The sequence below is a fragment of the Amphiura filiformis genome, chromosome 4, assembly GCF_039555335.1.
Source record: "Amphiura filiformis chromosome 4, Afil_fr2py, whole genome shotgun sequence".
Taxonomy (NCBI): domain Eukaryota; kingdom Metazoa; phylum Echinodermata; class Ophiuroidea; order Amphilepidida; family Amphiuridae; genus Amphiura; species Amphiura filiformis.
In genome coordinates, this window is record NC_092631.1 from 20677424 (window position 1) to 20821602 (window position 144179).

Consider the following 144179-nt stretch of genomic DNA (forward strand, 5'->3'; position numbering starts at 1 on the left):
GTAGCGACGGTAGTCATTGTTGTCCAAGTGGGTATACGTGTGATGTGACGGCAGGTACATGCACCGAACCAGATAATCAGATCAGTCTTCTTACGGTAGAAGGAAAGGTAGGCGATATTGTTTGTCCAGATAAAAAGTCCAAGTGTCCAAAGGGTTCCACATGTTGTTTGACGGCAAGCGGCCAGTACGGATGTTGTCCATTTCCGAATGCAGATTGTTGCAGCGACGGCAGTCATTGTTGTCCCAGCGGCTACAAGTGTGATGTATCTGCAGGTACCTGTACCAAGACTTATGACCAAACTACTGCATTGACTTTACAAGATGTTGTTGGAGATCAAGAAGCATGTGGAGGAGGATACACATGTCCCAAAGATACGACATGCTGCGAGATGCCCACTGCCAAGTGGGGTTGCTGTCCATTCCCTAATGTGAGTAGATCATGTATGGTTTTATAATGGTCATAGTTAAGGGATCTAAAATGAGCGTTTATTGCGTTTCGACAGTATTTTTTGTAGGACATGAGAGCACCTCAGACCTATCGAATTGCATTCTGAATATGAAGCATGTCTTTCTGATATCAAATAATTTTCATTTTTGAAAATCACAATATAATACAAATTTTATGACAAATTATAAAAATTTGATATTTTTCAAATTTTGATATATAACAGTCCTCGGTAAATTATATAAATCTAATGATATATTCTTAAAGTGTATGTAGCAGGAGGAAAAGCCAACGGTCAATTGAAAATTTTGTCCTTTCATATTGAAGATATTTTTTTTCCCAAAAAGACCTATTTTTTTTTTTTTTGTTTTGGGAAAAAAAATCCATATCTTCAATACGAAAGATCAAAATTTTAAATTGATCGTCGGCTTTTCATCCCACCTACATACACTTTAAGTATAAATCATCAGATTTATAACTGGTTTACTTCAAGTACTGTTAAATATCAAAAGTATCAATTTTTAATGATTTGCCATAAAATGTGTATTAAATTGCAAATTTCAAAAATCAAAATTATTTGATATCAGAATGACATTCTTCGTATTCAGAATGCAATTCGATATGTCTGATGTGCTCTGATGTCCCAAAATAAATACTGTCCAAACGTTCATACCCCAGCCCTTAAGAATGAAAGATACATCTTTTTTTGGTCCCCGCAACAATGTGTTGTGTGGGTCGCAGTAAACTCACAGTGGGGCATATTGTTATGTTGAAGATAATGTATGGTTGGTGGTCTGGGTGTCTGTGCGGAAGCAATCTTAATCGCACTCTACAACAGCCAATGAATTTCACAATTTGCTAGGGTGATAGAGTATGATGATCTCTGGTGCTGTATAAGTTTATGTTATATTATTTGCATTTTTATAAATAGTAAAAATCATGCAAACTGTATCAAAATGATTGGTACCCGTCAGTATTTTTTGCATTGATATTGGATGAGCCTGACACATCAAAATTCAATATTAGATGTAAATAGTTTGTACATGTAGATTAATTGTATAACAAGTCATAAACTATACATTCTGGACATTTCTAGGGTATCCAATGCTGCATTTTGCAATAAACATCAAAATTGATGGGTACCAATCATTTTGATACACCCTGCATCAGGGTTATAGCTAGCCCAAGTTGAGTGCCGGGTAATTTTACTATCCAATTAGAGCGCTGGCTCGGGGTACAATCTTTTTAGTGAACACGAGTTATCTGGGAATAAGCTCTGGGGTATCACCCCTAATTTTTTTTTTTTGTTGCTCTTCTTATGATGAAAAAATCATTTACTAAAAAAAAAAATTAATTTAATTTTTTTTATTTTTTTTTTAAATTTTTTTTTTTGTGCCGGGCAGACAGCACCAGTCCCGGTGGGCGGCGGCGGGGCCGCCCGGCGCCGCCCACCGTAGCTATAACCCTGCCCTGCATTATATATAAATTGAAATTCCATTTAGGCGAAAATAAAATTTTTAGAAAAATGGCCTTATCAACTCTAGCGTCTAAAATGCATTGATGAATTGAATTGACATTGGGAAGCTTTATGCACAGTATAATTTTTCTTAGACTATAGATTATAAAAATGATAGTTTGATCAGCTCGTAATAGGTGGGAAATGTTAGGCTTTTACCACTACGCTGAAAAGTAGACCCACATTAAAAGTGCTATTAGTTGTCCTGTCTGGTCTTTATATTTTGTGTGTTTAGAAAGTAGACAAAGTACTAGAATTGATAATTTGTGATGCTTCTGGCGAGATGTCACAAGAACATTCTCAAAATAAAATATTTTGTTATTCATCCGCGATGTTACATGTATATGGCCCGCTGATTACGAGCTGATCAAAGTATACATGTAGATCTCCCTATCCTTTACAAGATCATATTGAATAGTCCAAACAAAGCATCACATATCTTTCATTACATAAAACAAAACCTTAATTCTTTAAGCATTGGCTAACAGTTGGCATATGTATTGTGTTGTGTTTTTCCATACAGGCTGTGTGTTGCAGAGATGGGCAACACTGTTGTCCAACTGGCTACCAATGTGATCTCAGCTCCGAAAGTTGCGTCATGTCAAACGGAAAGAAATTCCTTGCTTTTGGCGAAGTCATCGACGCTTCCGCTAACGTCGTGACGTGTCCCGATCAGTCACAGTGTCAAGATGGGTACACTTGTTGCGAGACAACAACTGCTGGTCAATATGCGTGTTGTCCACTACCAAATGCAGTGTGTTGTTCGGATGGTCTGCATTGCTGCCCCAACGGTAACACATGCGATGTTTCGACAGGTACCTGTCTGGAATCAGCTGGTGATCAGGTTCTTCTTGTAGCTATAAACAGTGGCGAGAATGAAGTGAATAACGTGCAATGTGATGACGAGACGCAGTGCCCAACTGACAACACTTGCTGCAAGATGCCGTCAGGACAATGGGGTTGCTGTCCAATGCCAAAGGTATGTTTCAATTTTTTAAGCCACATACCGTAAAGATTCGCCTAATGGCACACTTGGGCGCCTTTGCCTTGGGGTAAATTCCATGTGCAAATAGAGAGCTTTCTCCCCTGAAATCCCAACAAGAATTAAATGTCCATGCCCTTATTTGCTGGTGGGAATTTACCAGGGTACTTTCAGGTTGTGCCTAAAATTCCTCTTATGTCAAGGGAGCCCAAAGCGCCATTAGGCAAACTTTTACGGTATTTATATAGTGTGAGGACTTTCTTTTCCTGTTGTGTTTATTTATTCTTACAGAACAATACATGACCCTGAAGGGGAAAGGCATTGTGGGGGCAAAATAAAACTAAAACTGCAAGTACATTGATTTTGAACATCACCAAATCTATTAATCATATTGTTACGAATTGGGTTTGGCATTTTGTACAAGTTTCTCACCCTCTGGTTCAGCACCAATGATTTTCAGGAATACTGCCCTCATTTTAAGTTGGAGGGAGATTTAAATTGGGTTGTCAAGAGAGGGCGACAAAATTTAGTTGGGATTTGGCAATCAATTTTAGGAATCAATATTTTGCACCTGGCCGTGTGTCCTGAACTCGCCACCCTTAGCGTTACATGACAAATATTATGAATTTTTACACCAACCGGGTTTCTAATTAGATTATCTCGACAATCATCAACCCTAAACTAGCAAAAGTATACATTTTTGGAAAGCTGAAGGCATAAGCAATTCAAATATATACGTTTCAACTCATTATACAGGGTGTGACATGCAAGTTATACAGGGTGGAATAAAAAAGATTTTGATAAAAAATGGGTCACTCGATGCATTGCTTATTACCAACTTACAGTAATAAACTGGAAGTAAACAACATTCATTTTGTTAGAGGATATGGAGAGCCTACAGACTTTGGAAGAAACCAAAATCACAGCTGTTTGGTAATCTAGGAATATAGGGTGTCCCAAAGTATGTTGGATTTTTTTTTACAATTCAACATATTTTGAACCTAAACATTTTCCCCCTAACCAATACAGAAAAAATATGTCCATATTTAGATTCCTCGTCAAATTTCCTTCAGAAAATCTATACTTTGACTATGATAGGATAAGTAATTAAAATTTTACAGTAACTTTTAGATTTTGAAGACATCTGCATTACTTACTACAGTGTTTAATATGACAACGGGTAGTTTTGTATGGAAAAGTTTGTATTTTGTAGACTAAACCAATCATAAATTATTAAAAACAATTAGTAGAATTGTTTAGCTGTAAGGCCATGAGTGTTTTAGATGCTAATTAGAGTCCAAATCCAATTTACAGCCTTTACAGAAGCAGATTACGCACTAAAAATACCAATCCCATAGAGTTTGTGTGTACCACATCCCCCACCACCACATCCCCCACCACCACATCCCCCACCACCGCCACCCTGCCCATTCTGAATTCTATGAAGCACAGTGTCAGTATTAAAAAGGTGCAAGTATTTCTTTTTACAGGGTTGAAAGTGCATTTTATTTAGCAATAAAATGAGACCACAAGCATGACAATACCTTCTTGCTTGACAGAGATATCATCATTTGTTTTGAGTCGACTTTGGCAAAATGTAACGTCGCCACCTTTTTTGTCTCGCCTGAATGTTCAGGGAGAGACTTAGTAATCACTATGGTGTGTGTGTGGGGGTGTGTGTGTGTGGGGGTGTGGGGGGGCGTGCGTGTGTGCGTGTGTGTGTTCGGAAAAAGCTTGTGAACGCGTTATCTTGAGAACCGTAAGTGCTATGATGATGAAACTTTATAGGGGTAGCATGACCAGAGGGGGTCGACCTGATTAGATTTTGAGCGCAAAATATGGTAATTAAGTACCTAATTTGCATAATTTATGCGTAATAAGCAAAATACCTTGTGAACAGATTATCTGGAGATCCGTATGGGGTACAGTGACGTAACTTGGTGGGGAGTAAGCGTGGCCAGATGTTCTCGACCTGATTAGATTTTCAGCGCAAAATATGCTAATTAAGTACCTAATTTGCATAATTTATGCGTATTTGATGCGTATCAAGCAAAAAAAAAACCTTGTGAACAGCTTATCTGGAGATCCGTATGGGGTACAGTAACGTAACTTGGTGGGGAGTAAGCGTGGCCAGATGTTCTCGACCTGATTAGATTTTCAGCGCAAAATATGCAAATTAAGTACCTAATTTGCATAATTTATGCGTATTTGATGCGTATCAAGCAAAAAACCCTTGTGAACAGCTTATCTGGAGATCCGTATGGGGTACAGTGACGTAACTTGGTGAGGAGTAGCGGGGCCAGAGGTTCTCGACCTGATTAGATTTTGAGCGTAAAATATGGTAATTAAGTACCTAATTTGCATAATATATGCGTAATAAGCAAAATACCTTGTGAACAGATTATCTGGAGATCCGTATGGGGTACAGTGACGTAACTTGGTGGGGAGTTATGTGGCCAGAGGTACTCGACCTGATTAGATTTTCACGAGGTCAAAGGTCACATACAAGGTCAAAGGTCAACTGAGGTCACCAAATCTTTTAATAATTAATTTTCAACTGTGCATCACATATCCCAATAACAGCTTGATCGGTCATGTAATTAAGGAAATATGACGACTTTAATATAGTCGCTTTCTTTGTAAAGTAAAGCAAAGTAGCACTTTCAATGAGTGATAACTCGTAAAGGAAGCATCTTTCCGTTTTGATTTATTTGATGAAATAGTTCTTTGGTATTGCCAAATTTGATTTTTCAGCGCAACATACTTTTTCCAATTTCGTGAGGTCAAAGGTCACATACAAGGTCAAAGGTCAGTGGAGGTCACCAAATCTTTTAATAATTAATTTTCAACTGTGCATCACATATCCCAATAACAGCTTGATCGGTCATGTAATTAAGGAAATATGACGACTTTAAGATAGTCGCTTTCCATGTAAAGTATAGCAAAGTAGCACTTTCAATGAGTGATAACTCGTAAAGGAAGCATCTTTCTGTTTTGATTTATTACTTTGATGAAATAGTTCTGTGGTTTTGCCAAATTTTTGGAAGGTCATTACGGGGTCATCCGAGGTCACTCAGGGGTCATCTGAGGTCAAGTTATTAAAAACTCGTATGGGCATGAAACTTGGTGGGTACAGTCATCATTTAAAGCCAAATTTTTGGAAGGTCATTTTGGGGTCACCAGGGGTCATCTGAGGTCAAATTAGTAAAAACTGTCGTATGGACATGGAACTTGGTGGGTACAGTCAACATTTAAAGCCAAATTTTTGGAAGGTCATTTCGAGGCCACCAGGGGTCATCTGGGGCATGAAACTTAGCACGAGGGTTACAGTCAACATTTAGAGCCAAAATTTTAGAAGGTCATTTCAGGGCCACCAGGGGTCATCTGAGGTCATATTAGTAAAAACTGTTGCATGGGCATGAAACTTGGTGGGTACAGTTACCATCGGCCAGATAATCGTGCCCAGCCGATAACCGCCAAATTCATTTACCTCTCTACCAACAGTTATCGCAAAAGCAGGCGGTCACAAAAGCAGGCGAGACTCGTGGTTCGAGAACCGCCTTGTTTGGTGGCGAGCTCAAGACACACGACCACCTGTTTTTTATCCTTTGTATGCTTGATGGGAGTTCTTAGACAATTTGATTTTTCTCATCAGTCTGAGTTTTGCCAGCTATGCATGCAGATCTAAAGGTAAAGAGTGGTGCATTATTACTTGGGTGATTTTTGGGTATTTGGAGAAATGAATTATTTTTGATATGGGTAAAGCTTTTGCTTTTGAATGTTTGACACAGGTTGTGTTAACATGACTTGTTGCCTGGATTTTGTTTTTCTTGATGGACAAGATTTTTGTGATGAGTTTGTTATTTTTCTTGAGCTGTCGTTGTTCTGGAGATTGCTGATGACGCCACAGCAGTTTCGAACAAGGGTTGTTCTTTGTAGCTAGCCCTAGAACTCTGGCCATAGTATCCGTTTTTACTTCCACTAGGGCCAGAGGCACTTACATTGAAAAATTTGTTGGAGATGCTTGAACGTTCCAGTACAAAAAATCAATGCTTGATCGAACCAATACAAATGTGTGTCAGGTCACTAATTAACATGATAAAACCCACTTGAGAACACACAATCGCCAGTCATTTCTAAAGATGCATTTATACTCAATCGCTTTTGCAGAAATCTGAATCGCACGCATGATCAGTGTACTAAATCGCCATCGTATTTGCCTGCTGAGCATGCGCATGAATCGCTGTTTTTCAAAAGCGACACGTAGGCCTATATTGACACCCTCTGTCGGTCAAGGATTCAGTCTGATGATGAGCCCATGGGTATAAACACAGCTTTACACAATGACTAATTTACATAGGCACAAAAGACCGTGTTCATGTACCGTTACTCAGCCAAACATGGCAGAGTAGGTCCCGGATGACGGTACATGTTCCTATCTCCTCAACGTTATACCTTTCCAACAAGGAAAGAGATACGAAAAGCGAACGTCTATTTGTAGCTGAGAATGAGAAAATTGTATTCTCGGTTTTAAATTTTATTTTTCTAGAGCCGTCGTTGTTCTTGAGATAGCTGATAATTGGCAGCAGTTTCGAGCAATGGTTGTTCTTTGTTGCTGAGAATAAGGAAATTGTATTCTCTGTTTTAAATTTTGTTTTTCTTGAGCTGTTGTTGTTCTGGAGATTGCTGATGACGCCACGTCAGCAGTTTCGAACAATAGCTGTTCGTTGTATCTGGGAATGAAAAAATTGTATTCTCAGTTTTCAAATTGGTTTTCATTCATTTCTCTAGAGACTAAAATTACTCAGGGTGTTGAGTTGGCAAATTTTTGGGGGAAAGTTAGACTTGAAAACAAATTTTTGCCTGGCAAAATTAGCTGGGCGTGGCAGGTCTAAGCTTGCAAAATTTAATTGCCTAGTAAAATCTGGGCGTGTCAAGTCTAATTAAATTTCATGTTTTTTTTATTTCCATCAGTTAAATCTTCCCTATGCATTTCAAAATTTGTTTGTGTTTTTGGGTTTTCATTCATGCACGCTTAACACATTGAAGGTTACAGCCGGGGGCGGTTGCCGTGTCCTTTGTGAATGATGCGTTTACGCAGTCTCACAATTTTTTTAGGTTAAAGCGCAACTTGCATTTTTTTTAGTTCCTGTGTATGCAAATTCCTCAAATCTGGCGCGCGGAAATTTCTTTCCGAGGCCGTGGTTTTGCACCTATAATCTGACTAAGACTTGGGTTGTCAAACCGGGCTGGCTGGTTGGGATTTGTGTCCTGGGAACGGGCTTAAAACCTTCAGTGTTTATTGTTAAGAGCATGTAAATGAAAACTAGAAATGCAATCGGTTTTGAAATTAGGTCGCAATTTATTATTTTGTTTTTATTGTCGCGTTTCATCAAAAATATATTTAAAAGGACAAATATTTATTGAAATCTCATGTTTAGGCCTTAGTTAAATTTTTGGGGATGTTAAAATTTAGGTTATATCAAAATTTCAGCCTGGGAGCTGAGTATGGCTTTCATTTATGACTACCCTACTTGAGATGTTTTCTAAATTTTTGTCTTGCTGGTTTCCTTGAGAGCTGGCGATTTTCTGGACAGAATAACGAAAAGTACTTTATATTGGAAGTCATGAATGAAAGTCTTGGGTTTTTAGGGTGGTTTAGGTTCCGTGCAAATTTGGGTCTGCAGTACGTACTTGATCTGGCGATAACTGAGTCGTTTTTGGTCCGATGTTGCACTTCATTTTATTCTGGGTCCCATTTTGTTTTAATATTGTTAACTTCTCTGCTCGGAGATAGACCACAGATTAGTTACACAATATGGGTGGTGGCAGCGCTCGGGAGCTGTGGCAGGACTCCCACCGGTATTTAGTTAGGGCGTTAGTGTTTGTGATTTCATTTGGCTGTACGTTTAGTGAATTACGTTTTTTGGGGTAGCGTTAAGCCCCAGTTTTTAATGATTTCCAATTCTCTTGGGGCTGGAAAACTTCTCGAGGCCAGTAGCGGTAGTAACGCTGCGCGGTGTTTATTTTATTATTTAATGTTAGGGAAAGACGCCATTTTGGATTTTAGTTGGGACCCAGGATAGGATTGAGGTGCAATTCATTGGATTTGGAGCGATTTACTTGGCCAGATTTGGTACTGGTCTGTAGGCGCGATTTTGCAGGGGATTTAGATATAAATTTAAATGGGGGTTTTATAGGTTCATTATTTTCTTACTTGCATGAGATTTCAACTAAATATCTTGATCTAAAAATTCATTTTATAAAATTTAGCTGCATAAAAAAAATGTCTTCAGTGCAGTATACAGACATTAATAAAATATCTGTTTTCCATTAAAATAAAATGTGCAATATTTTAAAATGAGATTTTGATGCTTGTAAAATGAAAGGAAAGCGCAGAAATATAAATTAAAATGATTTTTGCCAATATTTCTTGTTTCATATTGATTTTTATTTGTTGTTAATTAGGCCACAAAATTCCCTCCCCTCTTCAATTTTTGAGGGACTTATCTAGACGTTCGCCTTTCGTATCTCTTTCCTTGTTGGAAAGGTATAACGTTGAGGAGATAGGAACATGTACCGTCATCCGGGACCTACTCTGCCATGTTTGGCTGAGTAACGGTACATGAACACGGTCTTTTGTGCCTATGTAAATTAGTCATTGTGTAAAGCTCTGTTTATACCCATGGGTTGCTCATCATCAGACTGAATCCTTGTCGTTAACAGAGGGTGTCAATAATAGCCTACGTGTCGCTTTTGAAAAACAGCGAATCATGGGCATGCTCAGCAGGCAAATATGACGGCGATTTAGTACACTGATCATGCGTGCGATTCAGGTTTCTGCAAAAGCGATTAAAGTATAAATGCATCTTTAGAAATGACCGGCGATTGTGTATTCTAAAGTGGGTTTTATCATGTTAATTAGTGACCTGACACACATTTGTATTGGTTCGATCAAGCATTGAAATGATTTAATATTTTGTACTGGATCGTTCAAGCATTCCCAACAATTTTTTCAATGTAAGTGCCTCTGGCCCTAGTGGAAGTAAAAACGGATACTATGGCCAGAGTTCTAGGGCTAGACTTATCCATTTTATTTCATTCATTCCCTTTTTGTCGGCCACGCTACCCACGGCCAGGGAATTGTCGGACTTCGTCAAGTCCGACTTTTAATCAATTTTCCCAAACCCCTGGTCTGTGACAATATCTAGTAATTAACCTCGGCCATATATGTGACCGTACACAACGAATGAGCCGTAAATTCCTCCCCCGGTGAATTTTGTATTATTTTGTGTTTAGAAAATATATATCATAAGCTTTAAAATGTTATATCATTTGACTTCAAACGATATCCAGAAGCGAGATTATGGTTTGTTGAACTTTGCTCCTTCAACAAAATGGTAACTTTTTTTGTTTCTACGTGTGTCTCTTTTTCCACATTGCTTGTAATAAATATCCAACAGTCATAATTGGTGATCATTTCAAATCATCCCCAAGTCAGCGAGGTTCAGGAATATCCTCTTATTGTTCATGTAATTATTTCGTGTAATCTAATCCTAACTCTAACCCTAATCCTAACCCTAACCCTAAGCCTAATCCTAATCCTAATCATAACCCTAATCCTAACCCTAACCCTAATCCTAACCCTAACCCTAACCCTAATCCTAACCCTAATCCTAACCCTAAACTAACCCTAACCCTAACCCTAATTTCGTGTAAAATTACATGAAGGAATAACCTAATTTAGGGATTCAATCATGTTTCACCGTTGTTCATCACCGAAAGTAAACCACGCAGACGCTACCGGATGCTAGTTGTTAAACGGTGATGAACAACGGTGAAACATGATTGAATCCCTTTCAACAACGAAAAGAAGCTAAAGATCGTATAATTCACGATAATTTCACGAGGAATGTCAGTTAATCATTGCCACTCATCTTTACAAAAACCTCGATGATTTCTCTGTTGATATCAGCAATAAAACCATGGCCTACAGAATAAAACGGCAATGTTTAGCCGCTACCTAAAATCAACTTGCAAGCTTGCACACGCACAAAAGTTCCAGACATGATGAAATTTTAAGCGCTCTCGCGTAACGCGTAGTCTCGCTCGCGTTCGCGTATACGATGCAGTAAAAGTGTGGATTCATCATGGATTAACAACGGTTGGCTCCTGTACAAAGGTATAGGAGGAGTTGTTGAATGTTGGTTATACATACCTAGACAAAATACAATGCTTTGTAATCCACCATTTGAACAGGATGTAGCCAAAGCAAACAAAGACCAGAGCTATTAAGAATTCTATAGACATCTAAAGGTAGAAGCTTATAATCCTCTTCAACAATAGGATTATTGATTGGTTTAAAAGGTAAGGCCAAAAAAAATATATTGTTGTGTTGCCCTCAAGTGGAAAAATGGGAAAGTTGGGTCGGGCGGTCGGATTTTTTTTTTTTTTTTTTTTTTTTTTTTTTTTTTTTTTTTGTTTTTGTTTTTAACCTTCAGATTTTAAAAATCCCTCAAATAATAAATAATGCTTCTTCAATTAGGGGAAAATTTGTCAATTTTGACTTCTGGATACCTGTTAGACATCAATTAAAGACTAGTCTTTCAATATAATATTAATTTTAAGTGAAAAACATTGATTTTTTTTGAACAAATCTGTAAAAATCATCATTCAAAAAAAAAAAAAAAAAAAAAAATTGCGACCCTGATTTTTCAGGGTTTAGGACCGGACGGTTGAGGGCAACACAACAATTTTTTTTTTTGGCCAAATACATGTCGCGCCAACTTGAGGTACAGATAAATACGACCTTCATGTACGTTTTACACTGTAACTCAGAATACAATTTAGGACATTTACGGCTCATTCGTGCTCAATTGTCATCAGCTTACATTGTGTTACTGGGTCGGTAAGTTTCCACAGAAATTTCGTTGCCCGAGGAATTTGAATATCACGTGGTGAGAGACGGTTGTTTTTATTCGTTATGAGTTTGTTTTAAATAAAATCATGTGATTTGTGCTTGATAATTATTTTTCTAACATATAAGGCATAAAGTTGTGATTGCCGGACTGTTCCTTTAAAAATGGTGTATAAGGCAAAAAAAAAAAAAGGTTTGTCTCAAAGCTCGCGCACGCATTTGTAAAATCGTGAGATTTGGAAAAAAAGAAGTGCGGATTTTTTTTTTTATTTCAATTTTTTTAGTTTTTTTTAGTTTTTCCACAAAAAAATCAGCGAAAATCAGATTTTTTTCTCCAAATACCATGAAAAAAGTCAGGAATAAAAAAAAATTAAAAAAAAAAAAATCGCATTTCGCATATGTTTTCAAACCACTTGTGAGCTTTGAGACAAACCATTATTTTTTTTGGCCTAATGAACTCACTGTGACTATGGAAGACTTTAGCTAAATCTTCCACAAGGAGAGTGTGGATATCAAATGAAAAAGCCCAATATGTCAGTGGTATGAAATAAAAAAAAAAATCCCAACACTTAGCTTTCATATGAGATTTGGTTTTGACAAACAAAATGTAAAATTTTAATTTTATAATTTTTTCCTCTGTTATCTTTACAGGCTGTGTGCTGTGATGATGGTTTACACTGTTGCCCGAATGGTTACACATGCGCTCCAGGTGGCGCCACTTGTCAAAAGTCGAATCAACCAGCATCAGTAATCACCAGTATGGAATTAACCGGACAGTTTACAAGAAATGGCATTCTTTGTCCCGATGGCGAGAAGCAATGTCCCGATTACAATACATGTTGCATGCTTGAAAGTGGCAAGTATGGGTGTTGTCCGCTAGAAGACGCTGTGTGCTGTGATGACAAGGAACACTGTTGTCCTAAGGGTTATACATGTAATGAGGCATTGGGAATCTGTACTTTGTCCGATGAGCAAGTGGCTTTGAAGATGTTAGAGTCTGCAGTGACCGATGTAGTATGTCCAGGTGGAACGACGTCATGTCCAGATGGTAACACATGTTGTAAGCTCACCAGTGGTCAATATGGTTGTTGTCCACTACCAAATGCGGTATGCTGTTCAGATGGTCAACATTGCTGTCCAAGTGGGTACACATGTGATCCGACAGCGGGTACATGTAGGGAGTCAGGCGGTGACCAGATATTTTATCTGACAGTAGAGGAGATAACCCCAAATATAGTGTGTCCAGATGGTCAGTCAGAATGTCCAAAGGGTAACACTTGTTGTAAGCTCACCAGTGGTCAATATGGTTGTTGTCCACTACCAAATGCGGAATGCTGTTCAGACGGTCAACATTGCTGTCCAAGTGGGTACACATGTGATCCGGAAGCAGGAACATGTAGGGAGTCAGGCGGTGACCAGATATTTTACCTTGCAGTAGAAGAGATAACCCCAAATGAAGTATGTCCAGGTGGTACGACGGAATGTCCAGATGGTAGCACATGCTGTAAGCTGAGCACTGGTCAATGGGGTTGTTGTCCACTACCAAATGCTGTGTGCTGTTCAGATGGTCTACATTGCTGTCCAAATGGGTACACATGTGATCTGTCAGCTGGTACGTGCACCAAGTCATATGATGAGATACATCTAGTTGCCGTAGACGAGACAAGCCCAAATCATATCTGTCCGGATAATACATCATTCTGTCCGATCAGTACCACTTGTTGCAAGGATAACAATGGAGGTCCAACAATGCTGTGCTGTGCAGATTACGACTATGTGTGCTGTTCTAATGGGTGTTGTCCGAAAGATGACCTGGTCAGTTTGGTAGTACTGGAAGCCGTATTGACCAATGTGGTTTGTCCGGATGGACTGTCTGAATGTCAAGATGGTCAGACTTGCTGCCAGCTGAAGAGTGGTGACTGGGGATGCTGTCCATATGCAGATGTAAGTTCGATTTTGTACAGTATATCGTCACTGGGCGGGAAAGACCTCATATGTACTTTTGGCCCTTGATCATGGATAAAGCCTTGTAGGTGTAGACTTTATATTGAAGAGGTTGCTTCATCCATGTTCAAGGATAAAAAGTACATGCAGGAAACACCTCATTAGTACTTTTGGCCCTTGAAAATGGATAAAGCCTTGTAGGTGTATATTTTATATTGATTGGGTTGCTTCATCCATGTTCAAGGGCAAAAAGTACATATGAGGTTTTTCCCACCCAGTAACGATATATTAATCCTAATTAGCACCACAGGTGCCAAACAAACTTATTTCACAGGTGTGACTCACAGCAGCTGATGAGAGTATCCCATTATGCTTTGCGGTACCATAATAGAACTGAATGTGCCAAAGAAAATGTACACAAAATCCCTCACTTCAACTTTCAATCAGGGGAGCTTAGACTTTTGTTTGAAAAAATATCACCCCTAGAGTATTATTGTGAATCTATCAATAGCTCTCAGTATCTAGGCAGCTCTTGTTCATATTTTGTATACATTTGCTATGGAGCATGCAGATATACTGCAATGCATGATGGGGTACTCCTTTCAGCTGCTGTGGGTGTGACTATTGTTCAAAAAATCAGACTTGACATTTTCCATCTCACGCAATGCTGGTACTAGGAAATGGAACTGAATCGGATGTCAGGAATATTGATTTTGGAATATAGTCAAAAGTATTCAACTGCCTTAGTATTGAATTGTTCTGAGCAACACTAAAATGGCTAATAACTCTGGAACTGACATCACTGTCTCGAGGAAGTAAAATGGGCTCTTGCCCGGTGCGGCACTGAAATATGAAAGTGACACACATATGCCTACTGGAATATGACACTAGGGGTCTATTGGTGGGGATTTTTGTTGAGAAAAGGGGGTCATTCAGTGGGGGCTCCAAAAAATGGGGGTCATGTGTGGAAATGCTAATAATTGGTGTCATTGACCATGGAAAATAACTTTCTGGGCAAAATGTGCAAAATGGTGCCATTTTGAAACTGAAATTGCTACAAAAATATTAAATTTGTTCAAAATATTTGCAGATTTGGTGTAAATTTCTAAATAAAGGATGTCATTGGGTGTAAGCTGATGAAAAAGTTGGTCATTGGGTGGCAGATTTACAGAAAAAAAGGGGAGTACTATTGACAGGCACATGATGCATGCCAATATATATGCGAGTGCCTGGGACTAAATAATGTAGCATATTATTACCACAAATTTACATCAGAAATCCAAGCATGCACAATGTGCATTGCACATGGTATGTATACGTATGTGTACCATGTATAATTAAAGACAGATAAAAAAACAATTTATCGCGTCTGATGTCACTGTCAATTACGATCCTTGATTGGTTTACACAGGTTAATCAGCGCGTAAAAGAAGACCGATCTATCTGGTGCTGATCGGAGAAAAGGAATAGCAGCAAATGGCGAAAAGTCCGTACTTTTACAAGGCAAAAAGCAGCTTTTCTAGGCATTGTGGACATGGTGCCTTCACCAAAGAAAGTTTCCTACTATAAATACCTAACTTTTGAGATGGTTTGCATGTCGAAAGGTGCAAAATTAACAATAAGACGCCCGGTTATAAATCTGCGTTCAGCAAGTCATCATCACGACACTTGTAAACAAACCGTGCTCGAGTTTGATTGACAGGTGACGTCAGACGCGATAAATTGTCTTTCATTATAAATTGTCTCTTGATATTTCATTTGCCTCAATCATGATAAGGCAAAAAAAATTGTTTGTTTGTCCTCCACCGCCCGCTCCTCAGATTAAGGCCTGACCATTTTGTTTTCAATTTTTTTTTTTAATAAAAATAAATAAAATCCATTTTTTTTTCAGATCTGGAGTATCTCTGGACCTAGCTAGAGCTAAATACTAAGATCTTTCATGGTTGAAAGTAAAAAAAACCCCCCCCCCAAAAAAAACATTTTGTGTCTTCAATATACAAAGTTATAACTTGTGTTCATGTCATAGTCTATTATTTTTAGTGACTTCAAAATACATTGGATTTGAAATCATTAAAAGACTATGACATGAACACAAATTATAACTTTAACTGCATAAAGAAACAAAATGTTTTTTTTAAAAAAGTTACCATGAATGATTGTAGCATTCAGCGCTAGCTAGGTCCAGAAATATGTCAAATCCAAAAAATGCCAAAAAAAATCCGCCTGCCCGCACGTCCTCTTTCAAAGCTGTGGAGGACAAACAAACAATTTTTTTTTGCCTAAGTTTATTGGGCTCTTTAAGTTGAAATCCACACACCCTCTATGGAAGACATAACTTTAATCTTCCATACAGACCTACAGGGAGTGTGAATTTCAAATGGGGTTACCTGAATGGGTGACGGCTGCGTGAAATCTACACCCCCTGTGTGGGAGATTAAGGTCGTGTCTTCCTTAAGCAGTGTATGGATTTCAACTGGCATAGCCCATATATAGTAAATGATATAACTTCAAGACATATGCTTTTCATACTGTTAATATCTTGATGACACGCCAAACACTTTTCTACGATCTTTGCAGGCTGTGTGTTGCAGCGATCAGGAGCATTGTTGTCCCAATGGCTACACGTGTGATGTATCAAGCTGCAAGTCCAAGATCCTGATGACTCGCATGATAAGTAGCTATAGTGAACAAGACGATATAGTGAATAGTGTGACATGTCCAGATGGGACGTCCATCTGCAGAGAAGGCGACACCTGTTGTGAGATTAATGGACTGTGGGGATGCTGCCCATTGCCAAATGTAAGTTATTATTTTTATGCCTCCACCACGTTCCTCAAACTTGACCACAGGCAGAACAAGTGGGTCAAGGTCACCTGATGAGGTCATCCAGATGTCATCTGAGGTCAAATTAGCAAAAACTGTCGTATGGGCATGAAACTTGGTATGTAGGTACAGTCAACATTTAGAGCCAAATTTTTGAAAGGTCATTTTGGGGTCATCCGGGGTCACCTAGGGGTCATCTGAGGTCAAATTAGGAAAAACTGTCAAATGGGCATGTGTAACTATTATTTTTGCCCATATTTTTTATGTTTGTTTGTTTACCACTCAGTTGACTTTTAGCGTTAATAAGATTTGTACACATTTAAATCGCCCCATGGTGGAGGCATCCCATTCGACGCAAGGCGTCAAAAAACTGTGACGTTTCTAGTTTGTTTATATGGTAAGGAAAAAATAAACCCTGTTCTACAGCTTGGCTGACCCAGATTCTCTATGATAGGTTTTTTGTTATTTTAATTTGCTGTATCAATGGAAAGTCAGCAATTGCACTACCAAAAGTGAATTGAGTTTGCTGTATGCATATAAAATTTGGGCAAAAAGTTGATTTATTTTGACTGAAAAAATGAGCAAATCATTTGCAAAAACTAAATTTGATATTGTGTGTTGATTCCGTTGTCACAGAATGGCATATAATTAATCTTGAAACAACTTTCTGGCAAGACAACTTGATGTTTTACTACCGTAAAAACTTGATAGTTACATGTAGCATATGTGCTTACTTTCGAGCGCTTTTAAAACATGCAAACATGAAGAGCCCCATCCACAAAAGTGTAAAAGGGTTTGAGCAAATCATCAATACACATAGTTATATATGAACAAGTAAACCAGCAAATTAACGTCGGGCCGGACTTTGGTACAAGTTCATGTTTTCCAAAGTGCTCGATAGTAAGCACATATGCTAACGACCGAGTTCAACGGTATTTCTATACATGTAGGTATAAATTTGAATTCAAAAGTATCCTTGCAATGCATTTTGGGATTTACTAGTGCCAGATCAGGTATATGAGTATTAGAATAGGCTGTTCAAGTTGAAATCCATACACCCTCTGTTTTCACCAGAACAATGCATGACCCCAAAGGTGTACCAACATATAACCATTGCAACCAGGATCATCTGCCCGAGTAATGTACAATGTACGGGTAAACTGAGACAATTAGGCAGTTACATGTAGTTCCAGGGGAATTTCAGGCTAGTGCAATTATTTTCACCAGAATATTTGTCAACAACAGGGCTTGAACCTCTTGCACGGAAGTCTAATGCCCTCTCAACCGCTTATTTAACTTTGGTTTGCCTCAAATTTGGTAGTAACACCAATACTTTTTTTGCGGTTACGCCGCAAGCGTGCAGATAGACCACCCGTGAGCAAGCTCCGCTCAGGAAGTTTATGCATGCTACATTACTACAGGGTGAGTCAAAAAAGTGTAATAGGGCAAAATAGCCATCTTTATTTTCGAACCAGATTGAACATTTGAAAATGTTATATAAATGCTGTATATTCGTAAGTGACCTTATGTGAAAAAATGAAGTATTTGTTTTTACAACACATTTTACAGCGATACCCAGTTTTAATTTGCGTCCATGTTGCATCTTGAATTTTGAATATCACTACCGAATAAATTTTAGTTATAATAAACCAAACTGAACAGTTACATCAAAACATGCAACAATTTTTGTTTCTTCTGGGTTTTTTTGTAGGCTGTGTGCTGTGAAGACGAAACTCATTGCTGTCCTGAGGGTTTCACATGTGATGTATCAGGTGGCTACTGCTCAAAATCATCATCGCTCATCACCATGGAATCAAGCTCTGAACTTCAAAGTGTCCAGTGTTCTGATCATGAATCAGTCTGTCCAGATGGGAGTACTTGTTGCAAGCTGACCACCGGTCAATATGGTTGTTGTCCATCCCCGAATGCTGTTTGCTGTTCAGATGGTGTTCATTGCTGTCCCGAGGGATACACCTGTGATCCGACAGCGGGTAAATGTAGGGAGTCAGGCAGTGATCAGATATTTTATCTTGCGGTAGAAGAGATAACCCCAAATATAGTATGTCCAGATGGTCAGTCGGAATGTCCAAAGGGTAACACTTGTTGTAAGCTCACCAGTGGTCAATATGGTTGTTGTCCACTACCAAATGCGGAGTGTTGTTCCGATGGTCAACATTGTTGTCCAAGTGGGTACACATGTGATCCGTCAGCGGGTACATGTAAGGAATCAGGCGGTAACCAGATATTATATCTTGCGGTAGAAGAGATAACCCCAAATATAGTATGCCCAGATGGTCAGTCAGAATGTCCAAAGGGTAACACTTGTTGTAAGCTCACCAGTGGTCAATATGGTTGTTGTCCACTACCAAATGCCGAGTGCTGTTCCGATGGTCAACATTGCTGTCCAAGTGGGTACACATGTGATCCGTCAGCGGGTACATGTAAGGAGTCAGGTGGTGACCAGATATTTTATCTGACAGTAGAGGAGATGAATCCAAATGTGATATGTCCAGGTGGCGGGTCAGAATGTCCAGATGGTAACACATGTTGTGAGCTCACCAGTGGTCAATGGGGTTGTTGTCCACTACCAAATGTAAGTAGAATATTGATACAGTTTGCAGAATCAGTTTTTGTTAAAGTCAAGAATTTCAAGAATGGTCGCTATTCTTTTGTGCAGAATTTGTACCCTTCTCAAATTTGTAAATTTGGGTAAATTTTTCAAGGATGAGCAAACAATTGCTTCTTTGGCTTGAATCTGAATCACCTATAGATGCAATAACAATGAATTAAATAAAATTATAGCCCAATTCTTGGCATAGCCATCATAGAACTAGTGTAAAAAAGACAGACTCTCTCCGTAACCCTCTTCACACAGGTCAAGTTCCAAATTTTCTTTAGCAATTGAAAAAAAATCAGAATTGTACATTTTCATGGCCATAATTGAAATCAGCGTGAAAAATGCATTAAAATAAGTACAAACAAGCCCAGTATGGGTTCAGTGGTTCTTGAGATAGCTCGTGATATTTTGAGAAAATATCTAAAAACTGCTGAGGTGATCTGCTGTTGTTGGATGGAACATTTTATGTTGAAGCCTATGGCAAGTATATGAAGAGCTTTGTTTCAAAACCCCTTACATCCACTTTTGGCCAAATTGAGTTATTGGCATAATATTATAGTGTGGGTAAAAATACACATTTTGGTGGTTGTTTGACCTTCATACTACCTTCCATTCGAGTTATCGCATATTTCCGTTTGGGAAATCTTAGGAATTTCCGAAATCTGAACTTAAAATGAATATAGAATTGTTTTGTTTTAAATTTTTGATGTATAATGGTAGCCTGGAATGTTCTTTACCTATTAAAACCAAAAGGAACTGTTTTTGGGTCACTATGTTTGAAAAAAATCATTTTAATTAACAAAAGGTGTAGCTTCGAAATACCCAAAAATGCCATTTTCCGAATTTTATTATAAATTCATAATTAAAAAAGTAAATGAGATATTTCAATTTTTCTTTTTGATTTTTAAAGCATTAGTCAAGTTACATAATGTAGTGCAAACAAATGGGCTCAAATTTGATTGCAAAGGTGGTTTCTAGAAAAGGGGTAAATTTATTTTGTTGCAAAACCCCTTACATCCACAAAAGGTGCGATATAAAATAAATAATAAAATAAATAGGAAGCCTTGAAAATTGTGCCAAACCTATTCTTTTAGTTTCTATTCATCAACACTTTATACAATCCCAAATTGAATCAAATCGAACAAGTAATAATTGCACAATTAAAAAAAGCTGTTTTTCTCAAAAAGTCAAAAGTGGATGTAAGTGGTTTTGCAACAAAGCTCTTCATATGTAGAGCATTAAACCTGATTTTCTTATTCTCTACAGGCTGTGTGCTGTGATGACAAGACCCATTGCTGTCCTCAAGGGACAACATGCGGTACTGGTGGTTTCTGTAACAAACAGTCTGATAGTACCTTGACTGAGATGGCGCTGATTGTAGATGAATTGAAAGCAACTGTGGTATGTCCAGGTGGCACAATGTCTTGTCCTACAGGAAATACTTGCTGCATGCTGGCTAGTGGTCAATATGGATGCTGCCCACTACCAAATGTAAGTAGAATATTGATACAGTTTGTAGAATCAGTTTTTGTTAAGTACTGGGTAAAGTCAAGAATTTCAAGAATTTGGGTCGCTATTCTTTTGTACAGAATTCGTGCCCTTCTTGAATTTGTAATTTTGGGTAAATTGCGTCATCACACCACGTTGGATGCACGCACAAACAGCGCATACATGAAGTAGTATTTTGTAGTACTTGGTCCTGTTTGGGTTATTAATTGAGCCTATACTGAGTTTCGATAGTGGTAACCTCGCGAAGGGAAAGAAGGAAGGAATAAAGGGAGAAAACAAAGGAAGAAGTTGTTTGCTCTGGGTGGGATTCGAACCCGAGACCCCTCGCATGCCAAACACTGGGTCAGCGACACATTGCCACAGGTCTTGGGCTTCGCTGGCCAGTGAAACCGTGCCTATATATCACTTAGGGCAATTGCGTCATCACACCACGTGGGATGCACGCACGAACAGCGCATACATCAAGTAGTATTTTCTGTTAGGGACATTTCATCACAATTATCCATGTTGCACTAGATAGCAAATCAGTACAGAGATATCTGTAATGGACTATTGCAGTTGAGATTCATGATACACCCCTTATGGAAGACATGACCTTAATCTCTCACACAGGGGATGTTGCAAAAGGTGGTTACGTGAATGGGCAACTCCATTTGAAATCTACACTCCCAGTGTGTGGAATAAGAACATGACTTTCCTCTATAGATACAGAATGGACTTAACTGCAAAAGCCCAATTCTTGGCACACAGTGTCATCGCCTCGATATCTTCATGGCAGAAATCGCCATGGTAGGTTGAATCCACCGCCACGCATGGCCATTTTGTATCGACCTGTTTAATAGTTTTGAGTCGCATAATGGGCCGAAGGACATCTGACTAAGGCTACTGACAATAGCCCCTATTAGGCCGGTGACTGACCTCGCTGTGTGTGAGTCGAGCATGGTACGCCATAGGTCATATGCTTTTAGACTACCTCCACGATTGGCCTATACACTGCGCTATATAATTCGGCACATATGAATCAGAATTATTGTCAGTTTTTGACTCAAGACGCAAGCTTCTTTCTAAAGACGCAAGCTAACGACTATCATATATGTTCAAAATATATATTCAAGTGCAAGGAACCATATCTGGTTTCTTTATACAGGAGATATTCATCATTTTCTACCCCGGTATCCAAAGATTTTCGTCTCATCAAACTGCGTATAGCACATTCACGTATCGATCCCGGTATTGATTTTAGTATCTCTGCTGACAAAGTAATTATTAGCTAGGCGATGTCGGTGTGTGGCATAGCCATCTATTCTAGAGCTATGGTAAAAGTGACTCTTTCCTTAACTTTTCACACAGGGGTCGACTGCAGACGACAAGTTCCAAATTTTCTTTTAAAATTTAAAAAAAAACCCGAATTGTACATTCATAACCATAATTGAAATCAGCATGAAGAATGTATTAAAACAAATACAAATAAGCCTGGTATTGGTTCAGTGGTTCTTGAGATAGCTTGTGATATTTTGAGAAAATATCTCAAAACTTGGAATTTTTTATGTTGAAGCGTATGGCGAGTATAATATGTAGAGCATTAAACCCGATTTTCTTATTCTATACAGGCTGTGTGCTGTGATGACAAGACCCATTGCTGTCCTCAAGGGACAACATGCAGTACTGGTGGTTTCTGTACCAAACAGTCTGACAGTACCTTGACTGAGATAGCGCTGATTGTAGATGAGGGCGCCGTTGGCAATGTCGTTTGTCCAGGAGGACAGTATACATGTCCAACAAGTAACACTTGTTGCAAGCTTCCTACTGGTTCCTACGGATGTTGTCCTTTGCCAAATGTAAGTAGAAATAACAATTAGTGGGTTTTTAGCGGGTTTGCCGTCAGACAATTTTAGAACTGTCAAGCTTTCGTCAAGAGTTGCTCTGACTTCTTCAGGACAAAGTACCTAAGAATGAGACATGTAGACCGCCCATTGCCTACTGATGACTCTGAAAAGAGCCGTTCAATGAAGACTGCCCCTTGTCAACAGAGAACAAGCAGATCTCTCCTATCTGCTAATATAAAGATTTTTTGTAGCTCTGAAAAGAGCCGTTCACTGAAGACTGCCCCTTGTCTGAAGACTGCCCCTTGTCTACAGAAACAAGCTTTGTCCTGAAGAAGTCAGAGCTACTCCTGACGAAAGCTTGACAGTTCTAAACTTGTCCGCTAAAAACCCACTAATTGTTATGAATTCCTGTAGTAAAAGCCTATCCCACAGTAAGTAGAAATAATAATTGAGTATTACACAGGTTTTCACGCTCGGCATTTATCGCCCATGGCACAACCATGCAGATTGCAAACAAACAACACGTTTTGAATCAAAGTGTGCCAGGCGCACAGCAAAACTATCCAGAGAAATACTTATTTGCTCTCCTTGAGTGAGACACTAATATGACAGAGTTGGTTATCTGTGGTTCTACCTCATTAAAGGAATATATTGTTAAGCAATCCCCTGCGGGATTGAGACGAGACAGACTATACCTTATAAATGGGCTATTCCATTTAAAATCCACACTACCCCTGTGGAAGATTTTGGAAATATCTTCCACAGAGGGATAATGTTTTTCAAATGTAACTGGTCAAGGTTAATCATTTTGAAACCCATACTCCCCCTGTGAGTATTTCAAATGGAAGTTCCCCCAATTGTCTATTGTATTTAAAACTCATACTCCCTCTGTGGAAGACTTTAGCTAAATTTTCCACAGGGGTAGTGTGGATTTAAAATGGAATAGCCCAATACACCAAAACACCTTCCACAAATGTAAGTTAATAAAAGTAAATTGAGTTGTATAATAATCTTTTCCTGTAAACTTCTGATGAGAGCATAGGCCAAGAAAAATATATTGTTTGCTTGCCCTTCCATGAAAAAAATTGGTAGGTAGGTTGATTTTTAATTATTTTTTTTATATGATGTAAACAGTGGATGTTAAAGACCCACATTTGTTTCACAAGAACAAAACAAGAACAAAGAAAAATGAGGACATTCATGGAAACATAATCATGAGGTATCATTTGCCAAAGGTTTTGGTTTCAAAATGCTCAAAATATCTTAGAAAAGTATAAATTATTTTTTGATGATTTTTCCGATTTTTTTTTTTTATGTTATAAAAGGAAAAATAAAATAAATAAAAGCGCGCCCCAAGATTTTAGTGATTTTTCGGTCGTTCGGGAAAGGGCAAACAAACAATTTTTTTCTTGGCCTTATTTTAAGCATACATCACGTATTTACTGCGTTGAAATGCACTTTGGCTGCTAAAGCGATCAGCTATTGTCGAATGGAAATTTATGAATGAACTTTGCAACATCACGGTAGTATGCGCTCATCAAATGTTTACAGCCAAATATTACGTACCCATATTTCATATCAGGGTAGCACTTGTGACAGCTTGTAATATGTGGAACATATTTTCTTTATTTCCTTTATATGTATGTATAGGCTGTGTGCTGTAGCGATGGGCTACACTGTTGTCCAGAAGGCCACACGTGCGATGTAGGATCAGCAAAATGTAACAGCGGACTCGACGTCATTCCATTTCTACGCAAGGTCCCGGCCAAGCCAATTTCATCTGAGAGCAATGTAGATTTTGTACAAATTGAAGACATAGATAAGCCTATATTTTGAGATATATTATGAACGTAACTAAAAAGAGGGTGTGTGTTTTTTTTTTATAAGAGTATAATCAACTGCAGTGGTAAAAACCAGTGGATGTATGATATTATGTAATTTTATATTTGGGGAAACGGTGTAAATTTGGGGTTTTTGTAGCCATAATTAAACTTGATATCTTTAAAAACAGAAGCTGTGCAATTGAGCACATGTGGACTCATCGTAAGATAGGGCTGTTCTGAATAAAATCCATACCCCCTATGAAATTTATATACACCTATGGATGACATGACCTTCATCTTCCACAAAGGGAGTGTAAATTTCAAATGGGGTTACCTGAATGGGTGACTCCATTTGAAATATACACCACCGACCTGTGTGGGAGATTAAGGTCATGTCTTCCATAGGGTATATAAATTCAACTGAAATAACTAATTGCATATATGTATATCAAAGCAGATGGGCTCATAATCCCATCACTCGCTTATTTTGTGCTAATGAGGAAACCTGAATAATGTACCACTAGAATTTTTTAGCAAAGCCAAAATTGAGCAATAATTGGTTTGGGAAGCATGAGCTTCGCTGCAGTTTTTGAACGTAGAGCTTTGAGCAAGTTATGAGCATACACTTCTGAAGCATATAAACAAGTGCATGCGTCTTAGCCTGTGAAATAATATGCCCTTTATATTCCACCGCATGGGATGAGGAAACCGGGATGACTGCATGCACTGTACTTACAGTATGTCCAGCACCTCCTGGGATATACTGAAGGGATGCTGCAGCCAAACAAAATTGTTTCGCTTGCCCAAGATCACAATAGTTGAAGAAAGTTTGAAGTCGCCTGCTCCGCAGCCGACTGATGATGATGCATACTGGCCTGCAAGAGAGACAAATTTCCCTCCAACTTGGTAAGATTTTCCACCATTTCTTATGTATCTCTTTATCCAGAAAAGCAAAATTTCACTCCAAATGACCAAATTTCCCGGCAAGAAGATTGCCAATTGACTATTTTTTCCAGGCCAGGATGCATACTTAAAATTGAATTTGCCACATGATGAAATAATCTAGAGGTACACTTCTAATCCCATGGGCACTACTGCCTTTCTTACAGTGCATCTGATTGGTCAATTACATGATATAATCCTCTGAATAACCAATCAAATTTTAGGTTCATCCTCTTTAGCCCTACAGACTTTTCTTTCTGCATCTCTGATTGGCTCAATGCATGATAAAGCCTTCTTTGTACCCAATCAGAAAAGCTCTTAGAGACCAATAATTTGGTCAATAGTGACCAAGGGGATAAAATCCAAAGGAGAATTTGGACATGGGAAAGTTTTGTAAATACGGGTATGAATTGGCTTTCATGGTGGACCACCGATTTTATTTTTATGCATTACATGTATATGACGTATTAAGCAATTACTATTGAGATATAATAGAGTGGATTAACCTCCTGAGCACGACCTGCCGATCTAACATTGCCTCTGATTGGTCAATTACGTGATATCTTCACTTTAATCACCAATCAGAATGGAGCTTTGCAAATAATTCACCTCATTTTTTTTTGCGTGGTGAAATTATTCTAACAATGATGTTACTGATTGGTCCAATTGATAATGAAAACTTCTTTTTGACCAATAGGCAGGTAGTTCTCATGGGGTTAAGGGATCTAAAATGAGCGTTTATTGCGTTTCGACAGTATTTTTTGTGGGACATGAGAGCACCTCAGACCTATCGAACTGCATTCTGAATCGAAGCATGTCTTTCTGATATCAAATAATTTTCATTTTTGAAAATCACAATATAATACAAATTTTATGACAAATTATAAAAATTGATATTTTTCAAATTTTGATATATAACAGTCCTCGAAGTAAATTATATAAATCTAATGATATATTCTTAAAGTGTATGTAGCAGGGAGGAAAAGCCGACGGTCAATTGAAAATTTTGACCTTTCATATTGAAGATATAGATTTTTTCCCAAAAGACCTAATTTTTTTTTTTGGTGTTTTGGGAAAAAAATCCATATCTTCAATACGAAAGGTCAAAATTTTCAATTGATCGTCGGCATTTCATCCCACCTACATACATCGTTAAGTATAAATCATCAGATTTATAAAGTTTACCGAGTACTGTTAAATATCAAAATATCAATTTTAATGATTTGCCATAAAATGTGTATTAAATTGCAATTTCAAAAACCAAAATTATTTGATATCAGAATGACATTCTTCGTATTCAGAATGCAATTCGATATGTCTGATGTGCTCATATGTCCCAAAATAAATACTGTCCAAACGTTCATACCCCAGCCCTTAAGTTGAAAGGAATATTGTAAATCATAACATGTTCGTCTGCTTTGAAATCTGAAAATGTTGGATTGCAACTATACATGTGGAATACAATGATAGAGTTTTGCCCACTGGGATGTGGATAATATAGTAATTGTACGTAAGTTCTGGAATAGAGGCCGTCAGCGTTTTTCAAGTGTGACTTGTGACAATAGTGTTTGTATACATGATTCGTACCCACAAGCTCCTCATTCACTTGCTTGATATGATTGACCGCTATAGATTAACTGACCGCTGGTATTGCTCTATACCTAATTCAACTGTTGTTCATGCCCTGAACTTTGAACAGAGTTCACTAGTACCAAACAAGATGGCCACTGTGACGTCACACTGACGGCCTCTATACTATCAAACTATGTGATTTTATGGACATTTTTGAATGGAAACATAATTTGTGGGCATTTGTATACATGTATTTCATATGAATTCATGGGAATTTCCTGCCGCTATTGGGCATTTTTTTCCCTTTCAAATTGTTGTAAGAAAGTAAATCAAATTCTTTTCAAGGTGGTTAACAAAAATTGCTGACAGGGTATAGCATTTTTTTATGGTGTCAGCACCATATATAGCCCTAATTGCATCTTGAGTTATGTCAGCTAGAATACACCAGGGTATTATTATATTTCTCTCTAATAAAGGCCAGCCTTTTTATTTAGAACCCTTTTCAATGGAAGGTTAAATGAATCCTGAAAGAAAGTTTATACTTAAATGTTTGGAAGAAATTTTAGTCTTGCGTGTTTATCACCACAGTTTGAATTTGTGTATAATAATCATGCTCTTCCAACCAGAAATCATTCCACTATAAGTATGTGATACGATCAAGCAAAATCAGTCGGAAATATTAAATTTTCAGTTTCTTATAGGATAGTAAAATGCATTTACAAAGCTGGATTTTGCAGAAAACCCCAATGAAATTGAATAACCAGTTCCAATGATATGAGCAATTAAAGAGTTTCCAAAACAACAGGAAACAAAAAAGAAATATTTCCTTTGTTTGGCTATATCTCGAAATTAATATTTCTGTGTTCCGACTGATTTTGCTTGATCGCATCACATATGTTGATTGTGCCAAATTCAAACACTGATTCTGGTTTGCGCAAATTTCATGTCCGATCTGCCCATATTTGGAACAATTTGTCATCTTTGATTCAAACTGAAATGTAAAATATGTCTGTGGGAGACCTCAAAGCAAATGTTTTGATTTCATATTAATAGGTTTAAAAAATTGTATTTCTTGTTAATAATTTTGCTGACTTGAATTGCATTTTATTTTGAACGGTTTCATTTTATGTATACTATGTATAATCTATATACAGGAAATCATTATATATTTTATGTATGAGGGCAAGTTTGGAAAACAGTGCTGGTCACTGAAGTGTGCTATTCCAGTTAGAATCCATACTCCCCATATGGAGTCCAAGAGAACGCCAAATATGGATCAGGAGTATTACATAATAATACCCTGCTATGACAATAGCTGCACTAGGTTAATCGTATAATCTCCTTATGTGGTTAGCATGGCTGGGCCAGGAAATCCACAAGGTCAGCCAATGTATGTACATGTATTCGGTACATGTGCCATATCTTTACAATGGGTGATAAATTTCTGGTTTGTTTTATTTCAAAACGCAACATTCGATATTCTAAAGCTTGGTCCAAATCCAAGAGAAGAACCAACTCTAGTAATTTATGTGGTTTCAAATTATATCGGCTGTTGCCTTTTTGATAGAAATGGTGTTTGTTGATGTGCACAGTTTCCCATTAGATCATAACATGCTGTTGTACATCCAAGGTCAAAGGTCTTTTAATCCATATTTGGCGTTGTTCTGGGACTGCATATGGAAGACATGGACTTTAATAATCTTCCACAAAGGGAATTTCAAATGGGGCTACCTGAATGACTACATTTGAAATCTACACCCCCTGTCAGGTATATCCACATTGCTTATTATAGAGGGCGACATTCAACTCAAAAAACTCAAAAAGTTGCGACCACAATAAATGGCTTAACTGTGTAATCCTCATAGGAAAATACAAACTTTTGAAATTTGGACACCAGAAACTTGGAGACGTAGTCTAAAAAGTGCTGGTATACTTTATCGTTGATACAGAAGTCATCATGCAGTGATAGTTAGATTTCATAAAATAAAATCGCCTTTGTGTAAAACGGATCGCCGTGGTGAAAAATCTTGTTTTTTTGTACAGTAAGTCATTGGAAGGCATTGTCAATGATGGAACAACATTTGCCCATAACTTTGCTGATATTTGAGCTACAGACATGGTTGACCCCTCATTTTTTAAGTTAAATAATCACCTTTTTAAACAAATTTCCATGTGAAAAAAAACCTACTTGAAAATTTTGTGATCATGCCTACCCCTGTGTAGCATGTCTTCCACAGGGAGTGTATGGATTTCAACCGGAATAGCACATTTTGTTCACAAACAGTGTGTAATTATACCCTGCCAGTTAGCAGCCAAATGCTTTGAAGTGCAATTTTCCCCCGAGTGGCCTTTGGCCAGGCCAGCTACAATGGTTAGCACTTGTTTACCCAACTAACCTTTAATTTATTCAGGAGAATTGTCATTATAAACGACAAATGCTCATTCTTTCAAAGGCGATGTTTGTTATTTCAAAAACACTTAAACTCAGAAAAACAGTGATGTGGGAAATTATCTTCCAAGATATTAACATAGATTCATATATTTGTTTTAATATAACAAATATATACAGTTTGATCAGCTCGTAATTGGCGGGCCTTATAACATCACTGATTAATATCGATATATTTTATTTTGATAATTGTTTTGTAACATCTCACTTGAAGCATCACGGTTTATTAAATGAAGTCCTATACTTTGTTTACTTTCTTTTACACATACAATATAGACCATACAGGTCAACTATATCACTTTTAACATCGGTCTACTTTTCGGCGTAGTGGTAAAAGCCTAATAATTCCTGCCAATTACGAGCTGATCAAAAGATAACTGTAACTTTGACTTGGTCAGTAAGGTGTAAAAACAAGCAGGGGAATAAAAAAAAGTACTCATAATATGCTTATGAAAAGAAAAATAAGTTCATCCACTTAGGTTTATTGATTGTTATGAGATTCTACTATAATGTATATTTTCATATGTTTTACTGCACAAATTATATATATTCAGCTTAAATACCTTGTGGCTTAAAGCTGGTAATTAAGACCTCCACAAAAATGGTTTGTCATTTTCTATTTGAATATAAAGATGAAATCTTATTTGTGTATATGATTGATGAAAAAAATGTTTTATAATCAGTGTCAGAAGGCAATATATTACATCTATATCTATCAATAGCAAGCTAAGTAGGATTCAGGGGCCATTGCACCAACATTACAGCCCATCTGTGGTGGACAGTCAAATAATATGATGTATATCAATATTTAGCATGAATTTTATATCTGGTAATGTGGTTATGAACAGTATCCTTGAAAAAAAATATGGCTTAAAGAGGAAGCCCCATCAGAGCAGTTCTTCTGGGGTGAACCAAACCTGCCTGGTTATCAAATTAAGCAGTGACAAGGTTATCTCTGAATTTGACAGGTGCTAATTTTAATGTTATTGCATCAATTGGTACCCGTCAATTCAGAGATAACTTTGTCACTGATTAATTTGATAACCAGGCAGGTTTGCTTCACCCCAGAAGAACTGCTCTGATGGGGCTTCCTCTTTAACTGTGCATGTGCAAGTAAATATAAGATACCAAATTTTGTGAATAATCAGAGGATGAAATCCATCTGATTCAGCATCATGCATGATGTAAAACTGTTAAAAATCAAATTTTGTGAAATTTCCTTGTGTAAATCTGATGATCTTAGGGGCCGGCCATAGTTTTCGCCATTTTCACCTACGTACAAAGCGTACGTAACTTTTTACCCCCCTCCCTCCCTCGAGTTACGTACAAATGTACAAATAAAATGGCGAAGGTGTTCCACGAGTAGGCCTACTTCTAATAGCAAAATTGAGATGTTGAGTTGTGGTTGGAGTTTAGGTTAAAGGTTCGATTAGATTTAGTAGATTAAGGTTATGTTAGCGTTCGATGTTCCAGGAGGACAGTTGGTTCTGGATTAATGTTTTTACAGATAAGTTGAGAAATGCTGAAAAAACTTCCTTTTTAAACCATATTTTCATGAAAACAAAAGCCATCAATAAATTAAAATACAGTTTAAAATGCAACCCGAATCTAAACTAAATGACTAATGCACTCCAAAATTTGCTGAACATCCTATACTCTCTTTTCCAATTAGAACCCCCGGGATCACATCAGGCGGGACCAGGGGGATATCCCTTTGGCATGTTTGGTGTATGTTCTTGCAATTAAACTATGGGTTTCATGTCTTTTGTCGCAACATTGACAATCCACACGTCATGATCCTAGCGCAGATAGAAAATACTTTTCTATTATTTTGGTATGAAATAAATTAGGCATAATGTAAAATAGGACCACTGTGCATAATTAGACTCAAACTTAAAGAGGAAATCATTGTTTGCATGGTATGTTAAAGAAATTGTTAAAGCGAATTGACCAATTTTAGGTCAATTGGTTATAACATATGAATAAAATATTGGAAAATACCATACTTTTTCACTTTCATTTTTTTTTTAATTGCTCAAAGAAATCGCCACTTTTCTTACGTACACATGCCCAGGATTTTTACCCCCACCCTCCCTCTTACGTACGCTTTGTACGTAAGTGAAAATGGCGATAATTATGGACGGCCCCTTATAGACTGCAAGGAGCAATATAATTGAACCATTATGATGGGAATGACTATAGGCAGCTGCTTGACTACTTGAATCAGGGTATATGGGCTACTTTATATGTATACACTAAATCTTATTATATACTCATTACATACTTTTCTTACATGACATGCTTATTTTGAAGTTCCTGAGTTGAAGTGATGGTAGCACTATTAAGAAAGGTCCGTCGATATATCGATAATAATCTGAAATCAATAAATTGATTATCTAATAATATCGATATCGCCAATATCAGTTTCTGAAGAAAATCGATATATCCAAGTTGCCAATAATGACATCATTCTAAAATGTCTGTCGTCCATCAAAGACGAAACTGTCAATTGTGGGTGAAATTCTGGTTTGGGTCAAAAGAAATTTATTCAGTGAGCTGTTTACCTAGGGGCTGTGCAATAATTATGAGCCCCCCTGTTTCCGTACTGTTTTCCTAAGCCTTTTCAGAGCATTTTATTTAAAAGGCCCCCATAAGCGTGTGCCAAAATCGCCCCCCTCTCTCGGATGGCCAAAATTGCTTTCCCCCTTTCGACTCGCCAAAAATTTCTTGCCCCCGCAATTTTACCCCCCCAGGGCTCATAATTATTGCACCGCCCCCTATTCAGTGTTATTGATATCTTGACAGATGCTTGTTGCAAATCGTAAATATTCAGGATTTTGCATAAATTTGCATATTGTAAAGGATTGTCATCTGTTATCTAGATCTTTGGTCAAAAACTTTCGAGTATATACATAGTACATGTAAGTAAAGTCTGATATATTGTTAGGCATCATTCCAATATAGCCAACATACACTTATATGCAAAGACCTTTCACGCTGACCAATTTAGCCCAGTTTATGGCATAAACAATAAGTTGAGTTCTAATTGGCTAATTGAATCACATCAGCATCTCATTCACCAATCAATAGCATCAGAAGACGCAGGCGCGACCTAGTTCTTTTTCATGCGATCAGTCGGCCAGTGTGAAAGATCTTGGCATAGTGTACATGTAGTAACATAATCATGTACAATTGTTTCTATTTTTTCTTAAAGTAAATTTTTGGTTTTGTTACTACCAAATTATTCCCAGTACTTATGTGATTAGTGAATCACAATGATTAATAAAAATGAAAAAATAGATAGAAAAAGTTGTTGTATTTTTTCTTCTCCCAGCAAACATAAAATATTTTCAAAATGTTGGAATAACATTTGTAGCAATTTGTATAGTGAAAGAGGGAGGGCAACAACTCTAGTCCAAAGGTTCCCTAGTCTAAAGGCTCCTTAGTCTGAAGGTTCCATAGTCTGAACACGTAATTTACCATTCGCTAGTCCGAATATCGGGTTCTCTAGTCTGAGGGTTCGCTAGTCCGAATAATAAATAAGGTTCTCTAGTCTAAATATAGAATAAGGCTCGATAACCCTAACCCTTATTCTAAATTCGGACTAGAGAACCTTCAGATTAGCGAACTTGATTTGGTTTTCGGACTAGCGACCCTTCGGACTAGAGAACCTTCAGACTAGCGACCCTTCGGACTAGAGAGAAGTCACAGGAGGGAGGATGTTAAATGTTAATTACCTTTCTCTTATGCTCTTAAAAATATTGATGCTAGTATGACCTACATCGAGATGCCGGGGAGAGAGTCAGTAATGAAACAAGTACAAAAAAAAAAAGGTTTGTCTCAAAGCTCATGAGTGGTTTGAAAACAAATGTGAAATGTGATTTTTTTTTTATTATTCTCGACTTGGTATTTTTATGGTATTTTGAGAAAAAAAAATTTCACATTTCTTTTTTTTCAAATTGCCCGATTTTACACATGCACGCGCAAGCTTTGAGACAAACCTTTTTTTTTGGCCTCATCAACTTTTGGGTTATTCACCACAAAATTAAACACACTAAACTCTTATACTTTGACATAAATATCTTTCATTCTTTATTTGATCACTTGTTATATTTACAAACTACAAATCAGGTGATATAAAAATACATGTAATTGTTGTTCATAGACGGTAGTACAGAATAATAAAGTTTTAATAGTAGAATATAGTGCTGTAGTTAACGATGTACTGTTAGATTGGAAGACAAAAGTACACAAACTTTTTGTAAAAAAATCTAGATATCCCTTTCAATTAATTAAGGGTTGTATTTTATTCACTGGAAATTTCCGGAATTCCGGAAATGGGGCAAAAAAAAATTCTGGAAATGTTATTTTTTTTAAATAAAAAATGATGATAATTTGTCCTAAAAAGAGCAAAAACAAATTTTTGTGAGGGGGGTGAACCCCCGCCAGGGGACCCCAGTTGCACGCCTTTCCTTCGGCTCGGCTGCTCGCCTTCGGCTCGCATGATTTTCAGGAAGTGGATCAGTACCTCACTTGCATCTCTGATGACATATACATTGTTATGAGTTTGGCAGAATTATGCTGTATATCGATTAGTCTCTTTTGTACATTCATGTCATGTTATGCATGAATTCTCTTGAATTATAGCAGGGATCAGCCGGCTATGACACTGCGCTGTAAAACTACCCTGTATGCCTCCCACTTGTTCAAAAATTATGCAGAAGCATTGTTAAATAATTGATATCCAATCCTCTTGCTCTCTACTGTGTGATCCTTGTTCTATAATAATTCAAGAGAATTCATTTGTAACATAAATTTAGCAAAGAGATAAATCAATATTTGGCATTCTGCAAAACTCGTAATGACATGTAGTTTTGTGAAGTATTATTACATAAGAGTATACAAGTTCTTATGGCAGAATAAAAAAAATGTCTCCTTATCACAGACAAATAAATAGTTGCGCCTCCAAAGCATAACCAGGTCATACGCTTTTTTCCAGGCATTTTTTTCACTTCACCAATATTATTATAGCATGTATGACCTGTACATATTTACCATTAGGTTTAGATAATGATCTTTGAAGTTTCAGAGTGATTTTCCACTCGAAAAAGTGTTGTCTTTCGTTTAACTCCTAAAACAAGTGGATTTCACTCATTTACATTGGTGTACAAGTACATCCATATCAAAACGATGCACTTGTCGGCTGCTACATGTGTCTCATTTCACATAATAGAAATAAATACCAGACTCACCTCCAAAAAGAAGGTCACTTCAAATCATCCCAAGTCACATGGTTTAGGAATACAGAGAACATTCCTTATACAATTTGACTTAGGGATAATTTGAAGTGACCTCCATTTTGAAGATGAGTCTGGTTTTTATTCCTAACTATTATGTGAAATGAGACACATGTAGCAACCGATAAGTGCATCGCTTTTGATATGGATGTACACATTTAGAGAGTAAGTTATCTATTCAGAGCCCTCAAGAGTAAATTAGGATGTAAAGTATGGAAATTACTGTTGAATCGACTCTTTTTGGATCATATTTTTTTCTCCAAGACAAGTTTCTTGCAAATTATGACATGCTTTTTTCCTGCTCAGAAATACCAGGTTGGCCTTGGGAGGGGATGTGGAGACATATGCCCTCCCCAGTCCCACACTTTAAAATGAGTCATGTTTTGTCCTTTTCAGTCACTTTTTGGTAATTTAGGCCAAATCCCCCCCCCTCACTTATAATTCAAGACAGAATGACGCCATTGGTTATGCATTCTCTCCGTTGGGTCAGTTGAGCTGACAGCCATAGTTCAGTGATATTGCTCCAGTTGCGGTCCTCCATTATCTAGTTTGTTGAATGGATTGCAAGGTGGTACCAGTGTTATCATACGCGACATACGAGATGTTCTCTTGTGGGATGATTCATTGGGTGACACTGGAAGAGATCTGTAATGAGAATGAAGTCAACATGGTATTATTATAGTGTATAGGGCTATTCCATTTAGAATCCATACTACCACTGTGGAAGATTTTGGAAATATCTTCCACAGGGGGATTATGAATTTCAAATTGAATGAGTGCATTGGGCAGCTCCATATGAAATTTATACACCCTGTGAGAAAGATTCAACCAGAATCTTCCCCCGAGGGAGAGTGAATTTCAAATGGAGCTGCTAATGTGTTAATTCCATTTGAAATTCATACTTCCTCTGTATAAGATATTTCCAAAATCTTTCACAGTGGTAGTATGGATTTTAAATGGAATAGGTTCTTTTTATTTTTGCGCTTTTCGCTGTTAATGTCAGAACAACAAATTTAAAAGCCTGATTACAACATTTTTACCATATAAAAATAGAGCTTTTGTTAATTTCTCCTTCACAAAAAAGGGTTGATTTTCAATGTTTTTACACAAAAAAGTGGACTGTTTTATTCAAATTGGTATTTGGGAGGTGCATCCGCGAAGCCTTAAAATAAGCGACCTTGAACCTGGAGCAATTTTTGAAGAAACAGGAGCAATTTTCTGCATAATATACAATGACAGCATACCAGCACTATACTGCATCAAGTGAAAACTGAAACCAGGAGCAATTTGTTTTGGAATATTGCTCCTGGTTCATGTGAATTTTACAAGGACTAGGAGCAATTGGTGGCTTACGAGAGCAAATTTGCTCCCAGCGCCCGCTTAATTCAAGGCTTGCATGGTGTCCGCACCACCTGGCTTCGGCTCTGGATACACCCAACAAAAAATTCTGTTCAAAAGATAGTGATACTTCCTAAGTTTTTGGCATGGTGGTTTCATCATGGCTTATTCTTAAATACTTTGAGGAATCCATTATTTAGTTCAGTCCCTTCCTCCTTTCCTTCACCTTTTATCTCTCCCAACATTCCTTCTCGGCTAGTGTGAATGAACACTGACTGGTTGCTGCATTTCCTAGACCCCTTTCTGTCCCTCCTCAACTCCTTTCTTTCCAATTGATCATTTAAATAGTGTCAACTTACCTATGGACCCTGGCTGTAGTTTGTGGTGGTGGTAATGGTACATTCACATTTGCAGGTAGACCTGCAGTCCAATGAGTGCATCCTGTATACTTGGGAATATTTGGACGACTGTAAATGAAACAAAGAAACAGTGATTAATTTACTAGTCTTACGTTTTCTACTTTTAAAAGAATGGAGTAGTAAGGTACAACTTAGTAAGTCTTGCACAACAATAGTGAGGTACAACTTGCACAACAATACAGAATTTGTTTATGACTGGATCTTCGTTGAGACTGAAATTAATTTTGAGAGGTTATGGAATTTGATGCCCAGATGAAGCTACTGGTCAATACCAGTAGGAATCATCAGTGAACAAAAATTCATATAAAAAGACATATTTTTCAAGATCAAAGCAATTTACGAACAAGATATGAATAGGGCATCCAAAACAAGTAAAAGCAAGAAAAAGGATATTCATGCACAGGGCCCTCTGAGAAAAATCATGAAAACTTTCTGACCGTGTGAGTTGTATAATCAATGATCTGTGTCATACACACTGGTTTAGGGGCCAGAAACTAATTATTAATGGCACTATGTATTATGTTTAGGGTATAGAAATGGCAATTGTCATACTTATTTACAATCACTATGGACTACAATGGCCTCATCCCAATGCCATAGTATAATAACCTCAATTAAACAATCATAGAGCAAAATTTGACCTCTAGTTGCGGAGTATGAGGTTTGTGTACCCACATTTTCAAAGGTCATTCAATGAATGTGCAACTATATTGGGGTTAAAGAAATGTGCTCTGATAAATGAGCATGTTGTGGATCATAGTGAATGTAGCAGTGCATTTTCATATGCTTATACATGTTTAGGGTGCTTTTTGAAAGTCCATGTTGACACAGATGATACCCCTCTGTCAATGTTAAAAGGGCATTTCGTGATCCACAGCCTCGTCCCCCCACTTTTCTCAAAAAAGTTGAGATTTTAATACCACTGGAAACCTCTGGCTACATAATGTTTATGTACCAAAAATTTCTTGCAGAGTAAGCTTTTTTTGTGGATATGTACTGAAAAATGTCATAAAAAGAGGATGCTAGGATCACGGAATCCTCCTTTAAGTACCCCAAGTTGTCTCTTTATTGTGACAATGACCACAAAAACATGTGATTGAATCATTTTATAACCATTACAATACCTGTAGTAGTTTGAATTTTAAGATCATATTAATAAATGTTTACTTACTTTGCAGTGTCTGTATATTTAGGAACAGAATTCCTCAAGACAGTCAAAGGAATGAAGACTTTATGAGGGTCATCTTTCTCTCCATCTCCTCCTATGCATCCGGTGTAGTTTGGTATTTGTAGATTCTTACGGGGACGACTACAACTATAAGATAATAGGAAGAAAAAAGATTTGTTTAGTATTGTTCAATCACTTATATTAAGGTTCTTTTATGTATGTCTACTCAAAAGGCAGATTTTTTACAATGCACATAGTGCATTCAGTCAGAATATCTCAAAAAGCTATTTGTCTCATTTTTAATGAAACAAGGACTATTTTATTAAACAAGCATTAAGGGATCTGGAATGAGCATTTTGAGTGTTTCTACAGTATTGTTTGTGGGACATGAGAGCACATCAGACATATTGAATTGTATTATAAATACGAAGAATGTCTTTCTGATATCAAATAATTTTTATTTTTTGAAATTCACGATATAATACAAATTTTATGACAAATTATTAAAATTTGATATTTTTCACATTTTTGATATAACAGTCCTCAAAGTAAATTTTATAAATCTAATGATATATATAAGTGTATGTAGCTGGGAGGAAAAGCCAACGATCAATTGAACATTTTGACCTTTTATATTGAAGATTTGGATTTTTTGGTGTGTTTTGGGGAAAAAAATCCATATCTTCAATACGAAAGGTCAAAATTTTCAATTGATCGTCGGCTTTTCATCCCACCTACATGCACTTTAAGTATAAATCATCAGATTTATAAAGTTTACTTCGAGTACTGGTATTACATTGCGAATTTCAAAAAATCAAAATTATTTGATATCAGAAGGACATTCTTCGTATTCATAATGCCATTCGATATGTCTGATGTGCTCTAATGTCCCACAATAAATACTGTCCAAACGTTCATACCCCATCCCTTAAAGCTGTTAGAATTTTGATATTATTATGCTCATATGCCCTTCTTGCATTCAGCTGACAATATGTGTATTATAACACTTGATTTTCATTCATCAAAGTTTTTAAAACTTGTATTTTACCTCAATAAATATGTTCAAAATGTTACTTTACAATTGTAATGAGTTGTATCAAGTCGGGCAAGTAACATAGTTTCCTTTCCCTGATCTCTAGTCATTCAACTATCTTAAAAATCCATCAAAAGGCACCCATGTTAAGCCCAAATTAAATATCTTTAATCAAATGCAAATTTTGAGTCTTTTGGTGAAAATTTGGAGAAATGAAAGTGAAGGTAAGAACACTTTTTCTGCTCTTAAAAAAATAAAATTTTAACTCCCATCTGTTCTATATCATCAAAACTAGGTTGCCATATGCATCCTGGCTGAAAACTCTTGTTCATAGTTTATATAAATAATAACCATGCATGGCATCATGTTACTTACAATTCAATAGGACTTCTGATATAGTGACCATCCCTAGTTTGGAACCAATCCCATGATCTTCCTAAATTCTGTAAGAAAGCATAAAAACATCAAATTAATACTGATCTTCTTTACCAGGATTCGGCCTCGTACTTCTCAAAAACTGTAAAATGCGGACCACAAAATACACTGTATGATACCCAGTCTAAATCACTATTGGTTTATATTGAAGGGGCACTTCTGGATCCACAGCATCATCCCCCAACTTTTCTCAAAAAAAGTTGAGATTTTTATACCACTGGGAAAACCTTTCGCTACATAATGTCTATGTACGAAACATTTTGTGCAGATTAATTCGTTTAGCAAAAATAGTCTGAAATTAGAAAAACACCAGGATGAAATTATAAGACATTGTCTATGGAGCAGTGTAATACACATAACCATGCATAACTCACAAAAGCAAAATCGGAATCAACTGACATTTTCTGAATAAGCTTTTTTTGTGGATATCTAATGAAAAATGTCATTATAAAGAGGATGCTGGGATCACAAAATACTCCTTTAACATAAAGACTTCAAATACACTGTGACTCTGTTGAAAATGTTATTCCATCCTTTTTTAATATGTAGCAGGAAACAATCTTGTTCGTAGTCCCCACTGCCAATTGTCCAAATATATCTAGAACATTTATTTTTGTTTGAATCAAAAATATTGAATCATTTTTGAAAAAAAATCATGTACTGTATGTTACAATGGTAACCGAAGGTAACTTGTAGAACACTCCACTGGTTTGGTTCATCCCTATTAATTCATAAAGAAACTTTTCAGAATGCTCACCAAAATCTACAGCCTCAAAATTTGCCCTTACCTGATAAGGCTGTGCTTGAGCTTCATATCTATGATTGGCAGTAAACCTATGTGACACAGGATCCGCTTGCTTCTCTAGTGTAGATGCTGGTGGTAAGACTTTAGGTGGTAGTTTCTTATCCCAATCTATATCTTCATAATACCTGGGGAACAACAAAAATGAAATATGAACTCATTACATGTGTTGATAGTGTTACATGTATATTTCGTTTAGCAAAGGGGGGGGGGCCTTTCCCCCAAATATTTTTCTTGCCCCCCCCCCCACTTTTGAGGCAAAACCCCAAAATCACATAAATTTCCACTTTTTGCGGCAATTTTGCACAAAATTTGCCAATTTTGCCCCCCCTCATCAAGTTTTATGAGTAAATTGATACAAAGCCAAATACTTCATATTTGTTTAGTGTTATCATGGTTATAGTCATTTCAGTCACTCATCTCAGTATTTCATAAATATAAATGGCTTGGAGATGATTTGGAGTGGCCTCCACGTGGCATGGGTCTGGTTTTTGTTCCTGGCTGGTAGGTGGGGGAGACACATGTGATGGCTGGCAGGTGCATCCTTGTGATGTGGATACACCCCACACAATGTGTTTAAACAGTGCAATAGTATATATCTTTTTATGTAATCGCCCCAATGGGTTGGAGGAGTCACACCTTTTGGTGACAGTGTCTTGATGCTTCTGACTCTTCCTGGCTAGCCCATTGGGTCTATTTTACTTTTGTTTCCTTTTGTATGTATTGCGTAATTTTACTTTGCTTTTTGATGTATTTTAGCCGAATTTGTAAAATAAAATAAAAATAAAACTGTAGTCCTGTTAGCTTGGCCTATAAATATATCACCTTTTTTGGGGGGGGAGTGTGGCAGCACCAGGGGGGATGCCCTCCCAGTCAGAACTCTTGCCCCCAGTAAAAAGTCAAAATTACGAAACTTTCCATTTTTTGCAATAATTTTTCACATAATTTGTTGATTTTGTGCCCCTCCTGAAGTTCACCCCTGGATAAGAATCCTGGCACAGCCAATGCTTTTCAGATTTATTTATATTGTGAATACCAGTAACTGGATGGTAATTAGACAGGAAGTATCCCATGATTGTACATATAGAGAGGCTAAATTACAAAGGCATTGCATAATTACACTGTTTAACTCTAACAGGTGGGGACTTTCTTTTTAAAGAGGTTTTTTAGTTTACACATATCTGGAAATAAGAGAACCTCACAGGAGTAGCTTACCTTTGTGTTGTTGGTGTATAAATAAATCTCAATGCTGCTTCATCCCTCCATGAAGGTGCCTTGTCAATATCCTATAACAACAAAATTGAAAACAAATTGATCAAACATGAAGTAAATTAATCTCAACAAGTGTAAAAGACTAAACAAATATTCTATATTGATAGCCATATGTTGAACTCTTCAAAAAATGTCAAACAGTTCACTAAGTTCTGTCATCTACTATGAGGAATTATGAAGTTACAAGTTAAGACCTACTTTTTATTCTCAGTCCTTGGTAAACCAACTTTGCGAAACTCAAGGGAGAGAGTTTGCTTAATTTTACCATGCAGTTAGTTTGGTAAAACAGTGCTGACACCCTAGAGTACACAATATACATGTAGTTGTGATCTTTGCCTCCCCACCTCTTCCCCTTAGGTACCGGTAGTCAAAATGAAAAATTCCACATTTGGGACAACATTTGACAAATGTTAGGTAAGGGGTGATTTTCTGGTGCCCCCTCCCCCCAATATTGTTCTAGTACCTCCACTGGACATGAGTTATAATGATACTTTTGAATTTAGAGAGTACTGATTTCCTGCTCACCTCTGATTGTTTTTTGATGCTTCCTGCATGTATTTTCTTCCAGATTTTGTCTTGCTCCTTAGCAACTTCTCTTGGATCCCTACCACTGGTCCAACCTGAAATAGATGATGGAATGCATCAAATTATTTATTGGCTCTGCTTGTGATGAATGTGTGTACTTCCAAATCTATCCAAAAGCTTCCATAACATAATCTTAGAAGTTAGCACTACTTTGTGTACATTGTAAATCATGTTGTTTAAAATCCCATTACAAAACAAGTTTAAGTTATTCTACAGAACACTTAACATGTGACATCATTGCCCAGCAGTATGCGCGCGAATTATGGCAATTTCCATTGTTATAAAGTATATTGATAGACCAGTCCCTAGCCTTTGTTGATAAACAATGATGTCAAGTAGACTATAGATTCAATTGTTATGTTGTATTTGTGTTAGAAATGAGTATACACACACATTATGTTGAGCATTTTTATGTTTTATTATGTTTATATGTTATGTTGTGTTATTTTTAAACATAACTTTAATAAAGTGGGCACGGTGGCTCAGTGGTTACGGCCTTGGACTCATAATCTGAGAGCTTGCTCGACGTGCGTGGGTTCGATTCCCCGTTCCACCACCGTGTTGCGCCCTTGGGCAAGGCGCTTTGCCTCACCCCACCCAGGTGCAATGGGAAGCTGTTAGGGGTAGTCACAGTCGTTGTACTGATGGACCCTCGCCACTTGTAGGCTGCAAACGTGGTTACGACATATTCTAATGGCGGCGGAATAAATGTAAAGCGCTTAGAGGCTGTTTACGGCATAAAGCGCTATATAAATGTCTACATTTATTTTTTTTATTTATTTAAAGTTTTGTTATGTTCATTGCATTGTTGTTATAATAAATTTTTATATAGTACATGATATATTATGATATGTTATGCTTTGACATAATTATTGTCATATTTTAGTTACATTGTTCACTTTTGATGGACATTCCATTTTTCGCCTTACCTCCCAATTTTGCTCGTATGTACGCATCACTAATCTTCCTCCCTTTCCATGTTCCTGGATCATTCAACATCCTTGTCACTCCTGGATCATGTGATGATGAAACCTGACTAGATCCTCCTGAACCAGTTCTGCTTGGTATTTCTTTACCATTAACCCTATCTCTATGTTCATACGTAGTATTCGGGGTAGGCTGTTGCGGAGTCACTGTATTCGGTGGATTATCCACCGATTGCATATTTGGTAATTGTTTGATTCCGGTATTACGATCAACATCAGCTCCAGCGCTGATGAAACCGGAGGTTGGATCTATGATAGGGACATTGTCTCTGACAGGTGCCAGCGCATCCATGGATGTTGTCCTCCAAGATGTATCTTCGTGAAATTTTACGAAGCCAGGATTTCGTCTGTCTTGCTGGAAACTGTCAATATCAAATCGACCCCTTGATGGAGGGAGCTTCATCTGACGCATGTTGCGTTGAGTAACCGTATCTTGGATATTGTTCGGACCAGCATTTGTGTCCGTCATAAAATGAAGTCTCAGATCACCAATGGGTCTTGGCCTTACAGCTGTGTCAGCCATGTTTTTGGTTGTTTTGCTACACACCTGCTATCTGGGTAACTGAAAAGGTACCTTAAATTCTCTCCTTTCCGCAGCACAAGTATACAAGCTTTAATTTATCAGGTTACTTGCAGATTATAAACAAAAGATTTGACTTTATTTCATAACATTATAACACCTTTCATCCAAAGTTATTCTTTCCATAAACACAGGTTGTCGAATAAGTCGGTTAATCCATGTATATCACAACATAACACGTTTCTGGGTCACACTCGTACACACAGTCCCAGACACCGGCTACCACTCAGCTGCTTCCGTAAACAATTGAAGTTGCCATGAGGACCGTAATCGGACTAATCTATTTACGTTTATCCATATTAGGGAATATGTAAACAACTGTTGATTTGCATGACAAATGACCGGTTGAAAGTTTTGGACTCGTCGAAAACTATTATAGGGGAGATCAAATTTTTAATGGGTAAAAATCCGTAAAAAATGCTACTATTTTGAAAACTTTATCGCTTTATATATCGTAAATTATATAATATTAGTCTAGTGAGTAGTTATAAAGCATAAAAGTCATAAAAATGTGGTAATTGATATTTTTAAATATTTAGTAAGCCCTGCAATAGAATGAAGTCGTCCAAATTTGGAACCGGAAGTGAAATCAGAATAATTAATTGACTGGGAAAATCCAAAATGGCGGCCCGCAACAAGAAGCAGACGTCAACGGGAAGTGCACAAAAACAGCTGCAAAAAGCTCAAAAAGGCAAATCTAAAGGTGGGCAGCGATTCCATAAGGATGCAAAGAGTACTCCTTCATCAGGGACGTGGAGGAAAAAGATGACGGGCTGGCATGTGGCTGCAGTGATCATTGGTAAGTGTGTAACGTTACACGTAAGCTTAAAAGTTTAACATGTTGGCTTTCCTCAACGCAAACTTTTAGACTAGGGGTTATTGATTTTATTTTCATAGGTGACTGCACACCCAGCACTCTTTGTATACTCATCTCCTTCAATCCACTCATAAACTGTTGTCCAATGTCATCATCCACTTCAGATACTTGACTGAAGTACCAAGTATAGCACTTGCTTGCGTTGGAGTCACTCAACCGTGTCCCTCATTTGGAGACATTTGAGTAGATTCTATTCTAAATGTTTGCGTTGCTCAGAGCCAGCATGAAAGCTCAACACAACAACACGCAGCACAGTGTCTTCGACCCTATATCTTCATGGCAGGAATCGCCATGGTAGGTTAAATCCACAGCCACGATTAGCCATTTGGTTCAAACCTTTAAAGCTCTTTTAAACTAATAATTAGTCGAGGGACATAACTAAGGCTACTCACAATAGCCGGGTAATCGATCTTGGTTGTGCGTGATTAAGCTTGTGTACCCCATTGAGGTCAATGGTCATCGACTTTTATACTGCCTACAGTGAGTGCAGCTGTACTACACGCTGCACGCTGTAGTCCATAACAGGACCAACGCAATATAAAATGGTCAAATTTTGAGTTCAAAGCGCACGGCCAATTTTCAAAGCGCATTCTAGCGACTATCATATCTGTTCAACACGTATTTCCAAGTTCATGAGACCAAATCTGGTTTCTTGAGAAAAAAATCATGACGGGAGATATTCATCATTTTCTAACCCGGTATCAGAAGATTTTCGTCTGATATCAAAATCGTGCATAGCAATTCACGTGTATCGATCCCGTGTATTCATTTTAGTGTCCCTTCTGCACCAAATAATTATTAGCCAGGCGGTGTCGGTGTGCGCAGTCTCAGCATTGCTCAGTGAGTGTTGTTGTTCATGTGTTGTTGCAATGTTACGCGCTGCACGGAAGCTGATGCTCAGAATTTTTATTATTTTCAATGTTAAAGTAGCAATATTTCTCTGATTCTATTTCTATTCCTTCAATAACAAGAAATTTAGGGTCTCTAACTTCTTCTTTTTTTTTTTTGGGAGGGGGGGAAGGGGAAATTGTGCTTTTTTTTTTTGGGTTTTTTTTAGATTGTGTGCATTTTGGGGCTTCCAAAATAGTGTTTTTATCTGGTGCTTAGTTGCAATACGCATGTATGGCTTAAGTTGTTCGACTAATAGCTTGTTATGGCGAATGAGGTGCACGTATGATGATGATGTGACGACTGAATGAAGTATTATAGGGATTCAGGCATTGCAAAAATGCTGTAGTTCACATGTCATAAAGTTAGGTATGCAAAAAGGGTGGCAGACTTATATTTTTTCTGAATGGAGTCGCCAATTGTCGTCGTCGTCCTACGAGTCATGACTGACCTGTTGTGACCCTTTTGATGGTGTCATTTCCAGCTATTTCAGTCTTGTGCAAGACGATAGCCTATAGGCGGCAGTAAGAGATAGTCCTGTTACTTTTTTTCTTCTGTCTACCTCTTCTGCGATGCCCCTCAACATGACCTGGAACAACATTGATCTTCTCCAAGAGTGGCAAGACCAAGCAATCTCCATTTCTTCTAGACACATGGCCAAAATATTGAAGTTTGTTCTGGTCAATCTTGCATTAATAATGAGGTGTGATCTCCTATCTGGCTTCTGACAAAATCATTTGATTTGTGTTCTTTCCAAGAAATTCTCAACAGTTAGCACCAGCACCATGATTCCAAAGCTTGTATTCTAGATTTATATGCTCTTCCACCAGTAACTAAGCCTAAGGCTGGCATTTTTGGGCGGGCTCGCAGGTACCCGCCCAAGATTAGGCCTACATTACCCGGGCAGGAAATACCCTAACAGAAGTAACCGGGTGCCCGAAATTAAAAAACAAAACAAAACCCCTTTCCATTCCTGTTATATGTGAATACCATATACCTGACATGTTAGTCCAATATGATAGGAAAATATTTCTGGCAATGACCCCATGGCTAAATAAGCTGTATTTTCGCTGGAAAGGGGCCGGGACTTGTCGGCCATTTTGTTTGCAAAAGGCATGTTCTTCCTCCTGCGTTACCCGGAAGTGACAACACCAGAACAAATGACGTCATTTCTGGATTTCAGCCAGGACGCTTACGTTCAGGACCATGCATCAGTATGTATACGCATAAGCGTATAGTTTTACTAAAGTAAAACATCTTTGGGTTGAAAAAATTTGCACAATGTTTTGTGTTTTTAATATAAAAATTGATACTTTGTTTTACTCTTATGATATCAAAATGCATTCAAATTCAATGCATTTTGATATCACTAATAGAGTATGTATGAAAACAAAGTATCAATTTTCATATTAAAAAACACAAAACATCGTAATTTTTTTTTTTTTTAGGTCAACCATGAATGATCCTAGCATTTAGGTCTAGGTCCAGGGATACTACAAAACCGGAAAAAAATAACTTAAAAAAAAAGTTTTTTTTTTTTTTTTTTTTTTTTTTTGAATTTGGTACCGTTACCCGCCGAAAAATGCGCCGGTACTCGGGCCCAAAATTACCCAAAAATGCCAGGCCTATGAAAAATGCTACATACACATGATACACAGTGCATGCAGTAAGTAAACAAGTTCATGATCGAGAAATTATTATTACCGCTATAGTCAAATCCACTACATGTGCAGAGAAGCCCATCTTTCATGATGGTGTAGATAACTTTTCATGCTGGACACAATCAAACACCTTGGAGTAATCAATGAAATAAGAATAATGAAACAGAAATAAAGGTTGGTGGAATTCTACATGTTTTTCTCCATTTAGGTTTTTCAAGTTTGATTTCTAGTTCCCCTTCCCCTCCTGAAAACTGCCTGCTCTGGTGGTAACTCACTTTCCAAATGACCAATTTTTTCAGCAATGATATGGAGTAGCACCTTGCTTGCCAGTGGCATGAGAGATAAGAGATATGGTACGGTTTGCACATTCCTGTGCGTCCCCTTTCTTTGGTAATGGAAGAAACACTGCTCATTTCCAGTATTCTTTACTTCTCCATAACTTGTTACAGAGTTTGTGGATGATGGTGAGTGACTCCTTCAGCATCACTTTCTTTCAAGTCAACAATTCTGCCTGATGTTATCAATTCCGGGGGATTTACCATTCCTGAGTCTTGATGGATTGCTCAACTTCACACATCAAGATACGATCTGGGTCAGCATTTGCATCTTCCTGAACAGATTCTACTTCAGATGTATTTCCTTCTCTAGATGCATACAGGTTTTCACAATACTGTTTCCACCTCGTTTTGATCTCCTCTTCTTCTGTAAGGATGTTGCCAGCTTCATCTTTCAGCACATTGAGCCTGTGAGTTGGTTTGCTGGTCAGTTGCTTGATGTTTCTGTCCTTGGTGTTGTTTGTTACACTGTCCCTTTCAACCTTGGTACATTTCTGCTTGATGAAGTCAGTTTTATCTTTCCTGACCTGTTTTTGTATTCTCCTGCTCAGATCACGATAATCCTGGCGGTTATTATCCTTACCAAGTCCTTTTTCCTTCACTTTCCTTAGTATTGATCTGCCAATTGAAAACCTCTTCTGAAAGCCAGTACTTTTTCATGTTCTTTCTTTTGGGAAGTGTCTTCTGTGCTGTATCTGAAATTACAGTTTTGATTTCTTGCCACAGTTCTTCTGGTGTGGACTCCTCTGGATCATCTTCCAATAGCTTCTGTCCAATAGATTTTGTCATATTTATTTTGAGTTACCTTTTTTCTGGAATGAGAAATTGACATACAGGTATGACAAAGCAGGATTTGGAATGCACTCTGGCAATGACAGCAAAGTTTAACAGTTTTTTTGTTTTGTGTTTTCTCTCTAGCTGTGACTGCAGGTGTTTTACATTGGTAAGTGAAACTGATTATTCTCTCATACTTCTATTTTTGTAACATAATTTTTTTTAAATCAGAATGTAATCAAAATTTCACAGCCTGTAGAATTCTTGACTGTCTAATCTATGTGCAATAAATGTGCAAACTTTGAAAGAAAATATGCCAAGGTACATGTTTGTTCATCATGTATTGTATTTAAAACTATTTCCCCATCATGCCTTGCCAAACTTTGCTTTGACACACCATTCCAAAAAACCTCCAGTGTGGCAGACTTACCATATGAGATCGAGTTACACCTGTCAGTGATCCAAAAATCAAACTGCTTTTTTTTTATAGCAAAATTAAAAATTTAGGTTTCATTAATTACTCACATTGAGGTATTATTTCATCACATTTCACATGCGTACTTATTATACATTTGTGTGTAATAGTAGTCACCTAAAATGGTTAAAACCTATCCTTCGTGAAACAAATCATTAGTTTCAAAACTCGGATCAGGAACTAAGTTTCCAACACATGTAAATTTAAATAGCAGATTTAAGCTTTTCCTATTTTCAATTGTACAGATCGATGTTTGTCTTTAATACTGCTAAGGCTCTTAATAACGTTTATACCGGTACCTTAAAAATTAATGAAAATTAGGCAATCAGAACTGAAACTTTTCCTCTTTTTAGCTGATCTCCTCTTTTTATTCCTGAAATTTACGCACTATTTGTTATTTTCACTTTCAGCCCAATTTGTGCATACATTGTATTTAGCATGATTTTACGCTATTTTTCTCTTTCTAAAGCATTTTCTGGACTATGGTCAGTTTCAGGTCTGGGCAATGTTTCATCTTATGTTTGTGATATATCTCGCTATTCTCACACAAAGTTCCCCTTTGACTTTGAGAACTTGGCAAGTAATTTTATATTGCCTCAGGGAAGTTTGTTATTGCTCAGGAAAGTAAGAGTCACTTCCCTGTTTCAACTTAATTGTTTGCTGAACTGTAAAATGACAAATTATGTAAATGTTTGGGGGAACATTTTGTTTTTGCAGCAAATGCAATTTTTTTTCTTTGCAATGTATTTATATATATGCGAGTCAGTTTCATAATAATACCGTAAACGTTCGCCTAATATCATGGCGCAGCTGGGCTCCTTTGACTTGGGGATAAATTTCATGTACAAATAGAGAGCTCCCTCTTTTAAAAATCCCAACAAGAATTAAAGGTATGTGCCCTTATTTGCTGGTGGGATTTTTATGGGAGGGCACACTTAGTTTGTGTCTAAATTTCCAGTTATGTCAAGGGAGCCCATAGCGCCTTTAGGCGAACATTTACGGTATGGGCTGTGTGGTTCACATTGACGGGAAATATGATGAGAACAGTTAATCTATGCATTTCCATTTTCTCGATACTGTCATTTGTATCAGATTGTAATGAAAAAAAGGGGAAAAATTCATCAATTTTGATGAAAATTTGCCAATTAGTTACAAATGTGTTGAGAAAAAAGATCCATTTAAAAACCCATCATAAGTTTTTGTTAAATTGCTTGGCACCAATATGAATTCCTACACTCTTAGATAGAGAGAATCAGAGCAATTATGTTAGAAAAATGTGAACCATGCATTGATTGTGTATAATGCATGGACGTACACACAGCGCTTTCAGACGCGTTCATTTTTCCTGTACGTGTGGGTTGCTGCATTTATATTTGCTTGTATTTTCCAACATTTTAGTGACAATCATTTTGTAAAAACCAAAAATCATAGAATTTTTCTTGCGTATGAAATAAAATAAAGAAGAAATTGTACAAAATAATACACTTGTTGACGCGTCTAATTCATTGGGGAGTGCATAGATGCATCAACATCTCAGTATCTCATTATTTTGTACAATTTCACTCCCAACAAGTGATACACAGGCATGACCTATGTACATGTAACAGCTGGCAACCAATCTACCATTGTGTTGAATGTTACAAGTTATAATCAATAACTATTAGCAGGTCTATTGTTCTTGTGCAATATGGTACGATAATTTATTGATTGTAAAAAGTAAAATGTCACAAAATCATATTGCAAGAAAATTTTATGGTAAAAAGTCTCCGAATATTTTTTTTCCTATGTCATTTTGATTGTAATAAAAATATGGATCAAATAATTTATTGTTATTTTTTATTTAGTATTGTGTCAAGATTGATGGAAAAAATGTTTTGAATTAATTATTGTGTCAAGATTGATGGAAAAAATGTTTCTAATTAATTATTGTGTCAAGATTGATGGAAAAAAAATGTTTCGAATTACTATAATTTACGGTCAGATGATCATGTAAAAATTAATGAGTAATTTTAAGAGAACTATCATGGATACGATATTGCACACAAAAGAAATATTTGTACACAACAGCAATATATTTTTAGACACTACAATGTAATTGACACTACAATTACCAAATAAAATAGTCAATAGATGGAAAATTTTGTTTTGCATATTTTGGTACTTCATTCGCCACAGTGCGAAAAGTAGCTTTATTTTCAACTTTTTGAATTTGAATGAAAAAAGAGAGCATTTCAAAAGTGACAAAGATAGACCTTTCTCTTGAAACACATAAGCACAGCTAGAGATTGCATGTTGATAAGATATTGCTTTTGATTTATAAGCATACAGATACTATGTGCATATTATGTAGATTTTAGTCTGGAGTTTCAATTAAGTATTAATTGTAATTTGTATGTGAGATCAGTTGTTAAAAATTACGAGGGAGAGGAATATTAGAAAGAGAGAAAGAAGAAAGGCAGTAATATCAATTTCTTTTCTCTTTTCTCACAGCATGCATGTATCAAACATGTTTGAAAATGATAGATTCTTTTCACATTTATCAGAATTGGAGAGAGAGATGACGTTCAGAACTGAAATGGTAAGCATTGAAAATTTGAAATGATAAAATTGTGTATGTACGGTATTCAATAAAATGGAGTAGGTTTTTATCAACTCTCTCCACATGGGTGTCAACTGCAGACGACAAGCTTCAATTTTTTTTTATTCAAAAATTTCAGAATTATACATTTTCGTGACCATATTTAGAATCATTGTGAAAAATGTATAAAATGAGTAAGTATATGTTGTTGGATCATGTGTTTGAGGTAGCTCTTATTTTGAGAAAATATTCTCAAAACTTGGGACTTAATTTTTATGTTGAAGCCTAGGCTATGACACGATCTGGTCCATGGGGGCCAAAGGCGGCAAATTTGAAATTTATCTCAGTTTCTTACCTTTATAAAGGTAAAAATATGGAGTAAAAAAACAATAAAATACATAAGAAAATAGACATCAAAAACATCATAACTTTTGAACCAAGTAATATGCTAGACCTTTGGTGTTTTCAGTAAATGATAGCCTATTGTATGCATAATTTAATAATTACAGTAACTCAATTTTGAAAAATGGCTCCCATGGACCAGATCGTGTCACATTATATGGCCAGCATGCAGAGCAATAAAAGTGCAACAAACACATTGAATGATCATATGCACTGTTGCCAGTGATTAAATTGCGTTATACACTGTTACACAAAAAGCTCAGGAAGTTTACATACCTTATGAATGAAAACGACAAATACAGAGACCTTTATAAAATTATTTTCATTATTAATAAAAGATATCTTTAATATTACACAAGCGGAAGCCACATGTAATTATGATTGAATGTGATCGGTTGGCTGTTATGAATGTTGTTGCAAAACATTAGCAACCCATGTTGACTTTGCTTTGTGATCATTTTGATTGTGGTTCCGGACACAGGTAGTGTGAACCAGTTGACCTGGCAATGATCGATTTGTGTCACACTACGAAAGTGAATATTTAGAAAGCAACAGTTTAGAGACCTTTGTTGTTGCTCCTACTGTTGTTGTTTTTTTGTTTGTCTAATAAATTATCTTGCTCTAAGTGTAAAATCTTTCAAATTTAATTTTTTTTTTGAGTTTCACTTTTTGGGGTTGTTGGATTCCCTTCTGCACCACATGAAAGGTGCTGATGTTTTTATTATGCAATAAAGGTACAGGGACTGTCTTTTGAAATTTGTTTAGAGCTGTTTAGAGCATTTACAATAGAATGTAAGGACCAACTAAGGAGAGCTTAAAATCACTCTCCTATCAGATTTAAGGAGAGCAGCAGAGAGCAATTTTGCTCTCACACTCCTCAAAAGGCAGTCCCTGAAGGTAATGAACTGATCTAAAACTAATGTTTTTTTGTTTCCTTTCAGGGTCTTTACTATTCCTATTACAAGACAATGATTACTTCGCCTACATTCGTACAAGGATTGTCAGCAGTAATGAATGACAATGTCACTGAATATCCCTCCACTATCAATGTACTCAAAAGATTCAACTTATATCCTGAAGTAAGTAATGGGCTGTTGTATTCATATCGACCGCATATCAGTGATGCCATTTTAGAACTAGGGAACAAACCAAAAGTGCTGAAAATGCAGTAAAATATGTCTACACCAAACAGCTATCCCCGCTTATTACTGTATTGCATTTCCAGTTAGTGTATTGGAAACAAATCCTGCATTTTACCTGACAACAAATCAAATTTTCTTGTAATAGCAACACCATATGGGGTACTGAGCATGCACAGATTGCATAGAACAAAATTGCCATGCGTAGCTTTTGAAGAAAGAGTGGACTCGCCGTACTATCACGGCAATTTTTGACACAAAGATATAGGATGATGAGGCTGTGCATTTCACACTTGCGTTGTAGGGAGGGAGGGGTGGTCAGCCTCGACCTACTACCAAAAACACTTTCATTTATAGGACGTCATCAAATTTTTGGTTTGTTCCTTATTATATTGGGATCATTGGACATTTATGAGATACAATCTGATCCTATCAGACCAAAGTCAACGATAATGAAACTGATTTTAAAGCAAAAATAATGAACAAAAAAATCACTAAAACATAAGAAAATAATTATATAAAAGTTAGCTTTGCAACCAAGTATGTCATGGATTTTGATTTTTTTAGACTCAATTTTCAATATTTCTGACTTTATAACATGTGTTGTTAAATTAATACTTTACACACGGTACTAATGGCACTGCTTATTTCGCCACACACACAGTATGTCCTCTTTCAAGACCTGGTCCTAATGTAAGATTGATAATTTGTTATCAAGTAATTGCATGATTCAAGTTGGTTTGATGGATGTGTGACTGCAAGATAATAATAAATGTTTGATTGATTTTCATACAACAGGTTGGTCTAGCCATGGGTTATCGTATATTTCGTAGTGTAACTGAAAGCCTTAACATAAGAACCAAGCAATGCTACAGAGTTGAGAGAGGCAGAGGCCTTAGTGCAGTCTCCAACTGTGAAGGTAAAAATATGTTCAACAAAAGTATTGTGCAAATAATTTTATTTTAGAATTAGGATTTCAGTAAATTAAGTCAAAATGGTATTGAAGGTATTCTGTTCTTCCATTGCCTTTGTGTCTCCATGGCTGGAGATACAGCCTCTCGCTTAAATACAAGCTGTCTCCCTTCCAATAGCATCATTTGTGACATGATCTGATCCACTCTGTAGACTTTGAGATTCAGGCAAACAATTTGGGCACAAAAAAACTGTTTGGGGGATTTTCTCCAAAACTGAGCATTTTTGCCCAAATTTGGCCTCACAAATGGATTCATCAAGCCATTTCCATTCTAAATATAATGTATGTATACTTTTATACACTTTAACAATGTAGAAGTTATGAAACTCCAAAGTTTCCATAATTCCAGGGTTAAAACCACCCTTAAGAGTGTCGTTGTTGACATGTCTGGTCTATATTTTGCATTTTAGTCGACACAAGTTTAGGACTTGAATTAATAATTTGTGATGTAGATTCTTTTTGCGAGATGTCACAAATTATGCAGTTCTCAAAATAATATATGTTAATATTAATCTCCGATGTTGTAAGGCCCGCCAATTACGAGCTGGTCAAACTGCAGGTGTTTTGTGGGCAATCTTGGTAGATAATAATTGGGCTCTTCCAGTTAAAATTCATATACCTCCTATGGAAGACATGATCTTTATCTCCCACACAGGGGTGTAGATTTCAAATGGAATCACCTATTCAGGTAACCTCATTTGAAATTTAACACTTCTTGAATGGGAGATTAAGACCCTGTCTTCTACAGGTCATGTATAGATTTTAACTGGAATATCCCATTTGAAGATAGACTCTCCCTCATCTGAGCACTGAACATGTAACACCAAAAGATGTTATGCATCAGAGGCACGGTGGCTCTGGTATGGGCTCTGCCTTGCAATTGGAGGAATGCCAGTTTGAGCCAGGTGGTGCCATCGTGTTGTGCACTTGGGTATAAGGTGCTTTACCTCACTTGCATCTCTTTACCCAGAGGTGAAATGGGAAGCTGTTATGAATATTGTCTATTAAGCGCCGCCCAAAGGTATCAGCATGCCTTGGGCAGTATAAATGCCAACATTTTTTATTTATTTTTATTTTTACTTATGCATCAATTTTATTTGTATATATTTTTCTTCTTTTTGCAGGCATTGGAGACCCAGCCTACTTTTATATAGATTTAATATTTGTAGAAAATGGTGCCTTAATGAGTCTTGTATTTATACTAGCTACCAATCTGAGTGGTAGTCTTATGGGTGGTATCATAGCAGTACTAACATTCTTCTACAACCATGGAGAGGTATGTAAGAAGCACAGGAGCAACTTTCAACTTTATGGTTACTTGTTTCATCTCAATTCATGATACAAAGATATGATGTTAGAATAGTGTTTGACACCCATCACAATTGATTAATCATAAATATTAACTCTATCCTAATCATGCCTATAAACCTATTATTCCTTATCTATTGGGGGGGGGGCAACAGTTACTTTTAAGTCTTGCTGGATCGCTGAGGTAATGCGCATGTCACCCAACACCAGTAACAAAGTTCTTTTGCAACAAAATCATTATCGATTTATGAGCCTTATTTACTTATACCTGGTCACATATATGTATATACTATGTTAACTGGATCACGCTTTTGAGTCCTGAACTATGATCAAAATGATCGCCACACATGTACTTTCGTACCAAAAAATGCATGATCCAGTTATCAAGGAGTTATGTAACCTACCTTGCGGGTGAATATAGTCTTTGGAACTAAACTGGTCAAAATTTCATAAATTTGAGGTTGGGAGCAAAAATGACTCAGATTTTTTAATTGGTTGAGTGAATTTAGTTTTGAGAACAATACACACATATCTCTAGTATGGCAATAATAAGGGAGTAATCCAAAAGTTTGATGACATCCTATTTAATGAAAATCCTTTTGTTAGAGGAGGTCAAATCACCATTGTAAAAAACTAGTTAAAATATTGGTCAAAGTTGTTTTTTGGGGGGTTGGAATTTTCAACATTTTACACTTTTGTTTCAGGGAGGGAGAGGATCAACCTCCAAATGAAAACATGTTTGTTTATAGAACTTCATTGAACTATTGCTTAATTTGTTCCATAAGTTAGTAAAGTAAATATTTTGACTTACTGTTCTATCATTTGCAGTGTACAAGAGTCCAGTGGACGCCACCATTAAGAGAAAGCTTTGCCTATCCTATTCTTTTACTACAAATTCTCATAGTCACCCATACACTCAAGTAAGTGATCAATACAGACAAATGAAATTCAATATGTAAAACAGGTTTGTTATGATAAGGCCAAAATAATTCAGTTTTACAAATATGTCTGTTAAGTTGTTGGAAGAATTGATTTCGTGAAAATATTTTGTAATTTTGAAAGTTTCAAGCATCTCAAGATTCTTTTGACTGAGTAAATAAAAAAAAGTGGGGAAAATGCATTCCAGTGATATTGGATTAAAAATCTTCGCATGTGTTGAGACATACTTTTTTTTTTTGGCTAAGGGGGGGAGGGCTAAGTAAAATGTATATGTAGTAAACTAGGATTCAATGTTCACATAATATATGTTTGTCAAATTAATGCACAATATAATGTAGAAATTGGATGTCATGTTTGTTTGGCATCCATGGGGAGGGAATAACAATGTTTCTCTGGATTTGCACATAATATACATAAGTTTTGCCCATTTGAACTTATTTACATTGGGCTATTCCAGTTGAAATCCATAAACCCCCTATGGAAGATATGACCTTAATCTTAAGGGAGTGTGATTTTCAAATGGGGTTACCTGAATGGATGACTCCATTTGAAATCTACACTCCCTGTGTGGAAGATTAAGGTCATGTCTTCCATAGGGTGTGTAAGGATTTCACTGAAATATCCCATTCCCACTTAACTCTTTCCACACGGGTGTTGACTGCTGACGACAAAATTTAATGTTTTTTCTTTTAATTCAAAAAATGTCAGAATTGTACATTTTCATGAACATGTTTGGAATCAGAATGAAAAATGCATTAAAATAAGTACAAACAAGCCTAGTATTGGTTCAGTGGTTCTTGAAATAGCTCTTGATATTTTGAGAAAATATCTCCAAACTTGGAACTTTTTACATTGAAGCCGATGGCTAGCACACAGCATTAAGTAGCACTAAAAATATCCCATAGGATGAAATTTCATTGACCAAATCACCCACTTGTTATCTTGTTCTTGCAGAACTTCACATCCTGGTTGGAAGCACAGCATAGCAATAGCACTCACAACAGTTGGCTTTATGTTACCATGGCAATTTGCACAGTTTGCCCTTTTGACACAGGTACCAAAATAGATCGGTAATAGACCGTTATTAATTAATAATTATGTGCTTTATATGCATGAACACTTATGCATGAGCACTTTTAAGCATGTATGATATGTGGCCATCCACCAGGAATGAGCTGTAATATTGGTGGAGCTTCTTTTGAGCTATGGTCTGTTGAACATCTGAAAAACAATAGAAAACAAAGGATTTCCCAACTCTTTTACTGATTTTACTACCTTGCAAACAAGTAACAGACATGCAATATATTATGACAATGAGCGATGTACTTAACATGCAAGACCAGCCTATGTTTACTATCTTGAAAAAATTATTCTCTGTCTAACTATAGACCATTCCTATTATTGGCACTTTCCTGCTGTTGATGGGGTGAACATCGATTATAGGTTAATGAACGCGTATTCCTTGTTGGTAGAGAAATTAGACAAAATAATGCACACACGCTGATGTTGATGCATCTAATGCACAAGCCCCGAAGGGGGGAGTGTATTAGATGCATCAACATCAGCGCAAGTGCATTATTTGGTCTGATTTCTCGAGCAACAAGTAATACGCATTCATTAACCTATTTCATACACGAGAAGAACACATGATTTTTCTATTTTCACAACGAATTATCACTAAAAATGTCGGAAAATTGAAACAAATGTAAATGCATCAACCCGCCCGAAAAATGAATCAATCCTACGCGACGCGAACACGAGCGAAACACTGCGCCTAGTACGCGGAGTGGACAATATACACAATCAATGCATGATTTGGATTTTTCTAACGCTTGCTCTGATTGGTTCTTGCTATCAAAGAGTGTATGAATATCACATACATATATTATAAAATAACAAAAAGAAGGACAAGAATGGTAGCACATAATTATAAAGTAAGGAAAGCTAAGACAAATAAGCCGTGATATCAATGTTCACCCCATCAATGGCAGGAAAGTGTCAAATATAGGAATGGTCTATAGCATCAATTAAGTCATGATGAGCATTTTTCATTGACACAAATATAAAGCACTTTCATCAACCTGGTAATATTTTTTATGTACTCATTCTGATCCAGGTTTGTTGACGCTCTATGTGTATACATGCAATTTGATTTTCATATCATATTACCCATATTAAATTAAATCCACCTATTGTCATATGTGTACATCCATATCAAAACGATGCACTTGTCGGCTGCTACATGTGTCTCATTTCACATAATAACTAGGAATAAATACCAGACTCATATCAAGTGTAGGTCACTTCAAATCATCCCAAGTCAAATTGTATAAGAAATATTATATGTATTCCTAAACCATGTGACTTGGGATAATTTGAAGTGACCTCCACTTCGGAGATGAGTCTGGTATTTATTCCTAGTTATTATGTGAAATGAGACACATGTAGCAGCCGACAAGTGCATCCTTTTGATATGGATGTACACATATGTGACCCCTCGGCACAACTGAGCTCGGATGTCGCCAGTGCCACTATTGAGATATGCTCCATCGAACTTAACAATAAACAATAGGAAACAAAGGATTTATTGACTGTTTTATTGATTTGTCACTACTTAAATGTCAAGTACTATAGACATGATATACATCATTTTAAAGCTAATTTCAAGCAGAATATTTTGGTTGAATATCTCAAAAATGATGATTGGCGACTTCAAGGCTCAGTTGTGCCGAGGGGTCACAGAATTTATACATGTATATGGTACATTTGGCTCTTTCAATCATTGTCAGTTGAAATTCATACACCCCCTATGGAAGACATGACCTTAATCTCCCACACAGGGAGTGTGAATTTCAAATGGAGTCACCCATTTGGTAATCTAGTTTGAAATTCACACTCTCTGTGTGGGCATTGGCGGTGCTAAGAATTTTTTTCCGGGGTGGGGGCATTGAGGGGCAAAGTGAATTTCAGGGGGGGGCAAAATCAACAGATTTTGCGCAAAAATTACTGCAAAAAGGTGAAATTTTTGTAATTTTGAGTTTTACTGGAGTAACCCATTAATAAATCCCATTTGAAATTCACACTCCCTGTGTGGGAGTTAAGGATATGTCTTCCATAGGGGGTGTATGCATTTCAATCGGAATAGCCCATTTGTTTACCTTGTAAGCATGAAAAGTTTTTAATTATTTTAGAGTGATATTCGTCTTTTTCTGCTAAGATAATGAATTTTTTACAAGGTTCTTGCTAGTACTAACATGAGCATCATATGGATTGATAAAAGTGTGCTCGGATGTTAAATTGCAATACATCTTTATGTCAATACATAATAAGGATCTCACCAATTCCAGAGTTAATTCGTCTCAGGTATCAAGCCAATCAATTATTAAATTTTTTTTTTCAGACACTAGCCATTTTTGCTACTTATGTGCTGGGATACATCGGTTCCAACAAATTCAGATGTATTATTCAAGGACAAAGTGTAAGTGTAATGACGTTTTCTCTCTTGTAACTGTCACACAGTGACATCGCCCCGATATCTTCATAGTAGAAATCGCCATGGTAGGTTGAATCCACAGCCACCCATGCCCATTTTATTCGGACCTTATGAGATGCATATTATTAGCGAAGTGACCTGACTAAGGCTACTGACAAGACGGGGTAATTGATTTCTCGCTGTGTGAGCAAGCTTGTATACGACATTGCGGTCAATGGTTATACTGACTATACTGTCTCCACTTGAGTGAGTGCCGCTATAGCCTGCTGCGCGCTGTAGTCCATACATGACCAACGCAATATAAAATTGAGAGTTTGGTCAAATTTTGAGTTCAAAGCGCACGGCCAATTTTCAAAGCGCACGCTAACGACTATAATATCTGTTCAACACGTTTTTCAAGTGTATGAGACCACATCTGGTTTCTTGAGAAAAATTCATTTACGGGAGATATTCATCATTTTCAACCCAGTATCCGAAGATTTTCGTCTGATATCAAAATCGTGCATATAGCAATTCACGTGTATCGATCCCGTGTATTCATTTTAATGTCCCTGCTGCACCAAATAATTATTAGCCAGGCGATGTCGGTGTGTGTCATTCATGTAGTACATATTTTGATTTGGAAACAATCTGTATGTTTACTTTTGATTCCTTGTGCCACATAAATTTTATACTCATAAATCAGAATTACAAGCATCATATCTATCATTATCATACAATCAAGTAGTTTCTCTTATTTTGATTGGATAAACGCTGCAATTTTCTTACTAGATATATGTCGATCATGTCAGTTGAGCGCGTCTCAATTCTTCAGGGGTGTGAGAGTTCAGATTAAAATCTGAATTCAGATTTTTTGATCTCAATTTTTATCCCTTTTTCTGCTCTTCCTCTGTACAAAAGTATAGGAGCTTTCCAAATTTCAGACTTTTTCAGATTTTTTCAGATTTTTTTATCTGTGGTCACTCACACCCCTGATTCTTGTATCAGGTCAGTGAGGAACTACGCATGCGCCAAAAAGTTTCACAGTAACAAAACCTAGAATTGGTCTATAATTTCGCGTAATCACAGTGTAAATTCGACCGTTTTTCAAGTGAGATTTGGCCAAATTCCAACATAATTTTACTTTAATGCATCAAAGGTTCTAAGACTTTATCTAAATTTACATATTAATTTGTGAATCACTAATTGGGTATAGGAAGATTTGTTCTTGTAAATTTGTCACCCTTGTAGTCTTTTTACACAGCGATTTCCAATTCACCAACAGGAAGGTTTTGTGAATTCATCGTAAAGTTTATAAATTGTTACCACCAAGTCTAGTCCTTTCTGTGTTTATTTTGTACCTCAGGGGTATGATAAAATCATTATTTATTAGGTTCAGTTATATAGGGTGTGATACAAATTCTGTTTCTGTTTCTGTTTACGTAACTTCCCTTGGGAAACTCAGTATAACAGACAAAGCTGCATCTTCACGAAGCTGGTTAGACCAGTTACATTTTTGATGAGAAACGTTTTACGTCTTGGTTAATCAGTCATGCTGGCTGACCATGTAGACGTCAGAATAATTTTTACTCTTGGACCTATCAATTGATTGAAGTGAATGCAGCGACCGAGGTGGGGGTTCGAACTCACGTCGAACCCCCAGTCTCAGAGTCTCGGGAGTATTTCTATCACACCCAACCTCACCTAATAACAGGCATGAGAATTTTCAGGTTTATGCCTGAATTCAGATAGTTTTGTTGTCTAAATTGACACATTTTTATTTTTTTCAGCCTGTTTTATGGTCTTTTAAGGCCAAATTCACACGCTTTTTCAGCCAATTAAAAAAAGCCATTCTCATGCCTGTAATGTCTTGTGACAGGCTCATTATTTTGATGCTAAATTATTTATTTTCCCTGTTTCAGATTGGATTGGTGATTAGTTTTGTCATGTTGTTTGGCAATGAAATGCTGCTCACATCCTTCTTTGCATCATGTTTGATAACTGTCTGGGTATGTATACAATGATTAGTACCACAGAAAAAATATATAGATAATTGGCAATTTAATCATATATTAGGAATCACTACATAATTGCTATGGTTAATATTAATCCTAAAAGGTGGACGACAGTTCATGTCTGCATTCACAGGCCAGAGTGCCCATCTCTCTTTCAAAGCACTGATGGGGCCAGGTGACTCCTCTGTACAATATACTATTTGAGGGTTCACTACATCTCTCCCATACAGCCAGTCTATTTAGGGCTCATATTGAAATACCCTACCACGTTTTCACACAGAAAGAAGGCAGGATTCCCCTCGCTAAGCGCGCGCCTCAGGAAAGCTTGGTCATAAAACGGATGGATTATATGCGTCAGTGATACACCCTGCCCAGGATTTTAACACAAGAAGGCTAGCACAGGAAAGCTGCAGGATGGTGCACACCTTCCTGTGTAAGGGAATTTCAATATGAGCCCTTACCTATTTAGTATTATATCCAGCACTTGCCAGTACCCATTTATACACCTTGGTGGAGAGAGTTAACCCCAAGGTCCGGATTGCTGGGGTTCAAACCCAAACCTTAAACATGAGTTTAAGCCTGTACCACTGCACTACCTTAATCATAACATACAACATTTAACCTAAAACAAGACTTAAACCCAAATTGTAGAGCATAGTTTGCCAAGTGTATTTCGTATTAATGCTGAAACTGATGTCAACAGTTTTGAATGTAGCCCTTTTTGTTAAAATGCTGAGTTCATACAGCTTCATGTTAAATCATTGTATTTTAATTAAATTTATTTATATTTCTGTTCATTTTTATGTTTATCCCATTCTACAGATTATTGTGTTGCTGGAAAAACATATTGAAAAACTTCCACATAGACTGTTGATATGGGTAAGTGTTGACGTAGTAAAAGTAAACTCAACAAAAAAGCATTTATTTAACATATGGGACTGTCATTGAAAAAAATCCAATGACTAATTAAAGTTCAGTCTCCCACCTATAGTTAGTCCCCATTTACATTATTAGGTGTTTGAAGGTAAGCAATAGCTGTAATATGTGATATGATCAAGGGGAATGAGTCAGATGTTGCTAATATTGTTTTTGAGATATTGGCAAAAGCAGTGTTCAAATTCTTTTGTTTTATATTGTTTTCAGCCATTGATAAATTGCTCATAACTCGGTAACCAGATGTCCGATTTTGATGGGGTTTGCATCAAAATGTAGCATTTGTGAACTGCCAGATAATGATGTAAAAATCTTCTAATTGAAAATTGCCGACATGTGACTCATTCCCCTTGATCATGTCACATATGGTCATTTTCACGGTAAAGGGTGTAACTTTTGATTTTTAGGGTCAAAATTTCAAACCACTTAAATATGTTTCTGTTTACTGTAATCATGCATAGAAGCAACTTAAATTCCAGTAAAATAGTGTTTCAAGGCTTAAACCTTTTGATTTCTGATAAAAATTTGACATTTCCATAACATTTTGGTTAAAATCTAAGAAAAAATGTATTTTACATAAGCTCAGAAAATTATGACATGAAAGCTGGAATACATGTGAAATCCCATTCCAAAGTAAGTCAACAGATATAAGTTAAATTTTATACCATGTTTTGCTATGTTTGTAATTGCAATTTTGAAAATTTTTAACATCAAGGGTCATTTGCAATGGAAATTTCCCAACCTTAAACATATTTTTTAAGTTTTAATTGGGTTCCTAAAATAATTTAAATGTCTAACTTCATGTACAAATACTACTTGATGAAAGGAACCTCCCAGTCAAGTTTCACAGAAATTGGAGTTATTTTTTAGAATTGGCAATTCAAGCGATTTGTGTTTCGGAGGCTTCAGTTAACAACACAGGTGATCATAAAAGTAAAATATTTGGCTAACTACTACAAGTTGACATGAAAAAATAGGTAAAAAATATCACAATTACCAATTTTCATGCTTTGCTTCTAAATATTGAATTTCAGTTGTGACAAAAATTAAATTATCACAGCAAGTCATTTTTTTGGTTTCGGAGGCTTCATGTTTACAATGGTTAAACATGGCAGAAGTAGTTTTTTTGAAAACAACACTGTTGGGATCATCTAAGCTGTTATTTTCTTGTGTGTATTGAATCAATGATTCTATGCGGCAGATATTGCAGATTTATAACGTGATAATTTTTTCACCCATTTGTTAAGTATGGTGTTATTTGCATGTGAAGCCTCCGAAACGGGCTTTCTTGGATATCAGTATATTTTTCAAGCATTAACCATAATATCAATTTTTTTAAATTTATGACATTCTGCACATATCATGCAACAATTACAATGCAGATATCAATATGGAACATACCAATTTAGATATGCATAGATGATAATTAAGTTTACTGTTGTTTCGGAGGCTTCATTTGTTTCGGAGGCTTCAATTGTTAACGGAAAGTTTGTATTGGGTCCCATTTTCAAACGGTGATATATATCTCCATGATTTAAAACAAGTGACTTGAGGATCTACTTTGCTACATTTTGATAAATAGATTGGATGAGCTCTTTTATTTATATTTGCCCAAGCTTGCTGAACAGTTTGTTTCGGAGGCTTCAAAAAGTTAACGGAAAATCGGCTCTTTGAAGTCAAGATTTTATAAAAATTTTAAAAGCTTGCAAATCAACTAATTTTTGTTACCCATTTCAAGTTAAGATATCAACTGTTATGAATCAAGAAGAAGTGAAGAAATAACCAAGAATTATGAACCAAAGCTATACCCCCAAAGTTTGTTAACAAATGTTAACGGAAAATGAAGCCTCCGAAACGACAAATATCGAAGTCCGGTTCTCAAAAATACAGGGCTGTTCACAATTAAATCTAATGTGGCAGTGTTTACTGAACATATGACCGTACTTTCAGGATAAGAAAAATTATCCATGAACTAACTGAAGAAAACACAGGGTTTTACAAAAATGTTACTGTTTTTTACAGTTTTTCAAAATGGCAATATTAGGTACATTTAAGCCTGCTAAAACTGAACGCAGTAACTCCCGAAGATGATTATGCTACCCAAGGTAGCTGCTAACTAGATGACTTATGTGGCCAAAAATCATGGAATTCTGTGGCTTTATTAGAAAACTACGGATCAAAATGTTAAAAATCCAAAGTTACACCCTTTACCGTGAAAATGACCATATATGATATAATAAATGATTACTTTTGAATGAAATTGGGAAATATACTTATTATTATGAATCAAATGTCATTTTGGGATTTAATCATGTTTCACCATGCATTGTTCATCACCATTAAACAACCATGCGTACCAGACACAATTTGTTAAACGGCAATTAAAAATTAGCCAATTGCTAAAACTTCATAATTAGCCAGCTTTATTCCATAAGGTGTGTATGATCCCTGTCTTGATACTAAGCTAAATCTGAGTATGATTACAAGAAGGACTTGAAGGTATAAATACCATTTAGATATCATGACCAAATAAGGAACATGAGGGTGGTGGACTGTATGAGTAAGTGTTGGGAAAAGCACACTTCAATTTAACAACTGTAGCTTGAAATATGAAAATAAGGCCCATGCTATATAAATCAATGATGACTTGTAGATTGATCATTATTATGTTTTTGTACTTTTAGATTGTACAGGGTCTGATATTAATCCTGGGTGTTGTAGGCATCAAAATTATACTCTCCAAACTACTCAGTACTGCGGATGATGTGAGTATATAATCCTGTGTGCATCTTTCTGTACTTGATTATGGATGTCCAATCCTAGGACTATACTCCATTTGGCTTCCTTGAGGGAGTGGCGTCAGTACTCTGTTGGAATTACTTTGGGTGTGTACAGATCTATACCGCCTTTGATCGTGGGTGTAAACATGCCAGTTCTTTGAGTCAACACACATAATTTAATATTTGAGGCACTGACATAACGCTATTGAGGAAGCCTAATGGACTGTAGTTCCAACTACTGATAGGATAACCCTCCAATCATCATGGTTTTCGCTCCTTCTTCATTAGGCATGCAGTTTACAGTCCTTAATGTCCTTTTGTAATACGTCACTCCATCTGGTGTTTGATCTTCCCTTGGAATTTGGCAGAAAAGCTGAATCTTTATTGATGTGCTGGTGTTGTCCATGTTGTAGAAAGATGTGTATATCTTTCCATATTATACAACTACCGTATAGATTCGCCTAATGGTGCTATGGGCTCCCTTGACAAAACTGGAATTTTAGGCCCAACCAAAAACACTAGGAGAAGTGAAATGGCGCCGTTTTCCCAATATTGGCGTCAAAAGGCGCCAATTGGAGTCAATAGGCGCCATATGGCGCCACTTGGCGTCACTGGCGCTAAATGTTGGCGTCATTGGATCCATTTTAGCGCCAGTGGCGCTGTTTTGTCATCAAGTGGCGTCATCGGCGCCATTTTGGCGTCATTGGCGCCATTTTGGCATCATTGGCGCCATTTTGGCGTCATTGGCGCCATTTTGGCGTCAGGGTATTTTCTCACATCACATATGGCGTCAGTGGCGCCAAAATGGTGGTTCTGGTGCCAAATCGGCATACTTCGCCAATTCTAACATTGCAATAATAAACTTTAATATGATTTTGATATACTAAGAAGCCAAGTGAGCATGTTACTTCTATTCCTCCTGATGAAAAGGTAACAAAATTACTCCCTTTACTATACTGTGCCAAAATAGCTCCCCAATTTCTACTGGATATTCCCGAGACGTGCCAGAAGTAAAACTGGTAAAAATCTAATGCTTGGTCAATGTTTCTGAAAATCTTCAGAAAATCACTTTTGTGCAATCATGAAAACAGATACAGCATATAAACAAATGTGAACAATATACGATAGTGCCAGCTAAAATATTATGCACAATTATACTCTTGTATTTTACATTTTAAGGCATTCAATTAAGAGGGCTTGTAATAGTACAGAATGTAATTGTAGATAAGTAATTTAGTGTTGAACAAAGGTTTAGCAGAGTACAGTTACATAATTGGGTCACAAAGACAACTGCCTTTATGATCTCTGATTCCTGGCTATGATTGCATAGGTGAATTACATTGGAAATAGGCTGCATATATTGTTCTGAATTTCAAATATTGATGAGCAAATCAAGTTGATGCAATTCAGCTAAAAAGATGTTTGCTTCTGCAGGTTGGTCGTCGGATAAAAATTGCTTTAAAATGTCATGATGTTTGGGGATGGTAATTTACCATCCCTAAAATTGTTTTTTTTTAAACGGTTGCTAGATGTTTTTATCTATAGTTTTTAAAATTTATAGAAAAATGATTTTGGCCTAATAATTTTTTGTTACGTTGAACGAAAAAGAAGTGGGCCAAAAAACCTGTTTTCTTAGGATTTGGGGCCAAAATAGTCATTTTGACCTCACATATGAATTTATCAAGTCTTTGCCATTCTAAATATGTATACTTTAATATACCTTAGACCAACAATTTAGCAGTTATGAGGCCCGAAAGTTTCCATAATTCCCGGGTTAAGACCAACCTTAAGACCCATATTTGGATCATGCCCTAGTCTTTGTGCCTCAAACTCTGAGAATTGTCACGGTAGCTTTTTAGCTCAAATTTGGAGAGTTTTTGAATTGTTAGCTCCCCAGCCTATAGTTTGACCTAATTTTAGTTAACAATATCCCCCCATGTTGAAATTTAAGTTCATAAAGTCCCTATTTTGCCTGAAAATCGGTTCTTGTACCTTGCACACCCCTACCAAAATCTTAGAGTGGCCCCCCCCCTGCCTGAAAGCTCCTGGATAAATAGGGTGGAGCAAAAATAGAAAGGGCCCATTGCGATACCCTGGTAGAATTCTAAGCTATTAGCAATAAAGGCGCCGCCAGCGGTTTGCGATGTAATCGTGATGTATCATGGGAAAAGGTCGACATCCAAGTCCGCATAATCTGAATATTACCATGCTATTACATAGGAACACGTGACAATATTTTTTAGTTTGTCAAAATAAAGGTGTTACACGCTTTAATCGATACTCAATAATACTTAATAATGTGATTTGAAATGTGCACAATTAATTTTTCTCTATCGATTTGCGTGTATTTAAATACCGTTATATTGACAAACTAAAAAATATTGTCACGTGTTCCTATGTAATAGCATGGTAATATTCGTATTGCGCGGACTTCGATGTCGACCTTTTCCCATGATACATCACGATTTTCCCATGATACATCACGATTACATCGCAAACCGCTGGCGGCGCCCTTATTGCGAATAGCGAGAATTGGGTCAATGTGGAACCAGGACTAGCCCTGCTTGACATCATTCAATGAGACTTGGGTTTTTTTTTGTGGTAATGAAATGGATGTGTAAAAAAATTAGTTACGTGTGAAAATATCAAAAATGTTGCTTGAAGTATTGTTTTCTTTTAGCATTGTAAAGTGCACAAGTTGAGATTGAGATTTTGACCATTGTATGGTCAATTTTGGCAGAAAAGCAGCTTGCTTGCGAGCTCATGTGTTACATGGAATGTTTGACTTCCAAGTAGGGACTGTGCCACGGTATTGGGCTATTCCAGATATTTAATATCCACAGTCCACACTCCCCTCAAAGATGACATGGTTTAAAAAAAAAATTAATGTGGGATTTCCCATGGGTGAATTCACAAAACCATGTGGGATTTCCCAAGGTTCTCATAATATAGTAGTGAAAACATTTGTTTAAAAAAATGTTTCACTTTCAAGATGGGAAGTATATTCATTTGTTTTATTTTTATTCTAATATAGTTTTGTACAAGAAACAAAAAAACAAACAAAATCAAAAAGATGTATTGTGCAATTGATGGAGCACTAAATGAAAAGGCATCAAGGCCCACAAATACAGACCTTTACTCATCAGGGAAGTAATACATACCTGCGATTATAGGCCTGCGATTATTGTAGGCCTTTTAATTAATAAATATTATCATGCAAGACAAACACATTTGCAAATAAGAAACTCATAGTTTATGTTCAACTTCAAATTGACATAACATTTCCTTCACCAGAAACTTACTATTCAGTCATACTATAATTTAAAACTGTCCATATTAAATATTGTATTTTACGGCTATGTACGCTATTGTATTCATACATATAGGTCTATGTAAGGCCTAAAAATGTTTGATTGCCGTAATCTGACCGACCCTAGAATTAGGCCCGACCCTTGAGGGCTGTGCAATACTATCAGGCCCCTGGGGGTAAAATTTCGAACGGCTCGCCAAAAATCGCTTGCCCCCCTCGGCCCGCCAAAAATTCTATGCCCCCCCCCCTTGAACATGCCAAATTTTTGGGATTCCAAATTCCAAACTTTAAATGGTCTAGATGTATGTTGCGAGCGCAGCGAGCAGGAAAATTTGCATATTTAAGCATTCCCTTACCGTTTTCCTAAGCCTTTTTAAAGCGTTTTATTAAAAAGGCGCCCAGTGAATGCGTGCCAAAAATCGTTGCCCCCCCCCCCCCTCTCGGCTTGCCAAAAATTGCTTGCCCCCCCTTCGGCTCGCCAAATATTTCTTGCCCCCAATTTTACCCTCCCCAGGGCTCATAATTATTGCACAGCCCCTGAGTTTTTTTTGCAAAATTGAATTTAAAAAAAAGAAGAAAAAAAGTTCAAAGGCCTTAAAACGCAATTTACAGCTTTATTAAGTAAAAAAAAAGTCCCGACCTACCTACCCAATTTTTTTTATATGTTACAAACAATATTTTTTGGCCTAAGTAGTGTCAAAGTATAAATTGAGATACTAATATATGAAGAACACAACCTTTACACAGATCTTAAAAATGGCTGTTTTCTTCAGAAAGCGAATGTCATTGAATTTGCCACTTAATTGTTGCTATTTTAGATTACTCTAGTCTTTTATTCATGTAAATTATTTAAATACATTGCACACAGAGAAGGCATATATTTTAAACACCTGATTCACTGCTATATTTATGGGGTAAAACACTAGAATGTGTTTAATATTAATAATTTACTCTAAATATACCAGTGCACCTTTAATAGCAGTGCTGGAATTCAAATGCCATTACAAAGCATGTTGACCTCTTGCCCCTAGCTCGCCCTATTTGACAATCATGATAAATAGTGGTAAATTTGAACTATCTTTAGCTCTACTTTATGTACTAGTCATAACTTGCTACTACTGTGACACAGCATACATATTTTATAGGAAATTTAAAATAAATTTGAACAAGAGTATGGTGGCCTATAAACTTATTTGCAGAGATATTCAAATTAGGTTTTGAATGCCTTTCAGACTCAAATTCATACAGCTGCAAACTGCATGTTTATTTTGGGCAGTTTTTAAATAAATATTTATCATCATCTCTTCAAAAGAAAGAAAGAAATGTACATGAAAGTACTGAAATTTATTAAAATATGGAAGACAAAGATATATGCAATCAGATTTTGGAAGAATCATGTGTGTTGTTCATAGGCCTAGGAAGGGGGGCACCAATTTTTTTTCAACTTTTATCCCCCCCATATTGAAAATCTTCCTAAGCCAATGTAGTGTACATGTATGTTAGAAATAACTTTTCAGACCTTCTAAAGGCCTGAATAGCCCTTGAAAATTTGGTTCATTTTCACAACAAACAAAATAAAATAACCATAATATTACCTAATATTCTGGGTTTGGGCCTGTTAAAGTTGGTGAAGGCCAGGCCCGTACACACACATATCGATCTTTATAGAAATTTTGTCTTATTTTTAACACTGTGGTTGTCCCAAAATTGTCTTATTCTTAACACTGTGGTTGTTCCAGAAAGTGAAAATATGACCATATAACTTTATCCATATTTAATGAGTAATGTTTTTGTGGATTTGAAAATATATTATCCTGTTTTGTCAAATAAATCATAGCCCAATCCTACACCAATGAGGATTGCACATAAGTTTCTTTGTAAAATATTTCCGTATGCTGTTCCTTCCTATAGGCCTACTACTCAAAAATGTAGTTCCATCGAAACCACAATGATAATATCATAATTCTTTCCACAGTGTTTCCTTTCTAAGAAAATAAGCATTATACCCTTTGGAATTTCTAGCTACATTGATTTAACAAAAAATGTTTTCTGTAACCCATTCATAAACATTTTGTTTTAAAATATACTTTTGATATACATTGTTTGCAGCAAGCAAAATGAATTAACGATTGATGTGTAGATTTATAATATTAGTTTCAACATTGCAATATCAATCAAAATTATAACCCTCTTGCTACACAAACTCATAATGTTTTTAGTTTGAAATACTTATTTTGTAAACAAAATCTAGTTTTGGTTTTCAGGCCACCAGCAAAAAACAAATTAACTTGTTTGAATAAGTAGGCTATACTTTGAATAAAAACATAATATAACATAAGTCATGACCCTTCCCATACCCCTAGATCCTCACACACACACACAAACAAAGACAAACACCACTACCAACCAGCCCTCAAATTAACCCACGGCACCCATGGCATTTTGCCGTGGGTGCCCATCCCCACTGCCGTAATGCCCTCAAAATATGTACTTTACCCAAGGCAGTCATCACTTGTCGTGCCCTGTAATGAAGTTGCTGTGGGTGCCCCAGCCCTCCCCCTTCATTATAAAATCATCTATCTATGTTTGTGTGTGTTTTCTTCACTTTTGAGATATTGCCTTGGTGCCCTTCTCAAATTTTCAACAGTTGCCATGGTGCCCTCTTGAAATATTACGAACTGCCGTGCTGCCTTGCCTTTTCAGTGAAAATCTAAGGCAATTTTCAACTTGCCCTAAAAAAGTTGCTCTGCCCCTTCAGAACCTTAATTCGAGGGCTGCTACCAACAAACACAAACAAACAAAACATACAAAATATTATAAATAAATGTATAGATAGATAAACTAAATAAATATTAAGAATAATCAAGAATGATAGAATAAAACAAATATAATATATTCAAAATAGGCAAAGAATGTACTGTACATGTATTTCTAAACTAGGCCTATAGAGTTCTGAAATCCTTAGTTCATCTTGGCATTACAAGTACAACAATGTTTCAACACAAATTCCTCGCAAATATTGCTATTTTGCCCGTCAACATTTGGAAACTAATTGTCCCATTGCATGTACCGTAATTATTGGAATGATCGATCTAAAAATTCAACAAACAAATTCATGGTACCCAATAATCTACAGCTTTTTAAAATTGATCACTGGAAAAAAAATCAAATTTGATGGTGTTTTTCACCAGGTTCTTCAAGTTGAAACAATATCCTGATAAAAAAACGTAGCCAAATTTGATGGTTTCACACAATCAATTTTAAAAATTAGGTTATCGGGTACACATACCATGAATTTTCTTGAAGTATTTTAATTCCTGATTTTTCACATTTAGGCTTAAATATATTGTCACATTGTTAAATATTTAATCAAAGTTAACTTATAATAATACATTAGTTGTACTTCCAGGGGGCCATTTAAGTTTCAGTGTACACTGTGAAGAATTGGAGAACGAACACAAATTGTGTGAATCCCGTTTAGAGGGTCAAAAACACCTGTTTTCAAGAAACAGGGGTCTTTTTTAAAACTTCTAGTTAGTGCATTTGGAGTCATTTTAATGATCCCACTATTTCATAAAGCGTGTTTCCCTCGCATGTTTTGCATCAGGACCATCACCCAAATATAAATATTAGGAAATTATAAACAAAAACATGTAGGCCTACTTACTATATTAAGGGTTATCAAAAACCTGTAAGGGTGGTTCATTTCAGATAAAATCCTGCTTAGGGGTATATCTTTTAGGTTTACAGTCCTGTTTATAGGGAATAAAATTGGTTACAAAACCCTGCTAAATTCCTGTTTAGGCATGTATTTTGCTCAAAAGGGCAAATCCTGTTTAGGCTATGTTTTAAAAGTCTCTGGCCACGCATGTGTACACTGTGAAACTTGAGTGCTTCATGTTTAGAATTCAATTTGATATGTCCGATGTGCTCTCATGTCCCACAAAAAAAACTGGCGAAACATCATACCAGAGCTCTGCAATAAAAGTCCAATTTTAAAATTTGGCCAATATTTTTTTTAAAGGGCTAAAAAGTGTCCCTAAATGAAAACAGATGTGAGTTGAGATATTTGGGTTGAAAAATGATTTTGCACAAATATTTACTTAAAAACTGTCAATATATATTAAAATGGCTATAAATTTGAAATCAAACCGACAACAGACTTCATATATTGGCTGCAGAGATTTCAAGTGACATGCATTTAATATAAATATATAAAATATTGCATGTTTATATCTTGATGTGAAATTTGGGGTAAAATGCATTATGTTTGTGATTTTGGGCAAAATTAACTAGTGTAAAATAAAAAATACTTCCAGTTAAAAATATTACTGAAATAAATTGTGGTGGCAAATGAAAAAATAGCAAAAGAGACCCTGTCACTAGGAAAGGGAAAAGTTAATTTCAGTTCATTTTCTGAAACTTTGTTGAGTTTACTTGACAAATCTGAAGTTTTATTAATAGACCTGTGTGACTAGAAAGGTCATAGCCACATTTAAGAACAAGTCAATATTTTAGTTCATTTTTTGGTTCCCAATGGTATACTCTAAATTGGAGTGTGTCATCATCCAGAAAGGCAAAGGGGTTTACCACAACTAGCCTAATTGATGCTGTGGGAATACTTGAGGAACCATAACTATTACTGGAAACCCCATTATAGTAGAACATGTAGTGTGAGGTTAAAAGCAGTGCTGGAGGACTCGATTCCTGGACTCGGACTCGAGTAAGGACTTAGAGTCGAGCGGAGTCCTCCTCGAGTCCGGCAAAATTGGGTCTTTTTAGGTCTTTTATTTTCATTCATTTTTTCATTTACCTTAATTTGGTTTCGATGTGGAACCGCATTCAGCAGTCTAGTCCACTGCTTGCAACAATAGCTAATTAAGGCCAGAGTAATGGGAGAGAACATGGACCTTTTCAAGCATCATTATTTCTGAATTGTATGTCCAAAGTCCAAAAATATACATTTTTGGAAAAGGAAATGAGTCAAGGAATCCCATGGTGACGTCAGATTTTTCAGAAATCTCAAGTTTTTGAAAAAATCACAAAATTTCACTTTTTTGCACCAATTTTTTGGGACAACTTAAAAAAAAAATCAGTTAGCTTTTCATGGCGAAGAGACATGAACTTAGGGAAGGTTTTTTTAATTTTTTTGAAATTCGTCTCTTTTTTCGAAATATTAAAAAAAACATGTGAAAAAAGCAATTTTGTCACTCTATTAAGCTAAAAATGTATATTTTTGTTTAAAACAAAACAAATATACAAAAAAATGAGAAAACCTTCCCTAGATTTTGATGCGCTCTAAACGATAGTGCAAAAAGTTTACCTTTTGTTTGTATATTTTTCAAGTTATCTTGTCACAAAGATTGTGCAATATTGTCAAAAGTGAACTCTGAGAAATCGATGTTTTAAAGTAAAAAAAAAGTCTAAATTACAATGTATACACAAAACGTCCTTATATTTTATAACGGTAAGGCTTTCACGCTTGTAAAAGCTGTATCTGGTGCATGGTCTAAATATGCGGCATTTTTTTGCACCAACGATTCTATAATGTCTGCTTTTAGTGCGCCAAAATTCAAAATAATTTTAAAAATCTGTGGCATTTTGACTGCAAATTTTTGTTTTGTTTACACCACATTTGCTGGCATTAACAACATGCAGGATACGCCTTGACTGCGTTGGACATACGTGCAGTGTTGCGCCGTGTCACGCGACACGAATCGCAATTGTATTTTATCAGTTTCAAGTGAAAGAGTACATCTTAGTGTTGATAAATATCAAAAAATTTCAAATTCGGGCGTGGACAAATGTGTCTCACCTTATTCTGGCCTTAAATTGATTTATCAGTTATTTTACCTGCTAATTTGTGGGACTGTACCACTAATGAGAGTTGTTACAATTGCTATCAGCTTTCTTAGCCCCAATGAATCAACGCCATTGGGCTCTCGAAAATTATGCACACACCACACCCATTTAGTGCACACAGGTGCTTTTTTACATGCCCTGTGAAATGGTAAAATGGTAAGTCGTCCAACATGCCTTGGGTGCAATACTGTAAAATGTTTATGTAGAAATCCAACGATTATAATTAAAATCCGTTTAGGACATAGCCCCCCTGCATAGGCCTATCTGAAAGCAATCTTACTCTGTGGTTGTACTATTATTTACAAACTGAATTTATTGCATGCAAAATTACTTTCATTAATCATCAAGCTAAAGAAGTAGTTTATTGCTATTGCTAATATTGTTTTGACACGACTGCACATGCCCCCCCCCCCAATCGATTTGAAAACTTAGAAAATCCATAGGAAAAGAAGCAGAAAAATGGTGTCTCCCAATCAGGCCAGTGCCCTAACTATCACGGTTGGTGCCCCCCCCATAGGATGACTCACGCTATGCCACTGAAGCAACAGACTGTTTTTGTTAGACGCAAGTCTAGCAAGTACATGGAATATATAACACTGCATACGTACAGCCAGAACCACCACCCCTACCTTCCTTATCACCTGAAGTTTGACATCACACTTTGATTGTCATACTGCATCTTTTGATGCTTTAAAACACAAGCATGCTGTACATGTACATGACACGCAAGCTGTGCATACACGAAAGTCGGTTGTTATTTTGGCAGAGTAATGTCTGACCACCTCAGGTATAGTCACCTGAGGTGGAAAGTTGCATGACCATAATCCATGTCTGCATAATAGCTACATGTATACGGTATATAACTCAACATGACTGAACATGGACACAGTTTTTAGAGTATTTTTGTTTCTTGTACATACAAAGGCTGAACATGGACACAGCTTTAGAGTCAGTCCATGTTTCTTTATATACAAAGGCTGAACATGGCTTTATTGGCTTATCCTTCACTTTTAAGCAATTGATAAACAATTTTAATTTTTTTGCATTTTCGCTGGGATCACTGAAAGGGCCTGTCTGTATTGATATACAGCGCTTCTTTAATTTTAAGCTATTAGGAGAATTCAAAGAGAAGCCAGATTACATGGACGGCCATTTACACCCATTTTTTTGGTCAATTTCTAATAAAAGGAAGTCGCTAAATCTTGTCCAGAAGCAGGCTCCAAGATGCTTTCACTTTCAGCTCTGATTTATTCGTACATTGATCGGGTACATATTGCCATTAAACCATCTGACGTTCATTTTTGCAAAACTATTCAATCACTATGGAAATAACAAAAAAAATGGTCGCTTGCTCGGCCGTTGAGGTCAATAACCTTATGGGTCAAGTCACAGCAACGCGTCAAATGCAAGCGGTGTCCAACACGCACGGTGTGTGGCGAGTCACGCACCTGCGGCGTACACGGCTCCCCAGACAAACAAGTACTAAGCCATTTCAGGGGATCATTGGGTGTAAGCTGATGAAAAGGGGGATGGGGGTGACACTTTTCAGAGGGAATGGGGGAGCCGACTTTAGTAGAACTACTTGAAAGTCCACATTTTGGAAATTCTGCGGCCCCCGCAAATAAATCCTGGCTATAATGTAGGCCTAGCAATTAACAACACGGGCTCGCTTAAAATGTTTTGCTGCAACTTTTAAACATGTTTTATACCATTATAACCCGAAATTTAAAATTTTCTAGCAACCTCTTCTAACAAAATGTTTTAGGTTTGTTGGGATAAATTTCAAATCAACCATTTTGTCACAAGCTGTTTCAAAAGGAACCTGAGGGTTTAAGTGAGTAACAACATTATCACAGGTCTGGATATTCACTTAAAGGTTAGCTTCTTTAATATGACAGGAGCTAACATATGATTATCAAGCTAACATGATCATTACTATACTGGATGAATAATTTACACCAAGACACCATGATTATCATCACCGCTTACTCATGTTTACTAACCACCCCGTTTACTAACCGCTCCCTTTACTCAACTAGCGGGCACTCTGCGCAAAGTGCGGGTCTCCGCTAGTTAGAAATATAGAAAAGCATATAAGAAATTATAAGATGAAGGGAACCATTACATTAAGTTGAATTGGTTATAAGACTAGTTAGTTAAGGCAGTGTTCACAATCTTCCCAAAATTAACAGCCAAAGGTGTGAACAAAATATTTTTGGGTGGAAAATGCTGAAATTGAAGATTTAAAAATGTGTCATTTCTATGGTGAAACTCTCTACAGTTTCTGATTTTGCAATCTTGCTTTTGGCCGACAAAAATTTGAACAAGATATTTTAAAATGCTCATTGTACTCTTAAAAGCCAAATTAAGTTCACATCTTTTGTTTATTAAAATCAATATGTTATCCTTTTAAATAATATAAGTTTAATCCAGTCATTCAAAATTGACATTTGGTTTACAAAAAATGATAAAAACAGTGATGCAAACAACAATGTACATTGAATTAAAATTTGCCAGGCATATAGCAAAATAATCAAGAGATACCATATTTTGCAACCATGAGTGACACACAAACATGGTGGAATCTGAGTAGTTTGGTTCTACCTGTAATCAATGCAGAAACACCTGCTTATAAAAATACAGTCTGCTTTGTTTCATAATGTAAACAGCAGGGGCTTGGTTGGGAGAAAAGTAAAACTTTACACCAATAGAAATTGATCTCTGAAATCATATGAATGTAACTTGTGGATTTGCCATGTCAGTTGTTCATTTGGGGGGCAGCAAACACAGTTTTACAATAATACCTGTATCAAAAACAATATTTTGTGTTCATCAGTAATGATATAAAGACTCACTGGTAGAACAAAAAGGAAAGCAATTATGTGTATGCATTATTTCAGTTAGTTGGGATAAAGGAAAAATTTGCACACATGTAAAAGGCAAGTATTTTGGGTTTTCAATAATTACTGAAATCATTGAAATGTTCATCCTCAATTTCATAATAACTAAGGCAGAGTCCCTCAACCTCTCCCGACGCAGCTGTCACACATGATGGAAGACAAAATGTAGTAACCATGTATAGATTTTTAAGTTCTGGGAACATCAACAATTAGTTGGGAATGTACAAGAGGCTCAGTTTGCAACCCCTTTGGTATTTAATGACACCTATTTGGTTCTCTTAAATGCATTCAGCCTGGGTATCACAAATTTAGGCACTTTCTCATGCCCACACACCAAGGTAAAATTAAAAATATCATGCCAAGGTAATGATATCACACACCATATAATAAAATCTCACACATCGCCAAAATATAATCAGAGACAATGTTTTGTGTCTCTTCCTCACTCCCCCAATTCTTTTTTAGATATTCGAGCGCGCCAGGCGTAAAAATAAATAATAATTTTATTTGGCAAACACTATTTCATTCCCGGTATTTTGACGATGTGGACAGCCCTACAAAGATTGATAGCATTACAGCTCATTACCTGCTGTTGATTTTAAAAAGTGTCACAATACATGAACCATTTTAACATAAATTTTACAATTTGATTTTGAACCCGTCCAAATTGATGACACCCAGATTCAAACTCTACGACTCGAGAGCCCTTGAAGTTTTTGTATATTGTGCATGCGAACACTGGGTTGTGTGGTTTGTAGCATCCCGGATCTCCCATCTTCCCTGCCATTTGGACTAAAATTATTAAATATTTCATTTATGTTACAACAACTTTATGTATATTGGCCTACTTCAAATATCCATAGAGCTTCCCATGGGTCCCCAGACCCCCACATTCACAAGTGAAATTACAATATCAAATGTATTTTTTTAATACCAACAAGTTTCAATAGCCTACATTTAACTATTTCTGAGATATTAACAAAATAACTAAGTATTCGTAGGTAACTTTTGGTAGCCAAATGTTGCCTAAAAATACAATTTGACATCATGACCCTATTGTGAAACACCGCCATTCATGCCAATGCCCATATCGGTACATAAAGAAGGCCCATACGTTCGCTATCTAATCATATGTCAATGAAAGTTGTAAATTCATATACATGCCTGCCATGCAAAACTGAATACGGCTTAATTGTTAAAAAATATGTACTGAAATAGACGGTCTGCTCATTTAAAAGAAAAATCAGATTCGAGAAAGATTTGAAGGGGATAAATACTTGGATTTACCAGCTGTCATGTGTGCTTCATTTTAGATTTTTACTATATCGACCAGCAAACCATTAGGTTTTTTTGTTGTTGTTGGGGGTTTTTTTTGCAATTTTTTGTTCAAAATGGTTCTTCAACTGAAAGAGGAACTCAATATTAATGGAAACCTTCACATGTAGTACATTTTTGGGCTAAAATTAGGCATTTTTGTGGAACCATGTACTGGTATGTACTACCAAAGGATATTTTGAAAATAATTGAAAATATTTTTAGGTCCAGAATCACTATTTTAGTAATTTTGTGATTACATACAGATGATAAGGTCAGGAATTTAACCTACATTCCATGTACGCTAATCAAGGACTGTTTTTTTTTTGCAAGTCCAAAACATTAGGGTTGCATTCGAATACCAACATCCAACGGTACATGGCACGCATGCTGGTTGCTGGGGCTGGTTGTTGATGATTTCAATGCTCACACAGATGCATATTAAGCAGTGTTTGAAGAATTGTACAGCGAATTTTAATCCATTCCACTGGATGACTTTGTAACTGAAATTTCTTTATTAGACTCAATATTAGGGAATTGTGTAAAGTGTGAAGAAACTGTCAAAAAACTTTTCAGAATTTATCAAAAATTCAGAAAAAAAAAACTTTTTGGAATTTCCAAAATTAGGGTTGGTATTCTTTTGTAAAGTAAAAAACTTTTTCCAGATTTTCACAATTAGGGTAAGGTTGGAAGAGGACAAACAAACAATTTCTGCTGCAGGATTGATATTTATTGGGCCTATTTATAAATTAATGCAGGTAAAATTAAGGAAGGAAATCAAAATGCACATAAAATTGTTTTTTTTAATGCAATTTTATCATGCCTATTCACCAATTAATGGTAGACAATGTCACAATAATAAAATATTCATTATTCAATTTAATTGCAATGTTAGAATTGGCCATTGATGCAGGTTTGACACCAGATCACCACTTTAGCGCCACTAACACCATGTGGGAGAATAACCCGACGCCAAATCAGCGCCAATGACGCCAAAAATATCTCATGATGCCAAAACGGCGTTACTGGCGCCAAAATGGATCCAGTGACGCCAAAATGGATCCAGTGACGCCAAGTTGGCGCCAGTGACACCAAAATGGATCCAGTGACTCCAAGTGACGCTAAACGGCGCCTTTTGACGCCATATGGCGCCTTTCGACGCCAAAATTGGGAAAACGGCGCCACTTGGCTTCTCCTAGTGAAAGCGCCCTCCCGTAAAAATCCCATCAGCAAATAAGAAGAAGGACCCTTAATTCTTGTTGGGAATTTCAGAGGAGGAGCTCTCTCAGTTGCACATGAAATTTACCCCAAAGCAAAGGAGCCTATGTGCGCCATAAGGCAAAGGAGCCTATGTGCGGCAGTTGTTATATTACATAACCCTAACACCCAGAGGGTTTTTTTGCTATCGGAAGGGAGAGAACAAACGAAAAAAGGAAAAAGAATACACTTGGCACACCTGGGATTCGACCCTCAGACCATCGCATGCCAGAGAGTAGATCACAGATTTATAGCTGCGGGGGTGTCGCTGGCCCAGCCAGCTTTTCCGTGGGTATATATGACTGCATCATCGCATCATGTGGCATGCAATGTTGGATTGGGTAGTGCACTAGGGTTAATGATCTTCTGATATGTTTTTTTTTGTTCCGATACAGGCTCACATATCGAATCTATTCCGCTCCAAGTTTTCTGATTTCCGTGATTTTCACACCATGTTGTATATTTGTGCCAAAGAATTTGACTTCATAGAGAGTGAGGTAAGTTGTCACAATATTCAATATTCAATTCATCATGAAGGTGAGGTCAAGCAGGGGTGTGTACATGAAAGTACTTTGTTATAAGCTAACCCCTCCTCCTCCTCCTCCTCGGAATAGAAGTACTAAATGTAGACAATTCCAACATAAAAGATCAACTTTTACCAATAATTTAACTAGTTTTTTACAAATGAAATCAAACCTTTTGACCCACCCCACGAAAAGGACTTTTGTTAAAAGGACGTCATCAAAATTGTTTTGTTCCCTTACCGAAGGAGTTGGTATCAACATTGTGTAACTTCAGCTGATAAGAATTACCTGTAATGATCAAATTGGCCTATCTAGTTACATGCATATCATTTATCTTACAGATAAATTCAACATTTGATTGAATGTGATCACAGGTCACATTCAGCATTCCATAATATGTTCATTGTTTTTTCTGTTTCCTTTCAGACTCCAATACGTTTTCTGAAAACGCTTCTGCTGCCAGCATCAGTCATAGCACTTGGTGGAGTTGTAGTACATGTAAGTTGAAATAATTAAGTTCTGAGCTTGGCTGTGAATTCCAAACACAGCCTTAAGTCAATTGGGCCATTCCACTTGAAAGCCATACACCCCCTGTGCATGACATGACCTTAATCCCACACAAGGACATGACCTTAACCCCACACAAGGAGTGTGAATTTCAAATAGGGTTATGTGATTGGGTGACTCCATTTGAAATCTACACCCCCTGTGTGGGAGATTAAGGTAATATCTTCTATAGAGGGTGTTTGGATTTCAAATGGAACAGCACATTACACTTCAGATCTGGTTATTTAGTTAAAGCTGAGTACTAAAATGAAAGGTGTTTACTTCAGATTGACAACAGAGGGGGTAGTCTCATAGCTGTAAGCAACAAAAGTACTCAACCAAGAGCTACAGGTGTGTCAAAGGAATGGACTCAAATTAGTGAGTTCAAAACAAGCAATTGAAGATATGTGTTTTGATAAATGCCTTTCTCTGGGGCAAAGAGAGGGTGGGGATAATATGTGATCCAATCAAGCAAAGTGAGTCGGAAGTCAGCAATATTGATTTTGAGATATAGCCAATAATAGTATTCAACTTCCTTTGTATTTTATTGTTCTGAGCAATGATGCTAAAATGGCCATATTTTTGTAACCGTAAGTCTAATTATGATGGGGTTTTCACCAAAATATAGCTATGAAAATGGCTTATGTAATGAAATTGAAAACTGAATTTTGATTGTGATGATATCAGACTCATTTAGCTGGTAGCAAGCATTGGGCTAACAAAGTTTGAAGGGGTAAATTTCACTAAGCACACTGTTTATTTTGTGTAAATTGTGCAATGTTCCCACCAGGCCGTTGCAACTCATATACCAGCGCAATGCAAAAAAGTGGGGACACCGTTGGCTTCCCCGTGTATTATTCGCCGGTGCCATTATCACGTGACTGAAGAAAAATGCTGCTGCCACCACAGAATTAGAGACAGAGAACCGGGACTCAACCGCCCTCGTACATTATGAATATATGAATATATAATTACAGAAAAATGCTACTGCCACCAACGATAGCTAGCGATATAGGCTACGTAAATCGTGTATTTTTATAAGGACTTATTTTTTGTCACTGTCCTCACGTCGGTGAACAGAGTTGCAAGTCCATTGCACTATGTGCTCTATTATTCGTCCATGTTCCCACTAAGTTGGGTCATTTGTCCACCTATAGCATTAGTAATAAAATATAATTGTTTGATTCTGTACCCATATAGTTATGTAGACTTGAATACAATGCATGGAAAGCAGGTCATGATGAGACAGAGGAGAATGCTCATGAAGGGAAGAATGGCTCTAACCATGAAGAGAACAATGCAATGTGAGTTATACTTTAGTACAATATACCTAGTTTATCAAGGTAAAGTGGACATTATTTGGTCAAACATACATAAATTAATAAAGATTTTAACTTCAACACTACATTATTTTTTTACTCACTTGCTAGGTCGACTAGCATATTCAGCAGATGGTAATGCTGTGATGATATCTTATCTACAATCGGGACAGTCCTTTTATTACAAGATGTCATCACAGCATCACCATCCGGCGAAAACGTTCAAGCATTCCAATTGAGCGAAAAAATAGTGTAGTGTTGCACTCTTTAATCATTTTATCTACCACTACATATGAATATCCACTCGTGTATATGGCTCAAAATAAGCTAAGGTGTCATAAAAGTGTAACACACAATTATTTTTCCAGCTCTTTTCTTTTGGTCTCCAACCAGGTTTAAATTATAGTATGGACATATATCGTTCATAATACACTAAAAGAAAGATAAGTTATAGACCATTTACTTCACAAATTTAATTTTCTAGCCCTTGCGTACGTTATATTTGACAGACACAATTTTGATGATTTTCTGCAATCAAATAAAAATTTATAAAGTATTACATAAGGTATTTTGTGGTTATTTAGGTGTAGGACCTACAGCAACTGATTGTGGAAAAAAATGTGTCCAAATATTACAATAAGGAGGATAAATTGTTATAAATAAAATATGTGTGTCTGTCAAGCCATAACATACGCAAGATGTCTGTCAAATGTAACATACAGAATAATAATTTGGCAAAAAAACAGTAGTTCAAGATGGGAAATTGAATAAAGATCACATGCAGTTTATAAATCACATGTTTTAAAACACTTTTATAAACTCTAAACTATCATCATAATGTGAACATCAAGTGATTTTTAATTTTTAAAAAGCGTATTATGTATGTTACTTTTGACAGACACATACAAATCTTATGTATGTTACTTGCGTACAAATGTTTGACAGACAACACTTAACAATGGATTGTGTCATCAAAAAGCTTCTCCTCACAAAGTGATAGTGCCACAAAGCTAGGTGGAGCTAAATGCTATGTCATGTAGCATAATTAGCTGTATCACCCTAGTTTAGCAGGAATTACAGCACCGTCTTGCGTATGTTACTATTTGACAGACATTTCAAGAAAAATTTTAAAATTGTTATATGTTCAAAAAAGATGGCAGCCACTTACAAATTGATTATAATATGGAGAAATGAAGTTATTTACAATAGATTTACCCTTTAGTTTATGCTTCAAGTCTTTGTTTATAAAAAACTGAGGGACTTCAAAATCAATCAAAAGTTTGACAGACAATAGTAACATACGCAAGGCAAACTTTTAAATCCTTTTTTTGATCTGTTAACTTATAATTCATAATGCCTCTTTCTGTTTTTTTGATTGGTTTACTGCACCATTTTGGGAAACAGGTCACATGAATTTCTATAAGGATCCATAAAAAAATTAAAAGCTGTTGAAAAAAGGCGTCTCTTGGCATGTTACAAATAAAAGTGTAAAAATAGGCATTTTTACAGCTATTTTTTTTTTTTTTTTATTATTTAGAGTGAAAGGATTTTACTTAAATTGTGTATGCTATGTCTTTACTACCTAAACTTGCCACTAAACTAGCAAATATTCCATTTCTATAATTATTATTTTTAAAAAAAGATGTCAAAATATATGGCTATAATATGACACCTTAGCATATTTTGAGCCATATATATAAATCATATTTATTTGTGACCAAATTAAGGATAATGTCCAGAAAAAAATAATTTTCAGACTTCAGCTTCATAATAAAGCACTTTGAATCATGCTTTAATTTGATATTTGATGCAAATGCCATCAAAATTTGACATAAAAACCCCAAATTATAGTTGAAAACATTGGGTAGTTTAACAATGAAAAATAAATTCAATGATTAATCAGGTCATAACACAAAAACATCATTGGAGATAGTTCCCCATTGTACATGATTGGGTCACAGTTGTGTTTAAGTTTGCAAATTTAAGTATTGTTTGCAATTGAAGATACTATAGAAAAACGATTTAATTTGTGTACATCGTGGAACATTCAACTACGCTTGTTACTCCACGACTGATGATGCTAATACACAAGCATACAACTCTACTCTATGCGTCCATATAGCGAGGTTATCTGCGTACAACAGCTTACTACGCACAGCCACGCAAAGAGTATGTTCCACGATGTACAGGAATTAAATAATTTTTCTATAGTTCTAAAAAGGGGGTTAAGTCACATTGAGTGTATTTCGAAAAAAATGACAAAGATTATTATGTCCATGTAGTTTCAATACAAGGAGGCAGTTATGTCAATGCAGTTTCTATATATGCTTTAGCGCATTATATCACTATGAAACTTGCACAGAGGGTGTAGATAACCCCTTGTAGCTGAAATGGACACTAGCTCCATTTTCATAGGCATAGATTCCAAGGGGATTTACCTCCCCCCCCCCAATATTTTGCCAAGGGGGTGGTCCATACAATCATCCCCCAATGTTGACGGCTGTATGTGGGTTTCTGACCAAATTAACCTCATATTTGGCCATTTTAGCCCCACAGTGCAAATTTTTCAAGCTTTGTGCTTAATTTATTCCACTTGTACACCATATTTCAACAGTTTAGCTTCAAAATGGCAAAATTTTTCGCGCATTTGTTCCATAATCTTAATTTTGGAGCCAAAAGGTGCTGGATTCAGTATACACCAGGCACAAAAAGAAACTCGTCAGTTATATTCATCCTTGCTGTTCAACAACCTGATAATTTTGGATTATTCTGAAATATACATTTTGTTAATTGGACTTTTCTTTCTCATTTGACACCCTGTTCGTGAACATTGAGCAAGAATTGACCAAGATATGCGCCTCCAAACTCTCAAACCCCAAAATAAAAGTTGCAATTTTAACAATTCAATTGTGCCTGTTACACTGTGTGCTTTATTGATTGGCCCGTGGTGCTTGTGTGCAATACAACGATGCGTTCCCATTGAAAATCGTTGAAAATGCAACTTTTGATTTTGGGGTTTGAGGCTTTGAGGTGCATATATCTTGGTAAATTCTTGTTTGTTTTTCACGAACAGGGTGTCAAATGAGAAAGCAAAGTCCAATTAACAAAATGTATATTTCAGAATAATCCAAAATTATCAAGTTATTGAAAAGCAAGGATGAATATAACTGACGAGTTTCTTTTTGTGCCTGGTGTACTTCGAGAATTTTTTCCAGCCTCATCCCCCCCCCCCAATGTCAAAAAGAAATCTACGCCACTGTCCATTTTCATAATTTTGTGATTTAACCCTCTTTTAAAAACTAGCATCAATTATAATAGTTATAATTAATAGCTACCGTATGAGGTTGTTTATCTAGAATGGTGCGGGAGCATGGTTGTAGATCAAAACAATTTTCACAGTTGCAGTATCAAGTCAGTAATTACAGCGTACCATGGGATCTGCTAACAATTGGTACTAAGTTACCATATTGTTTGTAATAAACGCTCCCCCCTCTAATAAACGCCCCCTCCAATTTTTCTGTGAAACATTTCCATGCCATATCGTGTATGTAAGCTTAAATCTTGCATCAGTCAGTCACTAATTCCATGCACTTACAGGAGTAATTTTGTTGTGAATCCCTCCTTTTAATAGGAGCACCATCGGGAAATTGAACCCGAATTTTAAGCTTTTTTCACTGACAATTCACTTCCAATAAACGCCCCACCCTTTTGGAAAAATGCAACGCCCCCGGGGCGTTTATTACAAACAATACGGTATTCTATTGCAACATTTACATATTTTTTTCTTGTTCTTTTTTGTTAAATTTTCTAATGCTTATCTTTTCTTTGTAGACAAGAACGCTCAAAACCACATGCAGAGGTATGTTTTTCTTTGCCATTATTTTGATAGCATATAATAATATGTTCTATTGATACCTTTCATATGTGACTACCCCAGGAACATATTCACTTTTTATCAGGTTTGAATAGACAAGTAACATACAAAGATTTCTTTGAACAAACCCAAACTCGGAAGTCACAAAGTTTGGCCAGTCTTGGATATATGAAACAGGCATCTTTACAATGATGATAGTCGATCCCTACTTCTGGTTGGACAAATCTTGAAAAATGTGTATTATCAGTCAAGAGGGAAGTCAAAAACAAGATTTAGAACCTAAGCTCCCTCATCTATGTATATATATATTTGATTGTAGGTCCTCTTCTACTGATCCAAATGGATTCTCAATTCGATGTGTGGAGAGTTCATATCCAACTCCTTACAAAAGATTTTGGTAATAAGCAATGTGATATGATAAAACTAATGCTTTTCATGTTTTCTATCTGTGAGCATGCCTTTATTGATAATACCCATACATATATTACTTTTCATTATTTTCAGCTAGTATACCATGTCTTTCAATTACTTGCCTTTACTGTAATGGGAATCATTATCATGAGACTCAAGCTCTTCATGACTCCACATCTGTGTATATTCTGTGGAATTTTGGCTTCAAGTAAGGTCAGTAGTTGTAAACTCAAATTTAAATCATTCAGCCAAAAGTCATTGGTTGAGAAAATTTGTGACACATTTCATGGGACGCAGCAGGTGACAGCACTCCAATTATCTAAAGCGCTCCTTGAATCTGAAATATATCCATTTGTTTCTGACATGTGTCCAGTTATGAATGCATTTTTCGTGTCAAAAAAATTAAGTCAAAGGTGAAATCAGTAGACATGTTTAGCTTTACTACCGTATTGGTTCGAGTATAGTCCCACCCGTTTTTTAGGTGAACATTTTTCACAATTGGGGGGTGGGATTATACTCGAATTTCAACAAAAAATAAAGTGTCCCTAGACCTAGATGCTAGGATTTCAAGATGTTTTGTGTTTTTAATATGAAAATTGATCATTTGTATTCATGTCATACTCTATTAATGATTTCAAAAATGCATTCAAATTCAATCCATTTTTTTTTAGGTCAACCATGCCATGAATGATCCTAGCATCTAGGTCTAGTCCAGGGACACTCCAAAACCAAAAAAAAAAAAAAACTTTAAAAAAATGTTACAATTTCTGGAATTTTTCGAAAAATGGGGGGTGGGACTATACTCGGACGAATACGGTAATACTGTATTTTTATTTTGCTCAGGGTATTTTGCTATGATGCTATATAATTAAAGAAATTTAAATGAAATTTCTTTTTGTATGAGAACAAATGGTAATGTGTATTAGCACACAATATGTAATATTAAGGGTGGGCATCGCCAGGGTTTTTCAATTGTTGCGATATCGTGGCAAAATTTACTGCAATATTGATCATATCATGATCAATTTTAAGATGCAAACAACTGTAATATAAGCTTAAAATAATGCTGTATAATATTCTGGAGTTGTTCTAGGAATAAGATTAGGGGTGTCGATGTTTAAATGTAGAACTTTTTTTTCCGTAAATTTTATTCCCTGTACTTGGAGCTGGTGGTAGGAAAGAAAAACATACAAAATGGATCCACCAGCTCCCACAACGCATCTTACATTACCAATGTTATACAAGTATAAAATTTACTGGATTTTTTTTTTTGAGAGAGAAAGAAATAACACAACCAACAATGAACATTTAATGGTACAGGGCAGGAAATGAATTGTATTAACATAAGATAAAGGGTTATACACAGTGTACAAATTAAGTGGTAATCCAGTAGTCCTGACTACCAGATTTGCCGACGGATAACCAGAAATTCACTGCAGGTTATCCGTCGGACACCCACACTTTTGTCACCTTCATGCAGTATAAAAATGATTTAGTCCCGATATTTTATCAAGCTTATGAAAAATCACATTGCTTTCCACACCAGTTCTGTCTAGTCTTCGTACTCCTCAAAGCTTTCAAGTTTCAAACCACAACATCCCCACATAATTAGTTAGGGCTCGAGTGTGCTGTGTGCGCTGCATGTATGGCCTTCTTTCAGTCCAAACTAGTACTGTGGCTTTGTGGGCGCAATAACATCAGCCAAAAACTTAGATTTTAGAATCTTATGACACTGGATTTTGTATTGATTTGTGTCTATTCTTTTATTTTGAGTACTTAGTTATTAGTAGGTATGATATTTTATTAAATCCCAATTTTGGCGGATATATACGGATTACCAAAAACTCTGGTAGATGACCAGATTTCATGACCTGGTCATCCGCCGGATAACCGGATTTTATTTCTTAATTTGTACACTGGTTATACAATGTGACAATGTTTACCCAGCCTTCACAAAGTTTATTGAAAATTTGTGTTTTTAAATTGCAAGAAGCCACACACTTTAGCATATTATAATAATACTTCAGTTCTTGTTTAAAAATGAACAAATCGGGTTTCCTTTCGTTCATTTTTGATATGTATATATGCAACTTTCCTAAAACAATAATTAAATTCCTCAGATAATTACCATCTTTACCAAACATAATATCTGGTGGGGTCAATGTAACAAGTGAAATAGTCCCACGTTCGAGTATAGTCCCACCCCCCATTTTTCGAAAAATTTCAGAAATTGTTTTTTTTTTTTTTTTTTTTTTTTCGGTTTTGGAGTGTCCCTGGACCTAGATAAATGCTAGGATCATTCATGGTTGACCTAAAAAAAAAAAAATTCAAGATGTTTTGTATTTTTAATATGAAAATTGATAATTTGTATTCATGTCATACTCTATTAATGATTTCAAAATGCACTCAAATTCAATGCATTTTGAAATCCCGAAATCGTTAATAGAGTATGACATGAATACAAATTATCAATTTTCATTTATATATTTTTTTTAGGTCAACCATAAATGATCCTAGCATCTAGGTCTAGGTCCAGGGACACTCCAAAACCGAAATTTTTTTTGTTTTTGAAATTCGAGTATAATCCCACCCCCCAATTGTGAAAAATTTTCACATAAAAAACGGGTGGGACTATACTCGGACCAATACGGTAATTATTGTACTTTGATCCAAAAACATGACGAAACAGGACACTTGATAAAAAGGTGGGATAACGTCTCCTTCTCTTCATTACAAAATGCACATAGATCGTTTTGACGTTTATTCATTTTAATCAACATTGCATTTGTTCAGAGAATTCTGTGTATTATTCTGTACTGAAACCATCTTAATTTTACATCATTTGTAAATTTGAAATTGAGACTACAAATATCTTTCCATTCTATTTCTGTAAAATTGCACATTAACTCACTTTGCCATTTACACTTATCTGTAGGAGATCTGTATTGAACTTTCAACAAAATGTCATAAAATAATCTACATACCTTTTTGTTTGGCGTTGACAGGTCCATTACAATTGGATTTACAACACCATCTTCCTTAGTTTTTGCTTGAATTTAAAACCACCTTCAATTGCACGAATCGGAATGATACTATTATATTCTATGAAATTGGTATGAATATCATAGGTTTGTCCATATGTCATAGGATTTTAAGAGATGTGTAAGGCCTGTTAGCAAATTGGCTTTAAAATGAGTGTAAAAATGTACTTCTTGTGTTCTCATCTTGATTTCTTTCCACATAATAAAGGTGTTGTAAGTGATGAGCATGGTGAAAGGTTCCATCAAGACATTTCAGTGATGGAATGGAAACTAGGTATTAAGGATGGTTTAACCCACCCAAACATGATGATGGATATAATATAGCATTCTCAATAAAAATTAACTTGAAAGTGTGATTTGCTGGGTAAATTCTGACTTCATATTTGAAATCAGCTGTCCTGATTTAGCCAAGAAAGAATACATGGAATTTCCTCAGTTTAACAGATAAAAAGTTTTCATTTGTTGTCCAGTGTTATAAATCACAAAGTCAAGTTTGTTTAATCAGTTTTAGGTTGCACAGGCACAGATGAAGTCTTGATAACTGGAGAGACACAAGGCTTAATACTAACATCATCTGAAATAGAAGGCTTTTTTTCCCTGCATTTCAGTACAAAGAACAAGAATGGGGCCCAAAGTAGAGGCACCATGCCTATAATTATACACATATTCTTAAATCCAATTGCATTGAATAAAGGCACTGCTATAAATGGTGAAGCTAAATAAGGTAGCGTGAAGCCCAGATTGCCCACCCCTATCACCCGGCCGTACGCATTTTGATACTCATTTTCTGCAAGGCCTGACAGCATGCTCATGGTACTGTATCGTACTGATCCAATTAAGTATATGTAGAATGCAAAACAGAATGAGCCTGTTATAGGTGATGGAACAAATGGGAGCAAAACAGTTGGTAATATGCATAAAGCTAGATTTATGGCAGTATATACACAAATATGCTCGGGGTAACTTTGGTCGAATTTCACACTGATAACATTAGCTGCCACTTCCGTCACTCCTGCTGTACCCCAAAATAACCCAGTAGTTGCAGCGTTGCTATTAAATCTGTCTTTCATCCATATGGCCAGCACATACTGAATGCAAGCCTTAGGAAGCACACATACAGTCAAAGTTAAACTTAGTATGACGACTTTATGATCTGTTATAATATCTGAAAGTTTCACTCCTTTGTTTTTTGGTTCTGTATGCAGCAACGGAGTGACATCCTCATCAAGTTTCATATCAATGTTTTCATTTGCTGTGTTTTTTGTCGCATGTCTCTTGAATTCACTTCGAAATGTCACAAGAATACAGAGCATAAGGAAGATCTCCACTGGTACAAAGCTTAAAAAGCCAGCTTTTTGTCCTAATTCTTCATACAGGATTCCACCTATAGCTGGTCCAAAGTAGTGAAAGGTAGCGCCTGTCATAATCATGCCTAATATTGTCTTCCCTTCATCTGTGTTTTGCGGATACAAGGAATAAACTTTGCCAAATATATTTGGTGTGGAAGCAGCACATGCAAAACCCTGCAATAGTTGTGCTACGAATACAGCAACAAAGCTAACAGAAAATGCATATAAAGTTGTGAGGACTATTGAAGCACTGAGAGCCGCCAGCAAGGGGACATCAAACCCAAGAGCATCTCCGATACTACCAGTAATTAGAGACAGTATTGTCAAGTACTAATAGACATGATATACACCATTTTAAAGCTAATTTGAAGCAGAATATTTTGGTTGAATATCTCAAAAATTATGATTGGCGACTTCAGGGCTCAGTTGTGCTGGATGGTCACATATTTGATTTTTTATCACAATATATTTACTGTAACACTAAAACAGATGTACATGTAGGATGACATGCACATATATTTACTTTTAATTTGTGTAACTTGTTTAATTGTGTACATTTTTGTTTGCTTATTTGTCCATTTATTTGTTTGTTTACTTCTGTGTATTTAAATATACTTCTGTGTAAGTAAAATACATATTCTTGAAAATTAAAAAGGCTAAAAAGAGTCAAGTACACCTCTTCTGAAAGTGAAACCATATGTATGCAGTATGCAAGTTCTTGAAACTTGCTGAAAATCACTTGAAACCTAATACTGCAATGGTCCCTTTTATTTACACTTGCTTTAACACTGTGTCAGTGTTGTGAGTCGGTAAATTACCGGTTAATTTACATGGTAAATTACCAGTAATTTACCGCCATCTTAATTTACCGTGGTAAAATAGGGTAAATTAAGTAAATTATGAAAAAAAGGATTTTTTTTTTTATTAAAACTTCTAATAATATTGTTTTTGTTTGTTTGTTTTATAGTAGATGCCAATTTTATTTGCAATATTTGCACAACTTACTTGAAATAATGATTTTGTAGACCCCTGCTACCTTTAACTTCCCATACATGTATACTGTACTAGTATAGTGTACAATATACTGTGCATTCATTCAGCTGATCAGCATGTTCTTGTGACTTGCAAGTACATTTATTGCAATTACACTCATATACATGTACGCAAGAAATAAAACAATAACACCTCAAAACTTTCACATATTAAATCTTATAATTTAAACCTGGCTGATGAAATTATGAAAGCACTAAAAGCAGCACCCCCTCCCAAGCCCCCTCGATGGTGATTCCAAATTTTGAGGGGTTGATCATGGCTTATTGACTATCTCACAAGCTTTAGCTGTATGTTATAAAAATTTTAAGGAACAGATAAAATGTCCCATATTTTTGGTTACAAATACGAGTGAACTTGTGACCGAAGATTTTGATTTCACATCATTCAGAATATAAATGCTCTTTGTCTCTGTTTTACCAAAGTGTTCCCTGTGTATTTTGGGCAAAACATCATCATTCTACAAAAGTTGAAGTTAGCATCCTGGAAGTCTACATAACATTTGACAAGTTTACTTTTAACCAGATCCAAATATGAAGGACTAGGTTCATTACCATCAATCATGAGTGGAATTTTCAATTGAATGAACACACAGCCTGACATAGCAACAGTGTGACAATTTGTTTGTGTACACTATGTGATGTACGCCAGTGTGTGCAACTATATGTACGTAACTATATGTCCGTAACTCGGGATTGGTTTATTATTGTATCCAAGGTTGTGGGTTCGTGTTGCAGTTTGAAATATGCGAAATACGATTGGGGTTGGATCGAATACAAGCTTTTGAAAGCTGTGTTCATTCAATTGAAATTCCTAGTATTAATGTTCTACCACGAAAATGATGAAAACATGCATGTGATTGTATGAATACTGAATGTAGTTTTCTCAGGTGATCGATATACAGTAGTCCAGTGCTGAGTGGCTAGACAGGCTCTGTATCCATGTATTGTTATAGAGAAAACATTGAAACACTTTCTAAAAATGTATGTAAATACTACATGAGTTAACATGACTTTTGATTCACTTCTTACAACTTAAGGTTACACGAAGAAACGTATAAAAACGTATAAAAGACGTATAAAGTTGTTCTCTAAAACCGTGTTTTCTCAGCAATCAAATATCGCAGTGAGTCAAATGCTGGTGCATGGATGTATCTTTACATTGTTTTTGTGTGTTTATACAAATTTTTAGAATCCGTTTGAAAATCCTTGGTTTAAATCATTTTTACGCACCATGTTCAAAAGATCAAAAACGCGTTCCATGCAGTTTTTTTCAAATGTTCGCTCCGTATAAAACCACGCCGAGTGATTATTTTCTCTTTTTTTGTATTGTACTACAAATCGACCAAAGAAATAATGTTGCCATGGGAAGAACAAAATACAGTACCGATTAAATTTTATTAGCCCGTTTTTGGGAACAATTTTCGAGAATCTTGTACCACAAAACACTGTTTTGTTACATTATCGATATCTGGATTACGGGACGTTAATTCAGACATCTGAATACCTACATTATTTCTCAACATTCTGCCAATTGCTATCCCATTTGATTTTCACTCCAAATTGAAGCTAGTATTGCAAAAAACGAGGTTTTTCCTCCATCAGTTCGTTCAAAATTTCAGCGCCGTCATGCGTGTTTATTCTAAGAGCCATTGTGCGGACGCGATTGTAATCACGTAATTGCATCCAATTATAGTTATATATCCGCTTCGGGAACAAGCAATTGCGTAAGCTGATGTATGGCCGAGTGGATAGAGCGTTGGACTGGGGATCTGTTATGAAACATTTTTGTTGGTTCGAGTCCCGTGTGGCTGAATTTTCTTTTTTTTCTCTTTTCTCATTTTTACTTCCTTTCTTTCCTCTTTTCTTTCTCCTTTTCTTTTTTCATTTCTTTTTTTTTCATTTCTTTCTTTCTTTTTCTTTCTCTCTCTCTCTCTCTCTTTCTCTCTCTTTCTTTCTCTTTTTCACTATTTCTTTATTCTGTCTTGCTCCTTTCTTTTTAGTTTTATTTGATTGATTCGCTGACTGCAGTGAATCGTGATTGATTATTTTTCACTTTATATAATTCAGAAATGTGTAGGCCTGCTAAGTCTGTCTTGTTGAATATTCTTCCCAAATTCGATTTGGCAAATAATTGCTTTTTGATATTGTTGTTGATGTTATTGTTGTACCCTATTACATTGTAATCAGGGGAATAGCAGCATTGATTTATCAAGGCTATAAATTCAAAATCAACCAATTTTCCAGGGCGTAGCTTGACTAAGTGCCCCAAATCAATTTTAAAATTTATAAAATCCTTATGAAAATTGCCGAAAACGGCTTGTGCCCCCTGACATCCGACCCGCATGCCGCCTCATGACACCCCCGACTCACGAGCTCCGGCATCGCACGAGCTAAGCCAAGTTTCATAGCCTTTTCATGTCTTGACTGTGGATCGATATTCTATTATAAGTAGGCCTACGCCCCGGTACGCTTGTGCATTTTCTGCATGGCTGTTTCTGTTATGAACTTACGCCCCTCTGAAATCAAGCGCATGAAAAACTCTCGGCTAACCTTAAGCTTTATTCATGTTAAAGCTAATTTTCATCTGGAATGGCATATTCAACTAAACAGGACTGTGTTCAAGTATCTATGTAGCTCTTAATATGAAAAGAATTGAATTTTTATCGTTCATTTTAACTCTTTTTATAATTTACTTATTTTACCATTTTTTACCGGTAATTTACCGCCATTTTTAATTTACCGGTAAATTAACAACACTGCACTGTGTATACTCTCAGTCATATGGGATAAGTTCAAATTGTGATTAATTCAATCAATTAAGTCAAATACACTATGGACCACAATGGCCTCATCCCATAGCATAATTCAATAACCGCAATTAAACAATCATGCGCAAAATTTGACCTCATGCAGAGTATGAGTTTTTGTACTCAAATTTCAAAGGTCATTCAATGAATGTACAAAAATGTATTGGGGTTAAAGAACTGTGCCTAAGCATGTTGTGGATCGTAGAGATAGAAAAACTCACTTTTTGGTTAGATGTTATCACCAATGTTGGGGTCAAAACCTTTGGCCTTCAGCTGGGCGGATGATTTAGGGTCATCCACCCAGCTGAAGGTCAAATGATTTGGCTGCAACATCTGTAATAACATCTCAGTGACCAAAAAGTGAGTTTTCTGGTTGACTTGATTTAATTAATCACAATTTACAGTTGATTTAGTTTATTTGCTACAATCCCGGACATAGTTCGAACACTTGTGTCAAAGTAGGACTGTTTGAGACCATATTTCTGATATACTTGACATATTAAAATTTCGCTTTCTTTGACGTGAAGTCTGAACCATTTCCTACAACCCTCCCCTGCCCCACCAATCAATGTTGGATGTTTCTAGGGGTTCATTATGACCAAAAAAATAACCAACAACATTGATCGTGGGGAATGGGGGGCATATTTGAAGTATCCATGTTAAAGTGTTCGAACAATTATCACCGGGATTGTAGTTGTTAACTTTATTTCAGTTATGATGACACACATATAGTCATATGCAGTAAATGCGACTTGATTCAGTTGTAAAATATATAACTTAAAAACTTAGGAATGTAACTTTAATACCACATAATTGTGAACAAAATGTGAGAATACCAAAAGGTCTTTAATCTTTAATTGACAACTTTAATATCCATTGGTTGTAATAAATGAATATACCTAATGGGCTGTTCCATTTAAAATCTGCATTACCCCTGAGGAATAACTTCCAGCAGGGGGAGTATGAATATCAAATGGAATGAACACATAAATTAGCTCCATTTGATCATACACCCTCTGAGAAAGATCCAACCTGAATCTTCCACAGTGGGAGGGTGAGTCTCAAATGGAGCTGCTAATGTGTTTATTCCATTTGAAATCCATACTCCCCTTGTGGAAGATATTTCCAAATTAAATCTTCCACAGGGGTAGTGTGGATTTTAAATGGAAAATAGCCCAATGGATGTTTTCACATATGTCTTCTGCATGTAACAGGTTGTGGATTTGTGTTTTGTTTTTAAAAAAGTATGTAAACTTGGTGCTTTTGTTTGTTTGTTTCTATTTCCAGTAGCAGTATTATAATTCTTATAGGTTTATACTGTATTAATTTCAAGGTTAGTAATAGTGGCGTTCACTATTAAACCCCAACGGTTTTAGATTGTATATGGCCTATTCAGTGATTTGCCCATTCGTAAAATTATAAAAATCATCAAAATTCAGTTTTTTGCACCTTTGTTAGTGTCATAGATGTGCTAACATAGCTTAAGCCAAAAGCTGTGTATTAAAGACAAAATAGGTAGTTTTCTCTACTCAAGTAGAGTAATTAGCTTTTGAATGGGGCTTCAACTTTGTCAATACTGTGATTTTCCTCATTGTTTTGACAAATTTTTTATTTCAGAAATACTTAATAACAAATTTAATGACTAATCCTTCACTTTTAAGCAATTTATACACAATCTTAATTTTTTTCTACACTTTTGCTGGGTTCACTGAATGGATTCTTAACATTTTGTGATAGATGTCCTGAGCGTTTGTAAGTTGCAAAATAAATTCCATTCAATTACCTGGTCAACAACGGAAAATCTGTGACTCTTAATAAATTTGTTACGCACATCATCTGTATTTGGCAAAAGTCACATGCCACAAGGTTGTTTTTTTTGGGGGGCTTTTTTCAAATCGTAAAAATTTTGAGTTTCAAAAATATTGTGTTTTACAGTATTTCATGCTAACTTGGAATTGTACAAATTATATATGTATACGAATTATAAGTTGGAATTGCCACCGACACTGCTTGCTTCATCATCCATCACATATGTGATGCGATCAAGCAAAATCAGTCGGAACTCGGAAATATTGATTTTGAGATATAGCCAAACAAAGGAAGTATTTCCTTTTGTTTCCTGTTGTTTTGGAAACTCAGTTGCTCATATCTTTACGATTTTCTGCAAAATCCAGTTTTGTAAATACTTTTTACTATCGTATAAAAACTGAAAATTTGATATTTCTGAAATGCGACTGATTTTGCTTGATCGCATCACATATAATGATAAATCAATAAATCACAAAGTCAAGATTGTTTACTCAGTTCCAGGTTGCACAGGCACAGATGAAGTCTTGATAACTGGAGAGACACAAGGCTTAATACTAACATCATCTGAAATAGAAGGCTTTCTTTTCCCTGCATTTCTTACAAAGAACAAGAATGGAGCCCAAAGTAGAGGCACCATGCCTATAATTATACACATATTCTTAAATCCAATTACATTGAATAAAGGCACTGCTATAAATAATAAGCTAAATAAGCTAAATAAGGTAGCGTGAAGCCGAGATTGGCCACCCCTATCACCCGGCCGTACGCATTTTGATACTCATTTTCTGCAAGGCCTGACAGCATGCTCATGGTACTGTATCGTACTGATCCAATTAAGTATATGTAGAATGCAAAACAGAATGAGCCTGTTATAGGTGATGGAACAAATGGGAGCAAAACAGTTGGTAATACGCATAAAGCTAGATTTATGGCAGTATATACACAAATATGCTCTGGGTAACTTTGGTCGAATTTCACACTGATAACATTAGCTGCCACTTCCGTCACTCCTGCTGTACCCCAAAATAACCCAGTAGTTGCAGCGTTGCTATTAAATCTGTCTTTCATCCATATGGCCAGCACATACTGAATGCAAGCCTTAGGTAGCACACATACTGTTAAAGTTAAACTTAGTATGACGACTTTATGATCTGTTATAATATCTGAAAGTTTCACTCCTTTGTTTTTTGGTTCTGTATGCAGCAACGGAGTGACATCCTCATCAAGTTTCATATCAATGTTTTCATTTGCTGTGTTTTTTGTTGCATGTCTCTTGAATTCACTTCGAAACGTCACAAGAATACATAGCATAAGGAAGACCTCGACTGGTACAAAGCTTAAAAAGCCAGCTTTTTGTCCTAATTCTTCATACAGGATTCCACCTATAGCTGGTCCAAAGTAGTGAAAGGTAGCGCCTGTCATAATCATGCCTAATATTGTCTTCCCTTCATCTGTGTTTTGCGGATACAAGGAATAAACTTTGCCAAATATATTTGGTATGGAAGCAGCACATGCAAAACCCTGCAATAGTTGTGCTACGAATACAGCAACAAAACTAACGGAAAATGCATATAAAGTTGTGAGGACTATTGAAGCACTGAGAGCTGCCAGCAAGGGGACGTTAAACCCAAACGCATCTCCGATACTACCAGTAATTGGAGACAGTATTAAGGACATTACTGGTTGTGCCAGATACACAAGTATAATACGAGAGTCAACTTTGGAGCCGGTTGCGTTACTTTCAAGCACCATTGCGTCAGGCGTCTCATCTGATTTTGGAGGAAAAGTTTGTGACACAGAAACCGAAGTATGATTACCAAATTCATCATAGTGAGCTGGTGTGGTGCAGTTTCCTTGCAGTGAAGGGCATGCAGCGTTTGTCATTTGCACACTACCCACATTCAGTGTGGTCCACTTCCATTGAGCTATTAATGGTATAATCAGTGCAGTCAAGATTTTCGTAAGCAGAAAAATCCCCACACCGGTGAATACAATTAAATATTTTTCCCATCTTCTAAAAGTAGCAGTTACTGGTTTCCGATCCATGTTATCATTTCATTTTCAAAGTTTCAAGTTCCAATTTGTTTGATAAATTTATTGGCTGCTGGTGCATCATATTCCAACTGGTAACCATAAGTAAATGGTGTGCATACATTGATACAAAAACTGTAAATCACTTAATTTTGCTAGGGATTTAATTTTGCTAATTTCCGAGAGCCTTAATTCGCTAAATTAAATACCCTTAAATGTGACAGTTTTACATTAAAAAATTGTAAACATTAATTGCTGGATTACCAAAATTAATACCTACAAAAATGGTGGTCATTGGCAATTAGTGAAATTAAGTACTAGCGAAATAAAACAGGTTTACAGTATACTTGAGTGGTTTTATGTTTTGTCTGTTGCCAATGCCAGTGTATGTCCTTGAAGTTAAAAGTTAATTAAGCCTGACAGAAGTCATTCATGTGGACTAAGCGTGATATAATTTATTCACAGAATTTCTTAATATTTGGATCAAAATATGCTACGGTGTAATGATTGTGTAACACAGAGGTCAATTTTTCAACTTTCTTACTTTGGTCTTTAAGGGCTGGGGTATGAACGTTTGGACAGTATTTATTGTGGGACATTAGAGCACATCAGACATATCAAATTGCATTCTGAATACGAAGAATGTCCTTCTGATATCAAATAATTTTGATTTTTTGAAATTAGCAATGCAATACACATTTTATGGCAAATCATTAAAATTGATATTTTTGATATTTAACAGTACTTGAAGGAAACTTTATAAATCTGATGATTTATACTTAATTAAAGTGTATGTAGGTGGGATGAAAAGCCAGCGATCAATTGAAAATTTTGACCTTTTATTATTGAAGATATGGATTTTTTTCCCAAAACACACACACAAAAAAAAGGTCTTTTGGGAAAAAAAACATATCTTCAATATAAAAGGTCAAAATTTTCAATTGATCGTCGGCTTTTCCTCCCAGCTACATACACTTTAAGAATATATCATTAGATTTATAAAATTTATTTCGAGGACTGTTATATATCAAAAATTTGAAAAATATCAAATTTTAATAATTTGTCATAAAATTTGTATTATATCGTGAATTTCAAAAAATGAAAATTATTTGATATCAGAAAGACATGCTTCAGATTCAGAATGCAATTCGATCGCCTGAGGTGCTCTCATGTCCCACAAAAATACTGTCGAAACGCCATAAACGCTCATTCTAGATCCCTTAACTACCTTCAAATAATAGTGCACATACATTGTACATATCTTCCATAAAACTAAAAGAGAAAGCACAAGATTAGTCACTCAACAAAGTGAATTAACATGAACTACAAAATTTTTATTTTTTTTGGTCAAGCTGTGACCCTTATGTTAGTATTGACAGACAAAATAAGTATTTGGTCTTTTGTAGTTATTTAAGGAGGTACTACACCCTTGGCCAATTTTGAGCCTATTTTTACATTTTTCTCAAAAATTATAGCGCATTTGTGACAAGTAAAATATGTATATTATAGGGGCAAGGACTACAACGACTGCACTGAAAATTCAGCAACCAAGGCAAGTAGTTATTGTATTATTGATCAAATATTGGTTTTCCCTCATTTTTGACTGTAACTCCATAACTGTTGTCTGTGCTGAAATAAAATTTCCAGTGCAGTAGTTGTAGTCCTTGCCCCTATAATATACATATCTTACTTGTCACCAATGCGCTATAATTTTTGAGGAAAATGCAAAAATAGGCACAAAATTGGGCAGGGGTGTAGTACCCCCTTAAATGTACTGCAACAGATTGGAGAAAAAAGAAATGTGAGGATTAGTATAAATTGGGAGGGTAAAATGAGTTATGTGTCTGTTAAGCCATAACATACGCAAGTGTCTGTCGAATATAACATCATACGAACGGAAAACATTAGTTCAAGCAGGGAAATTGATAAAGATCACTTGGCAGTACACCAGGTTTCAGGTCATAAGGTTAAAAACACTTCAATAACATTGAACTATCAGCATGATGTGAACATCAACTGATTCTTTATTTTTTAAGATGATGTGTCTGTCAAGAGAAACACTGATACGCATAGATCTGAAATTTTAGAAAATCCCATGTAGGAAAATTGCTGAAAAACAGCTTGTGCCCCCATCAAACCCGATTCCCCCAATCATGGTCGGTGCCCCTCCATGATGACCCACTCTATGCCACTGATAGTTTATCATGGGCCATCAATGAAGCAGTGAGAATTATCGCATTGCGATAATTAATATTTTCTCACGATATTGTCGCCTAGCACAATACCGCACACTATCATCGCTTATTTATAACACATTCTGAGTATTTCCTCGGTCTCTGTCAAGCCCTCCAATGCTGTTCCAATAATTGTTCATCAATGAGATTTCTTGCAGTGTTGTTGTCAGGAATTCAAGTGCTACTTGCACCATATAGTAACCTGAACCGTCCCCCCTTTTCTATCTTTCAGGTATTCGGATTCTTCAAAGATCGTAATATGCACAATGCAGTACTAGCCGGCATGCTTGCCTTGATGTCTATAGGAGGTATAGCAAACCTAAGACATCAATGGAGTATCCAAGGTGATTTCAGTAATGCACCACAAGAAGAGATGTTAGAATGGGTCAAAGCTAATGTACCACAAGGTGAGTTGAAGATTATTCGGTTATTCCAGTTGAAATCCATACCCCCTAGCTGTGGAAGACATGACCTTAATCTTCCAGACAGGGAGTGTGAATATCAAATGGGGTTACCTGACTGGGTGACTCTATTTGAAATCTACAACCACTGTGTGGGAGATTAAGGTTGTGTATGCCACAGGGGTGTATGGATTTCAACTGGATAGCCCATTTTGCAGAGAGGGAGTTTGGCCCATTTGGTCAAATGTGTGTTATTATTTGTTCTTTAATATCATATTTATTGCATGTTGTATATTGTATATTTTTATATGTGAGCTTCACAGCAATTCAGCTTTTAGCTGTGAGTGTTTGAATAAACCATGAAGAATAATAATATAAATGTCATTTCCCAAATTTGAGGTGAACTAAAGTACAGCAAATCTGTGACATCAGCGGAATATCACAGGTTATTTCAGTAATGCACCACAAGAAGAGATGTTAGGATGTGTTGAATTTGTCATGTAATCTTCTGATGTTAAGGGATCTGGAATGACCGTTTTGAGCGTTTCGACAGTATTTTTTGTGGGACAAGAGAGCACATCAGACATATCGAATTGCATTCTGAATACGAAGAAATTCTTTCTGATGTCAAATAATTTTCATTTTTTGAAATTCAAGATATAATACAAATTTTATGACAAATTATTAAAATTTGATATTTTTCACATTTTTGATATATAACAGTCCTCAAGTAAAATTCATAAATCTAATGATATATTCTTAAAGTGTATGTAGCTGGGAGGAAAAGCTGACGATCAATTGAAAATTTTGACCTTTCATATTGAAGATATGGATTTTTTCCCCAAAAGACCTATTTTTTTGGTGTTTTAGGAAAAAAAATCCATATCTTCAATACGCAAGATCAAAATTTTCAATTGATCGTCGGCTTTTCATCCCACCTACATACACTTTTAAGTATAAATCATCAGATTCATAAAGTTTACTTCGAGTACTGTTAAATCTCAAAAATATCAATTTTAATCATTTGCCATAAAATGTGTATTACATTGCAATTTCAAAAATCAAAATTATTTGATATCAGAAAGACATTCTTCAGTATTCAGAATGCAATTCGATATGTCTGATGTGCTCTAATGTCCCACAATAAATACCGTCCAAACGTTCATACCCCACCCCTTAAGTATTCATGGTTGGAAGTCTGCTCAAAGCAGGTGGTGGTCGCATTGCATTCTCTAAATTCAGTAAATTTTCATCGTCAACCGTGTAATTGAATGGGATTATTTTGAAATTTTAAAACGCTTGAAATATCACAAACAAATAGGCCTATGTTAATAAATAATATAAATACAAGCTAAAACCGTTGGGGTTCGATAATGAACCCCACAAAACTAACCGAGTATATGGAAAATGCCAGGCGATTTCACAAGTTGCCGGCTCAATCATGCCATTCGCCGCCTGGCTCAAAGTAGATGAAAGCTATGTCTAAATGTTACAGTCTAATTTTCAAAAGCAGTGGTACAGTCACATTTGCTTGTGTGTGACATGGTTGTAATTATATTGCCACATTGTTTCAGATGCTGTGTTTGCTGGTCCCATGCCAACCATGGCTACCATCAAGCTATCAACACTCAGACCCATTGTTAACCATCCACACTATGAAGATGTGGGACTAAAGGTGAGTAAAAAAAAAGAATGGTCATAGTATCCTATATGTAGGATCCACAACTTATGTTCCCCCTAACACTTTTTGAAATAAATTGAAAAAAAAACGTTCAGAAATGTAAAAAGATATGTGTAGCCTTATTTGTTGTATACATCTGGACCAATTAATAGTGTCACACACTGCATTCAGTCACAATGGTTCATTATGTAAAAATGAAGCTGTTTTAAAAGTTGCATCTGAGTCCAAAGGAGTCAAATCTCAAATCGCAAAATTGTCGTAAAAAGGGAATTTTTCGTAATTTTTGGTTTTACTGGGGAAACAGGGGAAAGAGTTCTGACTTGGGGCATTTGCCCCCCCTCCTGTGGCGGCGCCACTGCAAACAACTTAGTAGGCCAAGCCTATTTATGTGTTTGGTACGGAAAGCGGACTCCTATGGACTCAGGTGCAACTTTTACAACAGCCTTTATTTTTACATAATGAACCATTGTGACTGAAGGCACTTCATCTATTGGAAATGACTGAAGGCACTTTATCTATTGGAAATGAACGCATTGAATCTGCAAAGACCATTAGGAATCTGGGTGCTTTTTTCGATACTCACATGACTATGTCTTCTCATATTACAAATGTTAGCAAATCTGTTATCTTTCATCTTCAAACATCGCTAGAATTAGGAAATATATCGACCAACCTACATGTCATCATGCCACACGCTCATTGATACTTTCTCGCCTTGACTATTGTAATGGTCTTCTCTCATCATCACCATCCACTCATATTATTCGCTCACAACGACTTCAAAACTGGGCAGCACGCCTTGTATTTGAAGTCGACCAAAACACTCAGCGGGTCCACTTTTGAAATCATTTCATTGGCTTCCAATACGCCAAAGGATCATTTTCAAATTACTTTTGCTTGTATATAAATGTCTTCACAACCAAGGACCAACATATTTGTCAAATTGCTTATCATTGTATGTTCCAAAGAGACAACTCCGATCTTGCGATGATTATCTTCGTCTTGACTATCCCATGACTAGAGTCTTAGCTGGTGATAGAACTTTTACAGTTTTTGCATCAAAAGAGTGGAATAAGCTACCTGTCTATATTAGACAATCTTCATCAACAAACGTATTCAAAAAAGCGCTTAAAACTTATTTGTTCCCATAACATGTTCTTATTGATATTGTAATTTGTATTATTTTTAAGATGCACCTTCAAAATGTAGTTTTAAGTTGTAGTATTAAGGTATTTTGTAAGCGCTCTGAGCCTTATGGAAATGGCGCAAATGCCCTTTGTATTGTATTGTATTGTATATAAGGCAATGATGTGTGACACTATATTAATTGGTCCAGATGTGTGAAACAAATAAGGCTACACATCTTTGTACGTTTTTATATTTCATAAAACAAAACAAAATGTCCAATCAGTCACCCGACTTGTTTTCACCCAACATGAGTAAATTAGGCACATTGTGGCAAACACCAGGGATTTATAAAGCACAATATATGAAAGATCAAAATTGATTGGATGTTGTCAGACAAAATGATTTTCATTAATTATGTTAGTTTGGTACCAAACTGTTCATCAATTAATCCAGATTTCTTAGATATGTGAATAATTTTGATATTTATACAGTCACTTTTTGTACACGGATTGCATACAAGTGTTAGAGCCCTGATCGTACCATGTTTTAAATGGGGATGAAAAACGATTATTTACTAATTCGGTACCCTCAAACGTAAATAAAATATTTTCTATACCGCCCTCCCCCCGTATTTTCCCCTCCCCTTTTAACTAAAAGGAACATAAACAATATTAAGAATAGGGGAACACCGTTCTTCCAGGAGACAATGGACAGTGCAATAACCTATCGAGAAAATTTGTGTGTTAAGTAAGTTAAGTAACCTACACCTTTTGAACACACCAACACGATACTACCCGACACGACACGACACGACACGATTAGCATGATTAGCATGATTAGTATCACAACTAGACAAGCAGGGCCTATGGGCTACCATACTTACTATAATAGATCACCTCCAATCATGACAACTCGAACACAACTTACTTATTATGGCTACGTAGTCCTGCTGGTGCTTTTTCCTTTCTATCCAGAAATAATCCGAATCTGCAATTGACTTTCAACAAGCTAAATTTGGGCTGAAACCCTCCTTTTAAAAATTTTTAACAAAAAATTAAATCTATCCGTGATGTGCACTGGTCTCTAGGAAAACAGTCAATGACTGGCCAACGCCCTAACGCCTGCGTTCGTATAACCCGCCTGACTCTTACGTAACATTCACCAATGTTATGCAAATAGGGTTCCTGGCTCATAACAGAAAATTCATTTCCACATATCACTCAGCTAGATATTTGTGATATTTGTTTCTCAACAGAGCCCGTGTGAAAACAGTTTATGAAATGTACAGTCGTAAACCAGCTGCAGAAGTGTATGCACACATCAAGGCATTACAAGCACAGTATGTAGTTATGGAAGACTCATGGTGTACTAGAAAGACAAGGTAATCCCAGCATTATATAAACACATTTTATAAATGTCTGGTTTTATAAAACGTTTTAAGGGGGTACTACACCCCAGTGGTAAATTTGTGACTATTTTTGCATTTTTCTCAAAAAATGATAACACACTGGTAACAAAAGTTTTGTATATTATTGGGGCAAGGAATCCAATTACTACACTGAAATTTCAGTGACTCAAGACAAGCAGTTCAGTATTATGATAAGAAACGAGGTACATCCTAGTGGTACCTTATTTCTTATCATAAATAACAAACCGCTTGTCTTGGGTCACTGAAATTCCAGTGTAGTAATTGTATTCCTTGCCCCTATAATATATATAACTTTTGTTACCACTGTGTTATTAGTTCTTGAGAAAAATGCAAAAATAGACACAAATTTATCGAGGGGTGTAGTACTCCCTTAATAACATTCAAAAACCTTTTTTAAATTTGTTGCACACAGAAACATCAGCTAATATTTCACATCAATCTTAGTTATATTTCTCCCAAGCCTATCTTTTATTGTGCTTTTAGAAGGAACAAAAGTTTCAGATCCGTTCCAAAACAAGATTGCAAATATCTTCATGCTTCAAACGTCTTTTATCTTCTCTGCTGCCTTATCGTAATTAATGCACCGGCATGACACAAGATGGCATTTAAATTTAAACATGTAAACATCAGATATATGCTGTGATTGTTACTGGGAAACCTCTGGATAGCTGCAGGTTTGAATGAATGCTGCACATTCCAAAAAGATGCAACGCATTGATTGGTTAATAATAATAGTTACTACTACATGTACATATAGCTACGTCATTGTTTCAGCGGGGGATTTCCATTATGGATTGGCAACCATGCCATAATGAAGTATACAACAGGGATTGAGTTTTGAAAATAACAGGCGTGCTACAATCACACTTCTGGAAATGTTAAGGTGGGCTGTCAGGTGTGCTATTACATTGCACTCTGTAAGAAGTTTAGGAATTGAGGTGTGCTATAAATCGCACTCGTACAGGCGATTTAAGGAGTGCGATTGTGTGCGATCGTACTCGCACGCCTTAAAACTTCATCCCTGATATGACATATCACTGCATGACACATGGAGAATAAAGAACAACTATACAGGGTATATCAAAATGATTGGTACCCATCAGATGTGTTGCCTACAAAAGGCCTGCTTCTTCCACCTTCAACATTAGATCCTCTTGAAATAACTACAATTGATTGTTTAATGACATGTTATGACACAAATCTACAAACAAAGTACCTGTTATGCTGCCTTTTGATGTGGCAGACTTGGCCATGTTCAGTGGATATTGATAGGTATAGGTACCAATCATTTTGAGACACCCTGTATTTGCTTTCAATCCCAAATCCCTTTAACAAACTTAAGGGATCTGGAATGAGCGTTTCGACAGTATTTTTTGTGGGACATTAGAGCACATCAGACATATCGAATTACATTCTGAATATGAAGAATGTCTTTCTGATATCAAATAATTTTCATTTTTTGAAATTCATGATATAATACAAATTTTATGACAAATTATTAAAATTTGATATTTTCACATTTTTGATATATAACAGTCCTCGAAGTAAATTTTATAAATCTAATGATATATTCTTAAAGTGTATGTAGCTGGGAGGAAAAGCGAAGATCAATTGAAAATTTTGACCTTTCATATTGAAGATATGGATTTTTTCCCCAAAAGACCTAGTTTTTTTTGGTGTTTTGGGAAAAGAAATCCATATCTTCAATACGAAAGGTCCAAATTTTCAGCTGATCTTCGGCTTTTCATCCCACCTACATACACTTGAAGTATAAATCATCAGATTTATAAAATTTACTTCTAGTACTGTTAAATATCAAAAATATCAATTTTAATCATTTGCCATAAAATGTGTATTACATTGCGAATTTCAAAAAATCAAAATTATTTGATATCAGAAGGACATTCTTCGATTCAGAATGCAATTCGATATGTCTGATGTGCTCTAATGTCCCACAATAAATACTGTCCAAAGGTTCATATATACCCCACCCCTTAACTAAACTTGGATATTGTCAGAATTCAGCAATACACATTGACACAGAATGCAATGTACTCATTGTTTGTTTGTTTATATTATTTGTTTATTTTGCAGAGATGGATGTAGCTTGCCAGAAATATTTGATTTAGAGGACAAGGAGAATTTAGGCAAGGAACCACTCTGCATGAAACTCAAGAAAAACCCAGCACCTTATTTTAAGCAAGTATTCAGGAACAATGTCTACACAATTCTTAAATTATAGTAAAAGTGTACTCTGATTTTGTGGATGCAAAAATAGACACCAAAGAGCTGTAGAATTGCAAGACCAATTTAGAACTATATGCCAACTGGCTTGGCAGTTTTATGATTTTTTTTCCTCACCAAAATTTGAAACTGAGTGGTGATTTTTATTGGAAAATCCTCTTGTAATGAAGGGTGCAAGATAATCAGCTATTCCAGTTGAAATCCATACACCCCCTATGGAAAATATGACCTTAATCTTCCACACAGGGAGTGTGAATTTCAAATGGGGTTACTGGAATTGGGTGACTCCATTTGAAATTCACACTCCCTGTGTGTGAGATTAAGGTTATGTCTCCATAGGGGGTGTATGGATTTCAACTGGAATAGCCCAATAAGAAGTGATTATGGAGGTGAGGTGATATGTGTTGTAAGAATTTTAAATACTGTAAAAGTCAATATTTTCGCGAGAAGATATTTTCGTGATTTTGAAGATTTTGTTAATTGCGCAAGAATTAAATTTCGCGGTTTTGATATTGATACAATAGAAACTATGCAAAAGGTTATTTTCGCAAGTTTTAATTTCGCGATTTTATGTCCACCCGCGAAATTCGCGAAAATAAAAACCTCGCAAAAATTTCTACTTTTACAGTACTGCACCGCCCTAAATGTTACTGCACTAACAAATATATTTTTTGGTTTCTCTGACATTGGATTTCATAACGTATTTCAACTCATCCTATGTATAACAGCCTGTAAAGTGTGCTGAGGCTTGTGGATCAACGTTTAGGGGTTGTGCCTGTGCGTAACGCACTATAAATCACTGCGCTTTTTTTTTATATACCTTGGTATAGAGCCATGAATTCCACACTTATACAGAGGGAGGGAGAGTTTCAAATAGATTTAATGAATAAGCCCAATTTGCCTGATATTTCATATGAACTCTATATGAATTGGATAATATGTGAACAGATCAACTGCTCAGTGTCAAAAGTGGGTGAAGTGAAATAGCTGCCATGTGTAGCTGCTATGTGTAGATGAGTACCATATACTGTGTGTAAATTGCCAAATTTTTACAAGGCAGCTATTGCACTTCTGGCACTGAGCAGTCGAGATATGGCTAAAATACAAAGCACTTTTTAATTTATAAATCAGAGTGTACATATATGAGGGTTTTTTCCCCTTTTTAAATTGTGACTTGTAATTCTTAAATTTTCAATAAGTTGTGGTGATTGTAGGCTTGGTACATTTGGACATAATGTATATATTAGAGGTTATATTTTTCTCTTTTTTCCCATATATGGTGGTGTATAATAGAAATCTGGTGCATATTTTTAAGACTTTGAAACATAGTCCTGTTTGAGGATTTTCTTGCCATAATTAAGTATGAGATTATGAATTTTCATACACTTAACTTTAACATTGGTAGGGGTATGCGGCACGGAGCGATGAACTTTGGGAACTGAGAATTGATTTTTGGGCAAAAGAGGGACTGATGAAATTTCAACATATTTGGTGGTCTATATCACTAAAATTAGTTCAAATTATAGGCTGTGGAGCTAAGAAATTTTCCAAATTTGAGCTGAAGAGCTCAAATTTATTTAGTTTATTCAACTGCACTTACCTGTACCACCTTTACATGCGAGTGCCCCCGATTGCATACCTGTATACATTTCCTGACATTTGAAATTGTTAGGTGTCTGTTTAATGACTCCTGCATGCTTCATTCTGATGAACCGTTGAAATTATGAAACATATAGCATGCATTGGGCGATTCCATTTAAAATCCATACACCACCTATGGCAGACATGAGTTTAATCTTTCACTGAGGGAGTATGTATTTAAAATGGGGTGACGCTTAATGTCCGACTCCATTTGAGATCTACACCGCCTGTGTTGGAGATTAAGGTCCTGTATTCCATAGGGGGTGTAAGCATTTTAACTGGAATAGCCCATTTTACAAGCACTGGCGGAAACAAAATGGTTTTTTTCCGTACATGTGTGACCTGATCGACTCGGAAGCAAATCTAATCTCTTTTTTGTATCTTCTTTTAATATTCTACTGTCTGTTCAATTAGCTTAGATTCTTGAATTTTTAAGGTATTTGAAAAAATAAAAACTTGTGGCCAAAGTGATCAAAGAAAAGTGTTAGCACAGCCTTAGACCTAACGTGATTTATACTTTTCAAATTTCCAAGTTCAATTTAAAACCCCATTTCTTTTCAATTTTGCCTCATTTTGGGCAGTTACTTGGGTCCACCGAAAGGGTTCGCGACCTTTTTACAAATCTAGTGGGACGGTCCATTCTCAACTTAGGGCATAGACCCTATCCAATTTAGCAAAACAATCTGTCCACCAATCTATCCTGCCATTTCAATTGTTATACCGTTCCGGTTATTGGATAGGTTCTATAGGTGATGATGGTCCACCGGTTTTTGTTACACGAAATTATATGGCGCGAGTACGTTTTATGCATAACATTAATTTATTCTGAGCATTATTTTTTCCTAAACAAGGACATTAAAATTATGGATTTCGTTCTCATTTCAACTGGTTTACAATGTAAATTGAGTTTTGTTTAATACCACCATTCCTTCCCAAGAATATCAGCATTTTCAGATACAGCAACTTTACAAGAAATGTTTTCTGTAACCTGATTGTTTTAAATAATCTTTTCTTGTATAAAAGTTCTTTTGTTTCACAGTTTTTCAGTTTATATATGCGATAATCGTTTTATGCATAACATTATTCTGAGCATTATTTTTCCTAAACAAGGAATATTCCTTCCCAAGAATATCAGCATTTTCAGATACAGTGACTTTACAAGAAATGTTTTCTGTAACCTAATTCAGTTTGTATTCAACAAACAAAACGAAATAACAAATTGAAAATAAATGTTTAGTTTTATAATAGGCCTATTGGCCTACACCTTCTCAGACCCATTCAAGTCAGACCTATTCGCACAATAAATAAATAAATTTAATTAATTAATTAATTAATTAATTAATTAATTAATTAATTAATTAATTAATTAATTAATTAATTAATTAATTAATTAATTAATTAATATACAAGGAATGTATTTATATAAGCTGGGCCTATTTTAGAAAACCTTAGTTCCCATAAATAATAAAGTAATGTTTTGACAGTAGGGTTTCAACACAAATTAGGCATACTGGCAAATATTTGGCTGGACAATACTTCCTGATGCGGATGGTCGAATAAATACCATCTCTGCGCATTGTGACATTCGTCCCCATTGCTCTAAATGGATTGATTCCAAAAGTTTATGGTACCCGGCGTTCTCTGACTTTTTTATAAAAATATCGCGGAAAATACCAAAATTGAAAAGAAATGGGGTTTTAAATTGAACTTTAGAATTTGAAAAGTATAAATCACGTTAGGTCTAAGGCTGTGCTAACACTTTTCTTTGATGACTTTGACCACAATTTTTTATTTTTTCAAATATCTTAAAAATTCAAGAATCTAAGCTAATTGAACAGACAGTAGTATTCTCTCTAACAAATGCCCTCTCTGACTGTAGGAGTTGATTATATGAACCTGTTGAGTTTATGATGTCTATTATCTGTTATAAATCCAGTGATACCTCATGCATATTTCCTGGGTAGGATTAGGCTTATGTGTTCACTGGAGGGGCATAAAGACAGGCATATACACAAGCACTACAGGCCTGTTATATTGATTTTTCAAAGTAAAAGGCCCATACATTTATTTGTACCTATTACAGTGCATCCAAAGGTCCAGGAAAATTTATGAGGTGTCACGGTAGTTGGGATAGAACAATAAAAAGTACAAGAAATTTCAAGATGCTAGTTCTTCAAACTTGTCAGAATTCTCAGTTTTTTGTCAAGTCTTGAACTGGATTTTTATGGACACTATTTTGTGTATTTTATATGTGTATATATATTTAGATTGGAATGTTGTGAACTTTTCTTAGTTTTCTATCCTATTTGCCAAACATGAAGTCATTTAAAATGATGGGTGTGTTACTTACTTGCTAGTCTTTCTTTTATAAAGCTGAAAACCTTTTTATTCTTGTGTAAGTGTAAATGTAAGATAAGGGGCCAAAAAAAATGAGGTTTGTCTCAGATGACAGTAGCTTTTAAACTGAATTTTTGCAAATAAGTTTATAAATAATAAGTTTATAAATAATAAGTTTATAAATAATACTTATTAAAATCTGAGACAAATCTTCTTGTTTTTGGAGGAAATGTATTTTTAGAGAAGAATACCGATCCTAATTTTGGAAATTCAAGGAAAAGCGTTTTTCGTTCAAAATTTTTGACATCATGAACAGTTTCTTCACACTTCTAAATTGTTCTACAACATGAAGTGATACAGTAGAGAAATATCCTAATTCACACCTATTTGGGTAATTTAAGCTAATTAGGCCCATACATGTTTTGGCTATGTCCTTAAGAAAAATGATTTTTAAAAATCCGATCAACCAACCTTCCCTATACCCCGGCCTTGGAGGGGAGCTATTATGGAAAATCAAACTTTTTTAGGCCATTTTAATAATGGTGTAGAGGGTGATGTAAGTATCATATGGATGGTAAGAGACCGTTCACAAACACTTGTTAGGGGGGCCTGATGCAAAAAAATTTCACTGCAAACATTTTTCTGGGCCCCCCTTTACAGACCTCAAAAATTTCAGTCCCCCCTTTTTAGACTATGCCATAGTCTATTTTTGATGTATTTGAAAGCATTCAGTTGAACTCGAAATTATACTGATATTAATTACATCAAAATACTAGTATAAAATTGTTATGAAAATATATAATTATATTAGTGACAGTAAAAGTAAAAGTGTACGTGAGGCTTATATTATTGAATGCAACATATCATAATGTCATAATTGTATTGGCACTTCAATACTGAACAATTCTGATTTTAGAATCTGCCAGTTTATTAATCGCGAAATTCCAGGTTAAAAATAGACTATGGACTTTTGATTTTAAACAGGATTTTGAATGCGCAAAGTCCCTAACACTCACACTGTCAATCATACTTGTTTATCAATCAAATTTAACCTCAAGCAAATACGAGACGCGTTCATGCACTTATTGACGCGTTCATGCAATTACACAACACAAAGGCGGGGTAGGCCACATACTTGTGTACCATGTAGTTATTAATGGTAATGACAAGTACCCGGAGGATTTAAACCATAACGAGATCGGGGTGACCAATCACAGGCCAGATCCATTTAAAGATGCATTACATCATGGCCAATTTTAGTAGGCCAGATTTCCGAAAATCTCATCCATAGAAGCTCATAGACAGCCGTGTTAAGCATGAAAACCGCAATCCAATGTCAGTAGTCCACTTGGGAAGCTAACAAACAGAGGGAGTAGGGTGACTGAAAAGAACAGATGTGAAAATCTATCAATTGTGCACACATTAATTAAATCAGAGTTTTAAGCTTAAATACAATATCCAGAGTATGCACAATGGGCAAGTGGACTACGGGGTAGTCTACCCCCTTTTTGACATGAAAAGCATATAAACTCAATTTTCCCAAGTAAATTTGTGGTCATTTTTTTCATGCCCCCCCCCCCCCCCCCCCCCCTTAGGTGGGTAAAAAATTTCAGGGCCCCCCTCTTTGTATCAGGCCCCCCTAACAAGTGTTTGTGAACGGTCCCTAAATGTGTATTGAAAATCTTTTCAGAAGCTCACTTGTGAGATAGTCAGGGTTGTCACAACAAGGCATAGTAAGACCAGTATATAGTATGATGGGTTCTTACGGGTACCTTTCCGTTGCAACAGACGCAATGGCAACTTTTAGCAGCACAAATTTGTTTAAAAAACAAGAACAAAGCAAGTGTTTCCTTACACGAAACAGCTGCCTTAATGCATTGACATCACATATGACTACCTGAGAGCAGATATACTATAGGTGAATCTAAATAGCAGAACAGGCTGTATCGAAATAGTTATACAATGATATATTGCAGTTGAAATCCATACACCCCCTATTCATTCATTCATATTTTATTTCCATAAAAATCAAAGACATTACATAAAAAATAATTTATAAACACGGTACATATGGAGGAAAAGGCTGGAAGACCAAAAAGGTCTGAAAGTTAGCCTTTCCCTGAAATCAAATGAAATTAACAAAATAAATCAACATCACATAACCAAAATGGTTCCTATGGAAGGTATGACCTTAATATCCCACACAGGGAGTGTGAATTTTAAACTTTTGGTTGCCTGAAGGGTGACTCCCATTTGAAATTCAAGTCATGTCATCACTTGTACAAAATAATGCACTTGTACTAACTTGTTTGGAGTGAAATTGTTCAAAATAATGTAAACGTACTGATATGCTATGTCCAAGCACTGCATCAACATCTCAGTGTATGTGCATTATTTTGTACAATTTCACTCCAAACAAGTGAATTGTATGTCATGCAACAAATACTACAGGGTGTCCCAGAATGATTTGTACCGTGTTTGCAAAAATAACTAAAAATAGAAGACGGGCAGTGTATCTATTTTGATACCAGCATTATAATGTTGGACATGTCTCCTACTTATTCTGTTAATTTCAGCACGCTACCTTTATTTGTTTTGGCGTGGCATGCAATAATGTAAAATCGATGAAAAACGACTCGCATACCTTTGAAAAATGGCACGATACGATTAAATGAAGAACGTGGGATGTTTGGCACAGCATTTCGACAACAACTACTGTTGGGGTTGCGCCTTAAAGCTTGCAGGACAGCTGCAATGTTCGCTCTAGTTCTTACAGTCTTACGAGCACCTGAAGCTTCACTCTGCCGATTCCTGACAGTTCCGTGCTCGTCAAACTTCTTTACGTTATACACTATCGTCTAATGAATCTTATTTATGCGTCTCAACATAGCTGCCGGTTTGCCAGTAAGTTTTTGAAAGAAATCCACGCTGCTGTACAGTAAATTGAGGAGCTGTCTTTTCTCTTTTCTGTACCTGTCTTTTCTCTTTTCTGTACCTGTCTTTTCTCTTTTCTGTACCACAACCAGTTCGATCTCTGCAAGCATTTCAAATGACATGGACCTCACACCACAATAACTATATTTAAAACTACCGCCAAAGAGAGAATGGGATTAGGCCACAAATCCTTAATTCCATATAATGATTGCTTCGTAACGTCATAAATAATAGATAGATATCGGCTATTTAGTGGAAATATGAATAGGGCACAACTAAAATACCTGCATAACTTTTTCCAAATAACTTTGTGCTGAACGGTTAGTAATGTTACAGATTTTCAAAATAGGTTGCGTTGTCAAAACTTAGAATTCACCATTTTTACGCAATCTTCTACAACTTCTACTAGAAACGTCCAATTTTTAAAATCTAAAAAATCTGAGAAAGCTAAATATATGTAGAACTTAAAATGCAAAACAATATGACCATTCAACATGCCCTTCATACCTAAAAAATTCCATCTTTTCCGGTATAGATCATTCTGGGACACCCTGTAGATATGAATAGCTGGAATGAACAATGAAAAAAACGTAGTGTGCTAAGACAATAGGTGTGTAAGCCATTCCTCTGCTATTATGTCATTTCATATTTTGTTATGTTATTTGTTGAACTCTTTTGTTTTCTTCAAAATATATGCAGAAGTATATTATACATAGCCTTAAGGGCTCTGGTATGAACGTTTGGACAGTATTTTTTGTGGGACATGAGAGCACATCAGACATATTGAATTAAATTCTGAATACGAGGAATGTCCTTCTGATATCAAATATTTTGATTTTTTGAAATTTGTGATATAATACTAATTTTATGACAAATTATTAAAATTTGATAATTTTTCAATTTTTGATATTTAACAGTCCTCAAAGTATTAATCTAATGATATGTACTTAAAGTGCATGTAGCTGGAATGAAAAGCCAACGATCAATTGAAAATTTTCACCTTTCATATTGAAATTACATTTATTTTCCCAAAAAGACATTTTTTTTGTGTTTTGGGGAAAAAATCCATATCTTCAATATGAAAGGTCAAAATTTTCAATTGATCGTCGTCTTTTCATCCCAGCTACATACACTTTAAATACATATCATTAGATTTAGAAGGTTTACTTCAAGAAAAAAAAAAAAAAAAAAATATCAATCATTTGCTACAAAATGTGTATTATATCGCAAATTTCAAAAAATCTAAATTATTTAATATCAGAAGGACATTCTTCGTGATTCAGAATGCAATTCGATATGTCGGATGTGCTCTCATGTCCCGCAAAAATACTGTCCAAACGTTCATATCCCACCCCTTGATAAGAATATATCATATAAAGAAAGGATTTTAATTATGGAATTGCTAAAAGTCTTTCCTGTACAAAGCATAGGTAGTATAATCATTCCTGGCAGTCACTCAACTGAATCGAATGAATTTTGTTTGCTATATAATGTAATTCTGAAAGACAGCGATGTGCCTCTTGCGCCAAATTGAATAAGTGTAAAATTTGTAATGATTGAGGTGCTATAATAGATCAAAATACAAGCAATTTTGTGTGCCTGATCAAACTAGTACTATAAAGTGATAATGTGATGGAAGTTGTAGTTATATAATATACTACCAGGACCAGATTTACTTTTTGGGGACCCTGGGCCAGGCCAAAATTTGGAGGCCCCAAACTTGCCGTGAGGTTATGTTGAAGCGAGTTGGGTGAGCTGCAAAGCACGCAGCATGATCCTTTCAACATGGGGTCCAGGGGCCTGCTTGAGCATCAGCCTAAGGGTGGTCCTAACCTTGGAATTACGGAAACTTTCAGGCCTCATAACTGCTAAATTGTTGGTCTAAAGTATATAAAAGTATACATAATTTAGAATGGCAAAGACTTGATAATTTCATCTGTGAGGTCAAATTTGGGCCAAAATGCTCATTTGTGGAGAAAATTCCAAAAAGGGATTTTTTTTTTATTAATGTTTAAAAACTAGATAAAAATATCTAGGAACCATTTTTTTTTTAAATTTTGACCAACTTTACCAAAACATGTTTCAAATTTGGGCTAAAATCAGGCATGTTTATGATTTTTTTGAAAATTGAGTATTTTTTGACCACTTTTGGCGCTAATTTCTCAAAAGTTGGAAATGCAATGTGATATGCAACTTTTTCCATGGATTTTTTAAACAATTTTGCTGGATAATTAAGAAAAACAAACAACAAAAGGGGAATTTATCGTGAGAATGATGACAGACGTGTATTCAATTGGTAAAATAAGCAAGGGTCACATTTATCTCTTTTATTTTAAACAAGTATATATATTATTATTATTTGTATTATTATAGTGCTTTATTTAACAAGCAGGGTGTCTTGGTTTATTGTATTATGTTATGTAAAGGCTGAAATAAAGAAGGACAAGGTGTTTACAAAGTGCATATTTTTGATGAACATTGATTTGTATACTGTGTTGTGTGATATTTATGTTACAAATTTTGCTGAAGAAAAGTCATTTCAATATTTTGTTATTTGTTGAACCCTTTTTGTTTTCTTCAAAATGTATGCAGAAGCTGTAATAGCCTTAAGGGGGTACTACACCCCTGTGGTAAATTTGTGACTATTTTTGCATTTTTCTCAAAAAATGATAACACACTGGTAACAAAAGTTTTGTATATTATTGGGGCAAGGAATCCAATTACTACACTGAAATTTCAGTGACTCAAGACAAGCAGTTCAGTATATATGATAGGAAACGAGGTACATCCTAGCGGTACCTTATTTCTTATCATAAATAACAAACCATATTGAAATTACATTTATTTTCCCAAAAAGACATATTTTTTTTGTGTTTGGGGAAAAATCCATATCTTCAATATGAAAGGTCAAAATTTTCAATTGATCGTCGGCTTTTCATCCCAGCTACATACACTTTAAATACATATCATTAGATTTAGAAGGTTTACTTCAAGAACTGTTAAATATCAAAAATATCAATCATTTGCTACAAAATGTGTATTATATCGCAAATTTCAAAAAATCTAAATTATTTAATATCAGAAGGACATTCTTCGCATTCAGAATGCAATTCGATATGTCGGATGTGCTCTCATGTCCCGCAAAAAATACTGTCCAAACGTTCATATCCCACCCCTTGATAAGAATATATCATATAAAGAAAGGATTTTAATTATGGAATTGCTAAAAGTCTTTCCTGTACAAAGCATAGGTAGTATAATCATTCCTGGCAGTCACTCAACTGAATCGAATGAATTTTGTTTGCTATATAATGTAATTCTGAAAGACAGCGATGTGCCTCTTGCGCCAAATTGAATAAGTGTAAAATTTGTAATGATTGAGGTGCTATAATAGATCAAAATACAAGCAATTTTGTGTGCCTGATCAAACTAGTACTATAAAGTGATAATGTGATGGAAGTTGTAGTTATATAATATACTACCAGGACCAGATTTACTTTTTGGGGACCCTGGGCCAGGCCAAAATTTGGAGGCCCCAAACTTGCCGTGAGGTTATGTTGAAGCGAGTTGGGTGAGCTGCAAAGCACGCAGCATGATCCTTTCAACATGGGGTCCAGGGGCCTGCTTGAGCATCAGCCTAAGGGTGGTCCTAACCTTGGAATTACGGAAACTTTCAGGCCTCATAACTGCTAAATTGTTGGTCTAAAGTATATAAAAGTATACATAATTTAGAATGGCAAAGACTTGATAATTTCATCTGTGAGGTCAAATTTGGGCCAAAATGCTCATTTGTGGAGAAAATTCCAAAAAAGGGATTTTTTTTATTAATGTTTAAAAACTAGATAAAAATATCTAGGAACCATTTTTTTTTTTAATTTTGACCAACTTTACCAAAACATGTTTCAAATTTGGGCTAAAATCAGGCATGTTTATGATTTTTTTGAAAATTGAGTATTTTTTGACCACTTTTTAGCGCTAATTTCTCAAAAGTTGGAAATGCAATGTGATATGCAACTTTTTCCATGGATTTTTAAACAATTTTGCTGGATAATTAAGAAAAACAAACAACAAAAGGGGAATTTATCGTGAGAATGATGACAGACGTGTATTCAATTGGTAAAATAAGCAAGGGTCACATTTATCTCTTTTATTTTAAACAAGTATATATATTATTATTATTTGTATTATTATAGTAGGGATGACCATCATAATTTCATGTTGCCCCTATTGCTACAAAAGATTGTTTTCTGGAAAGAACTCATCAACAGAAGTATTTTGGTGGTTAAATGGTCAAAATCGGTCAAAAACTTTTCGAATTATGAATTTTCAAAGTTTCCCATTCTGACCGGTCATTGGAACGAAATAAATTGACAAAGTCTAAATATAGCAATGTGAGCAAAATTGGTATAAGCATATATTTACCTTTAATTTATATTTCTTTATTTTAATATATATGCAAACATGAAACAAGCATATTGTGAAAGTATCAAAGGGTTTCTTATGAAATGGCACTTTACTAGTCAATAGCATTAAGTATTTCTTCAAACCGAGGCACTGAAATCATGCTTTTAGAAAACATTTGCCAAAAATCATCCATAATGGCCAAAGTGGCACAAAATCAAAAGTCCAGGTGAACTTTTTTTCCACAACAATATACACTACACATAAGAAAAATACTAATGTACTACAAGGGATTTTCAACATATGATTCCAAACAATCAAGTACCAACATGCACAGCTTTGTCCTGATATCACTTCTGGGGTTTTAACAAAATGTTTAACCTCTATTGTGATTGGCAGCAGCATAAGGTATCTCTTTGATAGCTGATAATGCCCAGCCATTCAGCAAGTGGCTAATAACTGACCATGATAGGCTTGAATGAATACTGTCATGTGCTACAAAACCATCACACTCCAGGGACTGGTCACTCCATATGCTACAGGGAGCACAATACTTTAACAATGGAGTGAAAGACTCATTATTGATTAGGCGCGTATTTTAAAAGTACAGCTCCTGTGCGTGTATAGCAGCAAGTCAGTGCAGATGGTATAAATATAAGAAAATGTTTAGGGTTGAAATCAGGTGAAAAATACATCAAATGAGCACGAAACTTCACATTTATGTTCAGAAAGGTGTCTTCTTAGCATGATTCGAAAGGAATATGGAAATTCCAAAGGGAAGCTGGTGATTTAATTTTTAACTCGAGATCTACTTGTTCAATATTTTAACCTTTGTACAGAGAGTATGATAGAGGTATTACTAGCAATTCTGCCAAATTTCAGCTCAGTAGGCCACGTTTTCACCTGAAATTATTGACATGAATATTTTGTGCCATTCTTGAGCAGTGCTGAACTCAGCCACTGGCAATTAAGCGCACTGTGGTGATGGACCAATTTTGATTCGCACTTACAGGAAAATGAAATAAGTTATGTTGCTGTAATTGGCAAGATAGTTACAAAATATAATTGGCATTTACTTCCCCAATTTTTACAGAAAAATATTGAAAAATAAAAGAATGAGATCAATTTAGAAATGTCTGTGCAAGTAGTGCACAGTTGAGCTCCCTGCATGTCTATGGGAGTGTTCTAATCAAGTTGATGGTTCATTGGTCATCCCTAATTACAGTGCTTTATTTAACAAGCAGGGTGTCTTGGTTTATTGTATTATGTTATGTAAAGGCTGAAATAAAGAAGGACAAGGTGTTTACAAAGTGCATATTTTTGATGAACATTGATTTGTATACTGTGTTGTGTGATATTTATGTTACAAATTTTGCTGAAGAAAAGTCATTTCAATATTTTGTTATTTGTTGAACCCTTTTTGTTTTTTTTTTAATGTATGCAGAAGCTGTAATAGCCTTAAGGGGTACTACACCCTGTGGTAAATTTGTGACTATTTTTGCATTTTTCTCAAAAATGATAACACACTGGTAACAAAAGTTTTGTATATTATTGGGGCAAGGAATCCAATTACTACACTGAAATTTCAGTGACTCAAGACAAGCAGTTCAGTATATATGATAGGAAACGAGGTACATCCTAGCGGTACCTTATTTCTTATCATAAATAACAAACCGCTTGTCTTGGGTCACTGAAATTCCAGTGTAGTAATTGTATTCCTTGCCCTATAATATATATAACTTTTGTTACCACTGTGTTATTAGTTTTGAGAAAAATGCAAAAATAGACACAAATTTATCGAGGGGTGTAGTACCCCTTAATAAGAATATATGACATATATATAAAGAAAGGACTTTTTAAAATATTAAATTGAAAGTCTTTCCTGTACAATAATCATTCCTGGCAGTCACTCAACTAGTAGAATTGTTTGCTCTACAGGCAAAATGACAAACACAAAATATATATCTTTTATGTGTTATGCCTATGTCAGAGGAAGTTTAAAATGAATTCCAAAATGAGTGAAAACAGTTTGATATCAACAAAGCACAACAAATTGAATACCTGAGTGGAAGAAGGGCCCAACTCCATCAAAACTGTTTTCGAGATATTAAGAAAAAACTTAATATTTGGAAAAGTTTTATAGACAGAATGTTTTCGTCTTCAGGGGACCTTTAATACATGAACATACAATATTACATACATTCGAAATTATATATGGTGTTTCCATGACAACGGTACAGGTCTTAATACGAGCTGGAGTTGGGCCCTTCTTCCACTAATATACTGCAAGTGCCATTTCTGTGTTATAAATAGCTACAGAAAGAAGGTAATCACCATTATGCACAAGTAGAACTCATGTAATATGTTAGCAAGAAAGTTTATTGTAGTGCTTGAAGCAGATTTCATGGATGAACAAAATTCCTGTTTAACCCTATATTTGTGGAAGAAAGGCCCAACTCCATGGAGTTGGGCCTTTCTTCCATGAAACTCATGATTAAGTGTACGTGGAAGACTATTTAGAGTGGATTTTGGCTCATCTTTCACACACAAGGAAGAACAGTCTGCTGGCAATAAAATGCTGGGTCTAACTCATTTTGTAAAAAATGGAGTTGGGCCCTTCTTCCACTCAGGTATTCAATTTATCCGGCAAAAATGTCCAGCTTTCATTATATTTTACGTTATTGCATTGATTAACATTACTACATGTTTCTGTGATTTATTCCGTATTAGCTCCCCAGCAACCTCAAAAATGGGTTAAAAAGTTATAAACGTGCTTTAGTTTTGGTCAAAACGTTTTAATAACGAGAACACAAATTTTTAAATATTATTAAAACGTTTTATATCCTTTATATAATCCAATATTTAATTGTTTTGTGTAATTAAGTAGCTATCTACTGCTGATAGCAGTATTGATGAAGTAGCTATCTACTGCTGATATTGGCATTGATAAAGTAGCTATCTACAGCTGATTAGAACTGGCTCCGTTCCTCTGACCGCGGTGCGCCAATTGCGAGCGCCGCGAACATGAGCGGTGGTTTAGGGAGTTGGATTGTCATTATCATGAGCACGTAACCAGTGCTACAGCTGATAGCAGTATTGATGAAGTAGTGATCTATTGCTGAGCCCAAATTCAACAACCATATTGTGACGGAACAAAATGAATTTAAGTGTACACATCGAGAGGTCAGCGACACAAAGATGTAACTCCATTTTTTGATATCAAAATTTTCAGTTACATGAGCACTTTCCAATAAACACATAGAAGTAACTCCATTTAGGACCCCAATGAAATCAATGGCCAGTGAAACATCGAAATAACTACATAAGTCAAAGTGGACCATTATCTTTAAACTCATTTTTATCAGAATGGCCAAAATGGAGTTACGTCTTTGTGTCACTGACCCCTCTACATACGTTTGTGGCAAGCCAGGTGTTTGTGGCAAGTTTCAATAAGTTTTCACCACATTAGTTTATCTCACACTTAGCTTTTCTGAGTTACTTGCTAAACAAACTGGTGGCGACCGACCAGATTAACGTAAGTTTTTTACTTGAAAACTTGTTCTCAGGAAAACTAAGTTTATCAGTTTGAATGCTTATGTGAGAAAAACTAAGTTTATGTTATTCAAAACTTTGCAACGAAAAGAAACCAAAAATGGCATGTTCTGCGCGCCCGACTGACCCATTTAATAAAAAAAAATGACAAAACCTTTTTCCTGTACAAATGAATACTGGCTCTAATTTCCGAAATTTCTGAAAACAATTATTTATATCTGATTATATTATGTGGCACTGGTACTTCCAAGATGAAGAAAATGCTTTTAATGACAATTCTTAACCAAAATGACTCAAAGTAGGACCGAATAACACCACTAAAATGAGGTCTACTTAGTAAAAAAAAAAAGCAAGTTATGGGATAGAATGTACATTATTAAAAAACAGTATTATTAAAAAGAATCACCCGACTGATCGACCCGACTTTCAAAGAGTCCCTTTTCCCGCAGAACATGGTTTTCCTTTTTAGTTAAACATGTTTATGGAATCGGATAGCGACATTTGCACAATATTTTTGTGGGACCTTGAGAGCAAGTCGACACCAAATTGCATTCTGATCACGAGAGATGTCCTGATGACATTTAACAGTCCTCGAAGTAAATATTTAGGTCTTTTGGGGAAAAAAGTAAAGCTTTAATACAAAGGGTCAAATTTTTCAAATGATGATCGGCTTTTCGTTCCAGCTACTTAAACTTTGAGTACATTTTATTAGATTTATAAAGTTTACTTCGAGGACTGTTATCCATTTTTTATAAATTTGCCATAAAATTTGTATTATATCTTAAATTGAAAAAAATCTAAATTATTTGATACCAGAAGAACATTCCTCGTATTCAGAATGCAGTTTGGTATGCCTGATGTGCTTTGTGGTCGATGGTCCCACAAAAAATATTGTGCAGTGCTAGTGTCGCTATCCGGTCCCTTAACTACTGTTCAGTACAATTTCTTACAGTATCTTTGATCCCAGTGTCTTCATGACTATTCAAAAACGGGTTCGTGTATCCAAATAATCTGAAATCTAAGGCGTATATTTCAGATATCCTCCTCAACTGATATTTAGTTGCTTCTTTGAACTTCTCTTCAATTCCACCCATAGATGTATTCGTTGGGTGGCTGTTGGCTTTATCAGGATACCTTACAACATGACTAATATCCAATTTGTCCATGATAAAATCTGCCTCTTCCTTAATATTTTCTAATTTCCCGATATAGTCATAATCAACGGCACACGGAGAACACAACTTATACATCTCTTTCCAGTGTCGATCAAATTTCTTTTGCTCCGTCGGATCAGCGATATATTGTAGCCATTCCGACCATGTTATATTCTCACCGGTTGTTAACTCTCTTTTTGTTGGTTTTTTCCTGTATTTCTTCATTATTCTCAAAGCGTATTGTCGCAATTCGCGAGGAGCGACTCGAAAGACGGATAAATCGGCGTATTTGTTTTTATAAGCCGACACTATCCGTGACAATGGATGTCGGACAAACATAAATTTACGATAATTTTTTAACCGGTTCTCTAGTTGCTTTCCGGGATAATATCGTAATACTTTCAGTTTATTTCTTGCATGCGCTTCACGCGAGTCAATATCATCAATTGTTCTGGAGTGATCTTCTAAAATCATTAATATTCTTTTCCAGTTACTGCAACCAACTTTTGGAATGTAACAAAACATTAATTTATATTTGTCAACAACGTAGATATGTCGTTGAGTGTCATCATAAAGTTCCGTTGCATGCGCATGTTTGGCTCTTCTCTCCTCACAAACTGTTTGGATTAAATCTTTCCTCCTTTTCTGTTCCTGTTCGAATTGTTGAAGCCGTTCTATTTCAGGAACTATTGTTTTGTTGGTAGGATGTTCTTCGGCATGTGTGCTGTACGGGGTGCTGTGGTTATTTTGGTGGTCTTCCTGTTGTTCCTGTCGGTAAAATATGAAAATGGTTTAGGTCAACATATATTATTATAAAAATGAGCGCGATATTTGAAAATAATTTTCTGAACATGCGCACAATAATTATTGTAGTACGTCAGTGTGTGGCATACGTACAGGGTGATTTAAAATGAACTGTACCCAACTTCACCCAATTTTTTTATATATAATTGCGGAGATTGTACATATCAAAAAACTATCATAGAAAGCAGTGATAAGTGTTCTGTAGTAGAAAATTTTGAATTTTGATGATAAGTGATTTTAGTCAGAAGATATCGCATTTTCAAGTTATCATCCCATTTTTAAACCAACATACGGAACTAAGTTTATCTGTGTTCTCTGCCGCAGTAACAAAATGCAACTACCATACCCTATTACACTCAGCTTGCAATATAAAATTATTTAAATGTCGGTAAGTATTTAATTTTAATTTTATGTATTTATCAACTCATCTTATTTTCATTTTTAAATAAACATGCGCAATTTATGTTGAACTGAAAGTGACTTAGGGCAGTTGGTGAGCAAAATGCTGTAGAACAGATAGTTTGAATAAAATACTCATCCGTGTGCAACATCGTTTTTGGTGTGTTTTCTAAGAATGTACTTTTCGTCAAAACCATTAGAGGTAAAGACATGATTTTTTCACCAATAATAGGAAACATACTATCCTGTTACAGCTTACAAACACAAATTATTTAAATGTTGGTAAGTATTTTAATTTAATTTCTGAAGTTGGGTACAGTTCATTTTAAATCACCCTGTATGATCGGATTTTGCTTTTAGTATAAGCCTATGACTGGGGTGAAAGACGAAATGAATCAGCAAGTTTCCATTATATCAGTCAAATTATTATAATTATAATATGAAAGGAGAGAGCCCGGGGAGAGAGTGTAAGAGTGTCCCAGCAAACACAAAAATGTTTTTAAAACGTTTTAAACAAGTTGCATTTTGGGTTTTAGTTTAGGTCAAAACGTTTTAATAACATTTAATGTCGGGTTATAAAAAGGTCATGAAAACGTTTTAAACGTTTTGCATGAAAACACACTACAACAATATTTTCAAAATGTTTTCAAAATGTTATTGTAAAATATGTTTTGCAAACATTTTTTGCCGAATACCTCGTCGACACTTAAATAACATTATGTTTGTAGTAGGTTATCAAAAAATGTTTTCTAATGTTATGGAAACGTTTTATACCAATGTACTCTTTATATAACCTGACATTTGAACGTTTTCTGACAACTTTTTATAACCTTTTGCGAATGATGTAGGAAACGTTTTGTGTTTCCTGGGGTAATAATGTGACTCACATTCATCATGTTCATATTGAACTTGGCGTCCAACAGGAAGTCGGCTTGTCTTCTAGACTGACCTTTGAACTGTTTGTTTTTTGCCGCAGAATCTGAAAAGAAAGACAATGATTTATTATAGTTTTTTTTAAACCACGAACACTGTTGCAATTGTCGTTTGAAATTAACACAATGTTGTAAAATATGTAGAGTACATTTTTTTGTCGATGTAAACGCATAAATGTACAGCAGGAAGCGAACGCTGAGGAAAAAGCTAACAAGAAGTTAGAACGGACAAGACGTTAGTCACTTCGGAAAATGCATGTCAAACGTTATACTGGTTCTAGTACTGCAAATTTTGATAATTATTACCCCCGTTATTACCGCGCATGAACAATTTCTGGGGGGATTCAACTGAAATTTTGGTAGGGGTGTGTCTTTGGGAACTACGTTTAAGTACTGATTTTGGACAAAGTATGGGCTTGATGAATAGAAATTTCAACATTTTTGATGGGTCTTGTGAACTAAAATTGGGCCAAATTATAGGCTTTGGAGCTAGAAAATTCCAAAAGTTTCGGCATGATTCAAATGTGGGTCTAAGGAACTGCCGGAGCCTGAAAAAGGGACCCCTGACCGCATACTGTTTCTGGTCCTGGTCAAACTTTGACCATTTATATTACCGCGCATTTACTAGGGATAGACGAAGTATTGTTGGTTATTCATTATCTAAATCAATATTATTGAAAAATAACACTTTGATGTTTTGCAAAATTTCATTCTACAAATCAATACTTTGAAAACTTGCTTGATTTATTGTTGTTAAGGGGGTACTACACCCATTGATTTTTTTTGCATATTTTTGCATTTTGTGAAGAAATTACAACAAAAAAAAAAAAAAAGTGGTATGCAAAATGAAGGGGCAAATCTTCTCGTTTTATTGGTGGCATCGGTATCAATGAGCTTACATGCTTTTGAAGATAGAAGCCAAAAGGAGGTACATCACTGATGATTTAAATTCACTTCATTTTGGAAAGCTTACTATCAACGGATTTCGTTAAAATTTTGGATATGTGTTGCTAACACATTAGGGAAATAATGTTGATATGTAAAATGGGAATAAGTGGTCCCTGATTTCTTTTATGACTTCATGAACTTGGTGCTCCACAACTATCAAAAACGAACCGGTTAAAATGCTTCTATTTTCAATGTCGAGCTATATTTTGTATTTTGAACTTGCAACACTGTCACTGAAACTTAATTAAGCCATAGGTAACAGGTTACCACAACCACACTACAGCAATGTTGAAAAAGATTGTATTTTTTGTCACCTATACCACCATATTAGGTAGTTTTCCGTAAGCTTCATTTTTGTGATTTTGGTAACTATTTTATATTTATTTGCCCAATCCAACTCAACTAGGCAATCTAAATTGTACTCGCCATTTACATCCCAAGGTATTTTAGTATATCCACCTCACACATTTCCATTATATATCCAGTAACAGACAAAATATCAAAATTGATGCCTCATTATGACATGTATGATATCACAGACTATCACATGTATTCAAAATTGATGCCTGAATTTGACCTGAAGCAATTGACCTATAACCTGACCTTATAGCCCTTTTTAATATCTTTTCCTAACCTACACATTATTGAAGATACATACATGGTCTAGTATTAAAGTGTCTATGTGGAAGAGATTAGGCCTATTTAATTTATTCAGTGTTTATATAATCAGTGAGTACATTTCTATAGATAGTATAACAAAGGATTTAATGTATTCTATTCATGTATTCTACTTGGACATGTTCAATAGAATAAATTATGGTTTGTTATGAAACACACATCTCAGTTACCAGGATACAGTAAACAAAAAAATATATAGGGCTAAAATGATTTTCTAAAATGGTTTAAAACCACTTTTTATGTAGAGATATTTTATAAGTTCAGGACATGAGATGATGAACATATTTATATACTTCATAAATTTGCAACAAAAAAAGAAGATGGGTACTGATGAAAATCAGGGTATTATATCGCTTTAATGAGTTATGTAGGCCGACTATTTACAAAAGTGTTGTTCTTTCAGCCCTCTTTACAACATAACTCAAGAACCGCAGGTACTACAAAAATATATCTGTGATATTTGAATTCTTACACGCTTGCTATGAAATGATCAATGCAAGATGCTGTGAACTACCAAATTGTAACAGTTTAAAATAATTGCTAACCTTAAATTTTAGCGTTTTTGTCGCTTAAATTTATACGCGTTTTCTTTCAGTTTTAGCCATTTTAACCCTGATTCAGCGTTTTTTGAGCATTTTCAGTGTTAAGGCAATTTTCAAGTTTGATTATTAATATTAATTTATCAACTTCAGCGGTTTATACCCAGTGGTGGCCAGGGGGAGTGGGGCAAGAGGGGCATCCCGCAATATTTTTCTTGCCCCCCACATGTACACACTTTTGAGGCAAAATCCCCAAATCACAAACATTTCCACTTTTGAGGCAATTTTGTGCAAAATTCGTTGATTTTGCCCCCCCCCACAAAAAAAAAAAAAAAATTCTTGGTGCCGCCACTGGTTATTATTATAGGCATACCCTTGATGTGACTCACCTTTGTCATTCAGATTATGAAGAACAAATACTATTGTTGCTACCATCACAATGCAAGTAATGCTCTTGCATTTCTTCTTGAACATCTGCCAAACCATCGTAGTAAGCTGTAGTAGATCAAAGTATGGGTATAGCCAAATTTAAACTATAATCGGTTTAGTAATTCAGCTGAAATGTATTAAAGTAAGGTGACCTGATTATTTGGAAAATCGAATTTTTAAAACTTACCGTAAAATATTTGACCCAAAATGAGCATTTTTTAAATTTTTTTCAGAAAAAATAAAAATCGATATTTATGAGCATGGAAGTGTGCTTGATTAATTTTTGAAGGGGTCAAATGTCACAAAAAAATAACAACTTGCCCATATACAGCGAAGATCATTTTTTTCCTTCATGGGATGTAATACTCTGACCAAAGTTGCCCCAAATGCGGGGTAACTTTGGTCAGGCTATTTTTAACCCCAAGGGCACCCTTACAAAATTATTAACAAATCTTCTTCAACTTCAAGGTGTAGAAGGGAACCCTAATGTCATAAAAAATTAGAAATAAAACTGGTTTTGTTTAGAAGCAAGTGCCCAAAGTTACCCCATTTTACGGTACTTATAACATAAAATGTCGTCCCTTTCAAACATTCATGCAAAAAGAATATGTAAAAAATGTTCCTTGTAAATGTGACTAATTCCTTATACGCAGGGATGAAAACATAATTTCCAGAAACTGCTTTAACATTTCCTGAAAATGTGTATTTCCCTATGTACTTTGAACAGGGAAGATCCAAGCAAAATTTCCTAAAATCAGGAAATTTCCTGAAGATACATCCCTGCTTATAGAATTACTGACATTTATACAGTGTGATACTGGTAGTCTACAGTGTTTTTATTAATGATAATCTTCATGATCATGTAAATAAAGTAATTTCAAATGAGAGATATTATTTTTCTTATATATTAACATAATTATTTAAATTAGGAGTTCCAAATCGGTGTATATATTTGCGAAGATATTTTTAAAAAACTGTTGAATTAGTCTCAAACGTGGTATACCACAGTCGAGACTAATTCGACAGTTTTTTGATGATTTCTCCAGAAATATACCGATTTGGAACGCAAAATATGAGCTTTCACCTGATACCAAAATCTGCATTTTGATGGGTTTAAGTGGGGGAATGAGGCTTGTCAATCAGGTTATACCTTTAAGGCGTTACTACACCCGTTTACAAATTTGTGACTATTTTTGCATTTTTCTCAAAAACTAATAACACGCTGGTAACAAAAGTTATGTATATTATAGGGGCAAGGGGCAAGGAATCCAGTTACTACACTGGAATTTCAGTGACTCAAGACAAGCGGTAGGTTATGATAAGAAAAAATCCCCTTTAAAAGGGGAAGCCAGCTTCAATGCAGAAGAGGTCTTGTAATTAGTTTGGGTGGAAGGCATTTTTAGGATCACTCTTTTTATGATCCATCATGTTCCATGACAGTCCACCAAACCAGGTGGTGGTCGCATTGCATTTTCATCGTCAACCGTGTAATTGAATGGGATTATTTTGAAAATTTAAAACGCTTGAAATTTCACAAACAAATAGGCCTATATGTTAATAAATAATATAAATACAAGCTAAAACCATGGGGGTTCGATAATGAACCCCACAAAACTAACCGAGTATTTGTAAAATGCCATACGGCCGGGCGGTTTCACAAGCTGCTGGCTCTATCGTGCCATTCGCTGCCTGCACCAAACCATCAATGATAAGAACATGCACACAGAAAAACCAAACATTAACTCCTATAACTTCCTGTCAACTCTTTAATTAATTACTCCAAATTGTTCTGTCTTTTTGTCTTTTCTGCCTTTTAGGCTACCCTTAGCTCATTATTAATATAAAGAAATACACTGCAGTTTTTAGTTAATTGGCTAAAAACTGCCACCCTACTTGCCTTATACATGCACATTAATTTTATATTAATTTATATATTAATTTATACATAGCACATTATAAAATGTATAAAGACTGATATTGTTCAATAGGCCTACATGTAGGCCTATATCAATTGTACCCATATCAAAAATAGGCCCTGAAATTACATCAAATTTTTCCTGTTGAAAAGACAAAACTGATGTTTAAGATATCAATTATTTCATAAATGACATTTTGAGTCATTTTTATCCATAAAACGATACAGGATATAGGATATTTTTACTTTGACTTTTTAGGTCCATAAAGGTTTTAATCATGTTATCAATACACTCACATCTCATGCTGTGCTGATCTCCAGGAGGTCTGCAAATGTAAATCTAAGAACGCCTGATAACAAGGATACTATCATTTTCTTTCGTTGATATGCTGTGGAAACTATTATAGGCCTGGCATATAACTTTTAATGTTATATTTCCTTCAAACCACAACTTTTGAAATTCTCACTCGTTTTCATTCGTTGAAACGGCAAAACATACTTTCTTTTTCTTACAAATCGAATAACAGGTCTTACATATATTTTCACCATAAAAAGTTCCGCTAAGTAATTCAAACCAATGCTAGTACCCCGTAATCTCTTTAGCAAACAAAGACGATCTCCGAATTAGATAGCCAACTCTTACAATGTCTTAGCTGGCGAAAAGTGCCGCTAGAATGTACCTCATTTCTTAACAATGCACCACTTGTCTTGGATTAGACCCTCCCTCGGGTCCATGGAGAACGACTGGTAATGTAGATTACATAGCATTAAAAATCAACCCAATACATGGACCCTCCCAGTCTGTAAGCAATTTGACTTCCAGTTCCCACAAAATGCTGGGAGTTCACTTTTACGGATTTGGAGTCACGCAATCTTTCTATATACCACGTCCATGTTTTCACTACATTAACGTTTGTGTATAGCGACTAAACAACGATATTGTATCCGACCAATCAACGCAGCTTGGCAGCGCGGGGATATTTGAAAAGGCTTCCCTTAGCTAAATAATGTGCAAACATTTGCAAACCGCACGCGATAATATACGCAATATGGACAATAGGCCTAAGTCCGAGTCGAGTGGTTGCCTTTTATTATTGCGCGTACCATGGGTCTATCAGACGCGTGCCACTTGAGCTCAATACCTCTCAGTTGTTGACAAGTGTCCCATCCGATCCTGCGTCACATCCCGCGGCATAGCTTTGTGCTACCATATTTGAATTGAAACTGGGGCGGGGCTTTCGTAATTGACATCGGAATCACCGTGCTTCGTTGAACGAATATTTGGAAGCACACGATTTGGAAGTGAGATCTCTAACAGATTGGACCAGTCTCGGAATCAGCGCTCAATGGACTTTCGCGTTCACTTATAATACGAGTATATTTCTATATTGCTGCATGGTTGACTGTGGTGGGTGTAAATAGTGGCGTCGATTTGTGGATGAAGAGGAATGGGTTTTTGGCATTGAAGAAAATAAGGGGGGGGGGCGGTGGCATTTTTTTTTTCATAGGGCATTACGTAATTATTTATTGTTACATTATCCAGAGATGGAACCGAACCGAGACTGGGGGCCAGTCTAGTCTTGGATCAACTGGAATTTCAGTGAAGCAATTGGATTCCTTGCCCCTGTAATATACATAACTTTTGTTACCAGTGTTTAGTTATTTTTTGAGAAAAATGCAAAATTAGTCACAATATTGACGCTCTTTCTAAAACATATTGCAATAATTGCATGATAGGCCCACATGAAGTTTTCAAGTTTTGGCCGAAGCTGTAAGATACGTATAGACTACAGACCTTGGAAATAAAATTGCAATACCTGCTTCATGAGCTCGAAAAATGAGTTTTTGGCAACCACATATATGTGGGCCTTATGTTATTGACACATTTGGACGACCATTTTCTGATCGATATCTATATAGATTTTGTTTGTTATAAAAGCAAAATGTCTGAGCATGTAGCTCGATGGTCTGAGCTGAGGATTCGGGCAATGGGTCTTTTAATATAACTATTAAAAAAATCTCATTTGGAATTTAGCACATTTATTGTAAAATTCATTATTATGCCACATCTCGATCTAGACTGCGGAACTCAGTCCTCAATGATAGTCAGTAATTTATCTTTTGGTCGTTACATGACTATCATTTGATCTCGATCCAGGATCTCGATCTCCCAAACAGATTATGTCTATAATAATTTAATGTAGCAAACATACCTTTTCATGTTTTACACAAGACACGTTTATACACACGGCTGTGACACGGTCCATCCAGGCGACCATAGAAGATGATGACGGACCTCTTGATGTTGATAATGTTCAAAGATCATGTTTATTACATCTTTCGTTCTTGTCTGATTATTTTGTAATCTTTACAATCACTGCATACGTACAATTTGCCATTATTGTCAAACAGATGTTGTTGTCAACTCTCGGGCATGTCTCAGGTCAGCACATGCACCGCTCAGATCATGACAAATGGATTTCCATATCAATGATTTTAGTTCATGCTTTATTGACCATGTTGAAAGCGTTATTTTGTGCGTTGCATAACAGTTCAAACAGCTTGCATCACTGCCCTGATCTGATTTAAAGCATGGAAGACTTTCTTCCATGTTTAAAGGGACAGTCAGCGACCAGCAATCCACAGAGCAAAATGTGATGTGATCAAGCAAAATCAGTCGGAAGTCGGAAATATTGATTTTGGGGAAGTATAAATTTTTCCTTCTTTAACTGCTCATATCTTTTGAACTGGACGGTTAATGGGGGTTTCTGCAAAACGCTTTGCAAATGCTGTTTTACAATATCCCATAAGAACTGAAAATTGAATATGTCCGACTTCAGACTGATTTTGCTAGATCACAACACATTATTGTCAATCAACTTAGTAACTAAGTCATAGGTAGGCCTACTAGGTGTAGATCCAGGGGGGGGGGTTCCCCGATATTTTGACAGGGACCAATGTTGACGCCTGTATGTGGGTTTAACCTAAAAAATGTCAATTTTTACGCACTCGATGCTTATTGCACCTTTACCATATTTCACCAGAGCTTCAAATATGGCAAAATTGTTCGCGCGCTTTCATGTTGTTTACCACAAACTACGGCCGGCAAAAGGTGCTGGATTCATTATATTCCAAGAACAAATTTCCACCCCCACCCCTTATGTCAAAAAGAAACATAGCCTACGCCACTGAAATAAGCCAAAGACCGACTTTTTATATCAAGCGAGAAAAATCTTCCCGGGCAATTCCCGTGCAAATCCAGACGGTACGGTGGATATATACCACGTAGTTTATCAACCCCTCATATCAGAGGTACTACGGTACGGTGGATATATATACCACGTAGTTTATCAACACCTCATATCAGAGGTACTACGGTACGGTGGATATATACCACGTATAGTTTATCAACACCTCATATCATAGGTACTACGGTACGGTGGATATATACCACGTAGTTTATCAACACCTCATATCAGAGGTACTACGGTACGGTGGATATATACCACGTATAGTTTATCAACACCTCATATCAGAGGTACTACGGTATACGGTGGATATATACCACGTAGTTTATCAACACCTCATATCAGAGGTACTACGGTATACGGTGGATATACCACGTAGTTTATCAACACCTCATATCAGAGGTACTACGGTATACGGTGGATATATACCACGTAGTTTATCAACATCTCATATCATAGGTACTACGGTACGGTGGATATATACCACGTAGTTTATCAACACCTCATATCAGAGGTACTACGGTACGGTGGATATATACCACGTATAGTTTATCAACACCTCATATCAGAGGTACTACGGTATACGGTGGATATATACCACGTAGTTTATCAACACCTCATATCAGAGGTACTACGGTATACGGTGGATATACCACGTAGTTTATCAACACCTCATATCAGAGGTACTACGGTATACGGTGGATATATACCACGTAGTTTATCAACACCTCATATCAGAGGTACTACGGTATACGGTGGATATACCACGTAGTTTATCAACACCTCATATCAGAGGTACTACGGTATACGGTGGATATATACCACGTAGTTTATCAACAACTCATATCAGAGGTACTATATACGGTACGGTGGATATATACCACGTAGTTTATCAACACCTCATATCAGAGGTACTACGGTATACGGTGGATATACCACGTAGTTTATCAACACCTCATATCAGAGGTACTACGGTATACGGTGGATATATACCACGTAGTTTATCAACACCTCATATCAGAGGTACTACGGTACGGTGGATATATACCACGTAGTTTATCAACACCTCATATCATAGCATACTGCAGTTACTGTCCGTTTTCCTATACACAATACACAGTGCTCTTTCCCATTGACGCGTGACCTTTACAAATAGCCCTACGTTAACAGTATGGGGATATGACTAGTTAACGTCGCTGTGTGAAAAATAACCGGCCAATATTAAAAGTACTCTTCTAAAGTTCTAGAAAATATAGTTTTTAACATGTCCTAAATTTTTAGCTAATTTAGATGTTTGGAAATATTCGTACTTTGGTGTTTTAGTTAATGTTATAGGTAATAGTACATTGCCTAGTTAACGTCGCTGTGTGAAAAATAACCGGCCAATATTAAAAGTACTCTTCTAAAATTCTAGACAATATAGTTTTGTAACATGTCCTAAATTTTTAGCTAATTTAGGTGTTTGGAGAGGGTCGTACTTTTGTGTTTTAGGAAGGACATGTAAACGACAGATAACACCAAAAATATGAAGAAATTATTTCCAAACCGTGTTAAGTCAAAAATCATTATGTTGCTCATTTTCAAGAATGCTGGTTTACAAAAAGCACGCCATTGTCTGATTTCGTGAACAAAGCCACACATAACATTGTTTCCTTTCGTTTCCTTTATAATCGGTTACCCAACTGAAGCTATGAATACCAGCTTTATTGCGATATCGCACATGAAAACAGTCACTTGTGCACAACCAGAGAAGATCCGATTTAATCAGTTGAGCTGTTTCAATGAGTGTTATCTTGGTTTAATAGCTTTTAATGGGGTTAAGTCCTGCAAAGGTCGAGATGAATTCTACTGTAGACATGACTGCATCATGGGTACTACGGTACGGTGGATACCCAGCAAACACAAAACGTTTTCGACATCATTCGCAAAAGGTTATAAAAAGGTTGTCAGAAAACGTTTAAATGTCGGGTTTTATATATAAAGGGTATATTAAGAGTATAAAACGTTTTCATAACCTTAAAGAACATTTTTTGATAATCTACTGCTCAGAAAACAAAAATGTTTTACAGAAAACGTTTAAATGTCGGGTTATATAAAGGGTATAAAACGTTTTAATAACATTCCAAAAACATTCTTGAAAACTTGATACAAAACATTCTAAACAGAATGTTATTTGGGGGTTGAAAAAATATTTTGCCCAAAATATTTTCAAGAACGTTTTAAAAACGTTTTCATGACCTTTATATAACCCGACATTTAAATGTTATTAAAAGGTTTTGAAAAAAACATTTTAAGAACATTTCTGTGTTTGCTGGGTTCAAATATTTTAACATAATGTTATTTAAGTATTGACACAATATTTGGCAAAATGTTTCCAAAAATAGTTTTACAATAACATTTTTTGAAAACATTAAAAAATATTGTTGTAGTGTGTTTTCATACAAAACGTTTTAAAACGTTATCATGACCTTTATATAACCCGACATTTTAATGTTATTAAAACGTTTTTACCTAAACCAAAAGCCAAAATATAACTTATTTAAAACGTTTTTAAAACGTTTTTGTGTTTGCTGGGTATATACCACGTAGTTTATCAACACCTCATATCAGAGGTACTACGGTACGGTGGATATATACCACGTAGTTTATCAACACCTCATATCAGAGGTACTACGGTACGGTGGATATATACCACGTAGTTTATCAACACCTCATATCAGAGGTACTACGCACAAGTGTTTCATAGCATAGGTCCTACAGCGATAATCTTTCTGGGTTTGGAATGTCTCCCTCTATATATAATATCCCAGGAACAACCCATGGCGCTGAGTTTATACTTACTGTCGCTTAAGATTATTGCGATTTCAACTGCGAGACAGGACTATATAGAAGCTTTTGTTATTGTAGGAAAGTGCTTTTACTTGATTGATTGCTAATCAATAACTCACAGCTTGGCGACTGATTGTAGATCACTATAAATCGGATGTACTGTTGACCCCGCAGTTACGGTTAAGAATACTAGACATACACCGGTTAGTCCATGCTAAGCCAAATAAAAAAAATCATTTGTTGTACGCCCACCTCCTTCCTCACTTTCTGGGATCAGTCTATATTTGTTTTATTTTTCAATTTTCATATTACATTAAAAGGATTCAATACATGAGTGAAATGTTAATGTGTATAAACAAGATTATTAGTCAGCATGAATCACTTGCTAGTGTTTTTGTGGAACTCTAAGGGATCTTACCCCTCACTAATGATGGTTTCGTCGTTTTCATGGCATATGCTGAAATGCCCGAAAACTGCTAGCAATGTCAATTTTACATGAAAACTGCTTTATTTGGTCAATTCAGCAAAAAAACAAAAACAAAAATCAACAGCCCCTCCCTCCTCACTTTTCCAACTGGGGGGATGCGAAACGAATTAAAAATTTTATGTGGCCATATAGCCGGGTGCTATGTTGGTATGTTATCAGACCAAAAGGATGTATGCTACGTGTCGGATGTATGTACTGTACTTCTTTTGTCGTGTTACAATAATCGTGATAAAAAGTCCCGAACATTTCTTTTAAAATTATAGATAACACGCATTCTGCTGTTTTGCTTTTTTGAACAAGAACTATTGTGTGAGCAAAATAACACGGACAGTTTTTTCTTTCGGGTGGTAGAATTGGTTGTAAATTGACAGATTTACCGAGGTTTTTTGTAATTTTTGTTTCCATAAAAATGTTACTAGAAAAATGCCAAAAATATCACATTTTGGCCAGTAAATTTAATTTTTTCTGCCTATAAATTAGTTTCGACTTTAAAGTAAACATATATATGGGACATATCATGTTTCATTGAGGTGTTCTATGAATGCAACCTTCGCAAAGATCATGGTGCGTCACAACAAATTCCCAAAAATATGGCCACTTGCATGATTTATTTAGGTATTTACGTTTAAAACGATCCCTGCAGCATAGTCTTTACCCAAGACGAAAATTTAAAGTGTGCGCTGAATTTATGCGTGACCCTATCATAATTATAGGGTGCTTGCACGGAAGGTCATTCGTTCAAATCATCCTCCAGACACGCTCCAGAAGACATGCAATGCATGGAGTACAATACCAATTGCCTGTTTAACTGGTATTGATCAAAGCAATTCTTTTGTACTCCATGCATTTGCATATCTTCTGGAGCGTGTCTGGAGGATGATTTGAACTAATGACCTTTCGTGCAAGCACTCTATATTCGGGATCACAGCGGCCTTCGCCGTCCAGCCAAAGTGTTTTTAAAATGCATAAAAACAACTTGGTTTTAATGCTAATTATTGCATGTTCCAAGGAAGTCTGATTATCATTATAAAATAGCCGAGTGGGCGGGTTTTCGCTGAAATATTTTTTGTGTAAAAACTGCAGCATTCTATGTATAAAGGAATATATGAATATTAACTGCACAACATGTAGAACGATTCGTGATACCCAATTGTGGTACAGTTGGTGTTGTTTAGCAGGGGGAGAATTTTATTTCAATTTTATTAACGTCAAAATATTTTTTGAATTTACTGAAAATAAACGCCAAAAAATGATGAAAAATCTAATGTAATTTTTACATAGAACCCCGATAAAGATTACTGTGTCGTTTTTATGATAATCTAATCTTCTATTTTCTAAAAAACATCTTGGGGGTTCTATGTGAAAATCTTGAATAAACTGGGGGAAAACCCAACGTCTATACTCCGGGGACTATAGGCCTACAAGAAAATGGCAGATTCCCCATAGGCCTACATTGTATGGACCGATATATCAATACCATGCACGATGCAGTCAAAGTTGATATTATCTATTGTGCTCAGCACAATACACGTATTGTTGTATTTCTATTCTATACCCAGAAATGTTGGAGTTGCCTATAAGCTATATGTTTAAAATTCAATATGGCTACCAGCAACTCATGTGGTCCAATGGATTAGCGTGCTGGCAGAGAGTAGTTATTCTTGAGAGGGCACTCACCTCATTTGCATGGCAAAATTACCCGTCTCCTCTGCAGCCAATTTGGTTTCGCTCCATCGAAATCAAGCTGGTCACGGAGGAGACTACTTTCCTTTGTGTTTGTTCATTTGTGTATGGAGAGCCCTTCTTGGAGTCCGTTTGGACTCAGGCTACGCTCTCAGCTAGAGTCCGACGCTGCATTGTACTAGAAACACCTTCTCTGTGAACTCGCTAGAGCAAGGAAAATAAAACTGGTTTCATTACTATCTGTTTTTGAGCTTTTTTTGCAGGTCTGCGACCATGGTGTTACCACAACTGTCTTTGCGTCATTAACATGTGCTGGAGTCTAGCACAGGTCAACCAAAGTCCCGGATTTTAATAAGACAATAATGATTGACACACACACCAGGAAGTTTCTCATCCAAAAGAATGAGAAAATTTAAATTCTCACCATTTTGGCCGTTTCTCATCAAAATGTCCGTTTTCTCATTTTCTGGTAGGGTAAAACACGGTTTAGGGGGGTGTTTAAAAAGTTGGCCACACATGCGTATAGGCCTACATTATCATACTTGAGTGCCCCTCCCCCCTCCCCGGTGAAATTTGAGACTCATTTGGTCACCGTCCTAAGCGTCCTTGCCCACACGAGTCGCCCAGGAGTAGGCCCTACCCGGCATTATTAATTATTAGTGGTTAGCCTCCCTAAATACAGTCGCGTGTCGTGTTGTCAATTATCGTTACTTGTGTCCATGGATATGACCCCATGTATAAGTAGTCTTCATAGAATTCACACAGTCTATGCCATGTCATTTACGGATACAAAGAGGATAATAATGTTGAGGGCGCCCACAAAATCTTACACCGTCTTACACAATGTTCTAAGGCAAAGTTCAGTTTAATATTTACTCATCGTACAAATACAGACGTTTTATTATGTGATGATGTTGCCTGGATGGGTGGACAGTTGTCACACTGTGGAAAAACAATAACCGGGAATCCGCATTCATTTACAAATAGCATTAAATTAGTATCACATAGTGGCCTCCGTGCAGTGGAAAACCTTAATTCTTTCATCAAAAAGAAATGAAAATGACAAAAAAACCGGATCCACCTATACGCCTATAAAATGGGCACAGAAATTTGTCTCAAATATGAATGAATTTTAAGAAACATACGGGATATGATGAACCAATGACCTGACGCCATGATAGTAGGATCTATTAGTCGTTTTATATACAATGTATATACCGTGTTGTCATAATACCAATATTTGACATAATATATAACGAGTAATATTTAGTATTGTAAATATGCAGTTCATATGCACAAACGAACACTGATCTTTATGATATTCAGGTTGTTGTACATCTCATATAACATGTCATATATGAGGTCATATGTGTTGACCTTCTCCTATTGTATTTGTTCATCTGTGTATGGAGAGGATTAGCGCCATTAAAACTCCATCAGTATTTGGGCGTAGTTCAGTGAACTCACCAGATTGCTATTCCAAGTACTTTGATAAATACAGATAATATGTATTAATGGGTCGAGGCGATTGCATTGAAAAACTAATAAATTATTCATAACAGTTACGTAATCAATCGATAGTGCGGACACTTTTCATTTACAAACCACCAAAATTCGTAATCTTTTAGCGTTGGAAAAGAAACCACGTGAATAGAGTGTCATGGCCCTGGTGCTGGACTTGGAGATACTGTATGCAGCTGCGGCGTATGTTCGAGTCCCACCTCTGCCACACTGAAATTCACTTTTTTTTTTAAATTTCATATTTGGGACTGGGTGAATTTATGTGTGATTCGGGATCATATTCTTTAGGATAGGTGCTTTTAAATCGGAAAGATAATATGACAAGTTTTGAGTTGAAATGCCAATAGGCCATTTTTCCGGGAATTTTCCAAACATTTCAGTTTAAATCCGGGTCAGTGGTGTCGCATAAGCCGGAAATTAATCTTTTCTAAAACAAGAGAGACTTGTGCCAGAGACTTGTGCCAGTCTAGGGAGTGTTCATAAATACTTTGGTGGGGGAGGGGATGGTTGGAAAAGTTGGAACCTCGGACGTCAAATTTTTTGATCTCCCTAAAAAGGTGGATTTTTTATTCCCCCTTTTATGGTCTAAAATTTTTTGATCCCCTTCATGTCCTAAAAAGAAACCAAAAATATACATCACTAACAGTAGCATAGATTTCTTTTTGGGGTTGGAGAACATTTCTTAAAGTCTAGTGAATGCAGCACTGGCTAAACTGGTGAAATATAGTACAAAACCGGAATTAATTTGCGCGAAGCGCAAAAAATTGGCACTTTTTAGTTTAAAATTACCAAATATGGGGTTAATTTTGGTTAGAAACCCATATACAGGCGACAACATTGGGTGATGATTAAAATATTAGGAGGATTTATCCCCATCTCTCCTGGATCTACCCCTATGGTCATTAACTCATTAGCTAAAAAAAATAACACTAATAATAATAACAATAATAATAATATTAAATAAATTTTAAAACTTTAAAACTTAATGTTATAAAGTTAAAATATTCCCACTTTTATGTTAAATCATTGGCCATTTATTTATATAGCCTATAGTATAAAGATACCACATAATCTACATTCTAATGTGAAAGTCTGAAAGACCATAGTTGAACCAGAGAAGGTGAGATTTTGAACATATATAGTTCAAAATTTAATAAAACAATATAAAATAATAACAATACTATTAAATGTTGCTACACTAAATATATGAAAATAAATAAAACGTATTACTAAAATGAAGCAACCTTCTCAGCAAACACAAAACATTTTCGAGATCATTCGCAAACGGTTAGAAAAGGTTGTCAGAAAATGTTTAAATGTCGGGTTATATAAAGGGTATACAGACGATATAAAACGTTTTTCATAACATTCAAAAATATTTGTTGATAACTTACTGTAAATATTCTAACATTATGTTATTTAAGTGTTGACAAAATATTTCACAAAAGAAATGTTTGGAATTTTTATTAAAAATAACATTTTGAAAACATTTTAAAAATATTGTTGTAGTGTGTTTTCATAACAAAACATTTTAAAACGTTTTAATGACTTTTATATAATCCGACATTTAAAGGGGCATTTCGTGATCCACAGCATCATCTCCCCCCACTTTTTTTTTTTTTTTTTGAGACTTTTACATAATGTTTATGTCAAAAAATTCTTGCAGATTAATTCGTTTAGCAAATATATGAATTTCATTCTGGTATACCAGAACGAAATTACAACACAGTCTATGGAGCAGTATAATCATGCATAACTCGCAAACTCAAAATTGGAATCAACTGAAATTTTGCGAATAAGCTTTTTTCGTGGATATCTATACTGAAAATTGTCATAAAAAGAGGATCATCAGTGCTATGATCACGAAATACTCCTTTAATGTTATTAAAAGGTTTTTACCAAAACCAAAACCCAAAATACAACCTGCTTCCAACGTTTTAAAAATTAATGTTTTGTGTTCGCTGGGTTAGGGCCTACTAAAAAAATGTATTTGTATAAATTGGAAAACACTTCAGATTTATTGTCCTGCTTTTTAACCAAAAATAATAATAATAATAATAATTTCATTGTAGGCTGAAAAACTTCTCTCAGCCTATACCAACCGCGTGCAGATATGGCGATTTAATTGAATTTAGGGCCTACAAATATCGCAAAGCGCATTTTAATATAACATTTTTCTGCTAAATTGGATTGGTAGGCTATTGTTTTGTTAAAATAATTACACAAAACAAATGATATGAGAAGCAATATATATGGTATAAATAAAGACAAAATGACAAACGTTTTCAACTGAGTGTTTTTAAGTTATTTGACAAGTTTATAATATTCATCATGTTCATGCTGTTTGTGTGGCCTATAAGATGTTGCGAAATGATATATAGGCCTAGGCCTATATTTAACATGTTAAATTAGGCCTATGATAAAAAAATGTTTATAATTTCTTTAATTTAAAACAAAATCCTATACATTATAGTATATAATATTATCATCATTTAATTATAATTATTATTTCGTTGTTATTTTTTAAATCGTAATCATAAAGAATAAATTAAGTCATGAGTGACATCCTGCTGCTGAACCGGGCTGCTGAATCATACTATCAGATATCTGACTTTTGCAGTTCTGAGTTTGATCATGCTAATTATCGGTCATCATGTCATCATTTTTGAGAGCTATTCAGCTATGATAGGGCTACGTGTATGTTTCCAGTGCGTAAATTCTTATCCATGACAATCGTCGAACGATTTTACTTTGTATGAACTTTGAACTTTATTAAATCCTATGGTACCGGTATCTGATTTGTTGAGCCAGTCCCATAATCGTTGCTATGCCTTGTTATAATGCAGGCAGACGCAAAACTGCTGATAGCCTATAATGTTGGCAACGTCGAATTTGCGACGGCGTTTTACAATATACTTTAATACAATCACCACCATGCGTACACATTCTCAGAATCAAGTATTGACTTTATCCCTTTTTACATCAAGCGCACGTCCTTTTTCAGGTTGGATAGTAGCTGGATTTTGATTGGTTCACATGCCATGAGGTCATCGCGAGATGGCGTGTTTCTCACAAGAAGCCTAAAAAGTTTATTACGGGACGCTAAAGACGTGTACGGTATACGGTGGATATATACCACGTAGTTTATCAACACCTCATACCAGAGGTACTACGGTATACGGTGGATATATACCACGTAGTTTATCAACATCTCATATCAGAGGTACTACGGTACGGTGGATATATAGGCCTACCACGTAGTTTATCAACACCTCATATCAGAGGTACTACGGTACGGTGGATATATACCACGTAGTTTATCAACACCTCATATAATAGAGGTACGGTACGGTGGTTATACACCAGGTAGTTTATCAACACTCATATTAATTTAGAGGTATAGTGGATAGCTACACCAGGTAGTTCAACACTCGCATTATATAGGTACTCTATATAGTGGATAGCTATACCAGGTAGTTTATCAACACTCGTACTCTAGTGAATAGCTACACCAGGTAGATTATCAACACGCCAGCAAACACAAAACGTTTCAAAACGTTTTAAACAGGTTACAAATTGGAGTTTGGTTTTTGTAAAAACGTTTTAATAAATAACATTTAAATGTCGGGTTATGTAAAGAGCATGAAAACGTTTTCAAGCGTTTTGTATGAAAATATACACAAAACAACAGTTTTGAAATGTTGTCAAAATGTTATTCTAAATATGTGCCCTTTATGTAATCCGACATTTAAACGCCTTTACTGGCAACATTTTCTGACCTCTTGCGAGCTATGTCGAAAACGTTTTGTGTTTACTGGGACTCGTCATTCAGAGGTACTCAATCAATCAATCAATCAATCAATCAATCTTTATTTTCATCAATCTCATACAAACATTATAGCATTATTATATACAATTATTGTGAATTAGCCAGATTTGATGAAGGTAGGTGCATCACAAAGCCGAGGCCTGATAACGATGTACCACCTTTTAACTAACAAATAATTATAATTTAATCAAAACAACGAATATACACATAAACAACAAAAAAAACTTCCAAAGAACCCATCTTAATTTACCATAATACAATTATTGTATTGATAGCTACACCAGGTAGTTTATCAACACCTCATATCAGCGGTCTACGGTACGGTGGATATGCACCATTAGTTTATCAACACTCATATTAGAGCCTACTCCAGTGGATAGCTACACCAGGTAGTTTATAAACACCTCATAATTATTGGAGGTACGGTATAGTGGATATGCACCAGGTAGTTTATCAACACCTCATATAGAGGTATTAGTGGATAGCTATACACCAGGTAGTTTATCAACACTCATATTAGAGGTATTAGTGGATAGCTATACACCAGGTAGTTTATCAACACCTCAT

General features: G+C 35.8%; 5 protein-coding genes across 6 annotated transcripts in view; 2 read left to right on the plus strand and 3 right to left on the minus strand.

Moving 5' to 3' along the window:
- Positions 1-24540, plus strand: part of LOC140150668 (uncharacterized) — a 41402-nt gene extending 16862 nt beyond the window's left edge. For both annotated transcript variants that reach the window (XM_072172740.1, XM_072172741.1), the window contains 8 exons: positions 1-428; positions 2485-2940; positions 12512-13804; positions 16382-16603; positions 18339-19220; positions 20511-20735; positions 22364-22591; positions 24230-24540. The exon at positions 1-428 is cut by the window's left edge and continues 2005 nt beyond it. In XM_072172740.1, coding sequence (XP_072028841.1) covers positions 1-428; positions 2485-2940; positions 12512-13804; positions 16382-16603; positions 18339-19220; positions 20511-20735; positions 22364-22591; positions 24230-24415 — 3920 coding nt within the window. In that variant the 3' untranslated portion in view covers positions 24416-24540. The remainder of the gene's footprint in view (positions 429-2484; positions 2941-12511; positions 13805-16381; positions 16604-18338; positions 19221-20510; positions 20736-22363; positions 22592-24229) is intronic.
- A 10512-nt stretch (positions 24541-35052) lies between these two features.
- Positions 35053-43521, minus strand: LOC140150669 (protein SPMIP7-like). The gene is made up of 8 exons (XM_072172742.1): positions 42644-43521; positions 41655-41749; positions 41073-41143; positions 39844-39985; positions 38996-39063; positions 37591-37734; positions 36360-36467; positions 35053-35307 (listed from the first exon to the last, which is right to left on the minus strand). The coding sequence occupies exons 1-8, from the start codon at positions 43221-43223 to the stop codon at positions 35172-35174; spliced, it is 1344 nt and encodes a 447-aa protein (XP_072028843.1). The 5' UTR covers positions 43224-43521; the 3' UTR covers positions 35053-35171.
- A 330-nt stretch (positions 43522-43851) lies between these two features.
- LOC140150670 (protein C-mannosyl-transferase DPY19L1-like) lies at positions 43852-108891 on the plus strand. The gene is made up of 21 exons (XM_072172744.1): positions 43852-44079; positions 47960-47984; positions 50781-50868; positions 52212-52349; positions 53208-53328; positions 54507-54658; positions 55519-55610; positions 56584-56683; positions 59030-59107; positions 61024-61110; positions 61939-61995; positions 64734-64814; positions 79868-79969; positions 80423-80494; positions 81743-81846; positions 85693-85720; positions 86240-86359; positions 100702-100876; positions 102445-102542; positions 104933-105060; positions 107203-108891. Exons 1-21 carry the CDS (start codon positions 43902-43904, stop codon positions 107348-107350), a joined length of 2172 nt encoding a protein of 723 aa, XP_072028845.1. The 5' UTR covers positions 43852-43901; the 3' UTR covers positions 107351-108891.
- LOC140149538 (uncharacterized) lies at positions 88683-98088 on the minus strand. Its single transcript, XM_072171617.1, has 2 exons — positions 97147-98088; positions 88683-90866 (listed from the first exon to the last, which is right to left on the minus strand). Exons 1-2 carry the CDS (start codon positions 98086-98088, stop codon positions 89685-89687), a joined length of 2124 nt encoding a protein of 707 aa, XP_072027718.1. The 3' UTR covers positions 88683-89684.
- Positions 108892-122962: 14071 nt separating the features above from the next.
- LOC140150671 (carbohydrate sulfotransferase 11-like) lies at positions 122963-132600 on the minus strand. Its single transcript, XM_072172745.1, has 4 exons — positions 132229-132600; positions 128061-128166; positions 125462-125553; positions 122963-124139 (listed from the first exon to the last, which is right to left on the minus strand). Exons 1-4 carry the CDS (start codon positions 132292-132294, stop codon positions 123144-123146), a joined length of 1260 nt encoding a protein of 419 aa, XP_072028846.1. The 5' UTR covers positions 132295-132600; the 3' UTR covers positions 122963-123143.
- Between the last annotated feature and the right edge of the window lie 11579 nt (positions 132601-144179).

Excerpts from the sequence above, each read along its gene's own strand:
- LOC140150669 (XM_072172742.1), bottom strand. The coding sequence starts at position 43,223 with ATGGCTGACACAGCTGTAAGGCCAAGACCCATTGGTGATCTGAGACTT. Across the intron at positions 37,735-38,995 it reads ATCAGAAGTCCTATTGAATT|TTGTAGTCGTCCCCGTAAGA; the intron begins GTAAGTAACATG and ends ATTATCTTATAG. Across the intron at positions 36,468-37,590 it reads AAATATACAGACACTGCAAA|TCGTCCAAATATTCCCAAGT; the intron begins GTAAGTAAACAT and ends TTTCATTTACAG.
- LOC140150670 (XM_072172744.1), top strand. The coding sequence starts at position 43,902 with ATGGCGGCCCGCAACAAGAAGCAGACGTCAACGGGAAGTGCACAAAAA. Across the intron at positions 52,350-53,207 it reads GATTCAACTTATATCCTGAA|GTTGGTCTAGCCATGGGTTA; the intron begins GTAAGTAATGGG and ends TTCATACAACAG. Across the intron at positions 55,611-56,583 it reads ATAGTCACCCATACACTCAA|AACTTCACATCCTGGTTGGA; the intron begins GTAAGTGATCAA and ends TTGTTCTTGCAG.
- LOC140149538 (XM_072171617.1), bottom strand. The coding sequence starts at position 98,088 with ATGACAAACGCTGCATGCCCTTCACTGCAAGGAAACTGCACCACACCA. Across the intron at positions 90,867-97,146 it reads GTTACCCAGAGCATATTTGT|TACTTGACAATACTGTCTCT; the intron begins GTATATACTGCC and ends CATGTCTATTAG.
- LOC140150671 (XM_072172745.1), bottom strand. The coding sequence starts at position 132,294 with ATGGTCGCCTGGATGGACCGTGTCACAGCCGTGTGTATAAACGTGTCT. Across the intron at positions 128,167-132,228 it reads CTTGTGTAAAACATGAAAAG|CTTACTACGATGGTTTGGCA; the intron begins GTATGTTTGCTA and ends GATCTACTACAG. Across the intron at positions 124,140-125,461 it reads TCAATATGAACATGATGAAT|GAACAACAGGAAGACCACCA; the intron begins GTGAGTCACATT and ends TTTTACCGACAG.